Source organism: Megalops cyprinoides, chromosome 1 (genome assembly GCF_013368585.1).
Source record: "Megalops cyprinoides isolate fMegCyp1 chromosome 1, fMegCyp1.pri, whole genome shotgun sequence".
Classification (NCBI taxonomy): domain Eukaryota; kingdom Metazoa; phylum Chordata; class Actinopteri; order Elopiformes; family Megalopidae; genus Megalops; species Megalops cyprinoides.
In genome coordinates, this window is record NC_050583.1 from 36,418,367 (window position 1) to 36,558,389 (window position 140,023).

The following is a 140,023-nucleotide window of genomic DNA, read 5'->3' on the forward strand; positions in this document are numbered from 1 at the left end:
TCTGTATACTGCCACAGTCAGTGGTAAGTGGAGCCAAGCAGGTGCAGGACTGTCCTCTGTTCCCTTCCATTACAGCCCCACGGCCTGCCTCCGGAGGAGTGGGAGGAGACAGAGGTGGTGCCAATCGACATTGCCGATCGATCGCAGGTGGATGATGTTGTAAGTTCGCTTGAGATCCCACACAGCAGCATGTCATTCTTTTGTTCGCGTGTGCCAACATTTGGGGTCAAATCCAGCATTGGAGTTGGCTTTCAGATGGCATCGGCGCAGACTAGAAGTGAGTTTAAATCAGAAAAGTCGAAGAGACTCTTCGTGTTCATCTCTCCTAGGACTACAAGGCTGATGAAGACCCTGCAGTTTTCCATTCTGAGAAAACAGGAAGAGGACCACTGGGGCCTGACTGGAAGGTAGTCCCCAGCCCTCCCTGTCTGACTTTTGTGTTGTGTATTTACATTATATATATGTATATATGTATGTATACATATTTTTCCTGTCTGTGTTAAGGTCTTAGTGGTGACCTTTTATTGTGTAACTACTGCATAAACTCCTCCTCTCTGATTCCGTTTGTAGAAGGAGCTCCACAACAGTAACTGTCCCTACATGACGGCCTATAAATTGGTCACGGTTCACTTCCGTTGGTGGGGCCTGCAGGGGAGAGTGGAGAAGTTCATTCACAAGGTAAAAACTGCTAAATTTGTGTCAGTAGGCATACGTTTGAAGGAATCTATTTAAAACGTAACAGGAAAATGTAAAACTTGTAAAAAAAAAATGTAAAGCTTTTAAAACTTTTAAAAATTTAAAGCATCCATTGTTCATTGTTGACCTGATAAATGTCTGTCTAAACAAAAGATGTATGCTATTTATAATGCTTCATTTTATCTCGTATTTTCAAGTGGGGAAAAGACAATCTACACAGATATTCTCATTTGTTTGTTAAAAAGTAGCAGCCATTTTGGAGTGTCATTAGTCATCTGAGTGAGAGCAGAGGCCTATTTCAGGAAGGTCACTGAAAAATGTCAGGCTGTCTGTGCTCTTCTGGTTTCAGTTAACTCATTTGACTGTAGGGTGTTTTGGTTTCACCATTGTAGGTTATGCACAAAGTTTAAATTTTCTCATTGCATTCATTTTTATGATTCCATTCTTTTGACAAAAGGCTACCTTTACCATTATAGCTTTAACATTATTTGTGCTTTATGATGCTAAATAATTGCATTCCTCAGGCTAAAAGTAGCTAAAAGCTACACATCACTAACAGAGGGCAAAATGCAATCTGATGTAATCGTAAAAATGAAAATACACTTACATTACTACACTAAATCTGATCCCAAACAACTTGGAATTTAACTGACTGCTGGTCTGAACAAATCAAACAAAGAAAACAGATGAGATTTCTATTAAAATCAATAGGAATTTTTTTTATCCCCACCTCCTGCCCACCCCCCCCCCCCCCCCCACCCCCTTGTAGTGTTATTTGTCAGATTCCCTGTTTTTGTTGTTGTTGATTTTTTTCTTTTGTTTGTAAACCCCTCCTCTTTCCTCCCTGTGTTGATCGCCCTCCCCCATCTGAGCAGCAGGAGAAGAGGCTGTTCACAAACTTTCACAGACAGCTGTTTTGCTGGCTGGACCGCTGGGTGGATCTCTCCATGGATGATATTCGGAAAATGGAGGAAGAGACACAGAGGGAGCTGGACAAGGTATGTAGTCAGCTTATTGTCTTTTGCCAGTTCTCTCTGACTCTTCTGTCAAAGTAACCTGTCTTAGGACAGTACCCTGTTTTGTTTGTTTTTAGTATTTTGATTTTTCTCTCTGTTGCAGTGTCAGTAGAGAAATGGATCTGTAACTTTCCTCTTTCCTCTTTTAGATGCGTAGTGAGGGTTCTGTCAGAGGGATGAAAGCAGGAGAAGACTAGACATGGAATAGGATGATGTTTCATCAACCATTGATTTTTACCTCCCATATGCTCCCATACACCTTCCCCCTACAGCAGAATGTGGGAAGCAACTATCATTGTACTTGTGCGCGTGCGTATGTATGTATGTATGTATGTATGTATGTATGTATGTATGTATGTATGTATTTATGTACGTACATATGTGTGAATGTGTGCATTGGTCCATAAGCCTTTGCTTTTAACCCGTGTCATTTGCTTCCCATTTCTTAGAATTTTAAACATTGTCATTTCAACTATTTTTTTCTTTTGATAATTATAACTGTTATTGTAAATGCTTTTTTGGTCATGTTAAATATCAATTATTACTGTACTGTAGTGTGTCAGTGGTTCTCTCAAATGAACCCCCATTTGAAAAGGTTTGTTTTTCCTCTCATTTTATGAAATGAACAGTGTTCTTCATGGACTCATTTTACTTCTTGATATTTCTTTATTTAATTATGACATCACTTTGAAGTTTGAGTTTTTAAATAACATTCAGTTCAAGGATGGCAATTTTTATGTCTATTTGTTCATGGACACCTGTATCTCTACACAAGCCCTGTTTCAGTAGCATAACAGTACCTGATCTTTACTACTATCCTGCAACAGGAAATCATCCTCTGTAAAACTTTTTTTTTTTAACTTAATGTAAGCCGTGAAAACTTTAATCACTGGCTGAATCAAGCTGCTTACCACCTGCGTCTGTGATGGATGGGGTTGCCAGAGAGAAATATCTAAGACTTAAAAAGTGTTTGACAATAAACACCTCAGCTGTCTAATAAAATGTGTGAGCAGTGTCAAATTTATAAGCCTCTCTTTGTCTTCAAGCATTTGTCTCACCATGCAGTAGAGTGCAATGCCAGCATAGACTCAATAAAAACATCTTAGCTTGACAAAAACAAAAACCCCAGGATCCACAGCCACTAACCAAAACCATCACCTTGTTCACTGGTATCATTTTAGAGCAGTCAAAAATGATAGTCTTGTCTTGAGGGCAGTGGAAGGTAAGATGGTCCAAAACTTGGAATTATGACCTCCTGCTTTTTTTAGTGCAGCTTAATACTGACAATGGTATTACTTCATTCTGTGTTCTAACCACAGTATATAAGCACAATCATGTCAAAACATTTCTGCACCTGACTTAATGAAGAGTCAGGTAAGTCAGAGTTTGGTAAATGTACAAGTTTTAGATCACAATTAGTTATTTCAATTTTAAGAATGTAATCCTTATGATTTAATGTGATCATTATGTGTTTACTCAAGGTTACCGTAAGTATGTACCGTGTACTTTTTTGCAGCTGATTTATTGATGAATAACATCCTCTTTTAGAGGTTGCCAAAGATGCGCTTCTTTTCATGAGTATGAAAATGCTGCAAATATAATATAAAGCTACACGGAAGGACACAGGTGTAAACAGAAGCTTATGAAATCAATATCAATCAATGACACACTGTTGCGTCTGCTTGGTGTAACATGCATCGTAGAGTGCTTTGCTGCTTTTCATATTCAGCATTTATAGTATCTCCAGTAATACAAATTGCAACCAGCAATAAGGCTCTGCATAGTATTCCAATATGTAACAAGGTTTTTTTTTAATTAAATACTTCCGTGGTCCTTGTACAGTCATCGGTAACAAACTGAAAACAGTGGTACATAACATAACATAACATAAGTCGTACATAACATTTCATAGTCAATTTATTTTTCCAGTAATATGCTGAGCTGTTGCATACACAGTAAGATGAATGCAATTTGTAATGGTTACAGTGGTGTCAGGCAAACACAGGAGGTCGCTCTAATCCAAGGGCCAGCTAAATGTTTTGTAACAGTTACATGCTGTAGGGTTCCCAGTAGAGATCAAACAAAAATGCAGAGAAAGATTAAAAGATAACTTTTATTGCATAAATAGATTTGCTGCACCATTGCGGGTTTGTCATGCAATGGGTAGCTACTGCTCAAATGAATGACTGATGTTAACAATATTACCATATTCATTTTCAACAACTAGAATAGAGTGTGTGAAAGGTGGCAGTGTTATATTACAGTAGCAAACAGTACACCCCACACAACCTTTTGCATTCTCTTCTGAGAGGTGGCACCATTTTTTACTTTAGAGAATAGTAAAATTAAAAGAAAGCAACACAGACATGTTTAAGTAACAAACAAGAATACCTCTAACCAAAAGAACCCAAGCCAAACAGCTGAAATAGAGTGGAGAGTAAATCAGCTTGGAGGACTTTGCTATAGACTTTGCTTTTCTGAGTGTCACATTTTTATCCACATTTCATCCTACAATCATCCTACATTTAACACAGCCTTCTCCTTTTTCAGCATGATGTACGGATTGATTACTTTATGTTTTCTGTGGCATGCAAATGCAAATGAACTTCTTGCATGTATTTATTATTTTTTTTGTGTTACTTTGCCTATAGTAAATTTTAACAATGTGAATGGCAAGTTCATGCACTTCTGACATCTCTTATTTGACATCTTGGGAGCTCTACTCAGAGAGAGGGCAAGCTTCCTTTAAAACCTGACAAGAGCACTCTTCTGGCAGAGTCCACACATACCTTAGTGCAGTTTCCACATAATATTCATAGCCTGAGTGTGGAGCATTTTTGGCTGAGGATGATTTTACAGTCATGTTTCTGGATGAACTCAAATTTAACAGATTGTCTGACTGTTAGGGAGCCACGCCAAACTGACGCATGTTCCAGTACAAAATGTACAGCCCATGGCCAGTGTGCTCAGAAACAAGGCCAGAAGTAAGGACACCGAAATACTTCAAATACTGTGATGTGAACCACTTCTTGTTTGCAGCACTGAGCATGCAATAAATGTGCCCCGTCACCTTAGATGTTCGCTCCAATCATAACAAATACGTTTCCAGAATGTGGTGTTCAATGCACCATAGCACAAGGCTGGAGGGACGTCTTGCATACTACAGATCATATTGTGGTTCACATGAAAAACTACATTTTATAGATTTAGCTGCCTTTGGTGATCTTCAGCCTGAGTCCAGGCTTCAATGGTTAAACATAATGGGAATATTAATTAGAATTTCAATGAATTAGTACTTATTAATTAATTGTTAATTAGTATACCCTATTCCATTTTGTGTCAACGTTCAATAGCAGTTTATATTACAGATTGTTTATAAGGATCATATGAAGACAAAGGTATCAAGTATCAAGTTCTGTTTTGAAATTTAACATTTTCGTGGATACATTAATAACCATGTGCTTGATAACATTGATTTATTTTGTTAATTGTGTTATTATATTTAACCAGCTGATGAGTTGTTATCCTTTATGGAAATACATGTACTATCTTCCTGTAATTTGTTTACCTCTCCTAAATGCTAATAATGTAATGTAATGTGATTCTTGATAACCCTGTATGGTTACTTCAGCATGAACCTTCAAAACACTTATACCAGTCTAGTTTGTCATCAGTTCTGAAATCTGTCTGTGAACTGCATTATTCCCAAGATGTGTGAAAGAATTCAAGTCCACAGAGTAATTACAGAAGGATTAGAGGGATCGCTTCTAAACTCCACTAATGACTTACAGTGCTGTCCTCTGCTCCTCTACTTTGCTGCCCTTGAACCCGTGTATTGATTTAATAGCCTCTCACTGAAATCGGTCTTACTTACACATATTTTTGACCTCTTACTTCAGTCCTATAGTCTTCCGTTGCCTGATATGTGTTGTTCAGTTGGTTTTGGCTGTTTAGAAGAATAAGCCTGGAGTGAAAACAGCCACATTTCTTTCATTTAGCTGACGTGTCTGTTGTTAATCATATTCACGTAATATTTTTTTCCCTTAAAACTGATTAGTTAAGGTATTGACATAACTCCATTTCTGGCTGCAGTTCACAGCAGCTGGTATTTGCATGCAAGCGTCATCAGATTTGTCCTTCCTGGATTTCAAAAAGACTGATCAATGAAGGCAGGAAACAAGGTACAGTGAAGGTTGGTGAATGAACAGAGATTAGACAAAGCCATAATTCAGTGTCAACATACTGTACACAAGAGACTGGATTGACAGTGCAGTACATTAAAACTAGAGGAATAGGGGGGCAAAGGGGAGCGGTTAGAGATAGATTAAATTAGATTGAAAAGCTCATCCTGAACATGAGATGGCTCAGAATAAAATCAGGGCAAGAGCCATCAACATTGCATCATCCCTCTCCCTCTCTCTTTCTCTCCCTCTCTCCCCCTTTTGGTCTGTCCTGCTGTGATATGTTGCTGGTTGTCTCTTTTCTGGCTGTTTAATATATGCAATCATGTCATGGGAAAAAAATCTGTACCAATTGTAAGGTGACAATTTCATGAAATGATATGACTTTGAGGTGGCCATCTCAGATTATGAAAGTCTCTTCTATTTAATGTAGAAGATGTGTATACATACGGTATTATATATCACCTTATCTTGTGGTCAGTTGAAAGTAACAGCATCCATTGTGTTTTCAGAGCAAATCTATTCTCATGGGAGCATAAGTTTAGATGAACAAGCGTAAAACTGTGTGAGGAGAGTTCAGCTCCTGTAGTCTATTGAGATGTGTGCCATCTGTTTGACCCCGGGGCAGTGTCTGGTAAGGACAGATATTATTTTTGCCTGTTCAATGTTGTAGGGCACTGCCTGTAGATTATTGCCCAGGCAGATGTCTAGCAAATTGCTTGGGTTCAGTTGATGTCCACTTTTGTTAATTGGTGGCATAAGCTCTTGCCTCAAGCTGTCATTGTGTTTGAAGCCCATCTGAATTGTTAATGAAAATATTTGTGAATCTCCACACTGGTCTCTTCTCTTAATGTGCTTTGTCTGTTGGTCCCTGTCAAGAAATGGCATTCACTTGAGTTAGAATGACCAACACACTGATTTACAGACGTTCACTCTCATATGTGAACTAATGAACTCAGTTAATTAGTGGTGTGTCATTATATTTATTCTGTAATTGCAATTTAAATATAAATTTCTTAAATAAATTATCTCTTAATTTAAATCTTAGTTTATGCCCTATGTGAGGTGAGATTGAACAGGACAAGGACACCAACTACAGTATTTACTTTATGTTTATACTTCTGTTATCAGTAAGCCTTTTCCCAGGGAAATATGAAAGCACATTTGTTGGGACATTTTAATAACAATTAATAGGGCATATAAGAAAGTGGTGGCATTCTGCATTTGGCATGTCATGGATGAAGTGTTTGGTGTGCAGAACACTACCTGTGTAGCAGCACTTGAATTAGAGTGAAATGTAATGTTCTGTTTAACCTCTGGAAAAATTAGATTCCAGGTGAACCACAATCAAACAAAAGACTGATCTCAACAAATAATTTTATTAAAACTGAATATTTGCAATGCCATTTTGTCCACTAGAGCGGTGGTTCTCAGCTCCGGTCCTGGGGACCCACTGCCCAGCATGTTTTAGATGCCTCCCTGCTCCAACACACCTGATTCAAATGATCAGCTTGTTATCAAGCAGCTGCAGCAGTTAATACCCAGTTGATCATTTGAATCAGGTGTGTTGGAGCAAGGAGGCATCTAAAATATGCTGGGCAGTGGGCCCCCAGGACCGGAGTTGAGAACCACTGCAGTGGAGTATCTTTTTTTTCTGATGTTCCAACAATGTGATGAGGTTGTGGTTTTTATTTCCCTGTGGTTCAAAGGTCCTTCTCCCAGTTAATTCACAGCAGTGTCCAGTCAGGCTCTCTGTCTACCCTAAACTCTCAGCACCATTTCTTCCCCTCTCTGTCTGATGTCAGGGATTGTAGCTGGGATTATTGGAGATTAATATGAGGATGCTCTAATTTATTCTGGGTTTGAGTAACCTCCAGTTTAAAGCCCCAAATAATCTCTCTGCCCTCTACACCCTGTTCCCTACTAGTTCAGCTACTGTACATCCAGTCCAGGGTGATCAGAATGTCATTTACTGCGCTTTTCTGAAACTGAAAATCTTCCATTAGAAATTCATTAACAAATTGTTAATGCCCATAATGTGGTTCAGATCCCCTCTAATTAATCACATCATTAAGCACTCTCTCAGCCCCTGAAATCATCACCTAGGAGTAAACTATCTCCTTCTTCTATGGCTACTCTTTCTTACCCTCTCAACACATACCTCTTTAAAAATACACTTCTCCTTTCTGTGTTATAATTCTTCTAAATCCTCCTGGTAATTGCTGTAAATTTAATTTCCTCTTGTTTCTTTTCCTCTTTTTGTGCTTTTTTCTTTGTTTTGTGCTTTTTGTATGTTTTTGTTTTATGGATATAGGAAGTTATACATATCAAAGCAAATAAAAAATAAGTAGCTATGCCATTAATCAGATTGATTTAAATGACTGGTTTCCAGGTTTATTTGCTGCAGCTTCTTGAATGATTTGCAAAAAAGGATACAGGCTATTTATGTGGAAGCAACAAAAGTATGATAGGTCGGAGGCCAGCTGTCACTAGAGTAACTGAAAAGGACTGGTTAGGTAAAACTTAAAAACACACACACACTGTTTATTTCATCATATGCTACACTTCATTCTGAGTACATCAAGATTACATGAATTTTGTTTTCCCTTCCCGCCCCCCTCCCCGTTATAAACAGCAAAATGAGAGATATTCTCAAAAGAGATTTCTTTTTCCACCATCTGTTCTTCTGAAACTCCCATTATGGGGATTACAGAGATTGTGTTGATTTCCGTGGAAAAACAGATTAGAGTAGACGGTAGGTTATTGTTTATTTACAGGGATTTTCCTAAGTTCATTTCATTCATAAATCGGTCATGACTGTGTTTTTAATCTCCCGTCTCTATGGCCATTAGGTGTTTTAATTCAATGTACAGTCATCATCGCATCTAAATACATTTTCTTATTAAACTTATTAAGCTTTTTCACTTCAGTCTGAAAATGTTACCTAATATTCAGTCACTGAATGTATGTTTTAATGTTATTTTGCTCTAATGTACAGTACAGATAGGCAGGTCCACACACTCCCATATTCGCTAAGACAATTTCCAGTCAAAGCCAATGAAAAAAAAACCCAGCATCATTATTGTCCTACTACCCATATTGCTTTCATTGATTATGGACTGATTGACTAATTGATAGTCACTATTATGATAAGATCTCCATTCTTATAAAGCAATCCTGTGCAGATCTAACATACATTTTCAAATACAAAAAAATATACATTTTGTGTATACATGAGGCAATGGATTGTGAGGGGAAAATGTAAGGATAATAAAAGAAAAGGCTACATTGGTAGACAAAACAGACAGAGAAACAGAGTGGACAGAGTGGACAGATATGAAAAATTCCCAGTGCTATTATTATATTTTATGATTGCATTGTGTGTATTCAATTTCTTTTTTAATAACTGGAAAAAATTCATCCCTTTTGAAAATTGTGGTCTTCTTTCTTGTTTTCTTCAACGCGTTTCTCTTCTTTGTACTGTCCTCCTTTCTTTTTTCACTGGCGTGACATCATTCTTACAAATTCTTTAAGACAGAACACAAGAAAAGGTGAATACTCATCTGAAGTTGTTATGCAAATTGTACTTTTGAATAATGTGTAAGCTTCTACAATGTACATATTGATAAATCTATTCAAATGTTTGTCAGTACATGTATAGTGTTTTGAATAAATTATTACATTATTGTAAGATGGTGTCACAAGTAGTCACGTCACAAAGTATTTCCTCTGTGACCTTATTATACAGAATGGTTAACTGACCTATTAAAACAGATCATGAAATGTGTTCATAAGTTTATGATCTGATTCATAATACCTTAAGGAGATCCTATGCAGTGGTGTAACATACACTAAGTGCTTACAGTTGGATGAAATTTAGACCAACACGGTCACTCTCAGAATTAGCTTTTCTAGTTTCATTCATGGCACGTCATTCTGTGTGCTGAGAAAAATTAATTTAAAGGATTATAAATCTCTGGAGAGGATGCTAATATTTTGTAAAGGTCTCATGTAGGCATTTTCTGCTACTTGCAGCTTGGTAAAAAAGGCCTCTTTTCTACAAATGGGCATGCTCAGCAGGCCACTCAATTCTCACCCTCAAAGTCCACAGTCCCATCACCATTGTCATCAGCTTCTTTGACCACTGCATCAATCTCTTTTCGACTCATTTGCTCGCCCAGGAGTTTGGTCATGGCATGCCGTAGCTCTTCCGTCGTGATTTCGCCATCTCCATCTATGTCAAACTGGAAGTTGAGACAAGTGAGAGTAGGGCTTAAACTGAGAGCGGGGTCTACCTCAATGCATACAACAGGGGGTGAAGAGGAGCACAGGGGAGCGTAAGGAGAATGCTTACAGTGCATACAGAATGATGTATCCTCAGATCCATACCCAATGATCTCTCCTCACGGTCTCTAATGTGAAGGAAAACATGATTGCTCACACTTCACTACTGTATTGTCCTTGTTTCTCACCTCTTTGAATGCGTCTTTCAGTTCTTTCACTCCTATCATTCCAGCAGTTTCTGCCAAGAGCTTTGGAGCCATTAGCTCCACAAAATCCTCAAAGTCCACTCTACCACCCACTGAGAGATGGAGAGGAGGAGGGGAAAAGAAGAGAGAGAGAGAGGGAGTCAGATACAGGAAGAGAGAGTGGTATAAACATGCACACTGACTGTGAAAGCAGGTGGGAGGGGGGGGAACCTTCTTCGGTGATATGCTGTAGGATATCCATAATCTGAAGGATTTTTACAGACTATCTGATGAGCGGTCAGTCAAACCCATGAACATAAGGCATTTTGTGCATTTAGTGCATTACTGCATAAATGATTCAATCCTTCATGTACTGGATTAAAGATAAACTGTAGGACACTGTGACCCATAAACAGAGAGGTTACTAGTCATGTCATGTAGTATACACAACATGTAGTGTATGTATACAATATATTAAGGATACTAGCACAGTCAAAATGTACTGCAGCAGAGTTATCCTACTGCAATGGGTTCCAAGTTACCTGCCCCTTACTCGCCCTTATGCATATTTGCATAACGTATAGTATGTAGTCTGCACAGAGTTTATTATGCAGCGATGGGCATGAAAACCTCTTTGCATTGTGCTGAGGTTGGGTGGCAAAGAGTCTTGTGTTTTGTGTATCTCATCAGCAGAACTGTTGAGACAGGCATTAGTGCACAGCTGGTGCCAAGGGCAAGACTCACGGTTCATGTTGATGTTCTGGCTCAGTTCTATCAGCTCCATCTCAGTGGGCATGTATCCCATAGTCCTCATCAGGTTCCCCAGGTCTTTACAGCTGATCAGACCATCTTTATCCTTGTCAAACTCATCAAATGCCTCTCTTAGCTCTGTAAGGGGCACAGACAGTGGGCACTACTGAACAGGGTGGCAAATGAATGGCAGGGTAGAGTAAACTGTGCACAAGGCTGCTAGGCTATGCTGTGTACAGGGAAAAGGCAGTCAGACAGTAGTATTCACACTGTTATTTGCTGCAACACATTTATGATCAGACAGAGGGGCAGAGACATTAGCACACAGTCAGTTTCATCAGAAGAGGAGGAGATCTGTCCTAGATGTGCAAGAAATAATAAAAAAGCTTGACAAAAATATTGGCACAGGAAGGCAAAAGAATGCTGGATTGAAGAATTGGAATTTACCTTCTATTTCATCATCTGCCAGTCCTCTCTCCTGCAATACAGTTAAAGAAGAATTCAATATTGAAATGGGATTCCAATCACATATGGCAAGACTTCTTTCACATTTGATCAAATCTCTATCAATGAACAGCTCGGATGTAATATTTATGTACAGTTTTAAAAGTAAACGAGTCAAGTAAATGATAATTGTATATTTCCTCTAGGCTAAAAGTATTTTTTCAATGTGGAAGTTTCTTTCTACTCTAAAATAATAAATAATCTCTCACAGAATTTTGTGAGCTTCAATGGATTAATCTCTATCTCTCTCCCTCTCTCTCTCCATCTACTATCATATTTCAGCCAAATATATTTAATTAAAAGATAATTTTCTAATCTGCTGAAAGGTCACATTGTTTGGATTTTCTCACAGATGAGGATTAAAATTGGTTGAATACAGTATATGCTCTGACTGGGTGCTAATTTTATTACATAATGCTGCAAATATGTAATACAGCAGGTATAAACACTATCTTTGCACAAGACGCAAATGATAGCAGCATTTCAGATATGTGCTGTACTCATGCATGTTTATGTCTGATAACTGCTGATGAAATATTCATGAGGTGTGACTGAAAGCACAAATTACAATCTTTTAAAGAATTTGCCTCTTGGGTGTCAGCCCATTCACCTGTTTTAATTACTGAGCCTTTGCAGTGAGAGCACATTTGCATTTGAGCTAAATCAAAACCATAATATTTTTCCCTTTTTATTTGAGCCATCTGAAAAAAACTTTTCAGACTCAAATATGTAGCACCTTTCCCCATGGTCAAACAGATAATATCAGGTGAGACCTGTGGTGGGTTGACACATAATCACATGTAAAGAGGGCCAGGTAAATGGCATATAAAGAGTAGCATAAAGAGTTGCAAGACACTATAAAGTGTTCAGTAATGATATGACAGTGACACACATCACAGCACAAGAATAGTGCAAGTACAGACTTACAATGTTTTTCCCTCCCCTCAGGAAGATGCACGCTTCTCCAAAGCTCATTTCTTTTATCTGTGTCTGTGGTTAATTGGCAGGTCCTTTTTGAGTCTGTCAGGTACTGCACTGTGCTGACCTTGTGCCTCCCGAGTATCTGTTTGCCTTTGTTTGACTGGAGTTCAGGTTCAGTTCCCTCTGTGGAAAAAATACAAAATCGTTGTTCTGGCAGTTCCATTTTATCAAGTCATGGTTGTTTCTTTTATCAGTGATGTTATCATAATTCATCAAGGTTTTACTTATACAAACTGGATTACTGTGCACAATAATCAAATCATAGTGCATTATTGTTGATCACATTATTTTTCCATAATTTCAGTATTTGAGTATAATCTCAATGTAGTGCTCTCACTCTGTTGTCTTATGTGGGAACAATTTATATGGGGCTGCCTACAGCCAGTCACGTATGAGCCATGACATACTAATCAAGCTTTAGAGTTTTATCACACCAAATAATACACAGATAAAAATGTTTTGTTAATAAATTATCAGAAAACATGATGTGTACTGTTAAAAATACGTTTTAAGTAAGATGAGATACTTTGAAAGCTTGTTTTGAGAGTATAAACAAGTGTGGCCCATATTGTTCATATTCAGTGCAGTACCTGCTATACCAAACTGATTTGATGTACAGTCCACAACTTAAAAAACACATTTGGTGCACTAATTTGATTTTGAAATGATGATTTGTTGTTTTGAAATATGTATGAATCAGTTTCATTGTATATTAAATACACATGATATTGATACACATTATTGTTAGAAATGTGAAATATAATTAGAAATATTTTCAGTCCTTATTAAATTATGTATCTGAATTCATTGTGTCAGTATAATTTTGAAATGAATGTTCATGTGTAATGTAATTATTAAACTTCCACTCACCTCCTCTTGTTATAGTTATTCTCTTCACCCACAGATGAGCAGAATTAAACTCTTCTTGTTGAACAATCACAGTATCCTCTTTTCTTCTTTGATTTTTTTCTCTTCTGTCTACTCCTGTACTAAGAAGGAGTAACCATCTCTTTTGGCATGGAAGTAGGAAATGAAAGGAATCAAGGGATGTAGAGAGGAACAAAAAGATGGAGGGTGGGGAAGGGAGGGTAGAGGGTTTGAGGGAGGAGCTAGTGTAGATTAAACAGAGGGGACATGATGGAACTTTAATTAATTGATATGATTGAAATTAAACACCAGAACATGTATACAAAATGCTCTCTCAGAATATTGTAAAAACACAAAGATATTGTAGATATACAATATGCATGCAGCTGGAATGAATGCAAAATATACAAAGGATGAAGACTTAATTAAAATGGCAAACAAATGGATACTAAAAACAAACATGTTGCAATGGTCTTGTATTTTCTTATTTATTTGTCTAAGAAAACAAAAGATCATCATATTGACATTAATCTGCACTTTAGTGTATGAAAAATATACTACAGTATGCTAAAAAATCTTGCACTGGTAAACATGTCATGTAGGGCACAATTTTGCTAAATTTTGTTATTTTATCACATGTATTTATCTGTTGTTCTTGTCTCTGTAATATTATTATCTACTGGATATAATTTAATAATTACTAAATTCTATATGTATCTGAATTTGCTCTGTTCAACGCTATTGAGATTAAAGTTAAAGTACTATATATAGCATATGCATATATACGTACACACATGAGTCAGTGGCACATGGATCTCATGTCACACTGAAGGATTATTGTATTACAACATTTACTATACAAAACAATTGAATATACATAGTCCCAGACATTTCATTTGTACACTCTTTTTAACCTTTTCCTTTTCCGTGTCTCTTAGTTACATAAATTTATGATAGGCCTGCTCTTCCTCTAAAATCACAAATCTGTTTGCATAACCAGACTTAATTCAATGCTTTAAATCCAGGAGCATTAATACAGATTTTAATTTTGTTATTGTAGTGTAGCAACACTGGGGTTATATAAGGTCTGGGAGAAAGGGAAACAGAGTGGAAGCTGTGGTGATGTGGATAAGAAGAGAGAAAAGAAGGAAAAGGAGGGAGGGAGCCCTGTGAGGGACACGAGTCAGCAGATGGACAGCAGGGAACAGATCAGAAATGGATAAAGAGAAAAGGCGATGTGAGGATAAAAACACAGAGGACAGAGGGCAACATGATTAGAGAGAAAGAGCAGAGAAATAGCAGAGGATGTGAGTGAAAATTAAGACCTTATCAAAACATAATGAATATTTTTTGTCTAAAAGCAGTATGAAGACGGAGGTGCAGATTAGGACAAAGGTAACCCAGGGTGATCACACAGATAAGATATTTGCACAGAGCATCAAAGATGTAGGGAATGGGTGTGAGAAATGTTAAAAGGATGACAACTGCAGTAGGACAGAGATGGAATACAGAATGAGTTTGATATGAATGTAAATGAGTTTAGTCTTTTCATACCATAATTATTATTATTATTATTATTATTATTATTATTGTTGTTGTTGCTGTTGTTATTATTATATAATTAATGTTGTTGCTGTTGTTTATTGTTGTCTGGCATATGCCCTTATCCAGGGTGACTTACAGTGCATTAGTGGATATAAGCACAACCAAGCACAAAATAGAAGTCATTCTAAAATTACAAATACAAATTATAAAGTGCATGGGCAATCAATGCTATTAGAATTGACAATTACTGAAAGAATTGAAACACTATCTGCGATATCCTAAAGCTAAGTGATACAATCCAAGCTAAGAGTGTGTCGATTCCATGTACATCACTGATTCTATGTTTCTGGTCTAAGCTGAAAGTATCCTGTCCAAAAGAAGTGATTCTGCAGTGCTTAATTAAGGGTAGTGAGTGACTTTCACACAGCAGTGAGTATCTCGCTCCACCACTGAGAGGGGGATCAGTCTTATATTGTTAGGTGAGGGTTTGGGTGTTTATAGGTATGTAGAGGCAGTGTGACCGAGGGCCCAGCATGCCAGTGCTGGCCGTTTACAAGCATACATAGAGTTCTGGGAAAAAAGGTTGCTGGAAGGTATTTCTAGGGGGGTACAGCAAGAGAGTAGCTGCAACTGTCCAGTGGGCCAGCCCATAGGACCTATACTTGTACAGTACCTGGAGAGAGCAGATGGAGATATTTGTTTTAGATATTGTTTGGGGAGACTCGTTAAATGTCAGTTTTCTACATATGTTTTTTCAGTGAGAGAAGGAGGATGAATAAAACCATGTTCGTTTAAGAAAGACAAGAATAACAAACACTAAAGGAGGCATTGAGCTCCTAGCAATGAAAATAAAGAGTCATGGACATATGGAGAAAGAAACAGGGCAGAAGGAAGGATATTGAAAGATACAGGAGCTCCTTAATCTCAGTATTTACGCAAATGTCTATTCAGCAATTATCTGTTCTGCAATTGTGTCTTCTGTTTATGTCTTCAGAAAGAAACATTATTCACCCAGAGATTATACAGTAAAGAGAGAAAGAATAAAGGAGAGCACGAGGGAGAAAAACAGTCTAGCCCAGTAAAAACATATGACATTGCAGCAGATGACCACAGCAACAAACAAAAGAACCAGAGGGCACAGACATAGGCTGGGTAACATGGGTCAGCTCATACTGTGATCTACAAGAAAGGAAAAGCTACATTTTACTTCACAATCACTCAAGACCTGTAAAGAAAGAGAAACTTGCCTTCTTGAAAATAGTGAAAATAGAAGAGCTCATTGTCCTTTATTCCATTAGTAAACATGGTTATGTGTGTATGATTTAACAAACTTATGAAGCTATGCAAGTATCCCATAAGATGTGCAAGTATCCCATATTGTAAACTGTTGTGTGAAACTGGATAAGGAGGCATCAATATGATTCCACATTCATAGTGGAATAGGCAATGTGAATTGAAGCAGTTTTTGTTGGCAAGTGTTAGAGGGCCTGGATTTACCTGCAGTTGTTTCTGTCCCAGAACAACTTAAAACAAAAGTGGTAAACCAGCCTGTTCAAGTGACAAAAGTACAGGCGCCCCCAACACCAAACCAAAGTGCCTTTTTTCATGGAGGCTGTAACCCCGCGTCACCCGGACGTATACATTTCAACGTTACATTGTTGAACAGCTGCGGTGCTGAATCTGACTGAACTCGACAGTGATCTGTTTATATTCTCCCCTGCGCCGCTGGATCCTGCAGTACTTGCTTGATACCACTGGATGGAGACAAAAAGCTTTGCCAAGTCAGACAGACGGAAAACCTTTCAATATTGTCACACAACGTGTCTGGCATTATATCGAAGGAACTGCTGGCTGCGTTGATACCACCCACCCACTCGTGCGTTTCAGGGCCTAGAATCCGAGATAGACAAATGGACGGGTGAACACAGAAAGGGGGGATAGGAAGAAAAAGAACGGGGCACATTTTCCATCACAGGAGGGGATAGATTGTTTGACTTGCTTCATTGCTGATTTAAAAATCCTTGCCTGTGTAATTCCAATGTATAAAGAATGGGAGATGAAAAGGAGGGATGTATTATTCTATATTATTGAGGCTTAGCTACATTATTTTGAAGAGGGGTTAAGAGAAATAAAATAGGGTGCTAGGTGGTGCAAAACGGTAGAGACCGTTATACTTTCCGATTGGGAAATTCAAAAACGAGAACAGCATAGGGAAAACGGGTTGTAAGAGAGAGGGAGGTGGTCATTACAGGTACGTAATTCTGCTGTTTTTGTATTACTAAATGCCTGTGTTATCTAGTGACATTTTACATGTACCATCACTTCGCATTCCTCCAAGGAATAGGTCAGATGTATGAAAATCCTAAGAAATGTTACGTGTAGTGTATAGATCTGTATTTATTATCGTGCGTAAAAACGAAGGGAGGGGGCAGCGCGGATATTGCAACGGGAGGAAACAGATACGGTTGCGGGAAAATGGTGTTAAATCTGAGCTGCATGTGTCTGTGGGAAATAAAGATAAGAATACTGCCATGTGCGCAATCATTAGCATCTACTTGTCTGTTTAAATAGCGTGCCTCATTGATTTCGATTTAATATTCTTGTTTTTCATAAAATAGTGACAACGGTATTAACGGCTTTCGTTCAGTCTTATTATAATTTATGATAGGAAATGATACTTTCCTAATTGTGTTAGAGCGTGGTGTTAAATATGCCCAACTGGAAACCCTTTTCCGATATCGTTGTCCCTTTCTGCCTCTTGTTTCCCCTCTCAGCGTCAGGTCTCAGTCCCTCTTACACTTTAAGTCATGGTGTTCACAGTCCTTATTGTGGCGTTGTGTGCCACCCTCCAGCATCTGGCTACAGGTAAATGTGTGAGAATAAGAAAGAGAGAGGGCAAGAAAGAAAGAGTGAGTGAGTGTGTTTGTAAATGGGGGGGGGGGGGGGGGGGACTATAGACTAAAATATGGCACTTATTGGGAGAGTATTGCATTTTTTTCCTGTGCATGTTTGCAAATGTTTCAACAATGCTTTAACATGTAATTAAACATAGAGGTCCCACTGTAATGTCTACACATTACAGGTCCTGCTGTGATGACTTACAAAATAACATCAAACATACAGTCATGGAATTAAAGAAATGAGATAAATTCATCTGTACACACTGCTGTTGCTCATATCGTGTGTATGATGCTCATATCTCCTGTGATGTTAGTGCCAAAGGACATGGAAGGTTTCTCTCTGAAGAGTGTAACAGAAGGAAGTGTTTGGGTGGATATCCTAGGTGTTCTGTAATACACACTGCACTTTCTTGTTAGTATGCAACTTTATTTATCCCTCACAGGTTTGACCTTCACCCCAGATGAACTTAGAGAGGATGAATTACAGGTAACCCCTGAATCCCCACAGCACCAGTCCTCCCACTCCCCAACCTCTGTCCCACCAACCACTGTTGGAAGGATACGAGCCACGCTGCTTAGTAAAGAATACCTTGGGCGAGCCCCACTCTATACTGGTGAGATTATGTGCATGGTCCCTACTGACACTGCATGTGAATTCAGCTTGTGTGTATTAGTATGTGTGTATGTTGGCATTTACAGCAATATAGTAGGCATTTCTTTGGGATGTCTTAACACCTTATAACTTTGGGTGGAGAACTTGCATGTATCATTTGCATTTTGCAGTTGATGAAGTATTTGTCCTGACCATCACATTTCTTTTCTCCCTCATCTATTTAAGGCACAACCACCAATCCCACACAAGCTGCCCCTCCTGTCCACCAGTCAAAGCCCACATCAATCATGATGTCACCCGGAGTGCTCACCACAGTTGTGACTTCATCAGCGGGAGCAACCCTGGTTGGACAGCCTGGAGCAGGACTGTCGGCAGGAGACTCTGCTCTTTTTGGAGTGACATCATCACCTCTAGAGGAGGAAACCACAACAACGCTGATCACCACGACAACCATAACCACAGTGCACACACCTGGTAAAGACACATCTGTATAACCACTAAATTCACTTTCTATATACATACCAGTCAAAAGTTTGGACACACCTTATTAAGACAATGGGATATATGCATTGACATTTGGAGTTAAGGCCTATGCTTAAATACTTTACATTTGTTTTTTAGACCAATATAGATAATTAAGTTGATGCTTATGTATGAGCGTCTTTCCAAAAAAAAAAATATTTTTAAAAAATATTTTTTGGCTACATTATACTAAAATATAAGATTTTTGATTTGATTTGATTTGTGACTTTTTGGGTCACTGCATAATTACGTTTGTGTTATTTCATATTTTTGAAGTCTTTACTATTTTTCTAAAATGTGGAAAATAGTAAAAATAAAGAAAAACCCTTCTATGAGTAGGCGTGTCCAAACTTTTGACTGGTACTGTGCGTTTCCTAAGTACTTTATGTTTGGATGTAGACACTCATCCATTTCTTTCCAGGAGTACTGTGCTGTGATTAAGTTCAGTACACGAAAGTTAAGTAAGCTGCAATAAAACTTGTTATGTAAGTTGTAGAATTTTAATACAGTGATTTTAAAAGTGCACCAGTACAGCATATTTTAGGACAAAAGTATTATTGCATTATTTGGCTTCAGACTTTATTGCTGATGTTGCAGTTTGATGTGAACAGTTAATGTATTGTTCATTTACTTTTTCACATTATTCTTCCTGGGTCTCTTAGCTGACTCCAAAGTCATTCGTAATGTACAGCTACTTATACTACATCATCAGTATATCCCTCTCTTTAAGTGCTATGCAATGCCAGCCTCTCAGGAATGGAGGGAATAGTACAGTCACCAGACCTTGACTCCTCTTCCTCATCCCTCTATCATCCTTTGGAATGCATTTACAGCATCACTGTCTACACTGGCTATGGAGTGGAGATTCAGGTAGCCTCTCCCTTTCTCCCACAGTGCAAATGTAGCTCAATGGTGCTCTGTTCACTTAACATAACAACATAATATTTACTTTATAACAATGCATAATAGTGTGTTAAATGAGTGCTAATGCACTGTGTGGTGTCTAAGGCAGCCAGCTAGTGCTCAGTATTAATTCTCCTCTCCATTTCTGTCTCCTTTCTGCTCACTCCTTAAGGTGAAGAAGGTGAATCTCTCCAAAGAAGAATCTCTGACCATCCTCGGGCTAGGTGGGGTGGGTCCAGTGCTTCTTGCAAATGAAACATTGATGAGTGAGGGTCAGGTGATTCGCAGCTCGACCAATCAGGTGCAGATTCACTATCGCAGCCTCCAGCCAACCTATCACGGTGTCTTCAGCCTGTATTACCAAGGTACCCTTAGCTAATCAGACTGGACTTTCTGTGCACCAGTGATGCATCCCTGCTTGTGTTCCTTGTTCTCTCTCTGTTCGGTCCTCAGTAGACTTTGCACCCAGCGGGCTGCCTGCTACATACAACTGGCACTCATGGTTTCTGTTTCTAACTTACTGTCACAGTTCTGGAAATGCTTTGGACAGATTTATACCAGAGTTTCAGATGGTTGCATACAGTCTCAGAGAAGGGAAAGGTCATTTCCTACGTCTTAAGAAGGTCAAGGCTGCATGAATAGCATTCTAGCAATTTACATATCAAACCGAGTACAATCCTTGCAAGGGCAATTTTCACAGGTTCAGTATGAATTCTGTAGTGAACCTCTATTGATATTTATTGCTAATATTTGTGCAACAGTTTGTGTGTGTGCATGTGTGTTTTTCCCTAGATGTTGGGAGTCAAGAACAAACCCTCTGCTCTTTTTCTCTCAGCCTTCCTCCTGTCCTGCACATTCCCTCATTCCCCTGAGGGAGGTGGTGTGACAGTGACTGACCTTCACCCCGGGGGCCAAGCCCATTTTTACTGTGAGCACGGCTTCCAGATCAGGGGTCACGAGTTGGCCACCTGCCTTAACTCCACCCAACCTCACTGGAGCTCTACCGCACCTCAGTGTGTTGGTGAGTTGCACGTTTTCTTGTCTCCTATTGCGACTGCAAATGGTTGTGTTGGCAACCAGTTTTGTTTTTCCGTTATTCTGTCTTTCTTTCTGTCTCTGTTGTTCTCAGCATTCCTTCCCTGTGGTGATCTTAACTAAAGACTAAAACCATAACGCTGTGTAGGTATTATTTGTTGAAGTTTATTGTCTTCATTCTGATTATTAAAACAAGGATGATGTTGCTTGTCTCTAATCGCCATGCCGAAAGGTTAAATCATGTGGAAATGTTTAGTTCTCTGTGATTGATTAATTGCATTGTACATTTGTGGTCTCTCTCTCTTGTAGCTGTGTCATGCGGAGGATGGATCCGGAATGCTACCGTGGGTCGAATCCTCTCTCCTTCACCTCCTGGTGGAAACCATAGCACCAGCAACAACCTTAGCTGCCATTGGCTGATAGAGGCCAGGGAGGGGCACAGGCTCCACCTCCATTTTGAGAGAGTTGCCCTGGATGAGGACAATGATAGGTCAGTTCTAGTGATACTCAAGCGTTTTCACATCATTGGAGTTCATCTAAAAGAGTTCCTACTTTTTTCTAATAGTTTTTTTTTTTCTTCATTTTTTCTCTCACAGGTTTATAGTGCGGAGTGGGAACAGCTCTGTCTCTCCCCTGCAGTTTGACTCTGACTTGGATGACATCCCGGAGCGAGGGATCCTGAGTGAGGGATCGTCTCTCTACCTGGAACTGACAGCAGACTCCACTACCATACCTCTACTGCTGGCTCTGCGATATGAAGGTGAGAGCAGGGCACTGGCTGTCTTTCAGCCTGTGTTTTCTCCGCCTCTGTGTCTGTGTATTTTTACTGATTGTAACATTCATTTAAACAGTGAGGTTATTGTATAGTAATAGTAATGTTGGGTGTCTGTGTCTATAGTCAGTGCAATGGCTGTACCTGTCTCTCCTGCTCCTTCCCCTCAGCCTTTGATGGGGAGCGCTGCTACGAGCCCTTCCTGCCCCATGGGAACTTCAGCACCACCGATGTCACCTTCTCCCTTGGGACTGTTGTGACCTTCTCTTGCTCCCCTGGATTCATCATGGAGCAGGGTTCAGGGGTCATTGAGTGCGTTGACCCCAGTGACCCCCACTGGAATGAGACCGAGCCAACATGTCGAGGTATGGCACCGACACTGTATATCACCATGCACGCACACAAAATTGGGAACACACTGGGAGCTGCTGATGACACCCCTCCATTTCTGCTTCTTTCCCATCTTTCCTACCCACTTCCACCCCTTTTTCTACATTCTCTATTCCCTCCATCCACTTCTCCCTCTCACCGTTCAGCTCTGTGTGGGGGGGAGCTGACCGATCCCACGGGAACAGTGCTGTCTCCTGAATGGCCCCAGAGCTACTCCAAAGGCCAAGACTGTGTCTGGCAGATTCGCGTCAAAGAGGACAAGTGCATTGAGCTTGACGTCCAGATGTAAGTTTAGTTCAGAAGCACTGCACTGTTTAACAGAGGTTAAACTGGGTTTAAGTGATGTGATGTAAAATATAGGGGATTTACTGGGAATGTTTGCCTCTTGTACTAGTCACTATTAATGTATACAGGAGCACTTAAGACTCTACTGTATATACTCAATTCATGCTCCGTGTCTACAGTCATTATTAAACGTAACCACATTTGTAATTCTCTTTTTCTCATTCTCACTGTCTTTTAAGTCTGAATATCCGTCGTAGAGATGTCTTAACCATATACGATGGTCATGATGTCACCTCTCATGTGATTGGCCAGTATCTTGGGTCACGGGAACGTTTCCAGCTTGAGTCATGGGGCTCAGAGGTTACAATTCAGTTCCAGAGTGACCCGGATGATTCCTCTTTCATTCTCAGCCAAGGGTTCCTCATTCATTACCGTGGTGAGTATAAAGAATGGGCCGTAGCAGGGACTCCCAAGGGGCTCAACTGGTAAAAGTGCTGGCTGTTGCAAGTGCAAGGTTGGGCACTGCAGCCCGGTTTGATCCCAGCCCTGTCATCAGCGTACAATGCCCAGGGATATAGAGGAGGGCAGGAAGGCCAGGGGCTCATGGCTCATCTGCAACCCCTCCTGATCGACTGGGCACCTGCAGTTTCCTGCGAAAGGCTGCGCATTACGTGTTCTCATCTGACTCACGTCTGCACAGGCTTGGCATGGGAGTTGCAGTGTGAAAAGAAGTGGAAGCTGGCATCAGGTGTCTGGAAGGAAGAGGCATGTGTTTGTCCCAGCCTCCCGCATTGACAGTAGGGGTTGCAGCAATAGGGGTGGCATGTCTAAGGACACAATTCGGCACTCCAGATCAGGAGAAAAACGAGAGAAAGCATTTAGCATTACAAATTTACATGATGAAAAAATAGGCTGTAGTTCAGCCGGTGGTTCCTTATTCACTGTCATGGTGAAATAGAATAATAAGATTTTTTCAAAACAGTGAACTTCTTCAAATATTTTGACATAGAAAATAATTGTGTTGAAATGTTAGATACAGATAACTGTACTATGGTTACTAAAACACACTCAGTCAGAAGAGTATTTCACAATAATATGACACAGCAGGGTATTGTAGACTCAATGATTACAGTGTATGATGTAGAACAAATATAATACACATTGTTATTATTATTATTGTTGTTGTAGTCACTAACATCTGTCAGTCCTAATATTGTCATTGTCATTGTGCAAAACCCTATAACCTCTTTTCTAAACAGCATTCAAAGTATCAGCTAAGTTATTCTTCATTCAAAATGCATGATAAATAAAATGCAATGCTAAAACAACCATAGGAAATGTTAATGAATCACCTATATGTGTTATTGACTGATCTTGTAATATTACACTTGAAAAGTCCTCTCATTTCTCACTATCCAGAGGTGGATCGCAACAACACATGTCCTCCACTGCCTCCAATTGAATTTGGCTGGAAAAGCTCCTCTAGCCCCTCCCTCGGAAGGGGAAGTGTGATGACCTATCTGTGTCAGCCTGGGTATGACATAGTTGGCTCTGACATCATCACCTGCCAATGGGATCTCTCCTGGAGCAGTAGCCCTCCCACTTGTCAGAAAGGTGAGAGGAAAGCTTGAAAAATGAATGTGGTATGTACTGTTATGACCTTTTAAGATGGGTATGGTTAAGGTTATTTATTGCAGTCATTCTCTTTTAACATTTCACCTCATTGCTATAAAAACTTGAAAGACTTGAATCCCCTCCATAGGCCAGGCTATACGAATTTGACCATTTGTCTTTCACGCCATTGTTCCATCTTCCATAGCAGCAATCCCAGGAATTCATCTAACGGGTCAGTCCAGGCTCTGGACTCAGGGATTGTGCAACTGAGGAGATCTGAGTTGTCAGTTTATCTTTTAAGCTGCCAGTGAATTAGTGTGTTTTATTATTTAATTCATTAGCAGTTTGAGCCGTCTCTTTAAATGCAGCTTCTACAATTGTATGAGGTATGGATGTATATTTAGTATGTTGTGCAATTATTGCAGGAAGTAGTAAGAAGTACTGCAATATGACTAAAGAGATTAATGGAGTGCAGATAAACCAAACTAGTGTGGTGCATTGTATCATTAAAAAACTGACACAACTGTTGACACACATGATCTGCATAGATTTTCATGAAACATGAAACAAATTTTGCAGGTCACAATGTCAAAGGTTAAAGCACCAAAGGCTCCCAATGTTTTTTATTACTATTGTTAAGTCTCCAAAGGACTGGGGGGGTGGGTTGCATGAAATAGGAGAGGGTCATGTAATTTTTTTAGATCAAGTGAGGGTCTTGTACTTTGTTGTTGGGCTGAGAGTCTTGCAAGTTTATTTTCCTCAAAATATTCCCCAGTGTGGAAGAAGTTTTGTGGAGAAAGCAGTTTTGTGGGGAATATATATGTTTACATAAGCACATTCGCAAGGACAATGATGCTTTATCCTCCATACACAATCCCTCTAGGTAACAATGACATGTACTATATAGATGTCATCACTGTATAGTATGCTGCTTTGCTTACCTATCCTTTATTTGTGTTTGGAGTTAAACCTGACAGATAAAAGTACTTGTCCATAAATATGTCCATGATTATATATGGACAATAATAAATACACATATTTAAATGTGCTGAAACAAATACTGAAATGAATAAGTTGCGAAGAGTTCATTAAAAAATGTCAACAGAGATAAAGAAAGAAATTTCTAAAACAAAAAAAGAACGAATAAACAACTGTGATTTTTTTATTTATTCTTTGCTCATTTCATTTTAAATATTATTTTCAGATACAATATTTACAGTAGGTTACAACTTCCATTTCTCTGTATTATATTAACTACATATTTATACAGTATTCACTTAATTTCACAGTCTTAGTTTCTACTATTCATATACTGTATATCTAGGTTGTCCTGTTGCGTCTTGTCTGAGTGTTTGAAGGCCAAAGTGGGCACGCTTTGCCCATTTCTCTCGTTGCTGCTTCAGTCCAGCAGTGTTCAGATCCAGGGGAAATGACAAACGGGGTACGCTCAGTGCGACCAGAGTCTGGGTTTCCCGTGGGCTCAGTGGTGCGTTACACCTGCAACCAGGGCTACCAGCTGGAGGGGCCCGGTCAGATCTCCTGCCGTGCACGGGACAAAGCCATCCCAAAGTGGAGTGACCACAGTCCCAAGTGTGTCTGTAAGTCAAGGACATGGCTTTAATCTCCTGCATGTGTGTAAGTGTCCCTAAATATTCTGACTGCTTGTGACATTGCTGGTTTCTCTGTCTCATTCTCCCAGTGTGAGGTCATATGCAGGATTTTCCATCCAGTATACATTATAGTGTACTGACTCTCTACTGACTACTCTCTTCTCACTTGGTTTCTGTTTCTATAGTGAAGTATGACCCATGTCCAAACCCAGGTGTGCCTGACAATGGCTATCAGACCCTTTACAAGCACATCTACCAGGCAGGGGAGTCTCTTCGCTTCTTCTGTTATGAGGGTTATGAGCTAATAGGGGAGGTCACCATCACCTGCCTACCTGGACACCCGTCTCAATGGAACAGCCCACCACCCTTCTGCAAAGGTGGGGATGACTTAGCAAACAGGACTATAGTTTAACACAGAGAGACTGAAGTTTGGGAAAGGGGACTTTTATTTCCTTGAAATGTAAACATTTAATTAAGTGTACATTTCTGTTTTTCCACTCTCCCATTCACAGTGGCATATGAGGAATTATTGGATGATCACAAGTTGGAAGGTAATAAATACCTCTTTTGTCATGATTATTGCTGTCCTGTAATTCCTCACATCTTCCTTTTTCTGTTATTATTTCGTTTGACTGACATAAAAATGCTGATATTCGAAACATACTATCACAATGTAGCTTCATCTTGGCAAAAAAAAGTTCATTAATGCTTCTAAAATTTGGCTTGTATGTAGCAAATAAGATGTGTAACAATTTGTGAGGACATTCCTCTGATTGCATGTTTATGTAATGTCCAGCAAAGTGTTTCTTGCAGAGAGCACTGATTAGTTGATCAGTTATTAAGTACTCTGACTGCCTTTTAATTCAAGTTTCCAGGACAACAGACCCCTCCAAACAAATGGAAGGGGAGAAAATTGCGCTGGCAATCTTCCTGCCCATAATCCTGGTTATTTTCCTGATTGGAGGAATATACCTATATTACACTAAGTAAGTCCCATCCATCTTGCTTTCTGTGGTATTGTTGGAAAGGTTGTAGATTTAACAAGCGTTCCTCAGTCTGTCGTAAGCAGCTGGAGAAGGGTCAAATTGTGACACTTCTCACTGACTGTCTTCATTCGTTCACTCCTTCTCTCTCAGTGTGTGCAGACTCCAGTGGAAGTCTTTGTTTTGGAAGTCGCTGTCTCACACCCACTCCTACAGCCCCATCACTGTGGAGTCAGACTTCAACAACCCTCTGTACGAGGCTGGGGTGAGTCATTCTTGCTGTCTGTCTGTTACGGTGCATTACTGTAAGGGTTTGGTGCTCGGTGAATAAATTGCTCTAACCTTTGTCCTGCTTGTCTTCAATGTTGTTAGGACACACGAGAATATGAAGTGTCCATCTGAATGGGATAAACCCTGATATAATGAGGAGAAAGGAGATGGAAAAAAGAAAGGGGGTGCTTTTTTTCTTCCTGTCAAATACTATGATTCCCTTACCACCCCAGTCTCTCCATCCTTTTCACTCTCTCTATCTGAATCTTTATATTTACCTGTAACACAGCTCTGTTTGTGTTTGTTTGTCTGTCTGTATTTGTCCTTTTGTCAGTTTCTCTGTCTGGCCATCTGTCTGAGGTCAGCCTTGGTTTTTTGTCTATGTATCTGTAACTTTGCTAGTCCATTGGTCTGTGTGTGACTGCCTGTAGGAAATGTTTTTGGTTTCAGATATTTTATATCTATAGTTAGGACTCTGGTGCCTTAGAGAGAGCGAAAAGGAAGCAAAAGACAGAGACAGAGAATGGGTGGAAAAAGAAGGAAGGGAGGCAAGATCACAGAAATGACCTGAAAGACAGAATAAAATAGAGAGACCAACAGACACAAACAGAGAAACAGACATGCTCACATGAACATGAATACACACACACTAGAACAAATTGAATGTAAATATTTTGATTGAATATTAAAGCTTATGTATGTACTAATCCAGTGCCAAAAGACAAAATCCCATAATGTGATGTCACTTCATGCTGCACCCCTTTTGCCTTTGTAATCCCTCCATCAAATTTAAAGGAAAGAAGAAAGGACAATGGTGCATTTTGTTCTTGGTAGTTTCTTTATTATAATTCTGCTCTCTCACTTGGTCTAACATCTGTTATGATATCAAAACAGAGGGAGAGGAGCAGAATGTCTTCATATTTAAAGCACGCAATGATTGTATATTTTATTGCTTCTACCATTATAATAATTATTCTTGATCAATACTTGATTATGGTTAACAATGATTATTATTGTTATTAATGCTGTTGATGTTGTTGTGGATGCGCTATGTTAAAAATAATATAAAACTTGCTGCTTGCTCCAATTTAGCATTGAACAATGATTTGTTATTTTTATTTTCATTATGATTTATTTTTAATACAATGAGCTGTTATGTACTGTGCAAGGAGAAGGTGACACTTGCAATGTATTTGTATTGTTGTTATTTATTACAATAATTTTGGTCATGAATTAAAAATGTTAATTTATTTGCTATGTACATATAAAATAAAATCACTGTTGGATGGTTAAAAAAACAACCAAAACTCTGTATTCTGATTTTTGGTAGATTGTGCTTACAGACACACTAATTTAAATTTTGAACATGAATGAATCATCATATAAATTACATGTAATGTCTAATAATATTTTGTGTACATTATCACCACATCTCTCTCTGACTATTTATAGTATAGTGCTACATGGACAAAAGTAGAGGGGTTCTCAGTAGAACACATACCTCCACCACTCTTAGCAATTGTCTTATTACCCTGACAATAATAATTAAAAAAAACAACTTCCTCTTGGACAGTCCACCAATTCACCAAGTTTTGTCCAAATGTATCCACACTGTTTTTTCTCAGACAAAGGACATGGGGGGGGGGGGTCTTCTTTCAGCTCCCTTCAATGGACAGTAGGAGGGACATTCAGTCTGTCCTTTGAGGGAACAAAACTAGTCTTAATTTAGAGAAAGCAAGGACAGAATGTGGTAAGGAGATGACATGGAATGACAGCAGAAAAATGTACTGAATTTGGAAAATGTAACTTACTCTTCATGGTATAATAGCCCATGACAATGAATAGCCTTAAATAGTAGATGAAAGAGGACAAAAGATGAAAAGGGTATGGTAGCAAAGTATACTATATATAATGGCTCCTCTGTCTTCAGTCTGAGGTGAAGCTACAGCACAAATAATATTAAACAAGGATCTGCTACAGATTCATTACTATACACCATAAATTAACCACTTTCAGTTTGAAGTTCTGATATTATATATCAGTCTTTTGACTATCATGACTATTATCAGCATGAAGGTTTGATGTTCTGTGCATATACAGTACTTTCATCAAGGCTCATGATGTCAAATTGTCATCATGGCTAACTTACAAGCATGTCAAGGTTTTCCAACTTTATTAATATTATGATTATTATTAGTAATAGTAGTCTTGTTATTAGTTATTATTTGTTATTAGTGTATTACTGTTGTGTTTGTTGTTATCATTGTTGTAATTATTATTGTCATATAAGCCATGTCATATAAAGGACAAGAGCAGGGTACTTCCTCAATCCTTGGTCTGGTTTTGGGGCTTCCTTAGCCTTGATGCAGTTACCTTGCCGGGTATTTAAATGGGGTTCACCAACTAAATCGATTTCCAAACCAAGTGACTGCGCCAGTGTACCCCTCCTAAACAAATGCAACCCAATGCAAATGTAAAAAAAAAAATGCAAAAAATGAAAACTCAAAAATAAAAAAAATCATTATGATCCAGTATGCTTAAAATTCTGTAAATCAAATCCAGAAGCGAACAGTTTGCCATGTGGAATAAAATAAGCCTCCCCATTAACAAAAATGAAATTTGTAGGAGAACACGGTCCCAAAGAAGCCATCCATTGAGTTTATGCCAAATGTAAAGGATGCCAGAGGATAATGAAAAATGACTTGTGTCATGTTAACAAAGAAAACAACATAACCATGACCAACATGAATGCTCCTGGCATCCTTTTCTCTACTGTAATAGTGCTTTGCTTAACCCTGTACTATTGGGCATTGTGATACAGTGATGGCAGACAAGCCCTGTGTTCTCTTTTAAACAGAAGATATTCTTTACCCTCCCAAGAAGGCTAAGTTGTTTCTGGAGGTGTTGGTGGATCAATAGGGGGCAGTCATTCCTCTACAATAAGGATGGATCTGGCGTCCCAGTGCACAGATAAGTATATGGTCTTTTGAGTCTTTGAAACTGATGCCCTGACGCTTTTAGTATAGGGTCCTACCATGTTTCATAGACAAAAAATCCACATTTGGCTCTGCAATCATCACCTTTTTAATTTACAAATAAAATTGTCCCCTTTCCCTCACTTACAGATTCATGACAATTTGTTATGAAGTGTGAATGCAAGATTAAATAATTCTATTTTGTGAAATGTTCTGATTCAACTGCAACCAATTGCTCCAAAGTTTATGCAAAAACAGGTATGTGACATAGAATGACAGAGTGGATGCAGCTGATTTATTTTTCGTTTACTCACCCTTTTTATACATCGAGTGGTTTCTTGTAGGTTCCCCTTATAAAATTATGAATTATACAGTTTTCATGAATTATACAGTTTTCTTTTTACTGCATATTAATGTTTGGATCAGCCAAGCAGCCCATTGAATGTTTTGTTCACTACTCTCATTCACTGTGAGTATGTGTGCATGCTTTCCTACTGAAAACATGCAAGATAGATGATTTGCAAGCTACAGCTGTTTACCGCATACATGCATGCAATAATTTATTACATGAAGATATTTTTACATATTTATTTTTACATATAGAAAAGATATTTTTACATGTTTTTTTTAGAAACAGAAGACAAATTCCTTTTTTTAAGAATAGGACAACATCGTTATTTCATCAGGTATTTTCACATTTAATTATTGTTTTGTCAAAATGCATATACTGCATAGACGACCCTCTCAAAATGGTGCAGCATCCAGAGAAAAATGTTGACCTTTGCGGAAACAAACATCATTTGTTCTGACCTTTTCTTCCGGTTTCCGGCCGGCTCCCGCCCCTTGCCGCCATCTTGAATTTCTGAACAAAAAAAACGGATGAGACAGAGGGGTAGATATACCTTGGTAACAATATAGGAAATTCGATTTTTATGAAAAGACGGATGTAACAACAAAATATGAAGGAAGGGGGAGCGGGCGAGGAGGAACACCGCGTCCCACTTTAAATCTATTATAGCTAGTAGCTAGCTACCAATCAGACGTTACAGTTTACACAGTGGTAGCCAGCTAGACAGCTCAGGAGATTGAAAGAATTCATCGAAGACTGGTGAGCAAGAAGCCAGGGGAGGGAAAGCTAACTGTTAAAAATGGATCGTACAGACTGAGTGGAATCCGTGTCCAACGCGCCGGTGGAGAGGAGAGAACGAGTAGTTCGTAGCCGTCTTGATAGGGGATCACATTAAATCGCGGTAAGCAACACAATTAGTTAGTTAGCTGGCTAGCTACTCATCTGGTTAAGGTTAGCTAGCTAACGTTATGTCAGAACGGCATCGCATGTTTCACACAAATTAGCTCTGTAGTAAATGTCACCCATATGTTTGCCCTGAATAGTTAGCTTGCTAGCTAACGTTAGCTAATTAACTGGCTAACAATATCTGCTTGCTAGCCAGCTACTTAGTCAAGATACTTTAAATATAAATTAACTAACCAATTACCAACGTACTGTCAGATTTAATAGTTGGGCAATCAGGTGGCTAAATAGCTGCCTAACGTTAGTTTCCAAATACCAGCCTCAGATCCCAGTTGCATAGCTAGTCAGAATTACCATAAACTAAGCATTTAGGTACCCGTAGCTACCGGTTTGCAAGATTTTTGCTCGACAGTTTCAATCTCGAATCATAATCTGTCGTATCTACCCATCTATCTGATCGAATAAATTAACTTGGCTATCTACCCTTTGCCAACCTAATTGAACGTCGACAGTTGTGCACGCCATCATCCACTTTTCGATTCCATGTGAAGGAGATAAAATTCTCAGCCTTTCATGTCTCCCTGATGTGACGTTTGTGTTTCTTCCATTTCCCATTACAACCAGTTAGTAAGCTAAATAGGTACAGCAACACATAGCTTGCCATCTGGCTAACAGAGGTCAGTTTGCATGTAGTAACGTTATCAAAAGGCAACTATGTCGTTTTCTACAACGTTTTCTACTAGTGAAGTGTGACTGTAAGAAATGGGCAATTCCAGTCTTCCACGAATGGAGTGCACTAAGCCGGCATAATGGTCTGATATGGTATCTTTTGCGTTATACTGTACACAACCGTCTTTGATCAGGTCTTGAAAAGGAGGGGCACAACCTAAATTTCAAGTATATTTTTTGACTTGTTGATGTATTATGAAAGAGGCCATGGATAGTTACGTTAATATTCATCCATTATGTACAGAAAACAAAATATGTGTTGACTAACATTCGTCTGGCCAGCTACCAGTATTCAGTAGATAACTATCTTACTAGCCAATAATGTTAAAATCATTTGAGCATGCAAGCTAGCTAGCAATATAGAAAAGGTTATTTCCTTGCAGCCCTCTAGGTAGTTAGCTTTACCTGCTAGTTTGTACCTTGCCTGGCCAACCTGTGGAACTTTGTCATGCAGTGCTTCTAATATTGTCAACTCTGTATGGTTTTTCACTTGTGTTGTATTGTACCTCACTTGTAAGTCACTTTGGATAATAGTGTCTGCCAAATGAATAAATGTAAATGTAGTTATGTAGCTAGCTGAAAAAGGTTGAAGAGTGATTCGGCCAACTGTCTAAGTCATCCGCTGGTTTTCATTCAGTTTTACAAATTTTACAGCTTTCTTTTGCAAAGAGAAATCCACAGAAGTCTCAGGTGTATGCATTTCTGAAGAATACCGATTTCTGAAGTAAAAAAAAAAAATTAGTTTTCTCAGGTCTGTGGAGGTACCTGAATTTTGATATAATGCTGAATGCACACTTGATGTACTACCTCAGAAATTTTCCTGCTCCATTTGCACTGCAGATTTTCCAATTTATGGTTCGATGCAATCTCAGAGGTAGTGTCAAAGCTGACTTGAAAAGGTGGACTGGTGGGTTTTTGGTGGTACTATTTTCCTCTGATGTGTAGGCAACTCTAAAGATGAGTGAAGCTGGCTTAAAGACAGCCTACTCCATGGTGTAAAAGGGCTTTCTGTATGTGCTTCAGTCCTCACCTCAGGCAAGAGTTGGTATTTGTAAAGATGGCAGAAGCATTTGCAAGGCTGTGAATTACTGTACATCAGCTTGGTGCTCTCCTCCACAGGTCTGGTTTGCTGATTGTTATTCTGCCTCACAGCTTAATTATTTAGATAGCAATCACTATACATTTGGGCCCCACTTTTATGACAAAGTGAGGTATGTACATTTAAGGTTCATGTGACAATACACCTGAAGACAAGGCAGGTACCGTTGTTCAGTGAAGCAAAACGGATTTCTGGCCACTAGTCGTTTAAGATGTTAGCACTGCGTCCCCATCACTCCATGAGCACTGTCTGTTTCTTGGTGTGTTCTTTGTTTGAGAAGAAACACATTCCCCTCAATTTAATCTCAGCAGCCAGTAATATTACGAAGAACATCCTTTTCAGAATGGACAGGTTTGTTCAAAGAGAGTCAGAAGCCATAAGCCACTGCTGATAGAGCATGAGAGTACCCTTCTGTTTATGGATGGATGCAAATGCACTTTTAGGGCATGAGAGAGAATATAACTGAAATCTTCTCACAAATTTATTTTTGAAATATTGCAGTGTAAAAACTGCTACAAAACCAAGCAAAAGTTGAAATGCATGGGTACAGCATTAGAATGCCACATTCAAGCACTCACCAGGTGATGTGGAGCAGGACTACAGTACCAAGCATGGATAAAACTTGCAACATTGTATGACACCCCTTGAAAGTCTGATTTTCAGCATGATTATGGAATTTATTATTGCTGTTTAGTTTTATTGTTTCTCTGTGTTGATGTTTCTAGCATACAAGATAAGTCGCATTAAATGTTTGTGTATTTGTTTCAGCGTTGTACATACACATTATGTTAACATTAGATACAGCTGAAAAGGGTACTGTTTTGCAATGACTGGACAATAACATTGTTAACTAGTGCTAGACAATGAGACTTTTGATTATTTGTCTGGGTGGGTAATGCCCTGGAAGGCTATCCAAGTATCATCTCTGATGTCTGTGGAATTTTCTCTTTAGTCATATTAGTTAGTTCTCCGCTAGCTGGATATGATATCAATGATCATTTTAAAATTAGTAACTGAAATTGCTAGAGAAATGCTTACCTTCCAGTGTTCAAGCTGTGTGACTGTAAAGCTTCCTTTGTCTAGTGACAAATGGAAGAGGTGTATCAGTCTCAGCAAGCTAGATACATCAGTTTCTGTTCATTGTTAGAGGACATGTTCTGCTTTGTTGCTGTGGAGGTACTGGTATGCCTCTGTGTTTGAGGTTTTTCATCACAACTGCTAGTGAGAGTGAAGTGCTAGTGAAATTAGCCAATGCTAGCCAGATAGATGTTACAGATGTTCCTTTATGTCGTATTTGACTGTTTATTTATTTTATCATTCCTGTCTGTTAAAAAGAGTGAAGAAATTTCATTTTGTTGAAATTAATTAGTTTTAGTTTCCACCGTGCTGGGTTTTGAAGTTGAGTAGTATTGCAAAATAACAAAGGTATTTTTAAATCAGACATGTTAGTTTGTTCCTAGTATTACCAAATAGCTAGCTTGTTATCTGTCTAAGATGCTTACATGTCAGATGCTTAGCTAGAGACACCATTTGACCTAAAATGTATAGGAAATGTGAGAGGGCCACGATATATTATTTAAATATTCTGTACTGTAATTTGAAGTGCTACCATGTCTTCAGAATTATACTTCAGATACCCGCACAGTGGCTTGAGATTCCAGGATATTGGGCAGAATTGGTCTCTCTGATGATTGGTTTGACCTGGTACATGGCAAACGTAATATACTGTCTGATTGGTCAAAATTGATTGAAGCTTGCTAGTTGGTTGTGAATCATTTTGTGAAAGGAAACTTGTACTAGTATTACTCGCTGCATATTGTAGGATCACCATGTCTTATGGATATTGTGATTTAGAGACTTTGGAATATATGGTGGTGTATGTACTTAGCAACTTCCCGTAGTATTCTAGGCTGTCCAGTTTCAAGTTGGCACAAGTTTACTTGTGATAGTGCTTGAATGGTGTTGTGAATGCAGTCCTCTGGTCTGGGAGTGTCCTTAGCCTGGTCTGACACTGTTGATCATATAACTTTGATGGATACACTTCCGTTCTCTTGTGCTGGAAGTCACTCTGGATAAGAGCGTCTGCTAATTGAATGTAATGTAATGAAACGTGACAGCATTGTGGGGAATAACTAAACAGTGTCCACTTCTCATTCCTGATCAACAATTAATGGTATAGTACTTTTGAAGTAATTTGTGACATCCTTCTGTGTACTACATGGAGGCCAGGATGTACAGGTGAATGCATCTGAAAATAATGGTTCTGATGAAAATTAAGAAACAAACAACTAACTTGGCAGTGGTTGCGCAACTACTGTTTGCAGTCAACATTACGTGGCAGGAAAAATGCTGCACAATTTGAGAAAAATATAAACAGGACGTACACAGCTCAAAATAATACTAATTTCTAGGCCATGTTGAGTGACTCAGGGTACTGTGCAACCATAACCTTACCCCCTGACATCATGTGTCAAGAAATCTCAGTCTGGAAAGGGTCATGCTTATATGTCTAGGAGGGATGGTAAGATTCACCGATTCGCATCGGTGCATCAGCATAAAAGTTCATGATGCGATTACCCCGATTTAAAAATGTGCACCAGATACAATTTGGGATGAACTCGGGATGCATCGTTTCTAACATCTTTGCATCGGTAAAATCTGACTTATTTATATATAATTCCTGGTAGCAGCCTATGCGTGTATAATTTAGAAATGTGACCAATAATTTTATATTTAGATTGATTCCTCCTCTCTAAACTATTTCTCAAGCGCGCTCTCTCATCTCCACTGCTGTCAGTGGCCAATTCTCGTCAAGTCTCTCGGCCAAGTCTCGTGCGACTTGGAGGCGTGTCCGGGCGAGTCACAGATTATCATGGAGGAGGAAGAGCTATACGTTCTGCCGAATTGCTACAAATCAAATGTTTGGCAACACTTTGGATTTTTCAAGAGAGAAGGTCAATTTGACAAGACACATGCAATTTGCAAAATATGCTGTGCTGCTATAAAGTACACAGGGAGCACGAGAGAAACAAATATGTGAAGTAAAAATGGCACTTTTGTAGTTAATTTATGATTTGCTCTCTGCTTAAGAAGAACCAAAGAAATAAAACTAACTGTATCATATTGTATTTCATAGCATCATATTCTTTTGCATCACATTGTATCACATTGAATCGCATTGTGTTGAATCAAATCATGTTGAATCGCACTGCATCGCAATAGGGATGAATCATATCGGATCGCATTAGTAGTTGCTTCATATGTATCTTTAATGTATCGGATCGTTGGCAATGCATCGAGATGTGTATCGCATCGGCCTCAGTGATGGAGATGCACGTCCCTAATGTCTAGTCCTCTACATACCTTTATTCATGCTTGTCCCCTCAGTTTTACTCCACTGAGGTAAGGCAGAGAGACAAGGTAATGTAGCTGTTGTGATGGGACCATGGCTAAGAGAGGTAATCTCATCACAAGTAAGTACCTCCTACAATGCTGAAGAGCAATGATGTAAACTGCATCCCAATCTGCAAGTGAGTGAGGGAGGAGACCGCAGATAAGTCCGTACTTCTTGAAACATCACACAAGTAGAAACCTGTGTAGAAAGTGGAAGGGTGTTATTTGGGAGCATATCTGAGACACACTATGTTGTCATCATACTAGTGCTGTGGCTCATTCTGAAATGAGTGCTACTCTAAAAAAGTTTACACAAACACACGGATACATCGAAAGCGGTGTCATCTGGAAATCACATCAGAAGTTTATCTTACAATGCTGAAAAACATTACTAATCTGACTGGGTTTTAACACTACACAGTTTTAAAAAAGCCATCTCCTCTGCAGTACTGATTTTTGCTAATACTTATAAGCACAGTTTGGAAATTGGGGGATACTTTGGAGGTAAAATTAAATCAATCATGAAATAATGTAAGGAAGTACCAAATTATCAATATAGATCAGCCTGGCTTTGCTCCAAAAAAGGCTGCTGACAATGGTCACTTGGATAACAAGATATCATGGTGATTCAGATTCATTTGAGCTTTGAAATCCAGCAGCAAACTTTCTGTAAGATGCTCAACTTAAAAGGGTCTGGCAGATGAATAAATGTACATGCATAGTTCTTTATCACAGATTCTGTTCTCTTCTGCTGGAATAGAACTACTGTGCACTAGAATCATAAGGTCCAATGTTGCAACTGTCTGTGAGAACTTTTCATTTGTGCAGTATAATTCAGTACTATCTGAGTATTCTGGGTTCACTGCAGTTGAATCAAATTCTTGTAAAATTTGCAAGAAGTGGTGTGCATAAATGTATACCCCCAGGTGCTGATTGAAAGGGATCCTGGGATGCCACACCAAAAGTCAGGTGTATAAGCTCTCACATGTGTGCTGTGGGAGCAACCAAGTATATCTTATAGTTCCTTTTGCGGAGTGGGAAACCTTGGATGCCCTGACTCTGCACCAATTTGAGGGGAAGTGCTTAGGCCAAGTAAGCAAATATGCGGACTGGGACACAGCTGTAGTATCCCAAACCAGAGTAGGCCTTTCCAGACTGAGTGTTAGGCAGCCTAACTGTGTGCTGGGAAGGCTAATGTAGCAGAACCTAGCAGCCAAAACTACCTGATTTAAGAAAAAAAAACTAAAAGACTGGACACAGTAAGGAAATCTGGGGAAATACAAAGGCCTGTATGATTGAAGAGTTCAGTACACCAGAAGAGTTGGTGAACATGGTCACAACAAATTTTAAAAGGCTAGTATTACATTACATTCATTTACAAACGAGTGAATGTAATATAAAAATGAATGTAAGAAAGTTATTAGTTAGAAAGCAATTGTTAAACACAGTGGAACCTTGAAGATCCAAAGAGTTACATCTTCAGAATTTCACATACTTTAGTCAACCACATGAAAACCACATGTGTGAAAACCGCATGTACATGAGTAACAATGTCACTGGAACCAAAACAAGAGAAAGCAATAGGATTTAACACCACAGTAGCTGAGTATAACATTGTGAAAACCCACATTTCAGATATTAAAAAAGTTTGAAGCATTTGCATCGTTCAAAAACCAGAGGATTAGAACTTTGATAAAGCAGTGCATTTGTGATCTCTCCCATGTAAGAACCAAAAGTATCTGTCCCTATCAGTGGCCAACCTGTCAACCTGTAAAGCATTTGTATGCGACAGCAAACTCAGAGGGACAATATAAGGTTGGCACCGGGTGGCTACAAAGGGTTAAAGGCTCACAATTAAAAAGAATTTTAGCCCAGTTTGAGTTGCTCTACTGATGTTAGTAAGACCACACAGGAGTGAACATACGGGGAGGGATGACTATTGGTTTGTGCAAGTTTTCGTTCTGAATAGACTACTGTTCTCAGGCTGCAGCCTATCGCTGTTCCACAATTGGACATGTACCCTTAATTTCTGAATCGTATGTCTTGTTCATACACTACATTTATAGGCTGGCGCTTCATGGCATTAGTATAAGTTTTATCACATGGAAACTGCCTGGTTTTTGAACAGACATTGTGTAATCTGTTTTGTTGACACTTTGATTTTGATTTTATATCTCAGTGTGCTTCCACAAATATATCTTGTATCACATTAGGTTTGTAGAAGGTGGAAAACCCCCACCAATCCATTATCAGCCTGAGAAGATGTAAGGACCACACATGTAATGAACTGTTTTTAATAAACGTACCCTGTCATCTCCCGTATCTTGTGATATGTAACATTAGTCACAGTTTCGATGCAGGTGAACTTCCTGCATATCATTATTATCTTTAAACATCTTGAATAATGTTCATGCATGAAATATTTCATTTGGTCTGTAGTTCTTTGCAGGAAACCATTTCTGTAGAGTTTGATCAGATGTGCAGTGTATGCATTTTGTGTACCACAACCTCATTTTGAGGTAAAAAAAAAAAAAAATAGAAATGCACTAACAAACGTATACAAGAAACACTGCAAAAATGGCTGATTTGAGAAGGACGATAAGTGATCAGAATGTCTCCATGTTTCTCCATATGCAGACCATGCTGCTAACAACTATCTTTGCCTTCTGTGACATAATCTGTGTTAAGAATAAGTGTAACTGTCAACACTGTCTAGGAGAGTTAGTATTGCATTGCTAAATCTGTATGCTTCTTTGTGGCAGATTACATAATTGCCAAGGATGAGGTTATTAACAACAATGGAATTATTTATACATAGCGTAGCAAGAAAGTATGCTCGTCATCTTCGTGGTGAATTGCATAACTAGTTACAACATTTTAAAGATCATGACTTATAGGAAATGTAAAAAATACAGTAGATTTATAGAGGTTGTAAATGTGTGTTTGCATTACTATGCAAATAATAGCATGCTGCACCTGGCACAAATATAGCCATGACCTTTTTCTGGGGTACAGGTGCATGCCTAATTTTTGGATGAAGGACATCTGAAAATATTATGTGACAAGTTGCTACCACTTCTGTGAATGTGTTTGATGCTTCAGAGTTGAAATACTGTAGTAGCTAGTTTGCTGGTTAAGAGGTAGAATGTGCATGCCATGCTGTATTGAATCAAACTGGAGGTACGCTATGGAGAGTACTGAACACCAAATAAACGTTGGCATAGTGTCAGTGACAGCCGGAAATTCCTACACGTCCAGTAGAATAACGTGAAAGAACGCTCAGCCTTACTCTGACATGTTCAGGTCTCGGGTCTCATGGTTTTAAGTTAATTGACTGTTCTCAGATAGTTACAATGCCATTCGCGTTTTACAATGATGAAGATCTCTCCTGAAATTTCAGACAACCACGCAACACTTGGAGATTAATTGCGGGGCCACTGTTGACTTCACACAAACAGGGAGTCAAAGTATGGATTGTGTAGAGCGCCTTTGCAAACAGTGACAAGAATGAAAGCCCAAAGTCCATCCGCTAGGTGTGTTATCGAAAGCTTGGATTGCTTAAGCATACGTTCAGTATTGAGTGTTTATGATACATGGAACAAACTCCAGAAATTGTACTGCAAGAATACTGTTCTGCTAGACGGGTCTAGAGTAGTGTGACCTTTATCATTTCCTGGAATAGACTAAGCCATGCTTTGAAGAATACTGAACTGCAGAGTTCTGTGCCGTCAACAAGATTTGCTTTCAGTGAGTCTCTTCACTGAAGGAATCGTTTGATGACATTTGTAATTAATCATTCTAACAGCTTTGTGTCACTGTATCACCTGATTGGTGCATAGCATGCTTCCTTTAGTGGACATGTTTTTATCAAGGAATGCCTGGTTTTTCCTGAGACTTCCTTGATTGAATCGGAAACACTGGCAAGTACGGATTCAATAGCAGGAAAGGACAAAAGAAGTGGGTTGTAAAGTTGACAAGCCTCTTTGAATTGGGTTAGGATATGTGCTAATCACCAGGCTGCTGCAAGCGCAGGAGTGCTTCACATCCAAAACATTGCTGAATTGCACAACATTCAGATGTGAGAGGTAGGTGTAAGACTGAATGAGCTGGTTTAATCTCACATACCAAGCCTGTGTCAGGGCTGGCTATAGGCTCGGTGACATCTGTGGTCATTACAGAGATAATGTAAATGTAAATAATTATCCAGATATGGCCAGCATTTTGTCAAGAATCATAGGATCATGTTAAGGCATGACTTAAAGTCACAGTGGTAGTTCATGTCTGTTTGTGTCAAAGAGGGAAAGAGAGAGAAATGGTGGCTGTACTAGGAGTGGTAAAATATTCAGAAATGTAATGTGCAAGTAGCTGGATTGAGCATTACCAATGTATCATGCTTCATTGCAACCTGTTAATATTACTAGAAAGTCTGAAAAATAGAAGAACTGAAGACAAGCAAGAACAATTAGCTTCCAGCTGATGGCTTAGAAGCTCAAAGCAGATCTTTCAAAACAGCAGAACTCTAATTCCTGCAGCAAAAGGAGTAAGGCTGCAGAGAAAGGTATGGGGCGCCTTTCCCCTGTGGCTGTTGTGTGCTGCTCTGAGGAAGTGTGCAGAGGAACTTGGCTGTCTCAAACAGGAAGAAATATGGGGAAGTGTAGGACAGGGAGGAAGACCTTTTGGACGAAAAGGCAAAGCAAAGCTCTTACTCTTGTTTTGTAGCTGGAATTATGTCAGTGTTAACAATACTGTATTGTGAAGGAATGGTGTGACAACCGTGTATCTTTCCCCCCATCCGCATCCTGGATCAAGTGTGACTTTGTTGGAGAAAATATAAGAAATTGATATATCAGTACATGTTTAGGCCAAACAATTGTTTTGTTGTGGCCAGCTTTTCACCACACACCCCTCACCCACCTTTGAAAAAAAGAGGCAGATTTTTCAGGATACCACACTGCATAGGTCACATGCATTCCTACAAGGTCAGTGGAGACCTGGTATAAGCAAAGCCTTAAGAATCAGGGCAGATCACAGACTTAAATGGCAGCTTTTTTAGCAAGAGAGATTGTAACAAGGGCACTCTGGTAAAGATCTGTCATTTGATATGTTGTCTAAAGTGCATGAGACACTGCTTTCATGACAGAGAACAAAGCTTCCAAAGTAGAGTTAACCCAGAGCCAAACCCCCCTCCTGAATGCTGATGACATAACTGAAACAAAGGCACCTCTGAGCTGTATGTATAAGTCTATGGAAGTGGAAGAGCGGAAATCTAGAGAACTGTTTTCCCAATGAAGAAGTCACTGACAGCTTGTCACACTAAACAGATGTAGGTAATCTTTGTGTGACGTGATATATGTTTGGTTTCTGTGTGGTGAATAGTTCCTTGTTCCAAAAAAATTCTTCAAAACATATCAGCTTTTTCTCCACTGACTTACAGCTAGGTTCTGGAGCTTTGGTACTTCTACTTAACATACCACTTTGAAAGTATCGCTGTCAGTCATAAAGATAGTGCTTCATACATACTGTACAACATACAAAAGAAAAGATTTGCCATTAGATGATTTAATTTGTAAACAGCAAGCAAATTTGTAAACAATTACAACTTGTGCTATATATTTCATGAAAAATATTTTCAGCAACCTTTTGTTGGATGGTTTAAAATTGGAAATGTTATACTATAATATTGTTTCAATCATAGGTAACAATTATAAATTTATCCTTTGTTTTCTTAGAGTCAGTAAACCTTTGTGCATTTCCCTGATTGTCTGCATATGTCATTATGAAAGAGGATTACTGGCTGTTCCTTTGAAAGTTGAGGATTCTTCAGTTTCTGCACATCTCCATTCACCACGATCTTGTCCATCAGTTGTGGCTTCTCTCTACCCTCTCAAATGCAGCTAGCGTAGAATATGAACAGGGCTGAAGCCAATGGAATGCTCAGCTCACCCAGTTTTAGCTTTGAAACAGAATGAGGCATGCATGAGTCAATAACTATTTAGTAAACATTCAGCAGTGTATTGTCTGCACAGAGTGGTGCTCAATCTAGGTGCTACCTTTTTTAAGCTAGGACATACAGGGTTTATTTTCAAGTTTCTAGCAAGGTTGCAGAACAATAGTGTGCATCAGGTGGTTTTAAACCAGCAGTGAGCGCGAGGCGTGCTTCAGGTCTGTGTTTGGTCCTGTAATGAGAAGTCTTATCACTCTTATCACCAATGTATGGTTTAAATTCTCACAAGTTCTGGCTGCAGAGTTGTGAGTGAACATGAATGACCTCTGTGCCTGTGTACACTGTCCTGACCCCTCGCTGTCATTGCTGTATTGTTTTGTCCGTCTGCCTTCGGGGCCGTTTTAACACCTCCCCTGATCTACCCGGTTCCTCCAGGCGCTGGACATGCCATCGAGCGCGAGGGCCGGGAGCCTGAAGGACCCCGAGGTGGCCGAGCTCTTCTACAGGGAGGACCCCGAGAAGCTCTTCTCTGACCTGAGGGAGATCGGCCATGGCAGCTTCGGGGCCGTCTACTTTGTAAGAGAAGGCCCTTAATGAGATCGCGAGTGTGCCAGGGTGGGCAGATAGAGGCAGCGTTCAGAGAGGGCAGGAGGGAGGGTGCTGTGCTCATAACGGTCATGGAATGAATCGGCTCTGATTTGATTAAGGGGTGCAGGTTGTATGTGGAGTTTGCTGTGAAGAGGCAGGTGAGAGGAAATGTGTGTGTCTTTGCTATGTGTAATGCTGAATGTTAATTGAGTTTCCAGTCGGCGAGGTTGTCCTTTATAAACCCCATCATTCCTACTGTTTCGCACTCCAAGGCTCGTGACATCCGCACAAATGAGGTGGTGGCCATTAAGAAGATGTCCTACAGTGGGAAGCAGTCCAACGAGGTGAGTGTACAGGGTCTAGACAACACCCCATGCCACAGAGCAAATCAGTACACCGTATACAAAGTAGAATATAGTATCATCACTTTGTCCTTTTGTCATAAAAGACTGTCATATATTACAGTGCACTCCACTTATAAGAATCACATGCGTCCAGGGTGATTTGATTCTTACAAGCAGTTTATTCTTAAAAGTAGTGTTCCAAGTGAAGGGGTACAATAGATGTTTCTCACTTTCTCAGCTAAGTTCTTCAGACATTGAGCAAAACATATGAAGTGTTCGGTATTTCAGTATAATCTATCATTAAATAAAATAAGAATAATTTAATTTTACCATTGTAAATTGCTGACACTATTTGAGGTACAATACTATTAAGCAGTCAGTGTCCCCAATCAGATTAAAACATGAAATAACTTCTTTGTCTAAGTTCTTTATAGCATCTTAGACAGTGTAGGCAGTGAGATGCCCAATATCTCAGCTGTATTTCTTTCATTGGTTTTAAGACTGTCCTAAGACTCAAGAAGGCAGTTCTCTTCTTTTGTCTGTAGAATGCAGCTTTCTTCTTGCTATATCAACTGATATCCAGGCACTTAACTGAACAGTACACCTTTTTGGTGAAATATGTTACATGCTAGGTGCTTTGGTGAGGACATTTGAATACAGCGTCGCCCTTATCTGATTCTAATGGTTGTTTTCATTAATTATGCAGCGTTGCTCCATTGAGTGCCACACTGCATATTGTGAGCCCAAGCTGATTCTCAAAAGTTGATTTCTTAATTTTGCAAGCAGCATTTAAGGAAAGTGTCGGATTGAGTCAGTCCCACTGTTTGTCACTGCTGTGTTCATTAGATCCTTGTATCAGTTTTTCTTACAAGTACAACAGAGTGCTCATTTTCTCTCACTCCATCTCTAGAAATGGCAGGACATCATCAAGGAGGTTAAGTTCCTGCAGAAGCTGCGACACCCCAACACTATTGAGTACAGAGGATGCTACCTGAGGGAGCACACAGCTTGGGTGAGCGTGTTGTCTCTGCGATGGGGGGGGGGGCAGAATTTTTAATCTTTATATGGGTAGCACATGATTATTCTGTGGAAGCACAATGTATGCTAAGTTCTTGAATTCCTTTTGGTTTATTAGCATTTTGAAAATGTGCATAAGCGTAAAAATTGGAATTACTCTTAAGACAAAATGGTTGTAAGTTTTAACACACAAATATGACTGTTGTGACCAGGCTTGTTAAGGCTTGTTAAGCTATTTATGGACTGTTAATGCTATGAGCAACAGTCAAGCAATGTGTCTGTCTCCATTTCTCAGCTGGTGATGGAGTACTGTTTGGGTTCAGCTTCTGACCTCCTGGAAGGTGAGTTAAAGGGAATAGATAAGAAGCTTGGCATTTTAGAACAGTATCTAATAATATCAATACTTTCAGCAAGGTGATTTGTTTTTGGTGATGGTGATTTGTTTTTTGTGATCTTAATATCAAGATATGATAGTATCAGTGTAATGAATATTAACAGCACACAGTTGAATTTTATCTCTGTCATGCTCAGTTCATAAGAAGCCACTACAGGAAGTTGAAATAGCTGCTATTACCCATGGTGCGCTACAGGGCTTGGCGTATCTTCACTCTCACAACATGATTCACAGGTAAGTGGCTCTCCATCTCTCAGTGGAGCAGTGGTGCTAATTATGTGATATAGTGGAGAGCAGAGAGCTCTGTTGGACACCAGTCATCCTCTTTAACCCTCTCTCTCTTTCCCCTGCTCTCTCCTGTTTCTCCCTCACTCTGTCTTGGCCTTTCTGTCTCTGTCTCTCTCACAGGGACGTGAAGGCAGGTAATATCTTGCTGACTGAACCTGGCCAGGTCAAGCTAGGGGATTTCGGATCGGCCTCCATGATCGCCCCTGCCAATTCTTTTGTGGGCACGCCCTACTGGTGAGATGCTCCACCTCTACGCATGAAAGTTATCACAGAATAAAGTGTGCTCTTCTACACCAGTACACAGGGGAGAGAATTGAGCAGTGTGCTAGAGCTGGAGAGACCCATTTGTGTGCACACTGCTGCAGAGATTACGTAGTTGTAATTACATTAGTGTGTATGTCTGTCTCCGTCTGACTTCCCTGTTTGTTCATTGACTGTTGCAGGATGGCTCCAGAAGTGATCCTTGCAATGGATGAGGGACAGTACGATGGGAAGGTGGATGTGTGGTCGCTTGGCATTACCTGCATAGAGCTGGGTAAGAACTACAACACAACGGGTGCAGTGTAATCTAAAGTGGGCTGTGCCAATTATGGTTGAGTGGTGCTTGATAATATAGGTTAAACTGTGGTTACCAGGCATCTTTAATCTGTGTGTCTGTGGCGAATCCATGGTTAGATGCAACATGGGTTTTGTATTTTATCTGAAGCATATAAATTGACATTCTACTTCTGCCTCTCCCCTAGCGGAGAGGAAGCCCCCTCTGTTCAACATGAATGCTATGAGTGCCTTATACCACATCGCCCAGAACGAGAGCCCCGTCTTGCAGTCCAACCACTGGTGAGGAGAGGGTTTTGTGTAGTTGTCGCTTTTCTCTAGAACTTCAACGTAGGGGAATTTTGAACCACTGATGTGTCTCCATCTTCAGGACTACAGCAGTGCAGTAGTTCATTCTTGTTTGCAACATCCAATATAGTCCATACTCCATGTCCATGTAACTGCTGTACAATTCTGAGTATTCAAAGGTATTTTCAGCCCCTTATTATTTAAACGATGCGGTATTTTAAAACCCTTTAAAAGATGGCATGGAGAACTACTTATGAAATTAAAAATTAAGGACTAGGTTTGGGCAGGTAATAATGTCACGCTATCACATTGTTTCAAAAGTAACGATTGTCAACAAAGCATTGGCAAGTTGTTTGACTCATCCAGAAGGAATTCTGAATACAGGGCAATCTTGCCATTTGTAAAAATGAGTAGCAAATTGGTACTTTTAAACAAGCAAAAAAAAGGGCAATAAAATAAGCCCATGTACCTCAAAAGAAGCCCAAGTTATACCTTGGCTTAATGCCTAAAATCATGTTCTGTGGCAGGGCATGAGTGTAAGGGTAATTAGTCTTCCAAGCACCATGAACTGCAGGCGGATACCACGCAATCTGGAAGTGTATGCTGATTCCTGTACACAGAGCAGTTAAACAGGCAGTAAAGGACTGCCAGCAACCAATGAAAAATAACCGTTCAACAATAACATGTCAAAAAACACAACAACAAAAAAAACAGCTGTTTTCTGTAAGATGTCAGTGCTTCCTGTAAACCTGCAGCAAGAGAGCTGAAGAAATACAAAGAAGGATTGCCAAGCCACAAATATATTTTTCAAACTAGCACCGAACTGCGAGCAGATGTGTGAAGTTGTTTCTTGCCTCCAGTTTTTGAAGTTTTACAATCCCGAGAGATGGAGAGATGGCAGAATGCATTCTGGGGTTTGTATCAGGCTTTTAAATGCCTTGAAGTTGTGTACTGAACCTGGAAAGAAATAACTTGGTAGCTCCATGGAACCAGTTAATATGTTAACCAGTGACCACTGGGTGATATTGTATGGCTCCAAAATAATTGCAGAGTCCACAGGTAGTGACATACATTATGATTGCGTAATTTCAAAACTTGCATACTATTTCAGTCCCAGATTCTACAGTAACCTCGCTGTATATATGGCAGGTTGACTCACAGCAAACTCAGTTTTCAAAAATAATATCTGTACTAGTTCACAGAGAGGTCTCTTAAAGAGCCACTGTACATTCTTGAGGTTCCTGAAAAAAAAACAGACTTTGCTTTTTCATCTGTTTGCTTTTAGCTGGCTAGTTCTGTTCAGAAATCATTTTCAATAATTAAGTGACAAATACGGCAGCTGCTCGTAAACATTCAGTTGCAGATTAACGTCTTGGTTGCATGTATGAAAATGTAGACATTGTAGACAAATAGTGCTTGAGTCTGTGTGACAGACTGCGCAGAGCTGCAAGACTTTGGAGTCTGCATCAGTACATACCTTTGAAGGCTTGGCTATTGATTTAAAAATGCTACAGTTAAAAAAGTGATTACTCATTAGTATTCATTTCCTAATTTCATTCCAGGCTTCTCGGATGTGTTTAATTCCAGAAGTGGGCCTCCTCATTTTCCAAATGCATGTAATTTAATTTAAACTGCTGGTTATTACAGATAGCTGTCAGTCTGTTAACAAGTTGCTCACTAGTCGAGCCCAGTAAGAACATCACAATTAGCATTAGTTGAAGGCAGTTTTTTTTTCATTGATAGCTTTGAAATACTTGAGTAAAAATAATGATATTGTAATATTTTTCCCTGGAGATTTTCCTGTGCTTAGTGGAATGAATGTTGTAGTTTTTTGTTGGTTCTCCTCTCTTGATGGGGATCTCCCTCATTGTTTTGGTCTGGTATACTGATGTCCCTTCTTTCTCTCCTACCTCAGGTCAGATTATTTTCGTAACTTTGTAGACTCCTGTTTGCAGAAGATCCCCCAAGATAGGCCTACCTCTGATGTGTTACTCAAGGTGAGCCTCCATTACTAATCAGTATGTTACCATATTTGTGCACAATCCTTTTAATATAGAAACAGATGCTGTAAGTACATGCTATCTCCTGCTGGCTCCACATGAACTCTGCTCCTTTCCGGTTGTAGCACCGATTCCTTTGCCGTGAGCGCCCCCTATCTGTAGTGTTAGACCTGATCGCACGGACAAAAGATGCAGTGAGGGAGCTGGACAACCTGCAGTACCGCAAGATGAAGAAGATCCTGTTCCAGGAGACGCACAATGGCCCCGCCCCGGAGGGAGGAGAGGATGAGGAGGTAATCCATTCTCAGTGGTCCACTTATCTCTCCCAGGGGTTCTGTCCATGTGGACAACTTGTCGACCCTATACTAATTAGTCTCTGACTGTCTTTGGGACTGTTCTGTGGAGAATGGCCATTGTGCTGTCCTAATCTCATTCATTCTGCCAGCCTGACGAGTATCGGTGTGTTTGTGCATTGTCTAGTCTGTGAACTTCAGTGTAATGCAAGCCCTGGTTTTTCCGCGTGAGGCTTTGTGATGCTCCACTTACCCAGTCTGTCTCCTTGGCTACGTCAGTGTTATGTGAATGGCGCCTCCCTAAGCCTAATTCTGACCTTAGCAGTATGGCCATATAGCAGTGTCCATGTGGTGATCTGCACTGTAGTGCTAACTCTCCTCTGTGTCTGTCAGGAGGTGGAGCAGTACATGTTGCAGACCGGCACAGTGAACAGCATGGAGAGCTCGCACTCGGTGCCCTCCATGTCCATCAGCGCCAGCTCCCAGAGCAGCTCCGTCAACAGTCTGGCAGACGGCTCTGATGACAGCGGCGAGATGGCCATGATGCAGGAGGGCGAGCACACGGTCACCTCCAACAGCTCCGTCATACACAGGCCCCAGGTCAGTGTACCTCTCAGCTCCGTCATACACAGGCCCCAGGTCAGTGTACCTCACAGCTCCGTCATACACAGGCCCCAGGTCAGTGCACCTCACAGCGCCGTCATACACAGGCCCCAGGTCAGTGTACCTCTCAGCTCCGTCATACACAGGCCCCAGGTCAGTGTGCCTCACAGCTCCGTCATACACAGGCCCCAGGTCAGTGTACCTCACAGCTCTGTCATCCACAGGCCCCAGGTCAGTGTACCTCACAGCTCTGCCATACACAGGCCCCAGGTCAGTGCACCATGGAGGTGTTACCTGGAAGAGATTTGGTGTAGATCAATTGCAGGACTTGCACTAATGGAGCGGTACAAAAAGCAAGAGAGGATGTTAAGTGTGGTTTGTTGAGTTGTCAGCTGCTTCATGTAGGCTGTTCCGAATGTCAGGAACAGGGTTGGTGTGTTCATTAGAGCTGAAGAGGAACTGCTGCAGTAGGAGTTTAGTTACATGGCAGCTGTAGGAATGTGTTTGGGAGTTACTGAAGGCTCTCATATATTTGAATATATCAGGATTAGTAACCTCTCACCTCTCTGTCTCAGGGCCATGATAACATCTATGATGACCCCTACCAGCCTGAAATGGATGCCCAGCAACAGGCCCCTTCTGGAGCACGCCGGCGAGGCTACTACCGCAACCGGGACCACTTTGCCACCATCCGCACTGCCTCTCTGGTAATCACGAGGCCACACAAGCTGCCGCTCAGAACCTGCCACTGCAACGTGGCACATTTCATCAGCTGAGGTAGCCCTGGAGCTTAGCCGTGCCCCGCACTGTGGCTGTAAATGCACACCAGCACACAGTGATCTAGCCTGGTTTTGTCCAAAGGGTGGGGCTGTTTAATGGTGATGCTGCTAATTTGTGTAATGTATTTTTGAATGACTTTTGTGAAAAGTGGTTTGTAATGTCAATGTAGTACCACCTATGGAGTTCGTAATGAGATCATAGGGGTAGTTGTGCAGGTTTTCCATTTGTTAGTGTCTTCTGTGTGGTGGCAAAGAATTCTCACTGCAGCACTGCCCTGCTAGTGACACAGTGGTTCCTAAGAAGCTGTGTGCTGCTTTCTTATTATCAGTGGGGAAACCCCCAGAGAAGCATTATTCTTCCTGCTGGTAACCCTGGTCGGAGGGGGCAGGTCTGAGTGTCCCGATCCCTCTCCAGGTGACACGTCAGATCCAGGAGCACGAGCAGGGGTCGGCACTGCGGGAGCAGATGTCCGGCTACAAGCGCATGCGGCGGCAGCACCAGAAGCAGCTCATGGCCCTGGAGAACAAGCTGAAGGCTGAGATGGACGAGCACCAGCTGCGGCTGGACAAGGAGCTGGAGACCCAGAGGAACAGCTTCGCTGGGGAGGGAGACAAGCTGAGCAAGAAGCACCAGGCCATCCTGGAGAAGGAGGTGAGGAGAGAAGAGACTCGGGGTTGATTTAGGGAAACAGCTGAGAGTGTTCTCTCTGTGTAAATGCACAGATCCTGGTCTCTCAGGAGAAGAGTTAAGGGAATAAGGGCGAAGACTGAAACGTACCTTGGTAGTATAGGTAGTTGAGGGCATGGCACAAAAATACTTGGAATAATAGTGGAGGTGGAAGTAGGGCTGGGCGGTTTATCGACTTTTTAAGGTATATCAATATATTTTCAAACAAGATATAGGATGAGACAACACCATTTATATCAATATAATTTGATATTACATTACATAACCCATTTCTTCCATAAAGCCATGCCAGTGTTTGCATCTCTCCTCTCACGCTAGGCTTCCACACAGCTAAACACCTTGCGAATTTCGCCCTACGACTTTTCGCTCTGGGGGCGTGGTCACGAAAACAGCAAGCAAGTTTGATTATCCTGTTAGTACCAAGTGTAGTTGTGGTGCGGTGACGTAGTTGGCTGGCAAGCTAGCTAGCTTGTGAAGTCAACCAGTCGACTGTGATGAAATGCGTTGTGTATGCTCTCCACCAGTTTCATTACCTCCCATTTTTTGCCGTTCATGTTCTGAATACAATGATTTTCTTAAGCCAATTAAATTATACTGTGCACACATCAATATGTTCAACAACAGTAGACTTACTCCCACCTCTCTAGAGAACATCACGTACCAAACACATCACACGCTGAACCTATTGGTCTTCACGTGGTTCTCATTTGCATAAAGTTGAGGATTCGCCATCTCAACTTTGCTTGCTTCGCTGAATTTGCTCCGATTTTGCCCAATCAGAGCGAATTTCACCCCCATACAACCTGAATGAGAACAAAGCGAAATTCGCTGCAAAGGAAGCGTACCGTCACACACTCCGTGCAACCCCGCCCCCACTCTCCTTCTACGTCTGCGCGCAAACCCGGCCCAACTCGATCGCACAAGTTCTCCTGCAGCATGGAAGGACACACAGCGCCGGTCCACGCTGCCGATACAATTTTTCCATTTACATGTTTTGCAGCTGTATATTTTGAAACGGGGAAGGAAACCTTGTCTTTGCACTTTATTTTGATCACAGTCTCTTTTAATAAAAGTGCTTGTGACATCTCACATGTGGCTTTGACTTACAACTGAACATTTAGCCCACTTCCTAGAAAATATCGCAGTATATATCGTGTATCGCCATTCAGCCTAAAAATACCGAGATATGATTTTTGGTCCATATCGCCCAGCCCTAGGTGGAAGTGTGAGGAGAGGAGAGACTTCCTAGCACAGGGTCCTCAGCCTGTCGACACAGGTGAACCCCCTGAGGATGTAGGGCGAATGAGTGGGAGTGCATCCACAGACAGGGAACGCCTAGGAGCGGACGGCAGACAAGCAGCTGATCGATCTGAAAGGACCAGCCGGTGCTCTGAGAACAGCAGCTCGCAGCGGTGGTACAGAGCAGTGTCTCTCTGTGTTCACAGACCAAGGCAGCACAGGCAGAGGAGAAGAAGTTCCAGCAGCACATCCTGAGCCAGCAGAAGAAGGAGCTCGCCAGCCTGCTGGAGTCCCAGAAGCGCCAGTACCGCCAGCGCAAGGAGCAGCTCAAAGAGGTGCGAGGGGAAGAACCTCTGCTGGGCCGACACTCACGCTGCGCCTCTCACTGATTATTTTTGGTCACAGCCCGCCGTTCAACACAGGCTTCACCTCTCGCAGTATAGTTTCATTTTCAGTCACATTACTCCGTTCAACATCTGCAAGTGATTCGAGTATAGAACTGCCTCAGAAGTGTCCAAAGCGCATTTGTTCATGTACATTGTCCAGTTGCACAGTCACGTGTGCATGGAGATAGAAGGCCCTATGGGAAGAGCCCAGCCTGGTGCACCCTCCTTAACCGCTCCCCCAATTTGTGCAGGAGCTGAATGAGAACCAGTCCACCCCGAAGCGGGAGAAGCAGGAGTGGCTGGTGCGGCAGAAGGAGTGTCTGCAGCAGCTGCAGGCAGAGGAGGAGGCGGGGCTTCTGCGCAGGCAGAGGCAGTACTACGAGCTGCAGTGCAGGCAGTACAAGCGGAAGATGCTGCTGGCCCGACACAACCTGGAGCAGGACCTGCTGAGGGAGGTACTGCACGCCTGCTCTCTCCACCTGGGTCTCTCTCGCTGTGTGTGCTTCTCACAGAACTTGATCAGACTGCTGAAATGTTGCCGGTTAAGGGTTTTTCTTTTCTTCCAATAGCAGGAGAGTGTACGTACTCTTCCTTTTGGTCCATGGTATCAGTTAGAGGTGATGTAAGATGGAGGACAGGCTTCACTGAGAATGGATTGTAGTATTTTATGGAAATATAAGTTGTCAGTATTGTGATGGTGGTGGAAAATTTGTTGGAAGTGCAATGATTTAACAATGGAAATATATGAAATCTCTGCCTGTACTGTTGTTCTCTGTTCAGCAGGTGCTAATGAAAGAGGCAGTGCATACAGGCTTCATGTGCTGCTCAGATTTCCATATGTCCATCTGTCTGTCTGCGTCTGCTGGTTTTATTATGTTTCTGAAACGTGGTGTTTCTCTCTGACCCGTCACCCCCTTTCGCCCTGCTCTTCTCTCCCAGGACCTGAATAAGAAGCAGACCCAGAAGGACCTGGAGTGCGCCATGCTGCTGCGGCACCACGAGTCCACCCAGGAGCTGGAGTTCCGGCAGCTGGGCTCGGTGCAGCACACGCGGGCCGAGCTCATCCGCACGCAGCACCAGACCGAGCTCACCAACCAGATGGAGTACAACAAGCGGCGCGAGCAGGAGCTCCGGCAGAAGCACGCCGTGGAGGTGCGGCAGCAGCCCAAGAGCCTGAAAGTGAGTGAGACTCAGCAGCAGCAGCAGCAACAGGAAGACCAGGGACTTGGGGAGGGGGAGGAGGATGAAGGAGGGGGCGGGGATGTCCCGGATGGTGGGGGCGTGGCTATGACTGTGATTGTCAGAGAGGGAGGAGTTAGGGCCCAGGAGTGTGGGGCGAGCGAAGAGACGTTGGAGAGAGAGGAACCAGGGGAGGATGCTGAGAACACAGGGGCTGCTGGTGTGGGTGTTACCGAGAGAATCTGTTCAGAAGGAGGAGAGGGGGAGGATGTGAGCAACCTGGATGCAGAGAGGGAGGAAGACCAGAGCAGGGAAGAAGGGAAGGAGGAAGAGGGGGTGGTGGTGGAAGAGGGAGGGAGAGAAGCCGTCAGCTCTGTTGGCTGTGAAGGTCAGGAGGAAGAGGAGGTGCAGAAGGAGGAAGGGGGTGAATCTCATCCTGCTGCCTGCAATGATGCAGAGAAGGGGAGAAAGGGAGAGAGCGCTGGGCATGCTCCCGAGGAGCAGGACGAGGAGGGGAAGATGCTTGCCGAGGGGCAGTGGGGACGTGGCGAGGGAGAGAGCGGTGAACGGGTGCTAGAGGGTGTGGGTTGGGAGGATGATGACGCAAGCGAGACCGAGACCGAGTCAGATGATGAAGTTGATGACGAGGAGGAGGAGGAGGGCAGGGGTGTGGCGGACGGCTGCCCCTCAGAGCTGATCGGCCTGTCCCCAGAGCGAAGGCGGAGCGTGGAGCAGAAGAGAGAGCGAGACCGCGAGGCCGACGAGCTCTCCGAATTCTATTTCCCCGATTCTTTAGAAGAACTGGAACCCCCATCTCTCTCAGCCCCGCCCTCTCCACCTCCCTCCCAATCCTCACTGCCCTCCCTTTTCTCCCACACTATCTGCCTCCTCCTGTCCCTGTCTGCTGCGGCCCACCCCACTCTCCCAGTCCTTCTGCTCCTCTCCATCTTCCTCCTCTCCCTCCGCCGCTCTCCTCCACTCCCCTCCCTGCCATCTCTCCTTCTGTCTGGGGAGATGGCTGTCCTCGCCCTTTTCTTTTCCTATCTCTTCCTGCGGTCCTGCTGCTCTGTCTCTTTCTCCCTCTACCTCTCGCTGGCTCTCTGGGGCTGCGGCCTCTTCAGCCTGGGCCTTTCCCTAAGCCTGGGCCTCTATTATGTTCCTGTGGCCCTAGTGTCAGCTTCCTTTCTCAGCTCACCCTCCCTCTTCCTCTCCCTCTACCTCCTTGTGGTCCTGGTGGTCCGCCCTGCCCGGGTTTTCCTGCAGAATGCCCCAAAGAAACTCAATCGCCTGTGGGTCAGAGTTCTGTTCAGACTCCCTAAGCCTTTATTCACAGTGTGTCAGTCCCTGTTGGGTGGGCTGGCTGAAAGGAGTTTATACGACATGTTTCCAAAGGCAGGGCGAAATTGGGGAGTACGTCAGTCGAAGATTCCTGTCCCCCTCAGGACCCTACCTGCTGAGTACCTATCCAGGCAAAACCACGGCACCCTAGCGGCTAGGTGTTTGCTTTGGAGCAGGCGTTTTCTTAGACGCCCAATAGGGGTCCTTGCTGACTGGGCGAATTCTATAGTGCTAAAGTTAGCTAGCCGCATCCTAAGAAAACTTCCACACAGCTACCTGTCTAAAATGCGGACCCTTGGTTTGTTGAGAGAGGAGAGGGCAAGTAGGTTGCCTAGGCTGTTGCCGAGGGAGGTGCGTGAGCAGCGAGAGAGGGAGCGGAGGAGGAGGGAGAGGGAGAGGAGGAGGAGGGAGGAGAGGGAGAAGATGATGAGAGAGAGTGGCAGGTGGGAGTGTGGATTGAGGCGAACAGCTTCAGGGAGGAGTGTGAGGGGGAAGGTGGTTCCTTGGAGATAGTTATAGAGAGAAGAGGATGTGTGCAAGTGTGATTGCAAACAAATCTTTCAGTCAGTTTCACTTTTGAAAGTGCACGTCTCACTCTGCCTGAATGTTTTTCTATAACGGTTGTGTGTGTGCGAGCATATGTGTTTGCGAGCATGCGCGTGTGTGAGTGAGCGTGTGTGCACGAGCATGTGTGCGCACACATGTGCATGCAGCATCCCCTCTCCTCCCTAGGTAGTGTCTGTAGCTCAGTGTAGTTCCAGCGTCAATTCAAATTATTTTGCTTTTTGTAAAAGTTTATCTAGTTTATTTTGTATTTTGAAAGAAAGAAACATGTTTTTGTATGGTTATTCTTAATACCATGGTTGTGTAATGGTGAATGATATGTCATGTTCAGTGTTTTTAAGAGATTTTAAGGTTTTGTGCCTCACTCAAGCAGTTAACTTTCAGAATAAATGGTTAGCGTTGATTATATCATAATAGATTATCATTGGCTGAAATACCCCAACAATTTCACCAAAGTATAGGAGACTACATAGGCTGTTTCCACCAGCAACATTCACCTGTGGGTTGACAGCCCCGGTGGACACTTTGGTCCATCTGAAAAATGCATTGCGTTTCCTTGAGATTATCATCAGATCTTTACCCCTTTTCTGTGTGGCATGTCTAACTAGCAACGCATGGGCCTGCTAGCTAGCTATCTTAACAAAAATAGTTCTTTGCAACTTACTAGCAACTAACTAGCCTGCTAAGTGGAAAAACAGTGCAACTTGACAGATTTTAATATTCTTCTGCATTGCTTGGAAAACAGTTAGCAGGTCTCTTATGTTTAACCATTTCAGTTTGTTGTAGCTGGCAGGTAATGTAGAGAAAGGGGTTTAACGTGAAGAAACTGTTGTTGTTTCCCCAGCCATGTAAGGGAACGATATCCCCATCTGGCTGCGTGTGCTCAGTGTTTATAATCGTAGTTGCAGGAGATGCCACAGTTGGCATTGTGCCAGGCTGTGTTCTCCGCTGTTGGGTCCATAAAACACCTAATTCTGCTGAAAAGTTTGGAGCCACACCCTGGCCTTAACAAGTACAAGGTAGCCACCTGTACTTGGAGTGAGCTGGTTTTAAACCTGTCTTGCCCTCAAATGGAACCAAGTGGAAACAGCCTTTTTGTGTCAAACCCCTGGTGAATGTGGCTGTTGTAAATGAGCTGTGGGAGCGTTACACTATGGATACAAGACACTACAGCGTGGTCATCAGTGTATCACAGTACAAATATCAGTGGCATGCAGACGTCTGCACGATGCAGTTATGGACTGGCCACTCTGTGCTCCCCAGCCACTTAACTTTCTGCTGTTTTAACACATCCGGTTAGGTGAGTTCCAGCCGTAATTTAGGGTACAGTGAACACAATTTATACAGTACTGTGGTTCAAGGACAGGTGCAATGCACTCCGTCATGCAATGCTGTGCCCCGCTCGCACAGGGTAGTGTAGAGGTGTGCAATCGAGACTGAATCGAGTCAGTGGACTGGGAATAGGGCTTTTAATGAGTCAGTGTTGTAATTTGACTCAGATCTTTTGAGTTTGTGTGTTTTTTTTTTTTTTTTGGTTACCGTCATTGTAATGTGAATGCATCCCCACTACATGTCTAGCTGCACAACCCTAAAGTCCTGCTTCATTGTGTATTGGCCACTCCCACTTGTGCACACTTTTCCTCAGTAAGCCTTTGTTTTAGTTTTGTCCATTGTGTGCAGAGCATCAAAGGAATCCTTTAACACATGTATGCTTCTAGAAAAATAATGGAAAAGGATTTGGGAAATTTTTCTACAAATTGTTGGCGTCCAGTTGATAAATTGAGTTGCAAATACGGAGTGTGGTGATGTCTGTGATGTCAGTGCTGTGGCTCATGGTCTCTCAGATCATGGCCTTTTATTGACAGAATAGATTTGTGTGTTACATCCTGCCAGATGGAACCCCTGTCAATAAGCAACAGTGCACTGACTGGTGGCACCAAGACATTTTCACTCGATAAGTAGGACCTGTTTTATTTCCACCTGGCTTTATTCTTAAGGTCCAGACACTTCACCATCTGTGGGCAATCACCCACTTGACTAATAAGCCAGTGTACCATAATATTTACACAGTCGGTTGCTTCAGAATCATAGTGAATTATAAATGATCATTTAATGAAATTGATGCTACCACATTTCATCTTGCGAAGACTTGTATGGTATTTTTCTAAAAACAGACATGTATGAAAAGATGAATGATGCATTTCTTTTAATGCTTAGAATATTTTAACTCATTGTTAGACACCTTGTTGTGTTCCAGTCTCCTCTGTCAGTGAGCCTTTTCGAGTTTGCCTTGTTTTCTTCAGCGGCTGTTAGAAGAAAATAGCTCAGTCAGAACTGAAATTGGAGAGCATCACTTTGCTGTCACAAGATCGAGAGGAAGAGTGTGATTGACAAGTATGGGAAAAACTGTAGTTCGGTTTAGCAAGTAAGCAGTCCTGTTAGAGAACGAAAACTAATTTGTCAGTAAGTAAACATGATCAACCAGTTGGGAATGCTATATAAATAACAACTGATAGGAATGTTGTTATTGGTTCGCTGGTATCGGGACACTAAGGAAGGAGAAAGGAGGAAGATGATTGGTCAATATGTGGTTGGGTTTGTTTGAAGATGAACATTTCTATTATTGCACTAGTAGCAATAATTTCAACTTCAGAAGGATTTACCATGTAAACATTTGTTTTGTTAGTATTAATGAAGAATTAGAAGTTGTCTGTTTTTATTAAAACTGTTCACTTGAAAAATTTCTTTATTCAAAGTATCCAGTGTGCAAAGAATACCTCCATATCAGTAATATTTAGACATTATTTCTTGAAGTCTGAATCACATTGTTATTTATGAGATTTGATTGTGTTTCTTTCTTTAAATTGCAGACACATTTTTTTATCAAATGTATTTCCAGCCATGAAGACAATCTGTTAGTTATTGAATGTGTGATGCCACATATAAACACACAAAGAAAGAAAGAAAAAAAACTAGAAACCAAAGATAATGGAGATTGGGCTCCTGAATATGAGAGAGTACAAAGAAAACTTTCCAATGAAGAAATGAAATACTGGATGATATTTCAGTTTTGCACTGGCTTTAATCTTTTCAATGTTGAACTGTGAACGCTTTAAGAAAACAGACAGCTCACACATTGTTTTATTTTAAAAATCCTGTTTCCGTGGTCTTATTGTTTTATGCAGGGAAAAATGTTTTGTTGTAAGAGCCATGAAATTTACATTTCACCCCCCTTGCTCTCTCTTTTAGGAATCCTGCACTCCATTTGTTAATTGACATATTTGCCACGTGCAAAATCACTAAAGGCACGGCTTTGTGGAAAATCAATGTAGAAAAAGGGAGACCGGAAGAGCAATTCCACGAGGGTCAAACAATTTATTATAATTGGAGAGTTTAATTTCAGAGTGCAGGATTGCTATAAAATAGGGCTTGGGTTGTGTAGTCTCCCTCTCAGACCTTCATTTGGGGCATATGTATTATAATGCCCCCTGATGTGCATTAGTTTATGCATCTCTATCTTGATGTATAACCAGAGTGCATTACTTTGATATAAACTGAATCTGCACTAGAAACCCATAAATACTTTGCTGTTCATCAGTTTCTGTTCAGTGAATGTACTTTAAGTTCATGTTATCGTTATTTCTTAAGTTCCATTATTATTTTGTCTTATTTGGATGTAATTTATGTTTTTTTTAATGTCAAAGAATTTATGAATTTTATATAAATCTATATTTCGTATATGCAGTATTTATATGGTTAATGCTGCATTATGTGTGTGTGCATGTGGCCATTTTGTTTGCACTTCATCCTCATTTGTGTCTGAGCGAATGTGTGTGTATGTGTAAGTATATGCAATATTTCCTTATACTTACAGATTTCCTCCACCCAGAAATAAATGTTCTTTTTGTTGAAAAATCATTTTAGTTTGTTTGTCTTGTTCATTTTTATATTTATCTCTCTTAGTTTGTCTTTATAATTTCCTGCCATCATCCTTTTCATTTATTAGTAATTCTTTCATACTTTGCCACTTTGATAGGGGGAATCTCATGTCAAAAGGATTAAAACACAAAGGGACCAATCATATTCTTCCTGTCTCCCAAGAGCTTGTTTTACCATCCATATGCTCTCTTTCTCTCTCTCTCTCTCTCTCTCTCTTGTTTCCTCTTCCTCTGTGCTGTATTGAGTCGAACTGAAGTCATCCCTCCTCTCACCCAGAGATGTAGTGCATTTGATTGTCCTGAACTGTTCTGAAGTTGTCACTGTCTTTTTCTTCTACTCCTGTTGTACCTTTTCTTCCCTGCCCTATCACCCTTTTTCCGGAGAATGTAATTTCACTTTTTTCCCCCTCACACACCATGTCATATGAGAGCAGACAGTAGCAGCTATGATTCTCCTGCATGTTGCTGAATGGGTCTGGGATCAACATACATGCAGTGACTTCATTTTGGACATGTTCTTTGAGAGAGTGCAAAGGGAGTGAAAGATTGAGAGACAAAAGGAATGTGTAAAGATGAGGGGCCGGAATGGGGAAATGAGTGTGGAGAATCAGTGTAACGTGTAAATCACACTTAAGATAATCTACATACAAATAGCAGTGCCTGCAGATTTAAAATTTTCACACCTCTTTCTACCATCTGAAATTTTATGTGTTAGTACTCTGTAATGCCACATTCCTCATGTTCCTTAATAATGATATTAATACTTTCTAACGCCTGGATGCTCACAGCACAGTTTGTAGTTTATTTTTTTTCAGGTAAGTTCAGTGAAAAAAAAATAGTCTCTGGATGTGTCAGTTTCTCTCTCAGTTCAGTGTTAATGTGCCGTAGTGTACACACTCTTCTGTGCTCTCAGTCTACCTCATGTCTGGTTTCCATGTACTTGCTTTCCTCTTGATGCTCTCTCTCTCTCAAGGGCACTTGAACGTGCGCTGTCTTTGTGTCCCCAATGTATGTGTTGGTGCTATTAATCTTTCACTTTAGCATACGCCTCAGCCGTCTCTTCTACTCCCCTTTTAGGTTTCATTTTAAATGTTAATTGTAGTGTACAGATTGATAATGACGATCACAATCACAGATTAAGGAATAAATTCTTTTTTTCCCCCTCCAGTCACTCAATCAGTGTTATTGTGCACTGCCAAATCTGTCTGCACACACTGTTCCACACAGGTAACAGTCTAGGTAACTAGGTAACAGTCCCATGAACGCCTCTCTTTCTGTTCAGTCCAAAGAGCTGCAGATCAAACGTCAGTTCCAGGACACGTGCAAAATCCAAACCCGTCAGTACAAGGCTCTGCGGAACCACCTGCTGGAGAGCACGCCCAAGGCGGACCACAAGGCTGTCCTCAAGAGGCTGAAGGAGGAGCAGACCCGCAAACTGGCCATCCTGGCAGAGCAGTATGACCACTCCATCAACGACATGCTCTCCACACAGGCTGTGAGTAAGGCAAGGAGAGACCCTGTCTACGCATTACACCACATCTATGCACTGAGCCACTGCCAGGGTGTACTCAGACATGTCTGTGATATTGTGGCCGATACACGGCTACATCCTGCAGCGGGTTGCAGAGAGCTCCAGCCCAGCCCGGTGGGCCCGACTTCATACGCTTGCACACATACACAATTCAGAGACGGCAGGGACGGTACCCAGGTGGTACTATGGGAGGAAAACCAAAACTCCACAAAGGCAGGTTTAATCCCTAGAGTTGTTAGACTGCATAGACCACATATTCTCTGTTGACAGACATCTCAATTTCATACTTAGCTGAAGGCTAACATAATTAAATAGATGATAAACATTCATGGATTATATATGTTTTATATAGAACACTTCCCATGATTGCATCTCTAAGTGCTATACTGTTAGAGATAGGGGAGATGGTACAATTACAGTGAAGTATCAAAGAGCAAGTAAAGGAGGTGATCAAGTGATATGGCTGGGTACAAACTTAATAGTGACAGTAAAAATATATAGAATATACACACAAACACACAGACCCATAAACACAGGGAAACACTGCAAAAAGTGGCTCTAGTAAAAGGTTGATGTGAGGTGAGGGAACATTTCTCTTTCTGAAGTGGAATTACAAAGGGTATTGTTACTCATCATATAGATGTCTATGTCAAAGACATCCATAGTTTTCCTTTGAGCAAGGAATACAAGAGAGAATTCTGGTTTTGTTCCATCAGAGCTCTTGAACCCTTAATTGGGTATTAAGTTATGTTGAATCTGAACAGGTGATTCAGTCTGAATGGTGGATGGCTGAGTACCTTAAGCACATGGTTACCAGCATGTAGCGAAGGGCGAGAGCAGTCACACTGCCCTCCCCTTCGGGAAGCGCACCCATGCGCTTCACGCACCAAGGCATCCCTCACGCATCCCCCACTGTACTTCTCCCATGCCAGGGTGCCCCACTCACTGGTGCTTCACCCATCTCTGGGGTCCCTCTCACCGTTATTCACTCATCTCCGGGGTCCCTCACACACTAGGGTTAACCAAACCTGGGGGTCCCTCATACGGCTCACACACTGGGCACGCCTCCGATGGCCTCGTGGCCGGCCATCCCACCGCTGACACCATTTGTAGCAAAGAGCGAGAACAGTCACCCCACCCGGCCTCAAACCCTGGTCTACGGGGGTCCCAAACCTGCAACTTTGACCACGATGCCAAAGAGCCAGCCTCGTTGGTATGGCAGTCAGAGCGCATAATCAACCATAGTGATGGCACTCTGTCACACGGCATAAATTTAGTGGAGTAATTAATCCCATTACATTTACATTTATTCATTTGGCAGACACTTTTATTCTAAGTGCTTGCATCCAGAAAACCAAAAATTTTATTTTTTACTTTATTTTTGGTCACATTACAATCTGTTTGACTTAAGTGTAATACATGGTAATTACATTGAATGAAATTGAAGAATATGAATTCATCAGATTTAAAAAGGTAAACAAATAGACAGTAGTTCTTCAATATCATCCAGACCCTTTGTAAATGAAAATCAATAGCCAGTTTATTGAGGGAGGGAACAGGTTTGCTTTTGAAACATTCAGTTCTGCTGTAAGAGAAGACCAGTTTGTTATTGCAGCAGGTAACCAACCTTGTTACATGCCTTCTGCAAGATGGTAACTAGTCTCTAAACTGTGAATTGAATAGGTTGGATTTAAAGCAATACAAATTCTTTCCCATGTTTTCCAGAGTGAAAGTGCATGCAGTGTTTGGATTGTGGAAGCGTAGTTGCAGTATGGTCTGCCCAGGATGATCTGGCCTGTGCTCCATTCACATGGAGAGAGTGAGAGAGCTGTGTAAGGCCAGAGCAGCATATTCTAAAGAAACATCTCTGGTGCTCTCACACCAGGGTTGCTTACCCTTTATCGGACTGATCCTTACATTGCGTTAACAATGAAACTGGATGATGACATCACTTTGTCAGATATTGAGTCTCTGTCCTGACCTCACAGTTTGTCCTTTTTCCAGTTGCGATTGGATGAATCACAGGAGGCAGAGTACCAGGTGCTGCGAATGCAGCTTCAGCAGGAGCTGGAGCTGCTGAATGCCTACCAGAGCAAGATCAAGATCCACACCGACACTCAGCATGAACGTGAGGTCAAGGACCTGGAGCAGAGGGTGTCCATCCGCCGGGCCCTGTTGGAGCAGCGGGTAAGAGCGTGGGCAGAGGGGAGGAGCAGAGGATATGGTTCCCAGTGCTGTGCGCGCATGTCTGCGTCTGTGTGTGCTTCCCGGTGCTGTGTGTGTCCTGTGCTGACAGCGTTCTCCCTTCCTCAGATCGAGGAGGAGATGCTCTCTCTACAGAATGAACGCTCGGAGCGGATCAGAACCCTGCTGGAGCGCCAGGCCCGTGAGATCGAGGCCTTTGACTCTGAGAGCATGCGGCTGGGCTTCAGCAACATGGCACTGACGGGCATCCCCGCAGAGGCCTTCAATCAGGGCTACCCAAACCCCCCCACTGCCTCCGGGGGCTGGCCCTCACGGCCAGTCCCTCGCTCTGGCAGCCACTGGACACACGGGGTGCACCCCCAAAACTCCGGGGCGCCGCCCTCCTGGCGGAGCCAGAACAGCTGCAGTGGGAGTAGCAGTGGCTTCAGCAGGGCGGAGTCAGTCTCAAGCAGGGACGGGGGCGTCCATTCCTCCCACTCCTCTGCCTCTTCCTCCTCCTCCTCCTCCTCTTCCTCCCACCACCATCACTACCTCCAGCAGCACTACCACCACCAGAGTACTCCGCACCTTTACCGGGAGAGAGAGAGGGAGCGGGAGAGAGAGCGGGAATGGGGGGGAGGAGGGGGCAGCCATGGGTCCCACTCCCACGCCCACTCCCACCACTTACCCTCCCACTCCTCCTCTCAGTCCTTGGCCCTCCTACCACCACCACCACCCCCGCCCCCAATCTCGCTCTCCTCCTCCTCCCCGCCCTCATCATCCTCATCCTCCTCCTCACAGGGGGGCTACAGCGGGAGTGGGGGTGGAGGTGGAGGCGGAGGCCTGGCGGTGAGGGGCCCCAGTTTGATGGCCCTGAGGAACAGCCCCCAGCCCTTAAGGAGGACTGCCTCTGGTGGGGGGCCAGGGGGGTCTGGTGGTGGGGAGGGGGGTCTGAGTCGGAGTACCTCGGTCACTTCTCACATTTCCAATGGCTCACACCTCTCCTACTCCTAGAGAGGACAAAGAGGAGAGGGAAGGGGAGGGGTCAAGAGGGTGGGGATGGACGGATCACAGAGCAGAGCAGAGAGGGAAATCAAGTTGGGGAAGGACAGGTGACATTTACTTCCGTAAAACAGAAACAAAGCAAAGTAGCAGAAAAGAGCAGAGAGCCTTACTGGTGTAGAGACAAACAGAATGAAAGAGAAATGCATGCTCCTGACAAGAGGCAAAAGGCGGAGGGAATTCAAAAATGACAAAAAACGAAAATTAGCCTATCAATGTTAAAGATCATGAATATATTAATTTGAAAAGGGAGACAGTTGCATTGAAAGAAATTGGGTAATGTACATAATGCAGAAATGGAAACAACTTATTTTCAACAGCAGTGATGGCTTTTGAACTTTGTGGGGGTCAAAAGAGAGGTATGGTGCAGATTTTTTAAATAGAAAATTTTTTAAAGAGAAGGAAAAGAAAACTTCACTGCCATACAGTGGCTCGGAACACCCGCTATACATCCACCCACTGCTTTTAAGGTTTCTTAAAGGGGTGCTAACATGGAGTATCTTATTGTTGGCCGAGCAATAAATATAGATATGTATATTGATGCGAATATACACAATGCTGGTAAAGTGATTCGGCCTAGTCCTACCCAAATATGTACCTACAGTACTATTAAGAGGCAAGCATTTGTGGAACAAGAAAGGACAGCTCCCTGTATTCAATGATGAGCATACTGAGTATATGTATATATGACATATATGTGTATGTATGGGAGTTGCTAAACTGCATGAAATTACTGTACAAAGCATTTGTATACATAAGAATACACATTTATATATATAGTACTTGTCAAAAGTATATTGACAGTAAAGTTAATTCACTGTCCCACACTTTTGACCTATATTGTACATATATATGTGTATATAAAAGCACTAACTCTAAAACACTTTTCTATAGTAATAATAATAATAATTATCATCATCATCACTATACTCATGATATGGTAATGATAATGGTTATGGAGCAAAAACCCAGAATTAGAAAGCAAAATACTTTTTCAGGAGTTTATTATTATTATTACTACTGCTACTGCTACTACTGTTACTACTACTACTACTATTACTAATGCAATTATTATTGTTGTTGTAATTATGTATGATGTACACTAATTCTGTTATTTTTAAATTTTCTTTTTAAATGCCAATCTTGACCACTAGGTGGGGAATGTGAGATGTGTGACTAATAGAAATTTAAGAAGAGATTTAAAAAATAAAATAAAAACTAGAACTTTCTAACCAACCATTCCCTGGTTATCCTCAGGGTATGGTGTCTATGGACAATACATTGTCAAGAGATTGTGGTGTTTTACAGCCAGTATTAATTGTGTATATATAGAGTGTCTCTAGCCGCGCCAACCCCACCTCAACGAGTGTTATATGCCAGAAGACTGATGTATTTAACAGTGACAAAGAAAATTTCAAAAATTCAGTTAACTATAACAGTTGTGCTGTCTGGTGAAGATGACTGAAACTCTAACCACAGGTTAATGGTTTTCCAAAACAGTATGATTCATTTACCACTCAGTTATTCACAAACATTAGGTTTATGCGACAGACTCAAACACCAGTGCCCAAGATCTGCCATTAGCGTATTTCACCATTTTCAGTTAAACATGCATCTCCTTGGATGCACTGAATGGTACCGGTACTGTATGTATATATACACACGGTGGTCATCTACAAATGCTGTCCAGGATCAGGGCTGGAGAAAAAACAGGTAAAAGAAATACATTGCTGTCATCCCAATTTCTACTCTGTGATATGAGACACTGAAAAGGGGAGCTGGCTATTAGAAACCGATGCATTAAAATCAAGTCTTTTGAGAGGAAATTTGTTGTACAGAAACAAGGTAATAAAAAAAAAATCAAATGACTGAAAATGAGCAGAAAGATCATGTATTTATTTCGTGACACCCAACACCGCTTTCTGTGTTCTTCGTCTGGGCTCACTTCCGTTGTTGCAACAACTACAGTGTACTGTGTGTGGGGAAGTAATCCCGAGGAAATAATTTAATTTGAGTAAAACAACTGATCCATTTAAAAAAAAACATGCACACATATAGCATCATCTTTGATTGATTCTACTATATGGCTTTCCTGAGGCTGCAATGTCTGTGCAGTGTTTGTGTGTCAGAACTCAGAAATTAGCTGTAGAGACTTTCAGTGTTATCTTTCCTGCAGCTGATTTGCTGTAGCAAATTTTATGGGACAAAAAAGACAAAACATTATTAATTATATTATGTAAGTGCTGTTTTTTTTACATTTAAATACACATTTCTCTTGCTAGTCCACAATTAACAAACACATTCTTGTCCTTGTATTTGACAACTGTAATACATTCAAATACAAAAAAAAAAAATCAAATATTAAACATAAATAATAAAATGGCTTCAAAGTATCTTTAGGGCCAAAACACCATTTTAAGATAAATATTTTAGAATTTAAAAGTATGTTGCCATTACCAAATGTCATTTTAGCGCAGTGCATTCCTGAATGTGTTCACTGCAGTCAATAAGCATTAAAGACACTGTATGTTTTATAATTTAGAGATAGCTCAATAGCTCAGTTGTTTTTTGTTTGTTTTTTTTTTGTTTTTGTTTTTTTTTACAGAATAACTGCATATGTATCGATGTTTTATACTTTCATTTGAATAGTACATATATTTAATTGTTATAATTTTGCATACATATTTATCATGCATGCCCAGTACATGTTTCATACATTTAACAGATTAAACATTTTGTTAAATAACATTTATTTAGTACATGTTTCAATAAATGACAAACTTGAACCCGTTTTATTTCCATCCCATTTCCCTGCAGATGGTAAGCATGAAAGCAATGGGGGGTGACGGACAATAACTACTACAATTTGCTCTTCAGAGCCGAGACAACCACCACTTTGTGTAGTGTTGAGCTGTCTGCATTCCCTTGATTGAATCTGTCCCACTGTTCTCCTGTTTCAATTGTAGTTAACTGCAGACAGAGAAGGTAGATTTCCACAAGTCATCCATATCTATAAAATATTTTAACCGTATGTATTTTGTAAAGAGTCTGAACCATTACATATTTGAAACGTTTATTAAATATGTTACTACTATGCCACGATGAAGGAACTACTCCATGTACCAAGATCAAGATTGTGTTTATTCAACAACGTTGTATTCTGTGTACAAAGCGTAAATGGCAGGGATACTTGTGATCATATTATGTGATCATATTAAGTGCTGAATCGCTTCAGCAGTCAACACAAATTAGACAAAAAATAGCCTCTTAGCTAGCTATTACTTGCTTAGACTAAAATCATTATAGATCTGCGTTATTCGTGGAAAGGCTTGTGGAACTGTATTTTGCTAATTTGGTGCCTGGTGTTGGAAGATGGCTACTATGCAAAGGCTATTCACCTTGTCATAAGGGCGCATGGACATGTAGCAGGGGCTTGGTGCTCATTTTAAGTCCATTTTATCAATATTTCAATATTAGTTTGCATTTCTGAAAGATCGACGTCTCCCTACCTTCCTGATTCTACTACTCATCTTAAATAGGTTATATCGTTGGTGACAACTTTTAGAAAGGACCGTTTCTCCACATAACCGGGATGAATGCTCGCAGGGAAATGTAGTTATGTTCTGTGTGTATGACCAGCTTTGCACAAATAACAGCGTTTATACGTTTCTATCCCAGCTTTGGAATGTAAGAAACATTAAATTATTGTCTAATATATTTCTGTGTTTTACATGGATTGTTTAATACATAGACTATGGTCAAAATTTTTCGTAATTCTAGGCACTTTACAGGAAAAAAATGACTTCAATAGGGTATTGACGTGAACTCACAGCCCAGCCTTTGCAGTGCGTCATTCCTATTAAAGGGGAAGATCACTTCCAGTGTGCACAATCGCACCGGATATGCGCTGTCTTGTACAAGCTGTCAAATCTGAAGCAAGTAGTTCGAAGGAGAGGAGCGGAAACGACAAATGGAAAATTAGTTTGCAAGACAGGAGGCTGCGTATACCACCACAGATAACATTCATTTTACCAGAAGTCCCTGAAACAACAACAACAACAAACGAATTGAACTGGCTGCTATGGCTGAAGAAAACATTTTCCTTTTCGTTCCAAATTTGATTGGTGAGTTTGTTTGTTTACCCGACGATAGCTAGACTTACTTAACGTAGCTGTTGAAATTCATAATGATACTGTCGTGGTAATTGTTACGAGGGACTTTCTCTGCAAATCGTTTTTGTAACGCATGGGTTGCTGTGAAGAAATAGCACTCGTCAGCTGCCATATTGTAGTCTCTAGACTTTTAATCGTGTTAACTTCTTCACATAAACTTAGCTGCATATCGAATGCATTTGTAGAAGTGTAACCGCAGTCTATGAGGGGACTGATTTGTAGTATCTGCCTTGTCAGTGTGCAATTTCTCAATTTCTGTTATTCTCTTTTGTGCTTAGTCCGTCTCCGCAACCAAAATATTTTAATAAACTGTACGTTGTCGTAAGAGACTATATTGTGAAGCATGTTTTGTCCCTAGAAATATACAACCCATTCCCCTTCCCTTAGTGTGTAAGTGCTGTGAATTGCCAAAGCACTGTATTGTTCACCGAACCTGTGGAATGTGGAAAAATAGCCACTCTCATTCCATCTCTGCACTCTCCCAGGTTATGCTCGTATCATCCTTGCTCTGCTGGCCTTCTACCTCATGCCATGTTGCCCCATTCCAGCAGTAGTGTGCTACTTGCTGAGCGCCCTGTTGGATGCTTTTGATGGGCATGCTGCTCGTGCCCTCAACCAAGGTAACTAAGGCTAAGTGTGGGGAGGGGGACGTATGTGTGTTCAGTGTGCTTTTTAGTCTGTTTATGTCTGTTTTGTGTCTTATAGCACTCAGGCCTCTTGAGGCATGCTGTCCTTCAGCAAAGAGGCAAAGAATTTAAACAACTATAACATTTTTTTATTTATGGTGAAACATTTTCAGTGTCAGGTCACCAGATTAAATTATTTTGTGTCAAATACTAAAATAACTTACTTAAAGGAAGCCTTAGTGTTCTTGATATTTGGGTACCTTTCTCCCATCCTCCACACAGGTACCAAGTTTGGTGCAATGCTTGACATGCTGACAGACCGCTGTGCCACCATGTGCCTGTTGGTAAACCTTGCTCTGCTCTACCCTTCCTATACCTTCCTCTTCCAATTTAGTATGAGCCTGGATATTGCAAGCCACTGGCTGCATCTGCACAGGTAACCAAGCAGGCAAAGTATACTGTGTGTGTCCAGACCAAGCTGGCAATGACTGTACTGTATCTTAATTTTAAAATGTTGGGTTCAATAGGTTTAAAGTGTCAACCCAGACTCTTAATGCCAAATTTGATGCATGCGCATGTGTATTGTTAACTGTGACAGAATATGTTTTTACACTCTTGGAATGTCAATGTAAAAGGTCCTTCTTGCTTCCTCTCAGTTCGATGATGAAAGGAGCCTCAAGCCATAAGACGATTGATCTCTCTGGGAACCCCATCCTCAGACTGTACTACACCTCTAGGGTATGAACAGATGGGACAAAACATACCGTCATGCTGCATAAGAGCATCTGCTAAATGAGTAAATGTAGAGATCTGCACTGATGTATACTTCAGAGACAGACATACACACATGTACACACACTACAAGAACACGAAGAGCCATTGAGGATGCTAACTGTTGTCTCCCTTCCAGCCGGTGCTGTTTGTGATGTGTATGGGCAATGAGCTCTTCTTCTCCTTACTCTACGTCCTTCATCACTTCGAGGAGCCACATGGTGAGTTGGATTCTGTAAACCCTGCCACACCCATTCTGTTCACTCTCCCTGTCATATGTTCTACCACTGTCACTTCTCACAACACTCTTACTCTCACATGCTTCACCCAACTCAAATTCTCCTCTCTGACTTCCCCCCTCTCCCACACTGTCTCTTTTTGTGGTAGATACCCCAGCCCTTTTCTTCCTATTTACAGTGACTGATACGTGTGTGTGTGTGTGCGCGCGCGCGCGCGTGCATGCGTGGGTGTGTGTGTGCGCATGCTGATATTAAGCTTCTTGTCCATACATTGATAAATGTTCCTCCTCTTTTCCCTCAGTGTCCCTACAGTGGCTGCTGGGAATCTGTGGGGTGGTATGTATTCTGAAGTCTGGGATCAGCCTGCTGCATCTTGTCACTGCTGCCAGGAACATGGCTGCCATTGATATTGCTGAAAGGGAGAAGGAAAGAGGCAAGACAGAATAAAAGACAGGTTGACTAACAATCAAAAGAACCTGTGGAAGGATGGTGAAATGGGGGGTGGGTAAAATTAAGACCAAAATGTGGATTAGGTATGGTTATGGGAAGATAGGAGTTAGGGCAGTGAGGAAGAAAAAAAAGCAAGCGGCAAGTAATGGTATGGGGGAGAGGTTGGTGAGGTTGAAATGGAACAGACGGATCAGGGGACCTTTTATTAAATTATTCTCAAACACTGTATATTCTTGTGAAATACCACTAATGCAGTAGAGTCTCAATGTATATATATAGGTTACGTATAATATACAATGTCCTTTTTAACAAATCTTTTGAACTACTTTTTAAAAGTGCTTCAGTTGTCAAGTTAAATAATATTTTTTTAACTTCCGCAAGAATGATAAGAATCTTTGGACTTTAGCTCTGTGTGCTAGTGACCTGAGCTTTTGTTATAAGCAGAACAGTCCTCCAGCTCTTTTTATGGCATGGGAAACTGAGAAATCACCAAGTCACCTCTTAAGATCAGTCAGTCAGTCAATAAACAACTGTCCATGACAGAGTCATGTAAGAACATAATTTAGAATTTTAATTTTTTTCTCATTTACTTTAGGGTGAGAATTAAGCATAAGATTTAGAATAGCTAACCAATATTCATATTCCCTTATTAATTGTAAACATTTACAAATTTATCAGCAGTTTTACCATACTGTAGACCATGTAAAATCCATTATTGATATCTACCAAAAATGTAATATTGTGGCAATAAAGAATGAATGGGGTATAACTTGATTTTCCTTATTTAGCCATAGTTCAGTCCCTATCAGTATATTGAGACTCTACCGTTGTATTGATGTAAATTTTATTATTGCAGTTACTGTTATCAGTATTCCTTTTGTTAGTATTGATATTAATGACTGTAATGGTAAATAGATGCTATGTGGGATGATGTAGGATCTAGTATGGGATCCATGTATCATTGAAATGCTGTTTAAACGTTTGTTTTTGTTGTTTAATTAATCACAACAAATGCATTAGATCTCACTACACAGAGACATTGGTGTCATTTGATTAAATGCAAATACAGCTAAACTTTAGCTCAGTGTGAAATATTGTCTATGTGTGGTATGTAAAGGACTGAAGTTTTAGGAACAGGGAAAACAGCACCACTATATATCATGCTAACAAGTAATGATATCAGTTTGGAACTGACTGATTTGTGTTATATGTCGCAATCTGAGCATGGATGCTGTTGTGATGTACATCACAATTTGCAGTAGGTTGCATTTACAGAGTGGTGGGAATGGCCTTTTCTGCTAGAGCAGGAGTTAACAGTTCAGGTCCTTGATGGCTACAGTCCAGAACATGTCATGATAATCCTTTTCAGCCGTCAATAGTGAGGTTCAGACACATCCAGTCAAACAACCATGTAAATGATCATTTAATTTAATACTTGATTCCATCCAGCCATTCAGGACTTATACTGTCCTCCCTATTCTAGCATTTTGTATGATGCTTTCTCTCTGCAGAACAATTTTAGTCAAGTCTAGCTTTATGTTTTTGGTTTACATATTTTTGGTGTGTTGCACTGATCCCCATAGTCTGTTTTTGCCTTACAGATTATTCTAGGTGTGTATTTCATGAGTAATTTTAATTATATGATAGCAGCTACATTAGTAGATATTACACAGATAAATATTTGTGCTTTGAAGCTGTTTGCCTTTGTCATGCAGGTATGCAGTTGAATGTTTAAAAAGTACTGTAACTTATAAAGCTGCAATAAACATATCTATACACCAGAGTCGTTGGAATTGCTCAATAGTTTGTGTGTGTGTGTGTGTGTGTGTGTGTGTGTGTGTGTGCGCGCGCGCGCGCGTTAGTGTTCAATAAATGTTATGCATGGTGCAATTCTGTTTTTTTTTTTTTATTAGAACATGTTAAACGTTGGAAAATGAGTGTATAAACCAGGCATGATCTCTACACACATGGTGATGGCTGGGTAAAAGCTAGTCTCCTCGTTGTATATGTCATCACGTGTCCTGTATATTCGGGTTCTGTTTATATCAGTCTATAATTTCACCTCCGAGCCTATCATTTGACGTCATCCGGACTGTCGCCATTGCAAGGCTGCGTTTGTCTTTTTCCCTTTAAGATTCGTGAATTTTGTCAATGGTGCTGTTATGTTCCTCTCTGTTAGGGTTTGTGCATGTGAAATGTGTTGTTGTTAGTGTGTAATTACATTCCACAATCGTCGAAGTACAGATTTTGGTCCAGAATGTCTGGGTTTCAGCAACCTTGTGTTTAAAAAAAATTTTCGTCGGCCAAAAGCGGTAGGAGGAGGGCAAATAGAATAAGGGAGGTAGCATACGGTGCGTAGAAGAAAAAAAGAGTGCGAGAGAGAGGGGAGGGGTGTAGCTACAACCTAAAACCTTTCCCTTTAAAAAAAGAGTGGGACATAACGGTGAGGAGAAATAGAGGAGGGGGGAGAAAAACAAGAAATTAAAAAAAGAAAAGGAAGAAAGAGAAAGGGAGGGAGAGAGAGATAGAAAAAAAAGAAAGATGTCATCTTCTCAATTTAACACCCGAGGTGGAGCGACGAGCGGCGGCCGGGCGGGAGCGCTCTAGCTGGGTCCTTGACTGAACGCAATCCCGAGGCTTCGACAAAACACCCGCTTTGGCCTATCGAGGAAAAAATTATATTATTAACAATAAACAACATAAAATATTATTTTGCAATACGCTTTTGAACCATTACTTATAATTACTTTTAACAATGTTTTCAAAAGCGATTTAGCTAGTCATTTTATGATCAATAATCACATCTTGCATGATTGCTAGCTAGCTTGCTAATATACAATAGTCAGCTTGCTAGCTAGCTAACAATTATTGTGATTTCGGGTGCATAGAAATGACATCACTAATATTACAACTGCTGTTAACTAGCTAGCTAATGTTGACGGGGATTCCGTTTGTTTCAGTCTGTAGTTGCGTTCAAGACAAAACGTAGATAGCTAGCTAGCAAACTGTTAGCAAGCTACAGACCCAATATCTAGCTATAGCTAGTTAGCTTACTAAAATGATTGCATATGATTATGCTTAGCTAGCTAGCTAGTACAGTTATATTAATCGATGTAGTTAAGTAGCTAGTTGCGTTTTGATTAAAGACATTTTTTTCTTAACTATTCGCTAACGTTACGAGTTTTGCCTGGCTATATCGAAAATACTTTTAGACTAACGTTAGCTTCTCTTTTGCTGACATTACCCTGTTAGCTAGCTAGCTAAGTTAGCTAATTTAGAACAGGGCAATTATCCGCAGAATCTTGATCTAAACATCTGATTGATCTATTATTGATAGCAAAAATATCCTGTTGGCGTAATCAGGATTAGCTTGTTTATTGATATTGTTTATACTTAGCTAGGTAGCTAACTAGTGCAATTAGTTATTTTAAAAGAGCGATTATTCTCTTCAGCTTTGTGGTTCAAAATGGATGCTGCTTGGAGTAATTTTCTGTTTCAGGTAAGTGGCTTGCAAACAGACAGTGCGATTGTATTGTATGCGAGTATGTTGTATATTTATAGTGTACAGTGACTAGTAGACCTAGGGGTCACCCCCGTTTCAGGACATCGCTATTCTTGCAAGCATATGAATTTACCCTTTAACTACTTACTGTCACGGTGGCACTTTCTAATCACAACTCAGAACTTGTGATTTAAGACTTTGAAAGACTAATCTCTGCCTCTGTACTAGAGGATTCTTGTGGTGACTTGTAATGTTTATCCTGGACCACAGATAAAGATTTTGAGTGCAGAGTGGTAGTATGTCAAATAGTGTGATCCCTCAGCATCTCTTCTGATTCATTTACAATTTCCACTTATACTTCTGCCCTTGTTGTTTCCCAGACTACACCCACCCAAACCCAAGTGGAAGCAACTCTCCAATCAGACCTCCTCCCAGTCCTCACAGGCTCTGCCCAGAACCCACCCACAGAGCACATAGCTCCACCTCCTTCCACAGTGGACACTGCTGCTCTGAATGAAGAACCTTTACCTGGTGAGATGGGGAGGAGGGGTGAACAGGATGGGGAGGGGTAGAGGACAAAATGAAACACGAGGATAGATAGTCAGTGTTTCACAGGATTTTTTCACTACAGAGTTAGTGTAAGCAGCAGAAGGCGTACAATCTGTCAGTAATTTTAAATATTCTTTTTTAACATTTATTTATGCTTTAGATGTTCTTATCTAGGATGTGTGGACATATTTCTGATATGGTGACAATCTGTGTTCAATCTCTTTCTTAGTGAAGCCAGTGACTAGGCCAGCTCGCCCTGCCCATATCTGTCCCCTGTGTAACAAGCAGTTCAAGAACAGCTACAACCTGCGGCGTCACCAGTCAGTCCACACAGGGATTCGCATGAAGGACAAAGCTGCCAGAGAGAGGGAGGAAGGAGCGAAGGAGGGAGCAGCTGCAGCAGGAGGGCGAGTGGAGAGACAGACTGTCCCTCTTTCTTTGCTGCACCTGTCAGTACCTCCCCCTCTCCCCCCTCCTGCCATGTCAGTTCCTCATCCGCCTGCTCTGGGAAATCAAGATGGTGAAGTGGTTGCCATGTCAATCACTGCAGCCACTGTTGCCATGGCTGCTCCACCTCCTCCTTCTGCTGCTGTAGTGGTTGCTGGGGCAACGGTGCAGGTGGGTTTGGAGCTCTCTGTTTGTCTGTTAATCCAAACTCACCTTAATTGGTTTGAAAATGCTGAAACAACTGTAGCATGAGAAGGACATTGAACAGGCAACATCGTGTTCACTCTCAGTTCCCAGGCCACAGAGTCCTGTACTAAATATGCATATACATTCTCCAGCCATGTCTTTCCTCCCGTCACATTCCTTTGCCCTTTTATGGCATCAGTCACTTTTTCACTTCCTGTTGGTTTCGTTTATGTCTAAGCAATATCGTAGTAGTGTCAGAGTATATTTTACTTAATTAACCTTCTTATTGTTAGCTTGCTGTCAATTTATGATGTGGCCCAGAGCCAGTTTGCATGTGCAGTAATCATGTGTGTCCCTTCCTCAGCGCTCTGCGAACCCTAGCCCAAACCCAGTGCGCAAGAACCACGCCTGTGAAGCCTGTGGGAAAGCTTTCCGGGATGTGTACCACCTGAACCGACATCGCTTGTCCCACTCAGACGAGAAGCCTTACTCCTGCCCCATCTGCCAGCAGCGCTTCAAGAGGAAGGACCGCATGAGTTACCATGTACGCTCACACCAAGGCGGGGTGGAGAAGCCGTACGTCTGCCCCCACTGTGCCAAGGGCTTCTCACGGTGAGGATGGTGCACCCGTCTCTGACGTACTGAGGGAAAAATGAAAGAACGCAGAGAATACAAAGAGGGACTGCTGCATTCTTACAAATTGAGCTCACACAAAAAGAAGGCAGTTGGGAGTCCTCTCTGCCACTGTATTATCCCCGTATCATAACTATATCATATTGATCTCCTGTTTTAGACCTGACCATCTCAACAGTCATGTTCGACAGGTCCACTCAAAGGAGAGACCCTTCAAATGCGAGGTAATCCACCTTTTCTGCTTTTATTTGGTCTGTGTGTCAAACTCCCTTCTCTCTGCAATTTCTCTGGGTGTGCCAGTGAGCTGTTGTGTTGAACAGGTGGTGTGCATATCGAATAACCTGAAATCAAGAACAGCGTTCTGTGAATCAGTGTGTTTATATTGTGGTTAATCTCTCCCTCTGTGTAGACCTGTGAGTCTGCATTTGCAACACGGGACCGGCTGCGAGCTCACATGATCCGGCATGAGGAGAAGGTGCCATGTCACATATGCGGCAAGCTGCTGTCAGCTGCTTACATCACTGATCACATGAGGGTGCACAACCAGTCACAGCACCATGCTTGTCACCTCTGCAACCGCAGTGAGTGGTTCTGTCTGTCTATTCCTCATTTTTTTCACGGTCATAGGGCTTTCAGTCTAATTCACTCGGCAGATATTAAAGCTGTATGGTGTGAGGTTTTTTGAGCTCGGATTTGTTACCACCAGTTTAAATACACTGTCTGAGATCACAGTGTTAAATTTGTTGCGTTTTCCAGTCAAGATTTCAAACATTATTTTTCAGCAGACATCCTTTTCTTGGTCTTAAATGTTATGTTTACACATTGGCAGTAGGACTAACTACCTATCTCTTTCATGGGAGGCCCACTGCAACATTTTGTTTTGCTGACTTTACTGAGTTGGCCTCTTGGCCCATATTAAGGGCAGTGGGGGAGGCAGGACAGGTGAAACCTTTACTCCCTGAATCATCCTTACTCTGCACCGGTTTGCAGTGTAATTTTGGCAGAATTTCTCGAACATGAGTGCAGCTGTTTGGTCATCAGTCCCTGCAAACCTTTTAAATCTTTCAATAACTTGTAGTAGTCAGCATGCAAGTTACACATGATTAACATGTAGCAAAGTTTTCCTTCCAGAGTTATTCTACAGGTCACTAGCTTGCTAGGTATTTAGTATGACTCAGTGTATAACTAGCTATATTTGTCTAGCTAGCTGTCTAACTAGTGATGTCTAGCTAGCCACAATAGTTAGGGAATGGGTATTCTCTGTAGCTTGCAAGCTGAACCATCCAGATACATATTTTTGAAGAAGACATTATTATGCAAAACATTGCATGGCTTTGTTGATGAATAAGTGTGCATGATACATTTAATTATAACAGTATCACTGGAAACATGTCATATCATGAGCATCATTTACATTAATGCAAACAAGTGGCTGCCGTGGCTGTCTAGCAGTCAATTAATTAATCAGTTGTATTCACCTCCTACCATATCAGGATATGACTCAATATTACAGGCAGGAGTTAACCTTCAAAGTTTTACAGAATGGGATTGGACTGCAGCTCCAGTATACTATGTTATGTCTAGTCACACTACATATGCTGCATGAACTCTCTTTGTGCCATAATTGTTTGCAGTGCTGTATTAACCCACAGTCTCTCGTTTTGTCTAGGTTTTACTACTCTCACCTACCTTCGTGTGCATGCACAAAAACACCATGGTCAGGAGTGGAAGGAGAGTGGAGGTCAAAGAGGGGGGTTTGGGGGAACAGGACCTGGAGGTGTCCTGGTGTGTCAACTCTGCGGAGTGCACTGCAAGACCCCCACCCAGCTGCAAGGCCATATGGGTACTCACAACAACCCCCAGACCACTCCTAGCCCCATTACCACTACCACAGTATCCAGCAGCTCCATCTCCCTGGGAAACATGGTTTCTGGTCCCAGCGTGTTTGTTAGTGGAAACACAGGGGTGGGCCTGCTGGTTTCAGATTGCTCTGGCATAGCCCCCCAGTCCCACAGCTAGCAGGAAGGACAAGGGGATAGGGGAGAGGGAACTGGCTGGAGGGTGAGACCATGGACACCAGAGCAGGTAAGGGAGGATGGTCCCTTGGTCTGATGTCAGTTCATATGTATGTGAATGTGAGCATAGAGTCTAGTCACTGTTTACTGTGTTATCCCTCCTTTACATCAGTGCAAATGTACTGTAGTGCCCTGTAAATAGGCATAAACCATACTAATAAGTTCTTATTCTGTCCTCAGTTTGTTGCTGTTCTTCACACCGATCACTCAGCCAGCTGTAGAGGGGGAGGGGGCAGGTGCTGAAAGCAATTAACATGGAATCCCAGTCGCTGTGCCCCCTACTTCCTCAGCCGACATCTTGAAGAGAGAGAAAAACAGAGGAGTTGAAGAAACACTCAGAAAGTGGGGAAGATGGATCATGTGAACTCAGTTAACAACATGAATTACGATGGCTAACCTGGCTCAGCTGTGGAAATGGAAAAGACAACAGTGCTGTTATATGGAAAAATACAGTAATCACAGTATTAAGATGTTGTCTGTAAGAAAGGGACTTGTTCCTTTTGGAGAGGTAACTAATTAGTATTGACAAAGAAACAATATACAAGCAGAATGTACTGCTGTTCTTGGAAGGGGGTACTGTACTTCATCACTTTGATACAAGCCCAGTGGATGTTTTATTGATGGATTAGCCCATTGAATTATGTTTTATGAATGCATCATAAATGTATTCTTATAAACAAAAACAGGTCAGTGTTACAATATATGTTGTATACTGGGATATTTATCCAGAAATCAAAATGAACTTTGTTCCTCTGTTGGTTTGGATTTGACAGTGAAAGCGAGCAAACCAAGTAACAAGAATGGAATGTTTTGTGCCATGCTTTTATTAGATCAAACTCTATAGACATGCCTCTCCTTTAGGAGCTTCTCCTCCTCCCACAACACATCTTAATGCCGACTGTAATGCATATACAGTATTTTACTATTTTACACTGTAGGTAATGGGACATTTGACAATATAATAGAATGCATATATATATTTATATTTGTATATTTCTCAACAGTATGTATCTGCAAACACTTAGATTGAAAAGGTATTGTTTTAATGCTTCCTAAGACCATGATTATTAATGGATGTTATTCTTTTATAATTTTGACAAAGTTGAAATGAGCTGAAAACTAAACATTCTAATATTTGTGAATACCTCTATGTGAGAGGGTATGACTGAGAGTGAGTGACCATAATTGTCAGTCTGTCCTGAAGCTTGTTTTACACTGCCCCTGTCCTTGTGTTGCTGTAATACAATGCTCCATTAATTATTGTACAAACACACTGCATCAATAAGAATGACATTTACTTATTCTGGCTTGTGTCTGTGTCCATTTGTACCAGCTGGGAAAATAGTCAGATTTCTGCATGTGGGAAAGCGGACAGGTGCCAGTTATTAACCTAGAAATTTGCCCTGAGGCAAACCAATATATTGACATTGTTAATGTACATACAATCTATGAGAGAGGTTAAGGACCAGTCACCCTTCATTTTCCTGCATTGTTATTATTAAGGTGGTTCATAAAGTCACCTAGTTTATACTGTTCAACCTGTGGTCAACCTTTTGACACTCTTCTCTTTTCATAACCCGACTGGTACTCCCGCTCCTTCCCTCATACACCATCTCAAGCTACCCTTTAAACTGACGATTTCAGCAGCTATGTCGAAATGCAGGTTCTTCACCAACATACTGTCCGGCAATTCGTCTGCATGTTTGTTAGCTACAACGTTTACTAGCTAGTCAAGTTAACCTCTAGATTTTAATTTGCATTTTATAATTTTTTTTTACAAGTACATCTCGCTAGCTAACTATTATTCCACTCTAGCGTACCGACACAACCTCCATCAATAGACATGGGCCGAGGCACACAGAGCTGGGTAAGCATCCCTGCTAGCCCAAGCAATGTAAAAGTTAAACAATGAGGTAGCTGGGCAGCTTACCTTTATGTGTGTGGCTACGGTCTTCACGCTTTATTCATTGCTTGGGTATCTATTGTGTTAAATTTACATTTACAATTACATTAAATCATTTAGATCTAAAGAATTCTGATTACAAGTTAATGATTTTGTTGGCCACTCAGCTTCTGCCACTCTATCTTTGCACTCGCCTCGCATGCAGCTCGTTTCTATCAACTTATCAGTTTGTCCACTGTGTAGCTAGCTTGCTCGATAGCTCCGTAGCTACACTTTCCTCATCATCCATGTTGAATAAAACGGCAAAATGTGTTGACCGCTCCAATGTTTAATGTATACATTATTTTAGTATAATGAAATATATTTGTAATGTCCTTCCATGGTACCTGTAAACAGTCAATATGTGGTAACTTAGGCAGTGATAGGTACATCGGCGTCAATTCCGCTACTGGCACTATCGCCACAGTAGGCCTCCGTGACACTTTGACTTCGAGTGTGCCTACAGCCCCAGCAGGAACACGTCAAACCTCATCCCTCGGGAGAAGCACAAATGCATGAGCTGTGGTATGGCAGCTCCACTAAAACAATGCCAATGACGTGCAAAGTACAGAAGTACAAAGCAGAAATGGATTGGTCTATTGGCTACGGAGCTTTTGGTGTAATGTGGTGAGTTATTGTCTTTAACGTAACAGTGCTTATTGTATATCTGTGAAAATTCTTGTTCTTGTCTCTCAGTGTCGCTGTGTTACGTCGAACTGTTGTATTGTCACCGTGGGCCTGAGAGAAACGCAATTTCAATCCTCCGTATGTCCTGTGCATATTGGAGAATTGACAATAAAGTTGACTTTGACTTATCTCGCCGGCCTTCTGGGTAGTTATAAATCAGAGTATACTGTAGGAGGGAGCTGTCTGTAGCTAATCAGTTTGTGTTATTAAATGTTGAATGCCGGAGAAAAACAGACTATTTCGACACGTATGAATTACCCTCACCCTTGCGTTAATTTCTATCCAGTTTGCTAATTACTGCTCAGTAGTTGAAAGGTGTCGGTGTACATACAGCACTATTGGTTTTCAGTCAGAGCAGTGTAGGCCTACACTTTTATGCTTTTAACTTCACACTTGGTGTCCAAGTTTATTTGTAAGCATAGACAAGTGCAAGAGTGTGGAATTGAGATCTCTTTGATCCAAGCACAATGTTCTTTTCATTTTGGATGATGTATTTAGTCAAACACGTTTGCTGTTTTTCCACTTATTCAATTCTGAACTCCCTGATTCTGAATCCATTATTTATAGTAAGGGACAATGTACTGTATATTGCATTTGAAACAATTTTTACAAAAGAAAAAATAACAAAGAGGTATTGGGGAAGCTGGACTGATTAAAAATGTGGGAGGATAAATTAATTGACTGCTGTGTAAAATCATATAACAGACATGTAAATGCAGAAAAGTGAATGGAATGTCAGTGATAAGCATATTTAAAATATAATTTAATGTGTTTTAATTGCATAGTGTTGGTGTGATGTTGATTGTTAAATGAAATTTGTGTGTTGTCAGCATTGGACAGCTTGCAGCCTCCACAGATCAGCTGCTTTGAGGAGAGATGTATCTCCTCACTCATTTATGCATTGTCTTTGTTGAGCTTTCACTAATGTCCTGCTGTCAGTTAATGGCCTTCATGTGCGCTTACAGTAGTTTTTTCATTGTACCTGATAGTGTTGAATAGTTTGTAGGATTTGTCTGCTGTTTTTTTTTCCCTTTAACTGGGTCTTACAGCTGTGTCATCATAGAGCTCATGCAGAGTGATTTTCACAAAATCACAGTCTCTCCACAGCTCCTCACTGCCAACCACATCAAGGTCTTTCTCTACCAGATCATCAGAGGTAATGAGAGGTTGGGAAAGTGAGGGAAAGTTTGTTGGATCGCAGATGCTCAGATGTGAAGGCAAGAGGCCAAGAGAGACATGGACTGTGATAGAGAGTGTTTCTTTTCCACTGAGAATGGAGAAATAAGTGGTTGTCTTTCTGTTTCTCCTTTACAGTATTGAGTGTTAATGACTGGGTCCAAGGCTGCATTCTAAAGCACTGTTTTCAGTTAAAATGCTGGTTTACTTTCTGTAACAGTACAATACATAGCTAATTATTTTTAATTGTAAATGTGTATTTGAACTATGTATTTGAACTATTTTCTTACCTTACTAGTTTTTAATGATAGCTTTGGTCTCCATAGTACAGATGGTTTCAGAGGTGGTTAGTGTTCTTGCTAACAGTGCAGGTGATGCTAGCTGATGTCATTTGCACTAGGTAATCACTGTGTTGTTCTCAGGACTGAAGTACAGTATCTACACTCTGCTGGTATGCTGCACAGAGACATAAAACCTGGAAATTAGCAACTGCCTGCTGAAGGTACTTCCCTCTCGCTATGCATCTGTGCACTTGTCGGTTTCTACTAGAGACACTTGTTACCCGTCTGTATTCATCTACCGCTTCATGTTTATGTCCAGCCGAGATTGATTGTACAGAATATCAGCTCCATATTTAACATTTTCTTTCTCATAAGTTTGTGATTTTGGGCTGGCACAGGTGGAAGAGCAAGACGGATCGTGTCACATGACTCAGGAAGCGGTGACCCAGTACCGCCAGGCCCCGGTAGTCCTGATGGGAAGACAGCAGTATGGCTCAGCTGTCAGTGCGTGGTCAGCGGGCTGCATCTTTGCTGAGCTGCTTGGCCGGTACATTCCGTTCCAGGCTCAGTGTCCAATCCAAGTTCAGTGGGTGGCATAGGATGTATATTGGCATTTTGTGATATATTAGGAACACAACTTGAGAGAGCACAATGTACATTTTTCCCCATCAGAAAAGGAGATATTGAGCAGTAGGGAAAGAGGGTTGTGGGTCTAAAAATTATTCTCGGCTCATTTATTTCAGGGGGAATGGGATGTTTGCACTTGTGGTACGTCAATGTTTAAAAATCTGCCAGAATATGAAATTCACATCAATCATCCCACCCAGTGTTGGAATAATTAGCTCTTGGTGGGTACCTCTATTAAGCTTTCTGCACACCTTTGCTGTTTGATAGCTGTGGTAGCTTTGATGTCCAGATAGAATACATTGAGCCAGCGCACTCTGTACAGCTCCGTGTGGTCTCTCTCTGTAGCATCCTGCCAGTGTGATTTTGTGTTTGTGTGAAGCTCCCTGAACTCAATGACTACATTTGCATTCTGAGAACGTCAAAGCAGTTCCAATCCCCTTGATACAGGCATCTGTTGAATCGCTTGTATTGTTGATGCAAAGCATTAAAAGTAATTTGCCGCTGCCCAGCTTGGTAATTGTGTATTCACTTTTATGTCCTGTTACTGTAGTTGGTACAGTATGTGCACACAGTACAAGCAGTGGGTCCCTCTGTGTTCATTTTTGCTGTTCCTTTGATGATGAATGGAGTGAGAGCCCTCATGTCTCAGCTATGGCATCTGCTTGTGGGGGCAGGGGTGGGGGGGGGGGGGGGTGACACATGCACAAACTAGTAAGCAGCACATTCATTAATAATTAATGATTGTATTATGACTTATCTTTCGGTTCCTCCCCTTCCTAGATGGGGCCACACACAAGGCCATCCACCTGCTGTGTCAGATGTTCATCTTTGATCCTGTAAGTAATAGAACAGTGCATTCAAATGAAACTAGAATTTTAAAGGTGAATTTATTGTTTGATGTTTAATTTTATTCTTGATCAAAAAATAAAAAGTGTGAAGAATTAACTATTGTACTTGTTTACTTTGGCTAGGGAAGCACTAGTTCATGTAGCATTGCACCGCAGCCTTTGTTTCAGTTTCATTTGAATCAAGGGTACAGTAGGCACTATTGAATTCCTTAACATAACTTCTAGCAACATCTTAGCACTGAGGGTGACTAAGGACAGAATTTTGGAGGAACATGAAGCAAATTACTTTAAATTAGTGTATGGTAATTCATTACACATTAATAACATGGTGCACATTTACCTTAATTCGTATAAATTGGAGAAGGCAGACCACAACTCAGTATGGCAATCATTATAATAGCACCAGTGTCATTAAGGAAAAGAGCTAACTGCTCAGTGTAATACAGTGGTAATAATAATGATGAATTACTTTCAGGATTGGAAGGATCTCAGGGTGCTTTTGTTGTGACTGTGGATATCTACCTCAATGTCAACCAATGCTTAGTATTCCCTTAGGTGATGCATGGAAGCCATTGTGTGCCTTCTCAGTAGATGTAAAGTACAATCCTATGTGCACTTGTCTCTCTGTAATGTTCTTTAACTGTAGTTTGAGCTTTTGGTAGTGTGCAAGATGTGGGCAGTTTGGCTGTGGTAGAATAATAAGAGTCTCTCTGCTAATGTTTCTATAAGGCGAAACAGATCACTTGGAGTGTCACCCTCTCCCACCCTTACCTGGATGAGGGCCGTCTGCGCTACCACCTCTGCATGTGGCAGTGCTGCTCCTTCATGCCCAGTGTCAGTGTCTACACTCAACACTTTGAGCCGCCTGCCGATCGGCCCTTCAGCCACAGCTGTGATCACAGCCTGCTGTCTGTTTGGCAGGGGAACGGTGCCCTCTTTCTTTCCATGTGATGGTGTTAAAGCATGCAGTCAGCAGGGTCATATATGCGAGAAGTAGTGTATTCATTAAGCTGATTAAATCTGATCAGAGCGGTAGGTGAGCATAATTAGCCAGATGGTAATCAGGGCTATCTAGTATTACTGGACAGGTTAATGAACTAAACCTGGGTTGTATAAATACCATGCTCTGCAACAGTACATGCTCAGTATTCCATGTTACACAGGCCAATCATCAGATGCGTTTTGTGATTCACATTATTCTTTTTAGCTAGGACTAGGCTGACTCAGAAATAGTCAATAGCGTCCCTGCCTTCCTCGCTGACTGTCTGAGTAGGCAGCTTGCGGACATGGCAAAAGCACTTCTGTGTGACTGCCAGATTAGGAAAGCACACTGATAAGGGCACCTACCAACAATGCAGCATCCATGGAATAGTGCCTGGACATTCTTTTGTTTCTTTTATTATTTTTTAAGAGAATTGCACTTCAGTTTAATTCAATTATTAGCTGCTTGTTTGGTTTGATAATACATTCCATTCAAGATCCTTGAAACTACACGTTTTGTCTGTAGTTCTTCATGAACACTTTGGACCTGAAAACATACATTTTTAGCTATCCTACGAGTTGAACACTGTTGTACTCAATTAACAACTGTAACTTGGAATATACAAGAAGATGAATGTGTGATGTGACTGGCACCAGTGCAACTTTCATCTATCTAAAAGAGCTAATGTAATGTGGTCTGTTTCTGTTGGCCCAGAACAAACCTACACAAGTTGTTGTACACTATATCCAGTCTGCTTAATTGTGCCTTGGTTGCATTTTGGTAATTGACATCCCAGTTATCCAGAATTAGCGTCAATTACTGCATGACCTAATTTTCCTTTGTACTTTGACACAGTTTACTTCTTGATAAATTCCAAACCATAATTATTTTAAATAGTTAATATTCTCAAGGAAGGTACCGTCTATTTCCCTAATATTACATTTGACAACTATGGTTGTATTCATTTTCTAAGAACAAAATAGTGTAATGTAGGAGCAACTAATTTCAACTAATTTCAAAAGTTATGGATGTACAACTAAGTTTCACAACTACCGTTTCTGTTGGGAAACAATTTTTTGCTTAAAAGCATTGGGGTTAAATCTCTTTACAAAGTCACAAATGCACACTAACCATGCACTATATTACTGAACTATGTAATTAGCATTTCCATCACCATTTTCTTAAAACCTTGATTCTGTCCCAGTCAGATTCTGTCCCATTAGTAATGACAGTTATATCCAATTCTACTTGATTAAGTTGTCAAACCACACTGCGTTGTATGCTGTATACTCTTGGTAAAACAGACAAAAACAAGTTCTTGCCTCTCAGTCTCTTGTATAATTGAAAACTTTGAGTTAGCCTGAAAAAGAATGCTTTATTAATTTGTCCCTCTTAGAGCTAATCCATTGTTTCATTATCGAGCGTCAGCAGGGCAGATGAGTGCCACTGCGTCAACCCCCAGAGCACCATCTTCAACACTGTCATCAGGTGAGGAACCGAGGGACGGGGTGGGGTTGTGAGTCTGAGGGCACAGGCTGTGTAGAGTATGAGGACAGACCGCAGAGATGATCAGGCAAGAAATTGCTAGTGAGCTGTTGCAAGGAATTGTGGAATTTCTTCAACTCAGGTCTTACCACAGCATTAATATAGTGTGTAGTCATTGCAACATTAATAACAACATGTAAATATGGTGAGTGTAATGATGACATTATTCATTATGTTTCAGATCTTTGTCTTTAGATCCAAGAAAGAGGAGAGATGAAGAAAGATGGAGGTAGGCATTAACACAACTTGAGGTTGACTGAAAGAGGAGAAGACTAAAGGCATAGGCATGTGTGTGGAAAAACTGAGCCCATGTGTGACAACAGGGGCTCAGTTTTTCCACACACATATGTAGCAAAAAAGAATGAGGCATTAAAGTGAAAATGTCTGTGGTACAAATGATATCAAAGGAAAGCTTGTTGGCTCTTTTGCCCATTCTTAATATGGTAAAAAAAATATAATGACCATATCACAGAAACATCACTGACTACTGGTAGTACTGTCTTATACTCCTCTGGTAATTGCACTGTGCAACAGTATACTACATGGCCTGTTTGTATATTGTATTGTCCTACAGCACACTGAACTGTGCCCTATTGCACAGTACTGTCCTGTTGAAAAGAATACTGTGTTGTATACTGTTTTGCTCTGCAATACAGCATATTACATAGTGTGAAAAGGGATCTTTCTCTGTCCAAAAAAATTCATGCCCTTCCAGTTACATTCTTTTGTAGGGTGATCACCAGGTAAACTTGTCGAAAATACCCCGTATTAAGACACTTACTTATGTAGTATGGTGTCAAGAATTACTTAACACCATACTGCATGTACTTAAATTTATTAAACTGGCTTATACTGCTCATGTGGTATACATGTTCAATTGCATTTAGGTCAGTTGCATATTGTATAGCCAACATTAATTGTTTCATTACCTCAAGCCACTCAAAAACCAAGAGTATATACACTGGCCTATGTACAGACTGTAAGAAGACTGCTCCTTAATGAGCTGTACTGTTCTACTGCTGCTACTGTTTAAATGTGTCTTTGAAGGATATTTTGATGACATTGATATGCTTAAGTATTGAAATCAGGGGAAATATGACTTTAGGCAACAATTACCGTAGGAATACATCTTGCCAGGGGATGCCATAGGGAAAATGTTTCTTATATTTTTGTAAGTATTTGGTTTTGTCATCAATAAAAAACACCACCAGTGACTCTGATAATGACATTTCTCAGTATCCACATGTAGGGTTTGAAAGTGCTTTGGACTCAGTTGCACAGTAATGATTTGTTATTTTGGGATGTCACTTTTTATATTATTTGTGAGACAATGTTGATAAGCGGAAAAAAGAAAATGATGTCCTGTAGATCTGTGCTATTTTGTATAAGTTTACTTGTCCTTGTGGAGAGGACAACACACTGTAAATCTACAAGGAGTGTCGTGATCATTACTAAACTTATTTTAGTGCTATTCAAGGTGTTAGTTATGACATTTTACTATTTCTGTTATTCAAATTATGCACACAGTTATTTTTGTATTTGCATTTTTGTTGGTGCAGGTTTTTTTTTCAATCCTTGATGCCTGAATTTTTCAGACAATGAGTAATAAGTGAACGTAATGGTTAACTGAAACAAAACATAATGATGTTTCTTGGTCAGCAGGTTCATGTTGTATTTATCTGACTTGGGGTTTAGCATTAAGTTAAGTGTTTGTTAAGCATCGATATGGTAACCCTGATAAACTCAGTCATTAGAGATGGACAACAGTGTAAACACGTCAGTGCTGTGTTGACAGAGTAGGTACCTAAGGTCTCCAGAGTAATGCACATTTTTGTAGCAGTTGGGTGTATACAGCAGGGTTACAGGGTTATTGTCTCTGCCGCCAGTAGGTGGAGAAGAGATTATGTGATCACCCTGCTGAGTCCGTCTGTCTGACTTTCTATGAACAGGATAACTAAACTAAATGAAATTTATGGTTTAGGGACAAGGAGAAATTGTTTCATTTTTGGGCTGGTACAGCTACTAAGAGTAGTGGCAGTATACATAAATTGCATAATATCAAGCACAGTGCAGTAATTTTTCCTGAGTTGTATATTACTGAAAGTTGTAGTGAACTACATGTCAACTGAATTTTATTGCTTAGCACCCATATTAACCTAGCAGAAAGTATGGTGTCATGAACCTGTCATGATGTTCAGTCATTACAACCATTAAAAAACACTTAAAACTTATTTAAGTTAGGATTTAGTTCCTTATGTCACAGAAATTTGAAATCAGTAATCTTTCTACACATTGTGTTACATATGTATAAACTCCCCAACATTTAAATACACTCCACAGCACCCACTATAAAATACAAATTGCACTGAAGTTTGGTACACTGGGACACAATAGAGCTTGACAGGATAATAAAGTCCGAATACTGGACCACTCACCAGGCCAGCTGTACAACACTGCAGCCCTCAACAGGCCAGTAGGCTCAGCCACATCTACTCAGTCTCATGTCTGATGACCCAAGTAGAACTAAAAATGAGTAGGGCAAATCAATAAAACACCTGTTAAACAACAGCAAAATAAATACCTCTACAAATAACTATATAATATCCTTACATGTAATGCATTCATTTTTTCTGTGTTCACATTTGCTTACTTACATTTTGACCACTTTACTATTACAATTGCTGTATTTGTTGTGTAATAAGTATGTTGAAAACAATTAAAGCGGATAAAAACCTCTGGTGATAATCTAATTGTGATTACAGAAAAAGCAAATATGAGTTTTCTCATATGGACAGTGTGAAACATTCTTGTTCTGAAATCTTAAGTGTTTTGTCCAAAGACTACATGTCTTGATTTTCATAACAGAAAAAATATTTATGTTATGCTACAGGATATCGCATGTAGGATAGACATGGTCACTTGCTAATCCTCTAGTGAATTGATAACACCCTAATAAGCTTACTACTCCCCTGCTGCCTGCCTCTAAAGCGTTACAAACATACATAGAGAAAAAAATGAAACACAGCTTCAAGCAACTGAAAATAACTGAGAAGCCCATCAACTAACCCTCTGGGGAAACTGGAACACTTACAAAATCAAACTTCCACTCAAAGGACTCGTGGATCTGACAGTATATGAAAGGAGATGCTAAAACAAAGCAATGACAGATTTCAACGGGTCATACTTAAATTACTGAATCTAGTTCAGAGCACTGAGTAGTTTCTGGTCTGTGAAGAAAATACTTAAAGAAAAGACTTAATTTGTGAAGAAAGGACTTAAAACCCAGAATAAAGTACTGATAAATCTCACCTAAACAATTACTGAGCCATTTGTGTGAGAATAACCTGTGCAGTATTGGGTCATTTTGTGCAAAATAGGACAAGCATTGGCATAACCCTCCAGATTTTCTAGAGAGTTGACTCTCTGTAATATGTAGATTCAATAGAGACAGGGGACCTAGGGGATACATCCAGGGGATTCTCTTGTTTGTATTTTGATTACCATTTTTTCTTTCTAATTCGGACAATTCATGTTTTAGGCTTATGTAAATGGCAAGTATTCTGACCATTTTTTTCTGCAGGGGAAAGTGATAGCAGATATCCCAGAGTAGGACTGGTCTGGGTGGATTTTCCCTTATATGGTGTTGCATGCCTGAATTTAAATTTATTTAATTATTATCTTATGACTACACAAAAGCTGTTAAAGGGAAATGTATCTTTAGCAAGCTGTGTGTGATTCATCTACCTGGTTAGCCTGCTACATTCACAAGGTGGCTAACAATGGCTCGCTAATTAATCAAATCAAGCACAATAGGGAAGTCATCTGAGGAACACAACTTAAATATATTTACAACTATGCTGATAGCTAGTAAACTCTGTGTTACTTTCTACACTTTTCTGAGTTTGATATGAGTACACCATAGTTCGTGTCAAAACATGGCAAGTTTACTCTGAAACTGTACCTCTGCTTTACTCCTTAGACAACTTTCAAGCACTTTATGTCCTACAAGTGGCTATCACCCAGCTGTGAGATGATGACTCACTTGCAATTTGCAAGAATTACAACATTTCCTCACAAAATTTAAGGGTTCTACACAAGGTTTGTGGATCTGCCAAATATTGAGTACCATAGATGACACTATTACTGCCATAATGGATTTTGTGATGCTTTTAGGAATTTACTTTAACATTTTGTAATATTTACCTGTGTGGTACTATGACATTTCTTGCTGAATGAAATGTGTAGACCTCAGCAAAAAGATTTATCCTAATAACTCCTTCATCTCCTGCATTTTAACTTGTGAGCCTTTGAGATAACTGATGTCAAAGGAGACTTACATACTGAATCTGAATTCAAAACACTATTGAAATTGCTTCTCTCCAACACCCAGACCCAGACCCCCAGAGCCATGAAACCTGGATTAAACAAGGTAATCATATCGGACATGAACTGAGTGCTGTCTTCATTAGGTGTACATACAGGGTGGCCACAAAGTTCTTGCCTATCAGGTGGAAAAACTTTGAATTCTTTCAAAATGAGATGTAACTAAGAGGAGCAAAACTAGTTTGTTGAATTAATTCTTGAAATGAATATTTTACTTTTGTGCTGAAATAAATATATTTCACAAAAATAGTTTGGGACTTTATGACCACCCTGTATAAGACTGCACAGACTTACTACACTGTTTCTAAATTGAACGAATTCCTGTCATATAAAGAAAATAAAGTATGAAATAGCTTTCAAATCCACGTTTTTGTTGTTACTTTCAAGCATTTAAACGTAATTCACAATTGTACAGGACAAGTAGGTAAGTACGTGTAGGTACGTGTATGTAAATCATGTATGCATATCAGTATGTAACTTGTATCCAAACATATAGGCCTAGTCCTTATTGTGTCATATATATCTCCCTTCTAACCCTGCTTTAGGAACACCGTCAAGCCATGCCAATAAAGCACAATACGGATTTGAATTTTAAAGCGAGAGAGAGAGGGGAGGGAGGCAACGGCGCGTGAGAGGCAAAAATCAGGGCAGGTCAGCTTGTTAGCCGGCAATAAAGGCGTCGATTACATTTTCCCTATACGTACGGATTGTAACGTCTCTTGTAAATTATAAATGTAAATATGCGTATATATTATTACACGAATTAGTTGCTAATATAGCTAGCTAGCTCGCTGGTTAGGTTAAATGCTAGCTAGCTAGCTTGCTTGCTTGCTTGCTACAAGTCAATCGGCAAGTTGCATCGCCAGCTAGCTAGCTAGCTCGTTAATCAATAACGCGGAATGGTAGCTAGCTAGCTAACGGTTAGGAGGTCTGCGGGATACAAACACTTACAACATTAGCCAGTGGGCAGTAGAAAGTGCGCTTTTATACGCAGTGTAAGGCTTAAGGTAGCATCTCGCAGCATCTGCTGTTGTGCTCAGATAACGGACTGAACTCAAACGTTGAGAGAGACTGCTGGACACGCAAGGGAGCAGAGTGATACTCGGCAAGACCCCGTTCTCTTGTCATACGCGCCTCCTTGGTCTTCTTCGTCTCTTCTAGCTAGTTTGCCAAGATAGCTACAGAAAATAGAAAACAAAAACCATGTGGACCACTTCAGCGGATACCGCTCGGACCCTGCGAAGCGCCTTCCTCGGGGTACGAGTTTCGACGGGCCGCTGACTGGACGCCACCGAACCCCGATGTAAATTTCTCCTTCTTCAGAAGTCTCTTGTCTCATTTTATAAACCCCTCTTCTCTGTAGCCAACTCACCTACTCCATCATCCTCCCGTCCTCAACCCCATTCCGTTGTTTGTTTTGTTATTGATGACAGCGCTAGTTAGTTATTAGCTATAGTGACATTTTAACTAGTTTATGCTTTATTGCCCGTAATGATAAGGTCAGCGAAGGGGCCTGATTCCACTAGTTAATTACAACAGCTAGTTGTGTTTTGCATTTTTATTACATTTAGCTAAAATTGTACGTTTGGCGAGCTAGCTTGCTAACTATGGATTAAGTTCTTATTAGCTAGCTAGCCAACCTATTTCCTTTCTACTGTTATAGCTGGCTGGCTAACTAATCAGTGATATTTACAATGTGCTGCAGTTCAAAAATGGACAAGGTGACGTAGATGTAAAGAAACAGAATTTCCCGAATGTTTTATTAGGTAGCCATCTAGCTATTAGTGACCTCTAGACTAGCTAGCTAGACGAGCTATTGTTGCATTTATTCTGTATTGTGTTAGCTAGCTAACCCATTCGTCACTTCTTACAGTAATTCTAGGTAGCTGCTTAGGTACTCACTCTCAAATCACTTTATGGTTAATATTTGCTGTACTGGCAAATGTATGTTATCTGCTGGCCTGTCTTTGTAGTTTTTTTAATGTTATTAGCTACATCATTATAAGATCATGCCGTTATTCCATTTTACAGTTTGCGTCTAGCGTGTTATCGCATTGCGCATTTTGCCAATTCGGCCAAGAAACACTCAACGGGCGCCTCGTTTGTGGCCCGTAAATTTATTAGTTATTGTTTTAACACAACAGTGTTAGTAACATAATTGTATTAAGCATTTTGGTATTTTACCGCGGAACGCAGGTTCTTGTAGTTTCTTGTTACCTAGTTCGATGCTGCTAGTGTTTATGGGAAATATATAATGTTCTGAATCTAAAGCGATTGATGCATAGCTAGCTAAATGTATTAACGTTAGCTTATGAAATATGTTCATGTACGTTATACCATGGTAAACGTATACGATTGAACGATTTATTTCAGTCTGCTTTTCATTCTGCCTGTCACCTGTGTGCTGTGTGCGTGTTGGACCGACCCTAATGTTACTGCCATAATAAATATCAGTTGGAGGCAAGCCAGGCCCAGTGATTTAATCTTATATCACCCCGTTTTCTGTCAGTGTCTTGTGTCCCGTCCTCTGAATTTCTTTCTCCATGTTATCCTCTTTCTCTATCACTCCCTCCTCTCTCAGTCCCTCCCTCCCTCTCTTTCTCTCTGTAATCTTTTTAAATCTCCTGCTCTCTAATCCGTGCCAAATCTATTTTGGTTCCATATCCCCCTTCCCCCTCTCTTCTCTCTCTGTCCCCCCTTTTCCCTTTCCATCTCTCCCTCCTAGTTCATCCTATGTAAAAGAGAGGAGTGGGAAACCCTAAACTTTCATTTATTCCTCTACAGCTAACTGTCTCCCCAGACTACATTCAGCATGATCTGCTCGTGTTTAAAGTAAATGAATCACATTTTTTAAAGCATCCTGTAATTCTGTAATTACTGTAATACAGTTATTACATCAGCCATCTCTGCAGTGAGGAGTCATTTGTTAAATGTGGTTTCTACATTTAATATGAATTTGGATATGAATATTAATGATGTTTAAAGCAGGCTTTTGTGTTGAAATATGCCATGACATTTTTTGTCTAATTTGTGGTTTTCTTTTTCCTCCGTTTATTGTTCCTTCCCTTCTTCTTTCTCTGTCTTTTTTATTTTTCAGATCAAAACAAAACAGTTGTTGGCTTTGATAAGAATTAATTATCAGGTCACAAGTGAGGTGTTGGGAAGTAAGATTATTTAAGAAACAAGTTAGAAAATGTTGTTGCTTTAATAATTAGTTATATTAAATATTCATGACCGCCAAACACAATAATTATTTTTAGTATGTGGTCTTACATTTTCGTTACAGTTTATAACACAGACACAATGGCAGGAAGTTAATGTCATCTTTTCATTGCTAGTTTTTAAAGTCTACATTAATTACTGTATGATGTAAACGTTATTACCACATAATTCTTTCATTCTAAAGTAAACCTCTACATTGTAAGATTCTCGTACCAGGATAAGAAAATAACGATTGTGTTTTCAGTCTTGAGAAAACGTCTTTGTAACTGTTTTAAGATTTAAGATTGAGTGCAGTGTAGTGGAGTGTAGGTTATTTTAAGTCACAGTGCCGCTGTTTTCAGAGAGGACTGCACAGAAGAGTCTGGCACCGGTGGACTACTGCAGAACTTCACTACTAAGAGTAAAACTGTGGGACCATGTTGAGTATATTAGCCGCCGGATCCATCTTTTTCCCAGGACTATTCCTGCTGTCAAAGCGCTGTCTCAGACAAATCCCAGGACTGAGATGGAGCGAGGGGGATGCGGTTATTGTTTCTGCCAGGTAAAATACAGAGTTTCAAAGCAGAGTGCATTTACTATCTTTATTTACTAATTCTTTAATATTTTTATTTTGATACCAATCTGTGTATAATCTGCTGTTCAGTTTTAGGAAAGCAAGAGTTTCATAGTGTCAGTTATGGGTTGTGCAGTGTGTGCAGAAATAATGTGCATTTCAGATCTCGAACAGCGCTTTCCTTGATTTAGAGGACTTGTATTGACAATTATTTCAAAGAAGCCATAAGCCATGTGATAACTCATGCTATGTTTACAGACTGTTCAGTCAGATTCACTGTTGCAATCTCAATATTGCAATATAACCTTATAAGTATTACACATGCCTTTTCTTTTCAGGCTAGTCTCCTCTATTCAGGCAATTATGGCTTCCTCAGCTGGTTACATCATTGCTACATCCTGTGATGACATCATTGAAGACCAGTAAGTTGGAGTTGGCATGATTGTTCATTATCATTACTTGTTGGGGTATTTTTTACTGTCTCACAGTGGATTTTTGTCTTTGTTGTGAAGTTTGATTTTATGGAAAATACGGTGCATCTGTGGGTGCGTTCATGGGTAGCAACTCTAGTGTGTTTGCTCAGTAGTTGTATATCTTAGCATTTTGAAAAAGAGGATGAGTGAGATGATCTGTGACAGAGAGACATGGACTGTTGTGACTCAACACAGGCCCAGGCTGAGTCAAGTCCATGTGTGAATTCACATTCATCCTTGCATCTTGAGGTCAAAACGCATCACATACAGAAGCAGCATCATTTGCACAACTGCTTCTGATTTGATACTGAAATCAGTTTATGTGAATTAAACAATACACATTAATTGCTGGCTTGCTGTGCTGCCCCATGCAACCCTACTACATCTTTGGACCCAAATATATTTTATCCCCATTCTGCACAGTAATATTGCACCAATCTCTGTACAGTGTAAGAATTGAAGAATTGCTGCATTTCAAGCATATACATGGACAAGTAATTTACCATAGGTGTGTGGACCCAGTGAACACTATTTTAAAAAGAGTTGCTGTCTACACACTGTTTAAAAAAGACCAAAGTCAAGATTAAAAGGCAAAGTAAAAGTTATTATTACATTTTGTCCAATTTTTGTGTCTCTTAATAGTGATAACAAGAAGTATATTTAATTAGAGAGCCAGACACCTGAAGTGTGAGGCACTTTGTTGCTTTTGTTTACATCATTCTGGATCTTCTTCCCCCCAAAAAATGCTATAAAGTTTTTAGAAATGTATTCTGATTGCACAAGTATTTAGAAGGCAATGGGTCACATCAGCTGTGCCACCATTGCTACTGATACGATAAAGATGCATCTTTTCAGTGTTGCATCACTTGCTTAAAAATCTTTTCACGAACCAGAGGACCTTTTGTCATGAAAATGTTTGTGTGTGATCCTTTTGTGTGTGTCAGGTTCTACATGCACACAGTGTTAGCCATGTTTAAATACTGTCCGCAGACCTGAGCATGAAGTAATTTAAAATACATTTTTAGTTTGTGATCGCAATGGCTGCCAGTAAACAACAGTCTATCCAGGAGCACATAGGCGGCTAGCTATCCAGACAAGCTACCCGTTTATTTAATTTAAATTTTTTAACGATTCTTGTTATTATTAACCGATACCACTCTGCTTCGTAAGCGCTGAGCGAAGCAAGCAAAGATGCTGAACACTGAACGGTGTATGTGCCTGTTTAATTTTGATGGAAACCAGCAGGTGTGTGGCAACATGCAAATTGTAGCTAAATAACTGCAGTGGTTTCCCAGAAGATGGACTGAATAATGAAATGATATGATCATCTCTTTAATCTGAAAAAGGTAGTCTTCTGTACAAATAAATGTCTGGACCAGTCCACACTTGTATCAAATTATGCACTCTACTGGTAGTTTTGTGAGGAAACTTTGCTACAGATGTCACTCTCAGTGCCAGTCTTTGGTTTTCATTATAGTGTTTATCTTAATGTATCTGGCCAAAATAAATATTGTATCAACGTGAATATGTAAATATAAACTACACTACAATGCAGTAGTGATGCTATCAGCTGAAACTAAACAAGAAATAGGAGGAGCTTTTCATGCAGATCATGTCGGACTATGTTATTACTTTCAGTTTAGTCAGGGGATAGCTTTCAGTGCAGTACCAGTGGAGGGATATTTTAATAAAAAAATAATTAAAGCTCATTTTGGTGGCAGAAAATAATGCAGTGTAATGCCACCTACTTTTCTGGCACTCTAGGCTCACCCTAGCTACATAGCCCTTGTAAACCTGTGTAAATGTACTGCAAGGCATTATCCTGGGTTGCTTTTGTATTTCCTCTATGAAAACAAATGCATTTTATCATATTATAGTGATCAAAATTTAGAGCAGGCGTATTTTGCCATACTGTGCTGGTAGAATGATTTCTGAAAGTTGACCAGTAGAAAATGACACTTCCGTGGTATTATGATGTACCAACAGATTTTGTGAAATCATCATTAATTTTATTCCAAGTGACCTAGTTATCATGCTATTCGGTGTTCTGCTAAGGGCCCTGTGTTTTTCTGTGTCTGGGTTTCATAGCCTGGAATACAGTTCAATCAATCACTCAAGAGATGCATTTGATAAAAACCGGTGGAGTAAAAGCTAGAACATTGTTCCCTGACTCCATGGAAATGGCTGTGTAGAGACTCCCAGAGAATAGTGGGAAAGGAAACAGTGGAATAGAAAGGTGAAGAGTAAGTGAAAATAACCATCAGCTCTCTGAGACTGTTAAAAGCTACTACCACAGGCCACCTGGAAGCTAAACTTGCTGTGACCGAGTCTAAATAACAACTGTCAACACGACTTCATTAATCATTTTTAACGTGGACAGGCATTGCATATGGATATCTTTTGATTGATATTGAATTGAATAAACAGTGTGATGATGTTGACAACATCATCAGTCTCGGGAGTTCATTTGGCTCAGCTGGAGAAAAAGGGTCAAGATAGGTAATTACCAGGTCTAACGTGTCATTGTGATAATTTATCTGTTCAGATACATGTTGAATGACTCTAACGGAATCAGACACAAAGGATGTTTCGGCGTGTAAGACATACAGAGCCTAGACGGTCCATTAACATTTAAAAGCCTGAATGGCAGTGGGTTGTCAGCGATAGATATAGTAGAGGGTAAAACAAGATCTTAAAGTTATTAAAACAACTTTCTCTTGGAGGAGCTAAGCTCAGATTTCAGTTCTATGCAAACATGTAACTGAAAAATTATAGCAACCACTACAGCCTGATAATTGAGGTTGCTTGCTACAGGAGTACCCATCAAAGTTGATGTCATTAGGTGTTATAGTCTTTCTATGGACTAAAACATGCTTTAGGAAAGGTAAGGATGTTTAATTTGTTGTTAAATCTTCTTTCACAAGACCAGTCTTTGAGAAGTAGGGTATTAAGGAGAACACATATTTGCAATAATATCCACTTGTTTGTGTGTTGTACTCACTCAGGTAGTTATAACTTACTTACTAACTTACAGTTTATCTTGGACCATGACTGAAAAATGGATAAATACATGAAATGTAAAAAAACACCAAAGGCTTAGTTGGATGGTGGAGAGATGGAACTTTAGGACACATACCAGCCAAACTGTGATGCACAATTTAACGTCATTGCTCTATGCAAACTTCCCATCAGAAAAGCTATATCATCGCAACCTATGTGCTCATCAAAAACATATATTGTAAACAGTGGCACAGTTCCTACAGCAATCGGGTTTTGAAGGGACCTAATAAAATATATTATTTTACCATCCAATTTCACTATTATTAGCTTTGTTTTATTATTAATCATTATTTTGTAGTTATTCCATAAAAGAAGATAATCCTTTATGTTTCTTTAGTGTCAAGGAGTATTTTTTCAGTATTTATTTTCTCTTTATGGATAAAGCCCCAATTCACTTATTAAGCAAATACATTGTGTTATAGGTCAGCTCTTACGATAAAGATTAAAGTTTTATTGACACACAGTTGTGAATACTACAACACATCTGTTCAATGTAAGTCAGGAGTCATAAGCAATGTTCTGTGAATAAACAGGCAGTTGTGTGTAATTAGTAGGCATTTAATGACTAACTGAGATGACTCGGGTGCAGCACTGGGAATATTTTGGATTGCTGTGTCTGTATCAGCACCTGTTACTGTAGTTATGAATTACAGATGGGTCTGGTCTCTTAAAACATAGGTCCTTTGTTAATATATGCCATATTCCTTATTCTGTTATTTTCTATTTTAAAATCACTATATACCGTGGGGATAGTCAATTATTTGTTCTCTTTTATCTTGCATATCCGTAATATTCACACTGAATCACCCCCACCTACTGACCCCCACACATGTATTGGTTACCTTCAGCAGACCCCAAAGAGTCTAAAAAAAATCATCCATGCAAAGTGGACTGTATTGGAGAGATACAGTACATTGCGTTTTTAACTGGGAGCTCTGCATCATATTTTTTTAATAAATGGTCAGCACTCCAGTGACTGTGGTACTGGTTGACAGGCCTATTAGCTCCAGCCATAAGAGACCAGCTGTAAAACACAACAGAGCGATGATGGCCCCGGAAGCAGTGAGGGGTGAGTGGAGCCCATGTGGGGCTGAGTCACATGCAGCACAGACCTCATTCTGAGTGCCATCCTCTGCACGTGACATGAGACTGCAATACCACTCTGCTAAGACAAGTCACTCTTCAGAGATACTCCAGTTTCAGAGTCTTAAAGTTGTCTTGAGAGGAACCGCATTCTTGCAAGTTAATCAAAGATCATCAAAGAAGGACTCGTCATGTGAGCTAAAAAGGTCATTGCCTCATTATTTATTTAAATATAGTTGATGTCTGTGTATGAACCTGTGCCTAGTCTATCTTTTCACATTTTGTCCTTTTAATCTAATTAGAGCCTTAACCTAATTAGTTTCTATCCAGGAAATCCAAAGTGTTACATCCTACAGTATAAAACACTGTTCATCTGAGCATGAGAAGAAGGATACACTTCTGATTTGTTTGATATGGTAGGCTTTGAATGTTGCCTGTGGACTCAACTGGCTAACAGCTTAATTTCTAACATTACTATACTGATACAGATTTGATTTGAAATTTTATATTTTTGGTTTGTACTGTTTGATTCCGATCCATATGCCCTAAACACTTAACCTTGCTTCAACCACAAATCAAACCACAAATTGTGATCCTCCATTATATTACATTATATTATACAATTTCTGCAACAAAATTGCTTAGTAGTTACACGGCACTCACTTGGATTTACATTGTACGTACATATTTATCTACAGCACTGTAGTAACAAAGGTCTTCTTGTTTTGTACTAGGGGAATATAAGCTAATATTTTACAATAATAGTAAAGACAGGTGTGTCCAAAGGTGTCTCCAAACTTTTGACTGGTACTGTATAATATATAACAATAAATTGTAAATTAGCTATATTTTCCCTATATACTTGAGGTGCAGTACATACCTAATCAAGTACATTGCCAGCTTGCTAACAAGCAGCTGTTTTGAATAGACATCTCTGCTAGAAGGTTGCTAGAAGGTTATGTCTTCTACAAACTCGCTAATATATATATATATATATATATTTACTTTATGTTAGACCTCCTGTCATAATGTCTGTTTCATAGTCCACCATGAGAAAGATTCTGACTTGTTTGGGTTTGTGGACATGCCCATGGGAAGAGCCATTGTAGCAGCTCTGATGTTTTCTGTGTGTCCTGTGTTTTGTATGTCATTTATTTACAGTCATATGAAACCATCACACAACATAGAAATTTTTAAAAGATATCAGACACACATTCGTGTAGCCATTTTGAAAGGTTTGCCTTAGTAAACTGTACTGCTTGAGCGACAAACACATCTGACAAACACACCGACAAACACAGGAATTAAACACATTTGTCTCCAGTCGTAAGTGCAGCGCCCCAGGCATGTCTGTCTTGAGCGTGTGCTTGTGACTACAAGCAAATAAGTGCGTCATTATTATAACATTAGGCTGCTGCCATCCATGCTGCGTTCATGCATTTGATCAGACAAATTCACTTTTTCTCCTCTGATGACCGCAGAATAGGACAACAGCTGACTGTGGTCAGGAAATGTGAGCCAGCTGATCACAGATGATAGCTTGTTATACACTGAAGAATCTTGGATTTTTCTTTCATAATACTACTTCCTGTTTCAGAAAACAGATATGGAACCAAAGGTTTCTCTGTTAATGTTTTGTGTATTTGAATGTCTGAGAATATGTATGAACATGTGATAATGATAAAAAGTGTACCCTTTGTCATTCACACTCTTAAAATATAGGGGACTTCTGAGAAGTCAGTGTTAGGAAACAAGAAGGTAAGGAAGAGTAACCTCAATAGGCTTTTTGACCAAACACCCCACTTTCATAATGAGAGGTAAATGCTGGATCAGACTCAGCCCCGCTTTTAGGCAGATGTCTTTGCATTTCAGTCCTTAAGATCAACATGCTAGTCATATTTATCATCTGCTCATCCTCTCTCTGTCTCTCTCTCTGCCAGGCACTGGCTGACCAGCACCTACATTCTCTTTGCTGTACCGTACTTCGTCTACGACATCTATGCCATGTTCATGTGCTATTGGCACAAACTACAGGTCAAAGGTCATGAGGATGACAGTGGCCCCAAGCCCATTGGTGCAGCCCTGACCAGCTACCTACGACGGGAATTCCTCATGGTGCTGCACCATGTCGTCATGGTCACAGTCTGCTTCCCTGTCTCTGTGGTAATTGTGACTGTGGAATTTCTTGAGCTTTATCACTTTTAATATGTGTATATGTGCATATAAGGGCATTATGAATAGGTAAAAAATTAACATTTATGTTTTACAAAATGGTTTTTGTCTTATTTAACTGAGAAATGTACATGAAAAAAATTATACTTGATCAAACAGTCTTTTTATTGGATCTTTTATTAAATAAAAGTAACAGTAAGAATTACAATGGTATTTTAGTGAATTACTGCCACTGCTTGTTCCACAGTGCAGTGGTACAATGGCCAATGCTCATTGTACTTAACTAAATTCAGTCCACTCTATGTTTTAATCTTATTTATCTGAAGTACTTTGTTGTGGGAAGTTTTCCACATAAAAAACACTTGTCCCTGTAGGCTGCTAACACATTACCATATAACACAAAAATGGGCTGGATTTTTTCAGATTTTTTTAATCAGAGATTTTTGGAATGTTACTTTAATGGTAGTAATGCTGCAGAAAGGTGGTAATATTCATCAATATTCATCTCAGATTTTTGAATTTCTGCTGGAATGTATTACTGAACATACATATAGTCTGAAGTCTCTGCAGTTAACCTTCAGTATGGTCAGGTTTAAGCACTGATAGCAAACTAAGTTAGGGGTTAGTATTTGAAAAGCAGTTAATAAACCTTTTAAAGGAAAAATCAACAGTGCATGCGTTCTGTTACGTTAAGTGCAGCTTGCAGCTAGTTAGTTATTTAAAACTGCCTGGCTAAATGTACAGTACAGCGTTCATGTATTTTCAACTTGTCGTAAGTCATCAGTACATCATCGGAAAAATAATTCACTTCTTAGTTTTTTCCACAGATTTTTTGATCTACCAGTTAATCATTTTGTAGTACAATGTATTTTTTGAGAGAGATTATGTTGGAATGTTGGTGAGAGAAAGTGGAGGTAATGGAGGGAGTGGGAAGTGTGGGGTGTGACATGCACACATAAAATTGGGCCAGATAAAAACACAGATAGGAGATTGCAAGTAAAATCACACAGAATGATGGCGTAGGAATGATACAGATGGAGCCCTGGCCCCAAGGCATGGCCATTGTCTGCTGTCCATGCTACATCATCATTATGGCCACCATCTGCCTCCCTGTGTCCGTGGTAACTGTTGCCTTTAGTGGCAGCATAGCAACAGAGCATCGGCATCACTTTAATGTGCATGTGTTTTAGGGAGATATGAAGAAGAGTAAGATGATGAGAGGTTGAGGGAAGACAAGGGGAAAAGTTGGAGTAGTGTGTGTGTGTGTGTGTGTGTGTGTTTGCGTGTGTGTGTGTGTGTGTGTGTGCGTGTATGTGTTTGTGTGTGTATGAGAGAAAGAGGAGGGAGAGAAAGCAAGAGAAAAAGTGACAGCATTGTTGCTTTGGTAGCCAACTAAGATCTCAGTGGCCTTATTTTAGCTTTAGGCTTGCAGCTGAAGAATTGAAGAATTCAACCTGACCATCTTGTATTTGCTTGATGTACAGTTCTCCTTTTTTGACAGTTTTGACCTTTTTTATTTTCTAGAAACAGCTGCGCATGATGTTTTTTTTATATGTAGTGTTAGTTGCCAAGGAAAAGTGGAATCTATAGAGAGGGAGTTTGTCATGTGTATGTAGAAATGGAGTAAGAAAATGTCATTTTCAACTGTGCATGTCAACCTGTTTTAAATTTCAAAAAGGAACACATGGTACATATTTTCACCTGATTAGTTAGTGGCGTAGAATGTATTGTTCTCATTCATTGCACTTGTGGTAAATGTTTAAATGAGGCATTACTTTCTAAAAATTTTACAATATTCACATCTAGTGTAGTTTTTTTTTTTTGTTAAATACAAATTCCCCACCTTTTATGACAAGTTGGCAATACATATAACTTGAAATTGGATTGACCTAGTATCAATTAAATGCTGTTTTTCATTTACTGTATATTATTAAAACAGATGTAATTTGGTGCAGAAGCTACTGTAGAATGATTTTTTTCAGTTCTGTATGTAATCTGCCTTAGTTGGTACTCTTCAAATGAAAATTCAGCACGTATGGTATGTATTGTTCTAACGGCCCTGTCTTTGTCTTTTCTCTTAGTTCTGGCGTCAGGGAAAGGGGGATTACTTTCAGGGTGTCATGTTCCTGGCTGAACTCAGCACTCCGTCCGTATGTCTGGGAAAAATTCTCATTCAGGTAAGAGACTTTTTCATTCTTTCTCTTATATATATTGAAATATGTCTGGGATGTATGGCCTGTATATGCAAATTATGCAAAGCATACTCTGAGATTATAACCTAAAGTAGCACTCATCTGAGCCTGCAAATTTCACCCTGAACACATTGTGTTTGCACGGAATTAAGTTTTTCACAGTCCTGCCAGCCAATCCAGAGTCTCTCTGGGGGTGTCCTCAAGTGTTCATGAGAGAATATTAAAAACATGCGTGATGGTTAGGTTTAGAATGTGACCCACTGTAAAGTTAATGGACAGTTGTATGTGTTATTTGATTGTCCCAGTGACTTAAGATGGTTGGAGTCAAATCACAGATCTGTTTGTCGAAATAAATCCCCTCAGATGACCTGAAATGTAGGCATGTGTTGTTAATATATAATTTGTTTTTTTGTTTTTTTTTTAAGATAGAGAACATCTGTTGATGAAAACAATAGTAGCTAACTTTTCTGAGCTACACTATTCATAACAAAATTCAATTGACCCTCCATCCTAAATGTAAAAACATTAACTTGAATTAATTGATGCATACGAACAGAATGAATTGTAAGCATGAATTAAGCCATGCTGATGTTCCGGTCAATAATTGTGGGTGCAGTAGCTTTGGAGCTGGATTACGTGCATAACATAAACTTTGCGTTGACACAGACAGTGCACAAGCCATTCCTAGCAACTTGTTCCATTCAAAACTGATTGTGATTGTGACACTGGGTTTGCTAGCAAGCAAAATTCTTTTATTTCCAGTAATTCAAATGCCAGTTTGGTTAGCTATAAAGTCAAGTTAAAGAAATTAGTCAAGCAAATAGCTGTCAGCCTTTAAATAAATAAATAATATTATTTATAAATATAAATATTATAAATAATATTGGCTGAATTATTAACATCTTTAGCTAGCTACATATCAGACTGAGTAGTTAGCTAGAACTATTTTATGTACTATTTTGCATTACGTCACTACATCCCTGCATGATATGGACACTTTTAAGGAATGTAAATTGGATTTAAGAAGGACTGCAGTTGGTCATGCAATGGTAAATGGCTTTCTAGCTACTATAGTTAGCTAGATGGTTGACAGTGGTTTCTTTGGCAGCAATCCATAATCATTGAAATTCAAATTTGCAAACATATAACTTTGAATTAACTCCATTTACGTCAACTAGCTAAACACAGAAGCCAGCCAGTATGCTTGCGTATTTATTATTTGAATTAGTATTAAAATACCATAGCTGATCACCTAAAGAACATAAAAATTGTGTCTTGAAGAAAAAGCTTCTTTGCGTCAGGAGAACATACCTAGTAATAAAAGGAAGCATAACTGCTGCAGTTTTATTGACATATTCCCAAGATTAGCAGATCTAAGATCACCATTGTTGCCAAGGGTAACAATAGCTAATTTTGAATTTCAGAAATGCTATCACTACCGTTAACAGCACTAACTTTAAGTCCTGCAACTCTGTTGTAAATTGATTTCACGCACAAAAGGACTACATCCTCACCCTGATACTCAAAGATGTACCTTTTATTGAGACTGTAAAGGAATTATATGTTTGAACATTGTAACTGACAAACATACTTCACAGATTAACTGCCTTACTGTATCAGTTCATATGCTTGCTGTCATTCTAACCTGTAGAATACGAAAATACATCCACACGTCTATGGAAAAACACTGAGTTACTTGTATGTACCCAAAAATCATTCACTGTTAGTAAAAATGTTAGCGTTTCCTCTTTCGTGTTGCTTGGCTTTGTGTTTACTTCTGAAGTATTTGCCATCTGAAGAAAATGTGATCTTTCAGCCCGTGCGTCACTTCAAGTTTAAAAATATGTCAAGGTTACTTCTGATGCAGATGGTGCAGATTCTCCAGTGCCAGCCATAAGTTTGTCACATCATTTGCCACGAAACAGTCTGTTTTCTGGCTTATCGCATGAGTTAGCACAGTATACCTTCTGGTGCAAGCTTGTAGTGTCCATAAATACTGGTTGAGCATGCTCAAGTGCTAGTGTATGTAACTTCACTGTTACCATGGTAACAGTCAATGATGATGACTTTCATTTAATTTTTGTAATTGAGTGAATGTGCTGCTCAGTCAAGAGATCTTTTTGATACTAATATGGTAGCAAGCAGTGTAATTTGTGACAATGTCAAACTCATGATAAGTCTTTGAGTGCAAAGACTTGTCACGCTCCTGTTTGGTAAGCTACACTGTTGTCACCACCAGCAAGATGGATTCATTGGCCTCTGCGCCCCACACCTCTTCCATGCAGCACTGCCGCTCTGAATCTGAGTTCCTCAGGGCTCTGCACTGTTTTGCAGTTTATCAAAGGATCTGGGTACCACATTTTTGGCCTAATGATGGTCTTCTTACTGCCAACCAAAGAGCTGAAAAATGGAGCATTTTGCATTTTACACTGTGTGAGATTCTAAAAGACAGGGAGAGCATCATGAGCAACAAAGGGGGTAGAAAATGAGTATGATCCGAAAAGGTGGCTCTTAGTTAGGTGGTACTACACGCTCTGGACAAGTGTCTGGTCAAACACAGATGGTATCGTAACCAAAACTTTAACCTGAGTCAAAAATTGAGTAAAAATATATGAGTAAATCTACTGTAGCTTAGACATTGACTGCATTGTAGCCTACCTAGCAGCAACAATATGCACACAGTCATTAACACCATTTTACTAATTCATTATATTTAAAAAAAGGATGTTATAAAAACATTCAGAAATATTTTCTTTTAGGAATTTAGCTAAAGACATTTCTCAATTTAACATAAGTTTGCAACATTTAAGTCCCTTTCATTCATTCGTTTGTATCTTTGCTTTTAAATCGTGTATGAGAAGCCGATCTTTCCGAACAGATACGATTCACAGTGTCATCCACTGTGTTTGTACTCTGTCACTCTTTCAGGTCATTCACCCATGATTAAAGTAGGTGGAATTGCATATTTACCCATGGGGTTTAATTTGAAATTATACATTTTTGGCCATTAAACTCTGTAAGAATGGCATCTTCTGTGCTTTGTTGGAGGTCACGTTCAGAACTTTCAAGATGATCTGTCTGCAGTGAGACATTGAGTAGTGAGAATTGTTGAGCTACATATCTTGTCAATAAACAACATACATATAGAAACAGTTTACATTCTGATATGTATAGTTAATTTTTTTAACCAAATTTAGAGGATCTTTGGTCCTGAAGGGATGGGAGGAACTGAAGGAGTTTGTGTTGCTGCTTCCAGTTGTTTAAAAATGAAGTAATTGTACAAAGTGTGGATGTAGGCATTTGGTTAATAAAGTAGCAACCCCAGCAGCCAGCCACCTACAACGTACCACAGCTTCCTTAGCTAGTTGGTTGTATTTGAATTTGAATACGGAATTTTTAAAATGCATATATTATGCCATATGGTTTGGCAGTATGTGCCGTTGTTAACATTTGTGAGTCCACACAGGGATCTGTGCAGTTTTTGGTACAACAGTTGCGTAATGAGTCCCATGTCCTCAGTCAAAAGTACTGTGTTGGCCATCATTCATAACCAATCACAGGGTAGCATTGTGCCCTGTAGCCAGGGAATGTATTAACCCCCTCACTCTCACAGTTAAAGTAGAGTTTAGCACTGTAATGCTCTGTTAATGCCCTGTCTCCTTCTCTCACATGCTTTCTTGCTCATTCTCTCTCAGTACAAGCAGCAGCACACTCTCCTGCACAAAGTGAATGGAGGTCTTATGCTGGTCACTTTTTTCATCTGTCGAGTTCTTCTCTTCCCCTACCTCTACTACGCCTATGGCAGGTATGTTCTTTTCTATCTCTTGCTGCCTGTCTCTCTTGCTTTGCTACCTCTACCTCTTACTCGATCTGTGTGTCTCTGCTTGACTATAAAATTTCCTCTATCTGTACTGCCACCCTGGACCTGGGACAGTTTCAGTTTACCACGCTGTAGAGAGTTTTTTGTCAGTCTCTCCTCCATTCGCTGTGCTGACTGAAAATAGAGTGTGTACTGCATGGAGCTGAAAGTCAGATTGTGTTGCTGCATGACACACTCCCGTGTAACCACACAGGCCCTGGTCGGAATGTTGTTTTTACCCGAAATCTAACACTGGATGTGCTGAACTGAAGGGGGAGAAGAGCTCCCATAACAGCAGTGCCACTGAAGCACTTCTGATGGTTTCTCATGTGTTTCATATCTGTGTGAATGACTGCTTCCAGTTAAATTTTAAAAAGATCATTTTGCCTGCACATGGGCATTTAATTCCACACGATGCCTTACGTCCATCAGTAACAGACAGGTGCTCCATGGAATTTAACCTGCTTGCAGGACCAGTGTGTAGTTCTGTCTGTCTTACAGGGTGTACTAGTACTGAATTCATTGTAACTCACAATAGTGTTTGTTCAATCACTACGTAAACACTACACTTATTAACGGTATAACCCATGCAAAATCATCCTATGTGGCATATAACTCAACAGCTGCCTTTACAATGAGAAATGATAATTTTTGGAAGTATGCAGGTGTAATATAACAAATGCATTAAAACAGCTGAATTTCAGTGTATTTTAGATAAAATTCATGCTTATTGCACAATTATACTTACTCTGTTTCTCACCTGGAAATCAAACCCCTAATCTTTAAACATCAGTGAAGTACTTCTGAAGATGCTGAACTTGCCTTTGAAATAAATGAATCAGTGTGTATCTGTGACCAACGGTGACAACATGAACAAGGATGTCTCAACAAGAAAGGCATTTTAAATTTGTCTACTTGTCAGTGGATGTTTTGTAATGAAAAAAGGAATTTCATTGCATCATCACAGACCTTAAAGGTAGGTTTGCAGCCCTCCATATTAATATGAGCTGCCACCACTGGTGTCAAGTATGTGGCTTTCATTAACATCACATTCTCATGGGCACTGTCCCATAATGCACCTTGCAGCACTCTGCCTGCAGTGTATTTGAACTGTGAGTGCTGGGTGTTAAGTGGAGAGAATTTCAGGTGAATAATATCTGTCATACACAATTGTGTCAACTGTGGTTGTGGATTTCTCTTGTCTGACATGAGTGGAAGTGGAAGGAGTTTGCAAAAGAAAGAAAAGGTAATTACTGACAAGGATCAGAAGTGCCACAGCTAGCTAACTGAGCTCATTGCTGAAAAGATCAAAATTAGCTTGCCATACTAGCATGAATTATTCTACTGTATATCTGAATTTCACTGTCCTGTTCTTGGACAAAATTGTGTGTTAATCCCAATCACTATTCATTATTTTACAGGTAGTTCTCAAAAGCATGAAGTCAGTGTCACATAATAAGTGTGCTTGTGGAAGTATTAATGAATATTGAAGCAAATTAATAAGATTCATATTAAGCAACATAACCTTGACTACAGATCACTAAGGAGTACAGCTTTGTGACATCACAAAGAAGATTCCCATGCAACTTGAATGCAACTTTATAGTACCAATACGAGTTGACTGCATTGTCCTCTGAGAGTATTCAGCAGTAATTCTTTCTGTGTCAATATAAATACGCTGGATTTTCCTGTCTGTCTCCAGGCACAGACACAATCATACCGTCCCCTCTTTGCTGTGTTGCAGGTACGCCTCTATCCCTTTCTACATGGTCCCTTTCTCAGTGCCCTGGCAGTGTAACCTGGGAGCAGCCCTCCTCATGGCTCCCCAGGTGTACTGGTTCTCCCTCATCTGCAGGGGGGCCTTCCGCCTCTTCACCGGCTCCTCACGATCCCGCCACCTCCCTCCTACAGCCAAGGTTGATTCAGACGGCAACACCCTGGCCCCACCCGCCAATGGGTACAGCACCCGGGAGAGGGAGCAGGAAACAGACACACACTAAGAGCAGGAGAAATGAGGGAGGAGAGAGAAAGAGGGGGTCTGAAAGAGCACTGCAGAGGGTGGGGGATGTAGAAGACACACAGAAAGGAGTGTTTGGGGGAGGGTGGGCAAATGTGTTGTACTGTATTTTTGTAATTGGAACTTTTACTCTCACAGAGAAGGAAAGGGGCTGACCATTACATTATACTTAAGGAAAGAAAGAAGTTAAAGGGGATGCAGATATAGAAGCCAAAACCTTTTCTTCCTTCAATTTCCATCCATATTTATTAGCAGTCACTATTAGACTAGATTCTGAGAGAGCATTTCTAATGGGGTACCTGATGTACTGAAAAATAGGGGGAAAACTACTTGGACAAGTGGCAATGTGTTTTGTCACCCACTGGGTATTTGCATGTAGTTAAAAAGAACTTAGGTAGAGGTAGGAAAAGAGAAAGTCTAATTGTGAAATGCTTTGCTGATCCTGGAAATTGGAAGGCTTAATACAGTAAACACACATTGACTGATGGTGTGATAGGGTAAGTGAAGATTTACAATGAGAAAGGTATTGAAAGGCAAACTGGTGGAAATAGATAGTGTAGGGAACAGTAGATTAGCCAACAGATTGTATTCTTTTAAAGATAAAATCCTGTTAGTGCAGTAAGGAGGTTCAGGATTTAGGAATGTATTATATTGTATATGATAGTAAATTATTGTAGATGACCAATTCAGCTTAATTAACAAAGAAAAAACAAACAGTATTTCAACATGTTAGTGTTTATTATCTCCTATGTAATCACTGTCACTCCTAATGTCAGTAGCTGTCAGATAATCGTTTGCCTCTGGAAAAATATCTCACATGATTCCATATTATGCTGCCTTATACCTCCTATATATTTACCCTCACCCTTTCTTTCTCTGGTCCTAGCTATGGTTGTTATGTTGTTTTGTTTTCCCTAGGAGAAGGGGGATGAAATTTCTTTACTTCGAAATGTGACTGGTGTACATAGCATTTGTAACTGTATAGCTATTGTTTGTGTAAATTATTAGTTTTTATTAATGTAAAGAATTTCTTGTCAGGTTTCATTTATGCATATAATTTATTTATTCATGTCTTGGTTATCAATGGACTCAAATTTTAGTACGGGTAGTCATTTTTAGTACGAGGCTTATCCGTTTCCCCTTTCTCTATTTCTGTCTCGTTATTTAAACACAAACTAGGCAGAGAGTAAGAAGGGAAAACACTGAGGGGGAGGAATAAGGCAGAATGATGCAGAGTGTCAGCTGGACAGTCTCCTACAGGCATCATGTGTCACGTGTCAGGTACAATTCTATACACACAGACTGTCTAGCTGACCATTTTTTTTTTTTTATTATTTTATTTTATTTTTATTTCACTTCTGCCACTGTTGAATTGTGGGACAAAATTCTGGGATAATGGTTATATCCCACAGCATAAACAGCAAGACACCCAGGGCCATGACAAAACTTCTGAGACAGCAGATGTCATTGTATAATAATGCAGTGTTATGTAGCAAAGGAGAGAAAATGAGTTGAAGAAGTACCTCCACAATTATGTATTATGTGGTGGACCCACAGAACTTTCATGTACTGAAAAAACATTAATATTATGTGTACAGACTGATTGCCTAGACCATTGCTTCTCAGTCCTGGTCATGGATGGCAGCATTGGCTACAAACTTTTCTCCCAGGCAGGTAGTTAATTACCTGGTTCAACTGTCTTCGTTGAGCCAGTTTAACTACCCTCTCTAAAGTCTGTGTTAGTGTATTGCAGAGAGCTGCCCTCACATACCCCACAGGGTCGGAGTTGAGTATTTCTAGACTACTACAGTAAACTTACAATGCACTCTGCCTGAGCTATCATATATCAGATATATTTTGTAATCAGTTTGACTGTTGAAGAGACATTGTGTCCTTTTTGAGAAAGTATTTGACCACCCACTACGTGTATTATTCTGGTCATTTGTTGTAGTGGCTGGCTCAGTTGACACACACGTGGAACATTGAAAGGTCCTAGATCTGTCAAAATGTTACTATCACTACCTGGTCATATCTAAATTGCAGTGGATGATTTTTATAGCATGCTTGAAATCTATGGAAACATGTACATCTCTGTACTCTGGTTGTGGAGGACATTGGGTCTTATGACTGTTAGAATTGTGTAGAGAGAACTGGTTATTGGAATTTTAAAGACTTGTGTTCTTGATAACAGCAAAGAAGAATTGAAATGACCAGTTTTTCCCCAGGCTTAAAACAATGAACTTAACAAATTGCATAAAGTAATTTTTAATCAGGTACTTGGCAATTAAACTAATTTACTGACTTTAGTTAATTTGATTACAAAAGTAAAACAAAACCAACACTGCAGCCCTCAAGGGGCTATACTGTACTATACTGCCCATTACTGCTTTTTAATGTACTATTTGCACGATGACAATGAGACTGCTCTACCATTGTTACTCTGGAAAACATCTCCTAATTTTACCAAGTTTCCATGGTATAGGTGCTTGTCACTGAAAGTATTGAAACAAATATACTGTGTCTTCCTTAATTTATTTGTATTTATTTATTTTATCCATTTATTTTGGGAGCTTCTGAATGTACATATTTATACATATTTATGGAAAATACTGTATCTGCTTCTGTTCCTTTTAACTGCTACCTAAAGGCTGTACTGTAACTCATACTCTCTTGGCAAAAATATACTCTGATGTCCTCCCTTTGGCTGTGATTTTTTTGCACGGGGACTGATAGTCACCAGCTGATGACAAATGACTGACTGACAAGTGATAGATTCATCATGACTGACTTACACTGATGGAGTCATTGATTTCACATTGTGTTTGACAAGATGGCAAGAATAGCAAGTAAAAGAGCTGAGATGACACTAAAAAGGTGATGTACAGACAGATGGTAGGATATTACTGGTGGAGTGACAGTGACCATCAGTATCTCTGCACTTGTTTAATTCTGGAAATTTGTGATGAATGATTGTCATTACTTACAATGATACCCAGTAGCTGTGGGTACACTTGCTTTTAAGGATGTCAATGACATCTCTTGTGTAGAAAATATGATGAGCGGTGTAATTTACAGTACACAGATACCCCTCAGAATGTGAACATGCGTGAATCACACCACACACACATGTCATTTCCATCAAAATTACGTAGGCACAAAAGTTGCAATTCAGTGACTACAGCCGTCAGACGCACTCCCTGAGCATTGTAATAACTTGTATGTTTAGAAATCGAAGTGACAGGTTTAATGTGAAGTAAACCCCTGTGCACTTAAGCATGTGAGAATCACACCAAGAGGAGACGTCAGTTCCATTGCAATGACGGACGCAGGAGCTGAAAGTAAAAAGCAAGCTGCAATCATCGTTTACTCACTGGGTCACGCCCTCAGATTGTGGACATGAGGGTATACGTCATTGACCACGTGCACCGATCTAAGATCAGTCTCAACTCAATTTGCACCTCAAACAAACATTTTCCATGATATTCTAAGCTGATCCAGGGTCAGCGCTCACAGATATAGTGCTGTATTCTCAGGTAAATTCGTGTACTGTTAAAGGCAAGGTTGTCGTGTCACGCCAGCAGAGGAATTGGGACTTGGGACACGATAAACTCGAAAGAGGTAAGGATAAGGATATAGACTAAAAGCAGTCTACCCAACTGACTGCGGGTTTGTGTAAGACATAGGCAAGGGACGAAGACAGTGAATACAATTTTCTGCACAGAAAGTTATATGGCCACTTAGCTAGCAGCTCGATTCCCGTAACCCGTCTTCCGCATTTATCAAGAGTGCAGTTCTGTGGGTACGCAGCCAGGGATTGTCCCTGGCAGCAAGTTAGATCGCTAGTAAACTAATAAGATCGCTAATAAGTTATTGGTCTATGCATGATTTCTCCTCTCCAGTGTAAGTTTGATCTTGTGCGTTTCAGGCACAGGTTTCTTCCAGGCATATCTATGTTCCTTCCTGCAAGATGGCTAAGTATACTGGACTAGATACAGCTGCCAGAGAAAGTTTGTTGCTGGCTAGTGGTAGCTAGACTAACTACACAAGATGGTCCAATGTTATGCTTACTTATTCCTGCATGCGCCACAGCATTGTGAACTCTGTAGCACAGTCTGCATTACTGTTATAGATAATTGACTGACTGCTTGAACTTATTTTACAAAAGTTTTTCAAGTTTAGCTGCCGAGTAAAATCACTTGGTTACCGCGCAACTACTACTTGTAGTCAACTGCAATTCACACTGTAAGGCCAAAAAGTATGTGGACACCTGACCATCACACCTATATGAGCTTATTGGATATCCCATTCCATAACCCTGGGCATAATATGGAGTTGCCCCCCCTTGCAGCTATAACAGCCTCCACTCTTCTGGGAAGGCTTTCCACAAGATTTTGGAGTGTGTCTGTGGGAATTTGTGCCCATTCAGCCAAAAGAGCATTTGTGATGTTGGACGAGAAGGCCTGGCTCGCAATCGGTGTTCAAATTCATCCCAAAGTTGTTCAGTGGGGTTGAGGTCAGGGCTCTGTGCAGGCCACTGGAGTTCCTCCACACCAAACCCATCAAACCATGTCTTTATGGACGTTGCTTTGTGCACAGGGGCACAGTCATGCTGGCACAGGAAAGGGCCTTTCCCCAAACTGTTGCCACAAAGTTGTCAGCATACAATTGTCTAAAATGTCTTTGTATGCTGTAGCACTACCCTTCACTGGAACTAAGGGGCCTAGCCCAAACCCTGAAAAACAGTCCCAGACCATTATCCCTCCTCCAACCAAACTTTACAGTAGGCACTGTGCATTCCGGTAGGTAGCGCGCTCCTGGCAACCGCCAAACCCAGATTCATCCATCAGACTGCCAAATAGTGATAGTGAAGCGTCATTCATCACTCCAGAGAACACGTTTCCACTGCTCCAGAGTCCAGTGGCGACGTGCTTTGCACCACTCCAGCCATCGCTTGGCATTGCACATAGTGATATTGGGCTTGTGTGCAGCTGCTTGGCCATGGAAACCCATTTCATGAAGCTCCCGACGCACTTGTGTCTCTGTTGCAGCCAGAGACAATTTGGAACTCTGTAGTGAGTGATTCAACAGAGGATAGGTGGTTTTTACACGCTATGCGCTTCAGCACTCAGCAGCCCTGCTCTGTAAGTTTGCATGGTCTACTGCTTCGTGGCTGAGCTGTTGCTGCTCCTAGACACTTCCACTTGACAATAATAGCAGTTACAGTTGACTGGGGCAGATCTAGCAGGGAAGAAATTTTGCAAACTGACTTGTGGCAAAGATGGCATCCTATGACAGTGCCACGTTTAAAGTCACTGAGCTCTCCGGTAGGACCCATTCTACTTCCAAGGTTTGTCTATGGAGATTGCATGGCTATGTGCTTGATTTTATGCACCTGTTAACAATCGGTGTGGCTGAAACACCTGAACTCAATAATTAGGAGGGGTGTCCACATACTTTTGGCCATATAGTGTATACAGTGTACAAGGATACAAATGGTACTGACAACCATTGTCCCTAAATTAGGATTTTCTGATACATTCTGAATGAAAGGCAGCATTTTTATACAAAGTAATGCCGCTTATGGTTATCCATAATTCTGTTTTGGTTACCTAAAACTTTGTGGATGCCTGTGATCGCACTACTCCATGTATCGCACCCATTCACAACCAGGGTTCTGTTACAACATCTTTGTCACTATGGTACGACAAATTTAAACCTAATATTTTTGTAAAAGCTGCTGTAACCTGTGGACTTTGTTTTGAGGGCATTTGTCTTATCTGTCATGCTGTTACACAATATGTGACTCTGAAGGTAAGACTCAATCAGTTGCTTAAGTATTAAGTCAGGCTTGTGTGTGGGTTGGGAGGTTTAGAGTGCTTGTGTTTGAAGAATATGTGATATGTGTGTTCAGGGTGTGTTTTGTGTATCTATGTTTGTGAAAGAAGGGCTCCTGCAATCACAATGTTGTCAATCCTGAAAAACAATTCTGCCGTTACAAAGGAAGTAAGCAAGGGGTCCTAAATAATGCTAGTGTGTCTGTGTCTGTCTGTGAAGTGTTTGCTAAACTTACGTGCAGATTTGTGTTGCTAAGCAGTTAACCTGCCTATTTTGTGTCTGTACCAACCAGTTTTCTTACAGGAAGAGGTTACGGTCTGTGGTTAGCATATGTAGGTGTATTAAATCTCTCTGTGTCATGCCTGTGCAGGATGTTGAAAGCTTATTTGGTGCAGTGAGGGAAGTGCTTTTCTAAAGGTTTTGTACACACTCTATTAACACATACACTTCTCCAGTGCTGTACTCTTATACCTTGTTATAAAGTTACATTTGAAACATTTCCCCCTGTCTTTCTTAAGGATGTCTGTGAAGAAGCAAGGCAGTAGAGGAATGGGGGGAGGAGGAGAGGAGCTGGTGGGAGAGTCCATCATCCGGATCCCCCCTCATCATTACATCCACGTCTTGGACCAGAACTCGAACATTGCGAGGGTGGAGATCGGTCCTCTCACCTACATCCGGCAGGACAATGAGAGGTCGGGGCAGTGCAGACGCATAATATGACTCTTTAAGTGCTATTTGACACCTAGTTCCTGTAAAAACCTTTTAGAATCAAAAGTTGTTAAAAACACAGATGATGTGTCTGTTGGGTCATTCCGTGGCAAGTGAACATGGTTGATTGCTTCTCCGTCTTAGATATTGCTACAACAAAATGTCACCTACAGGGTGCTTTTTTCACCGAGGCGTATGACAATGGTCCCCCCCCGCCACTACTGCGTGGTTCTGAATCCGGTCGCCCGTGGTGACGAAGGCCATGTGCTGTTTGATCAGTCGGGGCAGGCTAAGCTGCGCCATGCTGATCTGGAGATCCGGCTCACCCAGGACCCCTTCCCTCTATACCCAGGGGAGGAGATACAGCAGGTGCTTGTCTCGTTCTAAAAAACCCTGTGTCAGTTTGTTTTGCTTTTTGTATTCTCTCTCTCTACATGGCATAGCATAGCAATTGTACTCCCATTACCTAGAAATGTTGAGTAGTCCAGAGTTATGCCCATGATTCAGCATAAGTTGAATTTTTAAAATGTATATTTTGCCTGTGGACAGAAAAAACACAATTCTGAATTGTTTGCTCATAGCAACCATTCTTTGCAAATTAGTGGAAATTACATGGCAGTATGTCAAATGATTTCATATCATATATGAAAAACAAATTGATGAGCTTTTTGCAGCCATTTTGTTTAAGGCTGAAATTAACTTTCAAAGAGAGGTGTCCAGAGAAAAAAAATGGTTGAAACTGTATGTTAATATGATAAATGGTCTTGGATGATGTGCCATATACAGTATGTGTTTTAGAAATTGGTGGAAAATTCAATTTGGCGGTGGTCAGAGGTGTAAATTCCAAAAAAAAAAACTTAAGCATAAAATGAGATATGTGGTTATAAAACATCTCTTGTTGTGCCATCATGATTCCAAATCAATGCCGTTTTGGGTATGCAGACTGTTCCCATAGCCCTTCACAAACTTGCCAGATTTTGGTTCACAGTTGGGTGACTGCCACTACAGGTGCTTGAACTCCCCCAAAATTTCTGAACTTTAATAGGGTGCCTTTGGACCTTTGTTGATTGCCTCCCCCCTCTAATTATACTCTGCTCTAACATCTATGAGTGATCTGTGAGTAAGGTAAGGTCTGGTTCATATCAATTCTGACATATACTAACCCCTTTCACCTTTGTCTCTTATGATTTCCCAGCTGCTTCGTATCAGTGTTGACATATATTAACCCCCTTTATCTCTGTCTTTCAGGATTTGACAGCTGCTTCATATCAGTATTGACACACAATAACCTCCTTCATCCTCTTCTTTCAGGATGTGACAGCCCTGCAGATTGTTTACCCTGACACGGCCCTCCGGCTCCAGGCCCTGCTGGACTTTGAAGAGGAGGGGGGCGAAAAGAGAGTGGCTGGAGATGAGTGGCTGTTTGAGGGACCAGGTGGGTGCTTGTGTTGTGGAAGATGCAACAGTGGGTGGGAGATATTCAACATTACAAAAAAATCCTGTCATTTTTCATATTTTGTTGCTTGAATTCTTTATGGTTGACTTCAATAAATCACTAAGTATGTGTGGCTCTGTAAGGGTTTACCTAATTTAAGATTTACAGTTCTCACAGATAACATATCATAGATAACCTAGCTTGCTGGAAAGAGTGCGGATTGATTTTTCCATTATAGAGGGTGCCTTACCTCATTGTTTTTCTCAGTGTGGGGTCACTGGAGATTTAAATTGGATCACTCTAATAACAAGCTGGACTTGATAATAGGCCTACTGATGATGATGATGATGATATTAATAAAAGTAGTAATAGGTCTAGGTGCATAATGAGAAAACATTCTGATAATGATATTAGTCCTGCTGCACTTATTGGGGAAAAATGAGTGTGTTCTGATAGTACTTCTGTTGCTGAAAAACAGATTTGTTTTGTAATTCTGACGATAACACTGTATTAATTCAGAATTTGGGTCATGATGGTTTGTCATTTTAAAAATGTGTGTCACCTGAAAAAAGTTTGAAAACCACTGCCTTAACAGATCCGCCCTCCTTAAAGGGGCTGCTTTGATATTATGTCTCCCTGGTATCAAAGGAAGAGATGAATACAATCTTGGAAGCAGCCCTTAGCTGTTAAAAGAAGAACCTCAGTTTTCTGTGTAGTTGTTCACATGGGCATAGATTTGAGGGGCGGGGGGCGGGGATGTCCCCTCTGAAATACTTAGAGAATGTAATTAACTGATTACACTGCAATACAGTATTTACATGACTTGTGACAAGGATGTCCCCAATGTTCAGGTGAAACCCACGCTTCTTGTTGTGAGTCGAAATATTGCTTCAAGAACATCCTGTTACCAAAAAAAAGTAAACTTGCAGATCTGTGTAGTTAGGATGCTCACTCCCTGTCACTCCTTCTTTGATCTCTGCCAGGGACCTATATTCCCAGGAAGGAAGTAGCAGTTCTGGAGACGGTGAAGGCCACAGTGATCCGAGACAACCAGGCCATCCGTCTGCGGGCCCGCAAAGAGGGCTTGGACAGGGGAGGGGTGCGCAGGGTCACTGGTGACTGCTCATACCCCTCTAACCCCCTCTGACTGAAAAGTGACCATTCTGTTTATTTCTTCTGTCTGTGCTATTGACAGTGTCATCTCCAAAACTCTGTCCTTTCTGTTAAACTTAGGGGAGGAGTGGCAGGTGAGCAAGGTGGGGGCATACCTGCCTGGAGTCCACGAGGAGGTCGTGGACATCGTCAATGCCTTCATTCTCACTGACAAGGTGCACAAATACATATATTTTTTAAATGTCATTATTTAATAAGCAAATATTGTGTGTGGTGTGGTGTAAAATAAACCCTTTCAAAGAGCGTACATAGTGTTACGTGTTGTAAATTTGGAGAGCACATGAAGTTAAGGACAGGAAATGGCCCATGACTACAGCTGTCAAGGCATTTTTTTCCCTTAATTCAGAAAACAGGAGGACCACAACAATGGTCTGCAACGCAGAAATGATATTTGAGATAGGGGGCCTTTTCTTTTTCATCTTTCGTTCTTCATTTTTGTCTGATACCTGTTCTCCTGTTCTCTTTGCTTGGCTGTGGCCTTCATTTTATTGTTTAACTCAGATGAAATAGATACTAAAAGTTGTGTTGCCAGAGGTGAGAGTTAATCCTGTGTTATGGAGGCTGCCTTACATGGTGAACAGGGTAATATTACACTGAACACTGCACTGAGTGCCTAATTCATACATGGTGGGGTAGCCTCTGTAGTTGTACACCCCCCAGAAGGAAATGACTTATGACTTGTGTATGTATCAGTGCCTTCAGCCTCAGGGTCAGTATTATTATACTTTCATGGTGGTGATATTTATCACCCCACAATCTCAGTGCAGCATCTCGGTACAGTATGAGTGTACAGTATTCCCAGGCACCGTGTGCATACCCTGGGTTTACTCTTTCTCCTCTTCTCAGAAAGCGCTGCATGTGAGGGCCCTGAGACCATTCCGTGACTCAGGGGGGCGGGATAGGCGTACAGGAGAGGAGTGGCTCGTCACATTGTCCGACCGTGAGGCACACATCCCTTCTGTGGCTGAAGAGGTGGTGGGGGTGGTGCACGTGACCACACTCAACAGCCGGCAGTACTGTGTGATTCTGGACCCAGTCGGACCTGACGGCAAGCCCCAGCTGGGGCAGAAGAGAGTTGTCAAGGTGAGCTTCACCATCACTCTTTATGACCACCTGCACACATACAGCGCAGTGATGCTATAAATGATCCGTCTGTGTCTTTCCTTCTGTCAGGGGGAGAAGTCATTTTTCCTGCAGCCAGGGGAACGGTTGGAGAACGGTATCCAGGATGTATACATTCTCTCGGAGGAGGAGGGGCTGGTGCTTAGAGCTGTGGAGGCCTTCACTGACACAGAGGGGGTAAGATAGAAGAACGGCAAAAGGGAAGTCAATAGTCAGAAGGAAGAGAAATGAGGAAGGTTGGAGAGAGAATAAGTCAGAGGAATGTAAGTCAGGGGTATGTAAATAACAGGAGGGGAAGAGAGAAGCACAGAAAGAAGGAGCAGAATTTGGGGTAAAAAAGGAAGGGGGCATGAGGAAGGGAAGTCAAGAAGAAAACTTACCTGGTTACTACATTGCTGATGCCCTGTAACTGTAAGGATTCTGTTCCTTTAGCATTAAATGATTTCCTCTCTTCTTTTATATTCCTCCTGTAGCCATCTCATCCCAAGGCTTCACCCTTTCCTTCCTTTCCCTCTCCTGCCATCTCAACCTGTGTTTCATTCCTTTAATAAACTGTACCTCTACAGCCAGTCATCCAGTGTATTTTCACAATAATGACTCCTCTGTCCAGTTTTAATCCACTCCCCCTTCCTTTCCCTTTGTCAACAGCAAGAAGTGGATGAGAGAGAGGAGGAGGGAGAGGGGGGCTCAGTGAAGGGCAAGGTCTTTCGTCGCCCAGGTGATCGATGGATGCTACGTGGGCCAATCGAATACGTCCCTCCGGCTACAGTGGAGGTGCTGCTACGGCGACAGGCCATCCCACTGGATGAGAATGACGGTATCTATGTCAGAGATATCAAGACAGGGAAGGTGAGAAAGTGGAAAACAAGCTGACTTGTACACTATTCTAGCGAGACTGGAATGACTTACAGACTTACGTCTAACAACACTAACATGTCAGCCAAAAAACCCATCTTACACCCAGTTCTACCACCAACCCCACAGGTCCGTGCTGTGATTGGCCGCACCTACATGTTGACTCAAGATGAGGAATTGTGGGAAAAAGAACTGCCTCACAATGTCGAGTCCTTGCTGGCAACAGCCCGAGACCCGTTGGCAGATCGTTCACAGAGGGAGCGTGAAGGAGAGCCGGGGAAGCCGCGGGATAAAACCAGGGTGGTGTCATACAGAGTCCCCCATAATGCTGCAGTGCAGGTCTATGACTACCGAGAGAAGAGGGCCAGGTGATGAATCTTTTTTCTCTCTCGGTAAACTTTCTTTCAGCCTCCCACACTCACTGCACACTCAGTCTCAGTTATGTTTGTCACTCCCTGTCCCTCTTTCAGAATCGTGTTTGGGCCGGAGCTGGTAATGCTGGGCCCAGATGAGCAGTTCACGGTTCTGTCTCTGTCGGGAGGCAAGCCCAAACGACCGAACGTCATCAAGGCCGTCTGTCTCCTGCTGGGGCCGGACTTCTGCACTGACATCATCACCATTGAGACTGCTGACCATGCCCGTCTACAGCTGCAGCTAGCCTACAACTGGTACTTCATATTTCTGTATACATGGATTTACTGACAAGTCTTCACAATGCTGGTATCAAATATGTCCACTCATAATATTTAGTAAGCATTTTACAAATACACAATGACATATAGCACACATCAGGTATAAATTTAACTAAGCATGAAGCATCACATTCTCAATTGTGCAATCCTAAGTAAAAGTCTGTAATCTTGAAAGAAATGCTAAACACACATAAACATTCAAGGCCCACATGAGTACTGCAGAGACCATACACCTCTGTTCACACTTGAACTTGCCTTTACACAAAATAGAGGACCTGCTCTCTGCCCATCTAACTTGGCTGGAGACTGTTATGTCCCAAACGATCAATTGCAAGCTTTTGGAAGTTATTGATGTTGTGCTACTAGTATCTTAATTTGTCCACAAGAGGGCAGTGTGCCGGTAATACATGAGGATGTAGTGCAACGTGAAAATGATCCTCTCCCCTGTGGCTCCCTTCTGCTGATGTTTCTCTCTCTCTCTCTCAGGCACTTTGACGTTGATCCCCGCTCAGACCAAGCCCAAGCAGCAGCGCTCTTTTCTGTGCCCGATTTCATTGGGGACGCCTGCAAAGCTATTGCTTCCAGGGTCAGAGGGGCGGTGGCAGCCGTGCAGTTTGATGACTTCCACAAGGTACCAGGCTGTCAGGAGGGTCTCCTACCTCCACTGGGTGCAAGATCCCCACAATACCTGCATATCTGCACTTTTTTTGTCTCTGGTTGTATACACATTACCCACCTACCACTTATCACTTACCATTTTCCATTTTCCACCTGCACTCTGTGTCAGTGATCTGGTTAAGCATCCCTCTGCTTGGAGACTGTGTGTTACTGTGTTAGTGCTTCAGCCATTATGTATTGATTTACCCTGTAATTTCATTGCTTGTTAACCCAACTCCTTATTCTTCAGAACTCAAACCGGATCATTTGCTCAGCTGTGTTTGGGTTTGATGACAAGCTGGTGGTGCGGTCCAGTCTGCGTTTCAGCCAGAACAGGCTGGTCATCAGCAGTGTGGACATTCAGTCCGTGGAGCCAGTGGACCAGAGGACCCGAGACGCCTTGCAGAAAAGCGTCCAGCTGGCCATCGAAATCACCACCAACTCACAGGAGGCTGCTGCCCGGTGTGTACATAACTCACTGTCTCTCTCTGCACAACTCCATTCTCTCTTTCTCTCTTTCTCTCTCTCTCTCTCTCTCTCTCTCACAATTGTGACTGGGGCATTAAGATCCACCTCATTGGTCAGAGCCCGTCTGACTGCAGATATACCTGCTTCTACCCTCTTCTCTTTTCCAGACATGAGGCAGAGCGTCTGGAGCAGGAGGCCAAGGGCCGCCTAGAGAGGCAGAGGATCACTGACCAGGCCGAGGCCGAGAGGGCCAGGAAGGAGCTGCTGGAGCTGGAGGCCCTCAGGTGAAAATGCTGCACCTGCTGCTACACTACACCCTGGACAAAATTTTCGCACATGCTTCTGTGAGGGTACCAGGAAAGAGCTGTGAGGCTGCAGTGCTCCTAATAGAGTACAGTGTCACACTGCCTTAATGCCACGCAGTGTTTACTAACAGACTGTGTTCCAGTGTCCACAGCAGCCCTCACTGGAAGCTCGGTGCAACCACTGTGTGTCATCATGGTGTCCGTGCATTGTGTGCATATGCTGTCTCTTTGTCTCTGTAAGTGCGGCAGTGGAAAGCACAGGAGCAGCAAAGGCAGAGGCGCAGTCCAGAGCTGAGGCGGCTCGCATTCAGGGAGAGGCAGCCGTGAACGAGGCCAAGCTTAAGGCCGAGGCTCAGAGGATAGAGGCTGTGAGTCACTGAGCGCTTACCTTGCCTTCTCACCTTTCTCTATCTTGTTCCTCAAATGGTGCTGCATGTGTGCCGGCTTACCCTGCCAGCAATGAAATGATGTGAAACATTCAACAAATGAAGAAGGATCTCTTAGTCCACTTGTGGTAGTCCACGTGTGGTAGGTGTCTCTCTAGAATTAAAGTTTTTAAATTGATGATTAAGATCCAATGAGTGCCCTGTTTCTAATTTTCCCTTTTCCATTCTTTTCCTGTCTTTATTTATCTCATAATGAGTAGTTGTTGCACCAAAATGGAGATCTTGGGGAATTCATCTTAGTCTGTTCTGTCAGATGTGTGCAGTACTGTGAACTCTGATAAGAAAAAGAAGTCTTTACAATTTCTTTCTCTTAAAATTTTGTTGGCACTTTACCAGTTGCTGGTTAAAAATGGACAAAACGTGGCCTGAAATTTCTGTTTGAGTTGCATGCCTCCTCATATTCATAGCTAATGAAAGAAGTGTAAATATCACTTATAAAGCGAATTCAGACAGACAGACAGACACTTGACAGATTTTGTAGGGAATGACAAATATACCTAAGTAAGGGAAATGGACATAAATGTATTGACAGTAAGTACAAGTTAGTGTCTACTGTCAAATTACTATATAGTCATCAATCATGACATAATTATGTTATACTGCTACATTTTCATTACACAGCTATATTTGTTACCAAACTAGCTGCTTAACCTAGCTTTCCAGTCACATGTGTCCAGACCTATTTACATAGAACTCTACCTTGACATTCTGGCATGCCTCCTTGCCTCCCTGATTTGAATCTGCATCTTCAAGTTGTCTTAAATCTTGTGAGGGAAATACATGACAAATGGGTGATTAGCAACTTTCCCACTGGAAATGGGGGTGATACTAGGTAGTTGTCTATGCAAGGAGCATGGATGTCACCAGTAACAGAGTCATTCATTACATAAGCCTGGTAAGTGAGGATGCCTGTAATGTCCAGGAGTGGCAAAGTTCATTGTTATTACAGGTTTGGTTTTACTTCTCTCTTCATCATGTGTATATATTCGGGTTGGGTAGAGTGTTGGATATACAAAAATTCTGTCTTTCACTGTGCTACTATACATTCATATCCATACTCATCAGTATATTTAAAATGTCTTCAGTGCAATTCATTGCATGATTCTCTGTGGTAATACTCTGTAATGGTGAGTCCCATCTGTTGGTGTATGTTTAGTCTTTACCCCCTCCTCCTCGCCCTCACTCCCCAGGAAGCAGAGCTCCTTCGCCTGGCAAAGGCCAGGGAGCAGGAGCTGGGATACCAGCAGGAGATGAACAGGCTGGAGGTGGAGAAGCAGGAGAAACTGGCAGAAATTGAAAGCCGACGCTTCAAGGAGCTAGTGGGCAGTCTAGGTAGCGATACGCTGAAGGAGATGGCCAGAGCCGGGCCTGAGTTGCAGGTAATACCTCACTACCTCCCCCTACTGAACCGTCTCTCTCAGAAGGAATATATGCTAACATTATATTTGTCCTGTCCTGTAATTATTTGTAACACTTTGCCCTGGTTTACTGACAGTCTGCTTTTACAAGGACACTCACTCTCAAATATCCTGTGTGTATTTTAATACTCAGCTATAAGGCACCTAAACAAGTGCTGGATTCAGTGTAGTATGTCATGATTTGGTAGCTGGCACTGACAGAATCCTGACAATTTCTTTCTTCAGCTTAACACTAGTTCTTACTGTGTCAGCTACGAGACAACATGCACTCATTTCTTCACGTCAGTGAGTCTGTACTGTATCTTTCATGGTTAGGTACCATCTGTGTATTTTTACTGCATTAATCTCCCCCTTCCTCTCTCAGGTGAAGCTGCTGCAGTCCCTGGGTCTCAAATCCACTCTGATCACAGATGGGTCCTCTCCTGTCAATCTCTTCACTACTGCTAATGGCCTACTGGGGGCTCTGCAGAACAAGGGAGAGTGATAATGTGGTACAGGATGGAAAAGGCAAATTCATATACAGCAGATAAAATAAATGTGTTAGAGGAATAGAGAAATTATTACAGGGAGCTCGGAAAAACAATTCCGAGTTTAACCAAAATAAAATTATCTGCCTGTCATAATCAGAATACTTGTGGAAATTTTGTGGACAGTTTGAGAAAGATATGAAGGCGACCGAGTAAAAGAGAAAGAGGAATGTCTATCTATAAGCATGCACTTTAATACTCTGGTATATACTGTGGCAAATAACTTACATAACTGACAGGATATGCAGTGTGAGTAAATTGCAAATTGTAAATGTGCCTTTGGTGTGTGAGTTGAGAGGGCTGTCAACACTAACTCTTCTGATTCATAGATTGCTCTGAAAGCTGCATTTGGCATAAGAACATCTTCAAGTGCCGTCTCCTCCTCCAAATACATACAAATGCAGCACTGGAGCATTGAATAAAACAGCATTTTGATAAGGCAAATGTGGATGTTGGTTTTCTGTTCCAAAAAACTATTCATATTACTCATATATTGAAATATTGTCTCAAATGTATAGCGCCACTTGGATTTGAATGACAATATACCTATACACTGACTAGAGTATGTAGTAGGAGAAAGCAAGTAACCAACTTCAGTAAAAAGTTTATTCCAACAATCAAAACAACCATTTAAAAAAGGAAATTATTTACAAGTACAAAATTCAGGTTTGGAAAGTAGGACTCCCTGGGTGCCTCAGTACCGCCTCTGTCTGGGTGAAAAGATGGTACTAGGGTCACTGTCTCTCTCCCTCTCCTTTTCTCTTTCTCTCTGAGAATTGGGAGAGAGAGCCTGCCCCCCTCCTCCTGCCGCCTTCCCGTTCTCACTTTTGAAGAGGTCACGGCCTGTCCTGAGGATGTGCTCCTCGATCTTGCGGTGACGCTTCATGTCAGACAACACTTTGTCCAATCTGGCCTCTCGTCGCACTGTGGACCGAGCCGAGGACCCTGAGGCAGAGAAAGGGGAAGAGGAGAGGCCACCACATTGAAAGCCATTATCTACACATACTGCTGTGCAGGAACTTCAGGGACAGTAACATCTCCACCATAAATAAGCTATTTAATGTGACTTCATGAAGTGAACTGCAAATGTGGTTAGTTTAGTGCTGGTTGTGTCAGACAAAAATGGGGTATTCATTTACATTTACAAGCACAGATACACAGACCCTGTCAGCCTCAATGGCATCTATGTGCAGGGAAAATTCAACTGTGCAGACCAAATGTCCAGGCACAAAGTGATGCTGATAATTTTTGGAGGCAGAAAAAAATTCTTGCTGTACACAGAGGCAAACATGATCAGACATATACAGTAAATTCAGTACCTGGTGTCCTGCGGCGATTGATGTAGGTGTTTTTGGGTGTAACGGTTGTTTGGTCATCATCAAAATCAAACTCCGTGGGGGTGGGGGCTCTGAGAAGAGAGAGAAATCATCAGAACAGTGTGAGGAATGCACTATGACAAGATGTGCATTCATGTCATGTTTGCATTTTGTCATTTAGCAGATGCTCTAACCCAGAGTTCAGCTCCTCCTTATATTCAGTTCATCAATAGACTGTACATACCAGCTCGACATTGTCATGATTGTCTTGATTCTTATTCACATGCACTCTTGTCATGTATTTTCGATTAAGATACCTTGAGCCTTAGCGTGAGGCGTCCCAGCCATGAGTTAATAAAACAAACAGGATTACATACTATACTATGCAAATTTATGCATGTTGTGCCTTGGTGGGAAGAAATAAAACACACTGCAACACTCACTTGCGCGCTCTTTCCTCCCTTTCTCTCTCCCTCTCTTCTTCAGAGTCATCATCTCTCTCAGGGGAGGGGGTGTGCTGTGGGGTGGGGGGTCGACGGGGAAGGGGAATCCAATTTAGCTCCAGTCCCTCTCCTTTTGCCAAAATTTCATAGAGACGCTTGATTTCAGCAGGTGGCGGTGTCCAGTTTTGGGGGTTTTCTATTTCTTCGTCGCTGCAAGGGATATCCCATTCCTCCCCTTCCTGTTCCTCATTTCCATCTATCTCTGTCCGACCTTCCTCTTTTCTATCTTCTCCATGCTCTTCCTCTTCCATAGCATCTTCATCATTGTCACCATCTACTGGAAAGAAAACGTAGAGGCTTACTAATAGCAAAACCGCTACATCATAACAACTGACAGCAGGAGGAGAAAACCGTTTGAATGTAGCCAGATTCTATATATTACCCGATGCAAAACTCTAGCTACCTTTCTCCTCAGCTCTCTCGTTTGCTTCTGTTGTCTCGTCGATCCCATCTTTTCTGTTTTCTTCTTCATCTTGTCTAACCCCCTCAACTTTGTCTTCCTGCCTTACACCCAGAGACTCCATCCCATGTCTCAGAGAAGAGTCTGTTGCTTCTGCAGACTGCATCAGCCTTAACGTGTGGCAAACACGAAAGAAACAAAGAGTGACATTAATGTGCTGTTAACCGTTGACTGGGGAGAACATCTATGAGCGGAGATGAAAGGAATTCGGATAAATGTCGATTAAGTGAAACCATGTGCTACAGTGTTAGCAATAAACTGAAATGACACGAGACACTGTTAAGGATCAGATCTACTCAGATATTTAACTAGTTACAACTCACTTAACCTTAGACCAAGCACACCACGCACCCTTTTCAAATGTGTTAGGAATGTAGTTACTAACAATAGCCCTAAGCACTTAGCAACGACATTATGAATAGCTAAATGTATGTGTGATACTGGAATATTACAGACAACCAGTCTGCAAGTTATCCTAGTAGTTAGCTAGCCTAGTTAACGCTAGTCATTGTTAGACGTGTAGCTACAAGATAACGTTATCCAGGCAACACCCCATTATTCGTTTTATGTTTTTACCTAAACCCGTTTTAACCGCCAAGAAGAAATCGTATTCCTTTCCTTGATTGAGTAAAATTTAATCGTGGTTTTTAACAACATTCAGGCACATCATCACAAATACTTAGCTAGCTTAGACAGTCTCGGTGCGTATGAACGTAAACATGGCGCCATTTTGCATACGTGAAGATGGCCGTGGTTTGCCGGATGTCATCGTTCTTGGTAACTTTACAATAAGTACTTAGCTGTTGTAACCATATAATTTGAACAAGTACACGTGTTCTGATGGATATTAAGAGTACTTTCTTATTTTGGTTCATTCAAAAATGGAAATTGGCTTTAAATGCTCCCGGAAGTGTACGTCATGACGTACAGAACTGTGTGCGCCGATTGGTTAGTTTGGCCGACGGCGCCTGACGCTCCAATTTTGAAAAATATTTCACTGGAGGCCCTCGCGCTGAGGTACGCGTAAATTGATCTCCAGGGTGACCCGTTTTGCAATCCAAATCAACAGATAAAAACATCGGAAAAAATAAAATCTTGAATAAAAATAAGGTAAGCATCTTCCTCAGATCCGTAGCTACTTTGCCGTGTGTATATCTACTCCAGCTATTTTAGTTGCCTTCCATTGTGTTGGCTAGTTTAGCTGGGTCTGGCTAGTTTGGCGATTTCTGATGCCATTGGTTGTCGTTTTTGTTAGTTAGTTTAGGCTATGTAGCTTCAAAACGTGTGCTCATTTAGTAGCGTTACATATTTTATGAAAGACCCCTTTATCAAACATCGGTTTTCTAGTGAGCTAACTAACCAATTGGCCTTATTTCTCGACGGTTTTAGTTGGTTACCTTGGCTCCCACTTGGCAAACTAACGTTAGCTAGTGCTGGCTAGCTGCATAATTAGCTAGTTGGTTACATGGTAAGATAACGTCAGTTATAGATTAACACAAAGCTGTCTGAGTGAATGACTTTTTTTATTGAAAATGGTTCCATAGCGTTATCACCTCAGATGCATATGTTATTATAGATGTGATAATGAAGGTTTATTGGTTTAATAGTAAGCTATTTCAGACACCCTGTTTAAGCCTGGAAAACATAAAATGGTTAATGGATGACTTAACTGCTGTGAAAACCGAGCTGTTTTGGACGTGATGAAAACCGGGACTTTTCCCACATATTTCAAATATTTGTTAGCACACCAGAGGGCTCAACTCAAAACCAGGACTGTCCGGTCAAATAGGGATTTCCGGTAAGCGTATGCGAGCATTGAATTTGCATTTCAAAGCTGATTATCATTTCATTTCCTAGCGAAGACGGTGAAAATGTATGGTATGGTTGCAAATTTTGTGCAATCTGAGAGGTGAGGAAAATGCTTCCCAGCGTCTGTAAAACTCAGTAGACCCTGATAATAATGGCATGTATTCAAAAACAACAACCCTCAGCTTTTGGTAAAATGAAGATCTTGATTATAATCTCCTGTGAATGGTACTTACCATATCCGTTATGTCCTCTTGGATGAGAAACTGCAATATTCTGATGGCGTGTCACTACTGTTTGTGACTATTATAGTGAGTGAATAGAGAATGGGTTTCACCTCTCTTGGTCACAATCCCTGTACTGTAGGGCAGTGTTTCTCAATCTTATACCTGGAGGCCCAATGTCCTACTTATCTTCTATCTATCCTTGCTCAACCTACCTGACTGAACTTGTCAGTGGCACTTTTGATTAGCTGAGCACACCTGATTTAATCACTCAGCAAGGATTATAGACAGAAGATATGCTGGACAGTGGGCCTCCAGGAGGAGGACTGAGAAACACTGCTGTAGGGGAGAGTCTCCAGTGCGTCCTCTGTCTGACTTGTCCCTTTCTCTCTGTCTTTCAGCCATGGCACACCGTGTGCCTGTGTGTGATGCTGGAGGCTCAAAGCGGACATCCAGGGTCCGAGTTGCGGTTCGACTGCGGCCCTATATGGAGAAGCAGGATGATAAGGGGGAGGGCCCTTGTGTAAGGGGTCTGGGATCACAGAGTCTGGAGATAATCAACTGGAGGAATTCCACAGAGACCCTGCAGTACCAGTTAGTCCCTTTTTTGTCTGCTGTCTGTAGTCAGTGACTAGCGTTGGCACCTGTTTCTCTTCCCTCCAAACCCTGAGATGTGGCTGTTTGCAGTACTGTTGATATTGGAGATCTGTACCATGTACCATCAACCATCTGTACCAGCTTGCACACTCAATGATGCAGTTTGTCTGTTTGGCATTCAGTTTTTCTTAATACTGCTAAAACAGTGTGCATTTGTGTAGCTTGCTGACTTGTACAGGGTAGAATTCTCTGCTGTGCTGACACAAAATATTTTGAAAGAAATGTCTGTTTTCCTAGCATCATATCATCTTCAAGATGGCCCAGTTTCACAGGAATTTCGCTCATGTCATGCCTATGTCTTGTTTTGCTTAATGCATGCGTGCATGCATCATTAATATCATTTAAAAATGAAACCCTTAGTGCATAGCCATGAACTGTAGTGTGTATAGGAGGTGCATTCTTTGAACAATCGCATAATTATGTGGGTAATATATAGTGTTAAGTTGGGGTATCAGTCAGGAGCTCATCATTAAACACAATTTATTAATCAAGCAATTGATGCCATTATCATAAAGGCTAAGAACCAGTAATGCCAGCCATCAGGGTTGACATGGAATAACTTCGTGTGTGTACGCCCGCACGCGTGTGCGCACACGCACATGTGCATGTGTGTCTGTGTTTGTGAAGGGAAGTAGTATTTTCATGTATGTGAATAGTATCATTGCAATTCTGAATGGCCTGCTTTGATGGCCTGTACGTGCAGTAAGAGATGCCACTAGGGCTGGGCGATATGTCCTATAAATAATATAATATATTTTAGGCTATATCGCGATACACAATATATATCTCGATATTTTGAAGTCTCCTCTAAAGCACTTCATAAATGCTCAATTTAACCATTTGATGCATACAATCACACCTGTATGATGATTCTAGTAGTCCATGCAACATATGTCTGCATTACAACATGCTTGTTTATATTCATTAGTGGTTTCTATTGGAACAATTTTAAACTTTCATGTAAAAAGTTCTTTGTTTTGTAGTGGGTGGCATTTCACCTGCTGAAACAAATTTGTGGTGCTGCTACCTTTTGTGGCAATGTTTTGCTGCATATTTTGCACATAACCATTGTTCAACATCTTCCTTGCGATACCCAAACCACTGCCAGACGATGGATCCAGTGCTGTTTCTTTTTTCCGAACTCAACACGTATAAACTCGCTTTGGCGCTTCACTTCTTTCGCTCTCTCCAGGCTCTTTCCCTGTTCCCTCCAGATACAAAAACACACGTCTCACCTATATACGTCACACACACTGGCCCAGGAGAGTGGTCTGGATGGGCGGCTGAGTGTGTGTGTCGTATGTTTGTGAATTTTTTTTTTTTTTGTGTCTGTGAGAGGGAGAGAGCGAGAGAAGTGAAACACCAAAGCGAGTCTCATGCCGGTGGCTTAAAAAAAATTACGTGACAATTTGTACTTGATGTTCGCAATAGTCAATTACTACATCCCACGTAGAACAAGCCGCGATACATCAAGTATATTCGATATATCGCCCACCCCTAGATGCCACTTGCCAGTTGAAATGCTGATTCTGTTTGGGTGCAATCAAATTAGAAATGAAAAAGGAAATTTAAAGGAGCGGGGACTTGGACAACATTTTGAGTGCATTGTGAATAGCTGGATATTTAACAAGTAGAGGCACCCGTGTTGTTTTAGATTTGATGCATTCTATGGGGAGCAAACAACACAGCAGGAGGTCTTTATGACCTCAGTGAAGCCCATCCTGCCTCACCTGCTGAACGGACAGAATGCCAGCGTCTTCGCCTATGGACCCACTGGAGCTGGTACATCTGCACATCTCTGACCCTCCTGATGTTTGTCTTTCTGCACCCTGTTCATCCCACTTTGTTCCACAAACTGCTTTATTCTGTGCTGTTGGTTATGCATATTCCAGTGCATTCCACAGACCTGCTTATGTGTCACTATATAGACCTGTTGTAGTGTCCAGTCTATACACGGGTACAGTACTGCAGCAGGACCCTGTCTTGGACTGTCAGTGTTAGTCGGTGTACACTGTGCTCACCCTTCCTCCACCCTCTCACCCCAGGGAAGACCCACACCATGCTTGGCAGTCAGGAACAGCCAGGGGTTATCCCGCGGGCGGTGAAGGAGGTGTTTCACCTGGTGAGAGCACAGGAGAAAGACGCAGACGACTGGGACTACACCATCGGCATGTCCTACCTCGAGATCTATAACGAGAAGGTACACTGATCCCAGAGGTTGTCCCGTTGAATTGGTGGGATGGAACACACAAGCGTGCTGTAAGATGTCCACAACTTTGCCCATAATAATAATAGAGGGCACCGTTCTTTCTCTTCCTCCCAGGTGCTAGACCTGCTATCGCCGAACACCCAGGACCTGCCCATCCGTGAGGACAAGGACCGGAACATCTTGATCCCGGGCTTGACCCACATGCCACTCTCTTCTCTATCTGACTTTCAAACTCACTTCATCCCTGCCAGCCTCAATCGCACTACTGCCTCCACTAAGCTCAACCACCGTTCCAGTCGCAGCCACGCCATCCTTCTGATCAAGGTTTTACATCATTATTACTCAGACACTGTTCAGTGTTTTCTCTTTTAGTAGCAAAGGATAACGGGCAGAAATCTATGCCTTAATGTTTTGTATTACATGTAGCAATTTGGCACTATGAGCCATGATTGTTGAAATGAGTGGTGAGCTCCAGAGCTAAATCAAGCCCCAAAAAAGATTATTGACAAGTGCAGGTGGTGCTCTCGGTAAAATGGTAACCCACTCTGTTGTTCCAGGTGGTCAAGTCTCAGCGCATCGCCCCTCACCGGCAGCAGACTGGGAAGCTGTACTTAGTGGACTTGGCCGGCTCCGAGGATAACCGTCGCACTGGCAACCAGGGCCTGCGGTTGAAGGAGAGCGGCGCCATCAACCTGTCCCTCTTCACTCTCAGCAAGGTGGTGGACTCTCTCAACACGGGTGGTGGCCGCGTGCCCTATAGGGACAGCAAGCTTACCCGCCTGCTGCAGGACTCCCTAGGAGGCTCCGCCCACTCCGTCATGATCACCAACATTGCACCCGAGTACAAGTACTACTTTGACACCTTCACCGCCCTCAACTTTGCTGCCAAGTCCAAGCTCATCGTAAACCGGCCTTTTGTGAGGGAGACAGTATCCAGCACTGCGGAAGTGCACAAAACAGGCACGTAGCCCCTTGGTGCTGTTATGAGGTGTGCTGCTTTAGGGTTCTGCATTGCTCTGGTTTATATTATGTGGGAAGTTTCCTGCACTGTGGTGCCAATCCCTATTGCATTGTGGCACAGCGTGTTGCCTTTTAAGTGGCACTTAGTAATAATAGTAGTGTGGAATATTAGTAAGGATTATTGGTACTGTTTGAGTGGTGTGCAGCGCTATACATCACTGATCCAGGTTTGAACCTCTTAGACCACTCAAAGAATTAAATGAATGGCCCACACCACTGTCCTTTCAGCAGTGCTACACTCAGTTGTGTCACACACTGGGCTGTATGATTGTGGTTTCTGATTGCACTACAATATCTTTTAAAATCAGGAAAGAGACCCAGGCAGGAGCAAGGGTGTGGAGCAGCTGCTGAGCCCCAGAAGAAGAAGCTGAAGGATGGCCGCAGAGAGGAGCAGGAGGCAGCCCCTGGCCCAGCACATCAGAATAGGTTCAGTAGTGTCACTCTGTCTCTCACCACTGTAGCGCTCAGACTCTTCCGCCCTGTGTGTAGTGTTCTGTTTCTCTCAGTACTCTTGCTCATTCCTCTGGCATGTGTATAACTGCAGCGCTTCTGAACAGGAGCGTGGTCTATCTTCCGTCTCTGCAAGCATCTTAACAGGTCCTGGCCTCAGTGTAGTAGGTGAGGATTTGGTAGCTGGTGCTAACAGGAAGCAGGTTCTCCCCACAGCTTGACACTGGCTTTGAATGTGCCAGCTGAGATGCTGGTGGAGGCACAATATGCTCTGCTTTCTCTTGCTGTGTTTCTGCTGTATGTCAGAGCTGAGAAGCTTGTCCAGTCAGAGTATGTGCACTACACTAATTACTTGTTCCGTCTCTGTTTCCCCCCCAGCCCCACAGATTCCTCTGTGCTGGACAGACTGCTTGCCCTAGAGAAGCTGATGATGGGGTCCCCGGAGAAGGAGAGATTGAACCTACTGAAGACTGTTGCCGAGTCTCGCAAAGAGATTCAGGTACACTGCTGACACTTGCAATGTACAGTATATGGGCTAAGGGATGAAAACTGTGAACACATGGTCTTTCCATAGTCAGATTTATTACCCCCCCCCCCTCCCAAAAGGGAAAAAAAAGTGGTTTTCCATAATATATATGTTGTTCAATTATGTTTTTTGCAGTTATTAGGGGTAATGTATACAGAGTTGTATACTTTAATACAGATTTAAATTTGGAGAACAGAAAATACCTTTTACTCTTTCTATTTGTAATGAAGGCAATTACTCTATCCTACATGCTTTTAATGTAGTTTTTTTGTTTTTTGGTGTCTCCAGTAATTTTGTGGGTGTCCTTCCTGTGTCACTGGTAACATGCCATTGTCTAAACCATGGTTCTCTCTTTCAGCAACTGAAGGCAAAACAGAAAGAGCTAGAGAAAAAAGCACTTGCCTTCAAGATGTTAAGCTTGGGACAAGGGAAAGATGAAGGCGTGGTAACTCAGAGTGGCAAAGGGGCAGAGAGGCTGAAGGACACAGATCTGTTCAGAACAAATCTGCTTCCACTGCACAGGAAGCAGTCCTCTGCAGCCAAGCCCAAAAAACAACAGGCAGTGGTGACCCCTCTACAGGGTAAGCCATTCTTCAGCAGTTCTTCTGCAAGAATGCATCAGCACCTCACAAGTTTATAGGGTGGTAAAGTGATGTAACTTCCCTAGCAACTACTTGACAGCTACAATTCCACTGTTCTTAATTCTTCCACTAATTTACCCAATACTCATGTCCTACTCAGGATGTCATGCTGAATTTTTGCTGATTTACATTTATTTTTATGGTATTCATCAGTTGAAAAATAAGGCATAATGGCATTTTTGTACTTTGAGTCATTAATTGCATATACTGACCTTTATCATTGGCTGCATGCCCAGATGCATGGGGCAGAGCATTTACAAAATATGATCTTGGCTGGCTTTCTACTGTGTTGTGGGGGTGTAGTCATCCCATTTTTCAACAGCAATACCCACCCCTCAGTGATGTGATTACCTCAGTCACAAAGTTAACTTAAACCACGAAAAAATGATTCTGAACATTTTATTTCACTTCTTGTGAAGCTTCTGATGCTGACTTTGAAATGCTGTTTCCTGCATTAGTGAATATAGGCTTGTAACACCCTGTCTCTCTGTCAGTGTCCCAGGTTCAGCCTCTTCAGCAGTGTGCAGTGATGTGTAAATCTTCACCCTCTTCCAGCAAGAGCAAGCGGCAGCACAGTGAGGTTAGGCTTTATGTCTTGCATTTAAATGTGTCGACTTGTGGTGTCTACTTGTAGATGTGTCTCTTGTGTATTGTGGGTATGGGTGTGCACGCATTGTGTCGTGACTGCCATAGTGGCTAGGTCCAACTGCGCTGAGACATTTAATTATGTTTTAATAGGAAATATTCTTTTTAGTCACTGTAGATGTACTTGTATGTCACAGATTATAATAAGCAAGATGGAAATAACTGGGAAGCTACAGATGTCCCTGTGTGTGTGTGTGTGTGTGTGTGTGTGTGTGTGTGTGTGTGTGTGTGTGTGTGTGTGTGTGTGTGTGTGTGTGTGTGTGTGTGTGTACTTTTTCTCCCCAATACCATTCTTCCAGTCTGATAAGGGAATTATGAAGAAAGACTGTTCCATCTTCTCAAGTTTACATGTCAAGGACTATTCCCTTCTAAGTGTGTTTCTTCATGTAGTTTTGTGGTGATATTTGTCACAAAAACTTTTGTATCACCCAATTACCTAGCAACTGCATTCAGCACAACGGAATGATTTTTCACATTGCATGCAAGGCAGGAAAGGTGAAAGGTCAAGAATGTTGTGGATATCTGCTCTACACTGACTGACCACTGTTGCAGTGCACTGTCCAACAGTGGCCCCTAACCTGGCCCTTGCCTACTGCAGCAGTGCGCTGTTGTCACTAACGTGGCTCTTGCCCTCTTGCAGATTCTGGAGGGCAAAGAGAACATGGGTGTGAAGCCTTGCCTCTCAGACAGTGACTGGGAGTCCCGTCTGGACGGGTCAGTGCTGGAACAATCCCGCCAGAAAATCCTGCAAGTCCTTAACTCTGGCAGCCTTAAGGACCTTAAGGCACTGCAGCTCATTGGAGACAAGAAGGCCAAGCTTATTCTGGGCTGGAGAGAAGTTCATGGCCAGTTCACACAGGTACTGCACTATTGCACATTCAGTCTGGGTAAAGCTGTTCGCTGACACTGCTTTAGCTCATATATCAATAACGTCCTCTCTCCCAGGTGGAGGACTTGCAGAAGGTTGAAGGAATCACAGCCAAACGCTTCTCGTCCTTCATGAAGGTAAGACTTGGGGTAATGGTTTGGATTGCTTAATTTTTATATGTGGCATGTATAATAGTGTAGCTAGGGATTGAGTCTGAAATCATTGTAGTCGTTGCTGTTCAAAACACATTTTTGTAAAATAGTTTATCAACTGTTCAAAATTGAGACATTATCTGTTTTTTCATTCACAGGCCAACATTCTCAGTGCAATTGGGAAATGAACTTCATGTGGGTGCACATGCATGTGGATGTGTGTGGGTCTCCATGCCTGGACAATTTGGGTTGCACCCATGGACGCTAGTGGTGCTGAGCCCTGTAGCAATTGTTTTCAGTGTCAATGGGTTCATTGTATGACTGCTATCTTATGTGTCCACAGTGTTTTACCAGAATATTTTCATATTTTTTTATTTTGCTTTTAACATTTTTAAATAAATGTTTTACAAACCCAGTCTTTGATTCAACCATTTGGGGAAAACTACATGTCTACTGTATTGCTTGTATAAACAGTAGTGGTTTTGTGTGTCTGGGCAGCCTACCATTAGTTTTCCACTAAGTGTGGAGCTGTGCCAAGCCCCTGCCAACATAAACATCTGATAATCCCACCCGCACTTGTGTGTAGTGACAGAATGGTCCACCTGGTGGCGTCAGAATATGGTTGTAAAACTGTCCCGGTTTTAAATGTCACTGTACTACAAGAATCCCTCTGGGTGTGGGACCATTTGCTTGTACAGGTCACCAGCATTAAGCAGTGCCATAACGGTGTTTAATATTAATGTGGTTGGTGGTATTTTAACAAGCAGTTAAATGGCAACACACAGGGTTTAGTTCACCAGCTTGTTTACCTGTGTGGCGAACCAACGCATGTTGAACGTTTAATGCCCAAGTTACAAATTGGGCGCCTGATCTCTTGAAAACACGAAAAATGTAATAATTTACATTTTTTTAGTTTACTATTCAAAAATGTGATCCAATAGTTAAACGCACTCGTTATCTCTAGCAGCTATCTTGTACCTTATCTGGCCAACCATTGAAACCTGGTCATGCAGCGCTTCTAATACTGTTGACTCCTTACGGTTTTTTGCTTGTGTTGTATTCTACCTCACTTGTAAGTCGGTTTGGATAAAGGCGTCTGCCTTTTACAAAAGACATGTAGAGAATGTAAAGATATAGTTTAACAAAAAGTTTTAATGTGGTTGTGAAAGGCAGCACAGGCATGTAATTAGGAGGGAGTAGCATCTATGAGCCGCGGCCATACCGTTGGCAGAAAAATGTGTAGCAGCGTAGTGTAATGAGGTGAAGAAGCATGTTTCTGCTGTATCGGCACAACAAAAAACCTGGAGTGAAAAAGCAGCGCTCACCGCATTGCTTCCGCTACCTCGCCTACCCCCGTCCCTGCTTCAAGTTAATCTAGTTTATTCCATCTTTTATTCTTTCGTATTCCACCTCTCGTTTTTCTTCTCTTGACTCCCCCTCCCTTTCGACTCACGCCTTTCCCGCAGCAGGGCAGTGAGTGAGGGAGATGGGAAGCGCTATCTCATGCTCGCATCGCGTATTAATCTAGAGCGGATCGTGTTTCACAACGGCTTTGAACAAAGAGGGCGGCACATGTAGGTTTGGCTCGAAGTATATTATCTATACTATTCTATTTAAACAAATCGCTCCCTTCAAAAATCTACTAGCGTTTTATGAGATGCTTACACTTAAGAATATTTGGCATATGACGCTTCAGATGTTTTCGGAACTACATTCGATAGAGTAAGGTGGGTTATTTTCATTGTTAATCTATTGATATTTATTTTTTTTATGTCAAGTTCCCTGTGAGTCAAACCTGCATGTCAAATGTGGGTGTGTCACTGACCACCTAGTGTTTTAATGTGTGTGCACATGCTGTTCAAGTGTGCATTAACCGTGTGTGTGTGTGTGTGTGTGTGTGTGTGTACAACTATGGACAGTTTAATGTCTGCATGCACTTGAGCACGTATATGTCTGCTTGTTTCACTCCAGGTCTCCTAAATTGAAGTGTTCTTGTAATTTATTCTTCATCTTGACCACACACACAATACAGTATTTATCATTTGATTACAGATGGTTAATTTTATTTTCATGGGTGGAAAGACCCCCCACATGAGCACACGCTCATGATTCCACTTTCTGTATCTCCCTCCATATGTCGCTCTTCTTCCCTGTGGCTTTGTCTCTTTTACCTTATGTGTTCTCTCTCACTTGCCGTTTCTTTCTCTCCGTGTGCCATATTTCTTACTATTCAGTGCAGTAGTATCAGTGTATGCTCCTTTAGTACAGAGAGATGTTCTTCTGCTCTGGACTTTTGTGCTGTAGTCAGTCACTTCTTTATACCCACACTTGGACATAAGTATAACAGCACACACCCTCATCTTATACAGTCAAAGTCAATGTCCTGCTATCTCAAGAAGAATAGGATTACCATGAAGAATATTAGTTAGAACATCAGGCTTGTGACTGGGATGTTGTGGGTTTCAGTCTCTGGTGAAACAGCTGTTGCATGCCACACAACAGGCTCAGCTGCATCATGTAAGCGCAAAAATGTAAGTAAGAATATCGATGAAATAATGTCTACAAATTAAATTGGATGGTGAAGGCAGTCTTATTGCTTGTTGTTTGTTTCTCTGTGTTAAAGTATTCCTCCCTGTTCAACCACAGACATAACGGCACCTGTAGCAGCAACAGAGCATTTGCTTCCATCATGGCTTTGAACAGCGACAGCACACAGCCCACCCTGGACCCCAGTACTGTCACTACTGGACTGGATGAGGGACAAAGGCAGCCAGCTCAGGAGATCAGCATACAGCAAGAGGAATCATCTAGCTCTCCACCTGTCACCTCTCAGCCAATGACAGAAGAGCAGCTGATTAATCCTCCAGCAGAGTCTGCCCCCTGTCCAAGCCCTGCTTCCCCAGCCCCTGACTCCACCCCTCATGAGGAGGTCACACCTAAAGACGGAGTGGTTGTGGTCAATGAGAAGAAGATGGAGACAAGTAAGTGCATGTTAACTGAGTGTAGTTTGTCTTTTGTTGCCAATATGCAGGCCAGAGTTTCAAATATTCTGTTTTTAGACTTTTTGTGCTTTAAGATCTGTTCAGTCAGCCTGAATATTATAACATTTGAGGAACTGCTGCACTTTTTTTGGAAACTAGACAAGTAACCGATTCCCTTGTTTGTCTCATTTTCAGGCAATGGGGTTTGCCCAGCCCAAGCTGACAGCACTTCCCCATCCTCCCTCTCCTCCCCTCCTCGCCACCAACATGCCAAATCCCATTCCCACCCTCACAATGGCAGGGCCAGAGTGGGCAGTCGGTCAGGCTCACTTGGTCACGTGACAGCGTCACCACGCCCGTCCCTGTCTCGTCATCCCAGCATTGCTACCAGCAGTCCTGGTGATAGGTCCAAGCCCAGGGATTACCTGATCTTGGCCATTTTGGCCTGCTTCTGCCCTGTGTGGCCCATCAACATAGTGGGATTTGCTTATTCTGTGATGGTAAGTGCATGGGCTCCCTGACTGTCTGCTAGTGCAGTGAGGCACGGTATGTTGTGCTGGGCGTAGGCTGTAACGTCACATCCTCTCTCCAGTCCAGGAACAGTCTGCAGCAGGGCAATGTGGACGGGGCTCGACGTCTGGGCCGGGTGGCCAAGCTGCTGTCTGTGGTCTCACTGGTGGGGGGCGTCCTCATCATTGCCGCCTGCATCATCAACTGGGGGAGTAAGTTTCCCTTCATGTTATCTATGGCTGGATTGGTCTGTGGTTGTGTTTGTATCGAACCTTCTTCTTTTACTTTTTGCTGTTTCTATGTGATCTGTAGAATTAAAAAGAATGATCAGAGTGACACCCATTTTCCCCTCTGTTCTAGTCATAGTAAAATCCTGAGCGCCTCCCTCGGCACAGAGCAGGATTTACAGAAACCACTCCGATCACAATATTCCTACCCTTCTGCATCTCTCAGAAGTCAAACATTCACCCTTTTCACAGTGTTACGTTTTTAGTTGTGGTTTCATCCTCTGGATCATCAAATCCGAAGAATCAAGCAACTAGTACCACTCTTATTAACCGTACTCTGTCTGCTAATGACAACATGCAGTTTACACCAAGGTGGACCAGGGCATCTGTGGGGATTAACATGATTTAGAAAAGAAGAGCCTCTGCTACATCAGTCAAATGTAATTACTCCAAGGCTGGAGACATTGAATAGGACCCCAGGTGTCAAAAAGATGGTGGCATGATGAAAAATAGGATCACTAAGACTGACTAAGTCCTGACGTATGTAAGAAATGCAATGGAAATGTACCTTTAAGGCTGAATTTGGCCAGATTTGGCAAATTATCCGCAAAGACCATCTGTCGTCACCATATCAGCTCACCACTGTGGAAGAGACACCGTCAACTATCATCCTTGTGCCAAAATGATTGTGAGCCACTGCAGGCATGGAATTGGTGTGTTTAGTTTAGGATCAATACGGAAACACCACTGGAAAGGAAAAATTAACATGCCTAATCAATCATCAATAGAAGTAACAAGATCATAGGCTAATGCAACTTTTAAAAACTTTGAAGTAACTTTGTATTAGAAATAAATCATACTTGAACTTGTGATTACACT

At 41.2% G+C, this 140,023-nt stretch overlaps 12 protein-coding genes across 16 annotated transcripts in view; 10 read left to right on the forward strand and 2 right to left on the reverse strand.

Moving 5' to 3' along the window:
- The window catches only part of LOC118789868 (phosphatidylinositol transfer protein beta isoform-like), a 5,380-nt gene extending 2,728 nt beyond the window's left edge, over positions 1 to 2,652 (forward strand). The window contains exons 7-11 of one of the 2 annotated variants that reach the window (XM_036546565.1): positions 76 to 159; positions 330 to 407; positions 571 to 678; positions 1,572 to 1,694; positions 1,862 to 2,652. In XM_036546565.1, coding sequence (XP_036402458.1) covers positions 76 to 159; positions 330 to 407; positions 571 to 678; positions 1,572 to 1,694; positions 1,862 to 1,909 — 441 coding nt within the window. In that variant the 3' untranslated portion in view covers positions 1,910 to 2,652. The other variant, XM_036546575.1, reaches the window with a different exon arrangement.
- A 6,739-nt stretch (positions 2,653 to 9,391) lies between these two features.
- Positions 9,392 to 12,591, reverse strand: cabp5a (calcium binding protein 5a). The gene is made up of 6 exons (XM_036546747.1): positions 12,544 to 12,591; positions 11,560 to 11,590; positions 11,107 to 11,250; positions 10,366 to 10,475; positions 9,990 to 10,137; positions 9,392 to 9,420 (listed from the first exon to the last, which is right to left on the reverse strand). Exons 1-6 carry the CDS (start codon positions 12,589 to 12,591, stop codon positions 9,392 to 9,394), a joined length of 510 nt encoding a protein of 169 aa, XP_036402640.1.
- A 4,163-nt stretch (positions 12,592 to 16,754) lies between these two features.
- LOC118789548 (seizure protein 6 homolog) lies at positions 16,755 to 27,950 on the forward strand. Its single transcript, XM_036546025.1, has 19 exons — positions 16,755 to 17,260; positions 17,784 to 17,874; positions 18,353 to 18,523; positions 18,748 to 18,996; positions 19,775 to 19,914; positions 20,120 to 20,312; positions 20,783 to 20,968; positions 21,292 to 21,472; positions 21,579 to 21,742; positions 21,925 to 22,119; positions 22,291 to 22,429; positions 22,669 to 22,865; positions 23,849 to 24,043; positions 25,447 to 25,641; positions 25,839 to 26,030; positions 26,166 to 26,204; positions 26,522 to 26,639; positions 26,790 to 26,901; positions 27,009 to 27,950. Exons 2-19 carry the CDS (start codon positions 17,817 to 17,819, stop codon positions 27,036 to 27,038), a joined length of 2,754 nt encoding a protein of 917 aa, XP_036401918.1. The 5' UTR covers positions 16,755 to 17,260; positions 17,784 to 17,816; the 3' UTR covers positions 27,039 to 27,950.
- A 2,821-nt stretch (positions 27,951 to 30,771) lies between these two features.
- On the forward strand, positions 30,772 to 64,214 carry taok2b (TAO kinase 2b). 2 transcript variants are annotated; one of them, XM_036545918.1, is made up of 20 exons: positions 30,772 to 31,131; positions 42,734 to 42,874; positions 43,159 to 43,230; positions 44,141 to 44,242; positions 44,543 to 44,588; positions 44,779 to 44,875; positions 45,050 to 45,163; positions 45,373 to 45,464; positions 45,673 to 45,766; positions 47,688 to 47,769; positions 47,898 to 48,065; positions 48,459 to 48,665; positions 49,244 to 49,375; positions 49,863 to 50,099; positions 51,581 to 51,709; positions 52,012 to 52,215; positions 52,700 to 52,939; positions 60,062 to 60,274; positions 62,315 to 62,497; positions 62,624 to 64,214. In XM_036545918.1, the coding sequence occupies exons 2-20, from the start codon at positions 42,743 to 42,745 to the stop codon at positions 63,506 to 63,508; spliced, it is 3,429 nt and encodes a 1,142-aa protein (XP_036401811.1). In that variant the 5' UTR covers positions 30,772 to 31,131; positions 42,734 to 42,742; the 3' UTR covers positions 63,509 to 64,214. The 2 variants fall into 2 exon arrangements, with proteins under 2 accessions (XP_036401811.1, XP_036401802.1); XM_036545909.1 differs by lacking the exons at positions 60,062 to 60,274; positions 62,315 to 62,497; positions 62,624 to 64,214 and having other exon boundaries at positions 52,700 to 54,910.
- Positions 64,215 to 67,424: 3,210 nt separating this feature from the next.
- Positions 67,425 to 71,590, forward strand: cdipt (CDP-diacylglycerol--inositol 3-phosphatidyltransferase (phosphatidylinositol synthase)). The gene is made up of 6 exons (XM_036546669.1): positions 67,425 to 67,680; positions 68,214 to 68,348; positions 68,637 to 68,790; positions 69,011 to 69,092; positions 69,265 to 69,346; positions 69,666 to 71,590. The coding sequence occupies exons 1-6, from the start codon at positions 67,638 to 67,640 to the stop codon at positions 69,809 to 69,811; spliced, it is 642 nt and encodes a 213-aa protein (XP_036402562.1). The 5' UTR covers positions 67,425 to 67,637; the 3' UTR covers positions 69,812 to 71,590.
- Positions 71,591 to 72,540: 950 nt separating this feature from the next.
- On the forward strand, positions 72,541 to 78,477 carry LOC118789694 (myc-associated zinc finger protein-like). The gene is made up of 8 exons (XM_036546219.1): positions 72,541 to 73,313; positions 73,697 to 73,847; positions 74,095 to 74,483; positions 74,863 to 75,110; positions 75,292 to 75,355; positions 75,541 to 75,712; positions 76,801 to 77,216; positions 77,387 to 78,477. Exons 1-7 carry the CDS (start codon positions 73,281 to 73,283, stop codon positions 77,148 to 77,150), a joined length of 1,407 nt encoding a protein of 468 aa, XP_036402112.1. The 5' UTR covers positions 72,541 to 73,280; the 3' UTR covers positions 77,151 to 77,216; positions 77,387 to 78,477.
- Positions 78,478 to 82,570: 4,093 nt separating this feature from the next.
- LOC118783271 (serine/threonine-protein kinase NLK2-like) lies at positions 82,571 to 85,511 on the forward strand. Its single transcript, XM_036537091.1, is given in 6 exon segments — positions 82,571 to 82,595; positions 82,700 to 82,755; positions 83,497 to 83,695; positions 85,146 to 85,194; positions 85,196 to 85,237; positions 85,490 to 85,511. Coding segments are annotated over 6 exon segments (393 nt in total).
- Positions 85,512 to 90,309: 4,798 nt separating this feature from the next.
- LOC118789824 (ceramide synthase-like) lies at positions 90,310 to 111,001 on the forward strand. Its single transcript, XM_036546490.1, has 8 exons — positions 90,310 to 90,980; positions 92,775 to 92,841; positions 93,241 to 93,440; positions 93,791 to 93,874; positions 100,009 to 100,231; positions 102,322 to 102,417; positions 106,128 to 106,237; positions 108,036 to 111,001. Exons 3-8 carry the CDS (start codon positions 93,316 to 93,318, stop codon positions 108,289 to 108,291), a joined length of 894 nt encoding a protein of 297 aa, XP_036402383.1. The 5' UTR covers positions 90,310 to 90,980; positions 92,775 to 92,841; positions 93,241 to 93,315; the 3' UTR covers positions 108,292 to 111,001.
- An 849-nt stretch (positions 111,002 to 111,850) lies between these two features.
- On the forward strand, positions 111,851 to 124,387 carry LOC118789558 (major vault protein-like). Its single transcript, XM_036546036.1, has 17 exons — positions 111,851 to 111,926; positions 114,662 to 114,835; positions 115,025 to 115,220; positions 116,163 to 116,286; positions 117,270 to 117,401; positions 117,520 to 117,614; positions 118,306 to 118,542; positions 118,633 to 118,758; positions 119,230 to 119,430; positions 119,566 to 119,804; positions 119,907 to 120,104; positions 120,615 to 120,759; positions 121,036 to 121,247; positions 121,421 to 121,537; positions 121,800 to 121,926; positions 123,195 to 123,383; positions 123,787 to 124,387. Exons 2-17 carry the CDS (start codon positions 114,663 to 114,665, stop codon positions 123,904 to 123,906), a joined length of 2,631 nt encoding a protein of 876 aa, XP_036401929.1. The 5' UTR covers positions 111,851 to 111,926; position 114,662; the 3' UTR covers positions 123,907 to 124,387.
- Positions 124,388 to 124,633: 246 nt separating this feature from the next.
- Positions 124,634 to 127,095, reverse strand: pagr1 (PAXIP1 associated glutamate-rich protein 1). Of its 2 annotated transcripts, none has more exons than XM_036546554.1 (5): positions 126,805 to 127,095; positions 126,172 to 126,338; positions 125,709 to 126,042; positions 125,269 to 125,357; positions 124,634 to 124,894 (listed from the first exon to the last, which is right to left on the reverse strand). In XM_036546554.1, the coding sequence occupies exons 2-5, from the start codon at positions 126,332 to 126,334 to the stop codon at positions 124,644 to 124,646; spliced, it is 837 nt and encodes a 278-aa protein (XP_036402447.1). In that variant the 5' UTR covers positions 126,335 to 126,338; positions 126,805 to 127,095; the 3' UTR covers positions 124,634 to 124,643. The 2 variants fall into 2 exon arrangements, with proteins under 2 accessions (XP_036402447.1, XP_036402438.1); XM_036546545.1 differs by having other exon boundaries at positions 125,709 to 126,045; positions 126,805 to 127,093.
- Positions 127,096 to 128,661: 1,566 nt separating this feature from the next.
- On the forward strand, positions 128,662 to 135,664 carry LOC118789634 (kinesin-like protein KIF22). Its single transcript, XM_036546120.1, has 12 exons — positions 128,662 to 128,852; positions 130,570 to 130,697; positions 130,961 to 131,115; positions 131,239 to 131,448; positions 131,682 to 132,084; positions 132,453 to 132,570; positions 132,973 to 133,093; positions 133,479 to 133,701; positions 134,256 to 134,341; positions 135,047 to 135,265; positions 135,352 to 135,411; positions 135,585 to 135,664. The coding sequence occupies exons 1-12, from the start codon at positions 128,662 to 128,664 to the stop codon at positions 135,612 to 135,614; spliced, it is 1,944 nt and encodes a 647-aa protein (XP_036402013.1). The 3' UTR covers positions 135,615 to 135,664.
- A 1,026-nt stretch (positions 135,665 to 136,690) lies between these two features.
- LOC118789888 (proline-rich transmembrane protein 2-like) overlaps positions 136,691 to 140,023 on the forward strand; it is a 6,826-nt gene continuing 3,493 nt past the window's right edge. Inside the window, exons 1-5 of one of the 2 annotated variants that reach the window (XM_036546617.1) lie at positions 136,691 to 137,153; positions 138,073 to 138,407; positions 138,603 to 138,907; positions 139,000 to 139,129; positions 139,278 to 140,023. The exon at positions 139,278 to 140,023 is cut by the window's right edge and continues 3,492 nt beyond it. In XM_036546617.1, coding sequence (XP_036402510.1) covers positions 138,116 to 138,407; positions 138,603 to 138,907; positions 139,000 to 139,129; positions 139,278 to 139,294 — 744 coding nt within the window. In that variant the 5' untranslated portion in view covers positions 136,691 to 137,153; positions 138,073 to 138,115 and the 3' untranslated portion in view covers positions 139,295 to 140,023. Of the gene's footprint in view, positions 137,154 to 137,857; positions 137,958 to 138,072; positions 138,408 to 138,602; positions 138,908 to 138,999; positions 139,130 to 139,277 lie in introns of those variants that run through there. The other variant, XM_036546625.1, reaches the window with a different exon arrangement.

What these genes read in the sequence shown, in the direction of transcription:
- cabp5a (XM_036546747.1), bottom strand. Translation starts at nt 12,591, where the DNA reads ATGAGCTTTGGAGAAGCGTGCATCTTCCTGAGGGGAGGGAAAAACATT. An exon ending in TGAGGGGAGGGAAAAACATT is followed by an intron (nt 11,591 to 12,543) that starts GTAAGTCTGTAC and finishes ACTGTATTGCAG; the next exon opens with GAGAGAGGACTGGCAGATGA. An exon ending in TGAAAGACGCATTCAAAGAG is followed by an intron (nt 10,138 to 10,365) that starts GTGAGAAACAAG and finishes CTCAACTTCCAG; the next exon opens with TTTGACATAGATGGAGATGG.
- LOC118789548 (XM_036546025.1), top strand. Translation starts at nt 17,817, where the DNA reads ATGGTGTTCACAGTCCTTATTGTGGCGTTGTGTGCCACCCTCCAGCAT. An exon ending in AACCACAGTGCACACACCTG is followed by an intron (nt 18,997 to 19,774) that starts GTAAAGACACAT and finishes CCTCTCTTTAAG; the next exon opens with TGCTATGCAATGCCAGCCTC. An exon ending in CCCTCCCACTTGTCAGAAAG is followed by an intron (nt 24,044 to 25,446) that starts GTGAGAGGAAAG and finishes TTGCTGCTTCAG; the next exon opens with TCCAGCAGTGTTCAGATCCA.
- taok2b (XM_036545909.1), top strand. Translation starts at nt 42,743, where the DNA reads ATGCCATCGAGCGCGAGGGCCGGGAGCCTGAAGGACCCCGAGGTGGCC. An exon ending in AGGGAGGAGAGGATGAGGAG is followed by an intron (nt 48,066 to 48,458) that starts GTAATCCATTCT and finishes TGTGTCTGTCAG; the next exon opens with GAGGTGGAGCAGTACATGTT. An exon ending in AGGCCATCCTGGAGAAGGAG is followed by an intron (nt 50,100 to 51,580) that starts GTGAGGAGAGAA and finishes CTGTGTTCACAG; the next exon opens with ACCAAGGCAGCACAGGCAGA.
- cdipt (XM_036546669.1), top strand. Translation starts at nt 67,638, where the DNA reads ATGGCTGAAGAAAACATTTTCCTTTTCGTTCCAAATTTGATTG. An exon ending in TGCTCGTGCCCTCAACCAAG is followed by an intron (nt 68,349 to 68,636) that starts GTAACTAAGGCT and finishes TCCTCCACACAG; the next exon opens with GTACCAAGTTTGGTGCAATG. An exon ending in TCACTTCGAGGAGCCACATG is followed by an intron (nt 69,347 to 69,665) that starts GTGAGTTGGATT and finishes CTTTTCCCTCAG; the next exon opens with TGTCCCTACAGTGGCTGCTG.
- LOC118789694 (XM_036546219.1), top strand. Translation starts at nt 73,281, where the DNA reads ATGGATGCTGCTTGGAGTAATTTTCTGTTTCAG. An exon ending in TGTGCCAAGGGCTTCTCACG is followed by an intron (nt 75,111 to 75,291) that starts GTGAGGATGGTG and finishes CTCCTGTTTTAG; the next exon opens with ACCTGACCATCTCAACAGTC. An exon ending in AGAGACCCTTCAAATGCGAG is followed by an intron (nt 75,356 to 75,540) that starts GTAATCCACCTT and finishes CCCTCTGTGTAG; the next exon opens with ACCTGTGAGTCTGCATTTGC.
- LOC118789824 (XM_036546490.1), top strand. Translation starts at nt 93,316, where the DNA reads ATGTTGAGTATATTAGCCGCCGGATCCATCTTTTTCCCAGGACTATTC. An exon ending in GATGACATCATTGAAGACCA is followed by an intron (nt 93,875 to 100,008) that starts GTAAGTTGGAGT and finishes TCTCTCTGCCAG; the next exon opens with GCACTGGCTGACCAGCACCT. An exon ending in TGGGAAAAATTCTCATTCAG is followed by an intron (nt 102,418 to 106,127) that starts GTAAGAGACTTT and finishes ATTCTCTCTCAG; the next exon opens with TACAAGCAGCAGCACACTCT.
- LOC118789558 (XM_036546036.1), top strand. Translation starts at nt 114,663, where the DNA reads ATGTCTGTGAAGAAGCAAGGCAGTAGAGGAATGGGGGGAGGAGGAGAG. An exon ending in GGCAGAAGAGAGTTGTCAAG is followed by an intron (nt 118,543 to 118,632) that starts GTGAGCTTCACC and finishes TCCTTCTGTCAG; the next exon opens with GGGGAGAAGTCATTTTTCCT. An exon ending in TCACAGGAGGCTGCTGCCCG is followed by an intron (nt 121,248 to 121,420) that starts GTGTGTACATAA and finishes TCTCTTTTCCAG; the next exon opens with ACATGAGGCAGAGCGTCTGG.
- pagr1 (XM_036546545.1), bottom strand. Translation starts at nt 126,334, where the DNA reads ATGCAGTCTGCAGAAGCAACAGACTCTTCTCTGAGACATGGGATGGAG. An exon ending in AGGGAGGAAAGAGCGCGCAA is followed by an intron (nt 125,358 to 125,708) that starts GTGAGTGTTGCA and finishes CTCTCTTCTCAG; the next exon opens with AGCCCCCACCCCCACGGAGT. An exon ending in CAATCGCCGCAGGACACCAG is followed by an intron (nt 124,895 to 125,268) that starts GTACTGAATTTA and finishes TCTCTGCCTCAG; the next exon opens with GGTCCTCGGCTCGGTCCACA.
- LOC118789634 (XM_036546120.1), top strand. Translation starts at nt 128,662, where the DNA reads ATGGCACACCGTGTGCCTGTGTGTGATGCTGGAGGCTCAAAGCGGACA. An exon ending in TTCATGGCCAGTTCACACAG is followed by an intron (nt 135,266 to 135,351) that starts GTACTGCACTAT and finishes CCTCTCTCCCAG; the next exon opens with GTGGAGGACTTGCAGAAGGT. An exon ending in GCTTCTCGTCCTTCATGAAG is followed by an intron (nt 135,412 to 135,584) that starts GTAAGACTTGGG and finishes TTTCATTCACAG; the next exon opens with GCCAACATTCTCAGTGCAAT.